Genomic DNA, 144179 nt, shown 5'->3' with positions numbered 1-144179 from the left:
AAATACTGAATGTTTTCACTGTCACTGTTTTCTGTTTGATTTTCAGTAATTGCTAGCTGATCTCGTATGTGAGAAGGATAAGTATATCCTAAACTTTTCTCAAAAATAGTTTTCAATTTGTTCTACGGTAGGTTCCTCTGCTACTTGATCCATGGCTATGGACAAATCTTCCACCAATTTAAGGGACTGCAATGTTTTTCAATGAATGCCGGTTTCCAGTCTCTAGTTTGTGTGTGGCACAACTTACAAAATATAAACTCTCCATTCGAAGAAATAATGTATCTCCTTCGAATTCCTAAACGAAATTCTGTACCTAAAATTTAAGAAATGTATTTTCAAACTTCTATAATATCCATTCGAATAACACGTATTTTCTAATTCCTCAAACAGACGGTTTACCTGTAATTCTCTGAATGTCATTGGCTTCGACATGCCACAGTTTCCTCGTCCATCTTCCTGTCATTCGATGTGACCACTTTCTTAGTACACACGACTATCCCTGACTTGCAGCGTGAGCTTTGTGTACGTTGTACCTGTAACCTTACTCATGCGCACGACACGCAAGTCCCCAAGTTCCGAGCTTTGATGATTACGTCACTCTGTCAAACAATAAAGATACATCATAAAGTCTTTTCCCCGTAAAAAATTTGACTTCAGGAAAGCTTTACGAGTTTGCAGTAACAATTGTAAATATCCTGAATTAGTGCGGTTTTCGAGGTATCACTCTCCTTTCAGAAAACAATAGAATCAACTGGAACATGCTAGAGAAATATGTAATGGACGACTAACGTCTACTTTTAAGAATCCCTTCAAAATGGGAGTGGAGATGATTGCAACTACAGGAGAGATTTAGATGCTGTTGTGGAATGTGGTTGTGAAGATGTTATTTTTGTTTGTGAGGATGTTGAGGTAGAGGAAAATATTATCGGACCATCTGATCTGTGCCCCCGTAAGATATGCGAACTGAACCGTAATTCCTTCTCAGCCTCGGTAATTCATTTCTCTCCCTGCATTCCTATCTCTCTCCCTTTCTCTCTCCCACTACTCACAATTTTTAGCCTTCTTGCGGGACAGTTTATTTGCACTTGCAGTACAGTGTTGTCAACTCAACATGAACACTGTAGCACGGAGTGGCGAAAGAAATATTATTAAGCAAGTACGTAATAGCATCTTGCGATGAAGAGAAACAAACAGGTCAATATCTGTTTCCTATAAATCAGGCAACGTAAAGAGCAGCTGCGATCACAGGTGGGGCTTATTTTATTTCAATTGATTACGTATTAAAATTACTTAGTTAACTAATACTAATAATACAATATTTTTATGTAATTTATAATTAATATAGGCAGGTCAGAGCGCCTAACAAAGAAAATTAGGAGAGAGGGAGGCTGTGCAGGAGATGAAGAGAAGAACAGACCAAGGGAACCTTTAATTCTTGTAGATGATATGAACCGGTGTATTTTAAGAAGAAAGACACAAGAATTTTATACCGTGTAGAATGAAGTTCCGACATTGAAGAAATTACTGAAGGTTGCGAGAGACAATATTTTCTAAGGTTGGAGAGAAACGCTGCGGAAAGTGATTCGAGACATGGGATTTAGGTTTAAAAAATGTAGAAATACAAGATGTATTTTGATTGAAAGAAATGATATTGTTGCATGGAGGACCAGTTATTTATGATACCGTTTCACGGAAGTTTGGCAACATCCCTATTCGGCAAGGTTCGTGGCTTGCTGTTTAACATGGTGGGAGCAAAGCGGGTGGAATGGAGTGAGTACAGGCGTTAACTTTTTCAAGAACGACGACAGCGCTGAAGGGGCACAGATCCGATGGTCCGACAATAATATGATGGCGCTGATATAGGCCTACTACATTGCATGTTATGTTGCCAAGTGTGTAAGTGTAGCAGTAAAGTGTGTTAGATGTAGACATATTTTGTACAGTCATCAGACATTGGAATATTCCAGTTATACGGTAGAATTGAATAATTATATAAGAATAATAGACAGAGAGGACTCTCGTGGCGCATACAATTTGTAATAAATGTGACTGTACTGGCATATAAAGTGTTCCCGTGTTTAATTTCGGACAAATATGAGAGCGACTTCATTAACCCTCTACTGCATGAGTTATTTACTCAAATAACGTCCAGGTGTTTTATTGGCGCCATAGACTCAGAGACACCAACTTCTTAAATTTTCTTCGACTCTGTCTTCGTCAGTGCAACAAATCAAAGGCATCTCTTAGTCCCTATTTACACTTGCTATTTGTCGTTCGACTTACAGCGCGGGCGCATGCGCAGTACGGATTTCCTTCCTTTCCTTTCGACATCTGCTGAGTAGAAGCTGTTTCTATTTCTGTGCTACATTTCCTAGGTGGGCCAGCCGAATTGACGCGACAGGACCCGAACATGGTTCGGAAAAGCAGTAGCAGACAACTTTTAATCAGCTGTTTCTCTCTTTCCGCGCGCTTTGTAGCATCATGTCAGAGTGGAACAAAAAACAAGAAATGAAATTAATCAAGCTTTACGAGAAATTTCCATACTTTTATGACATCAGAAATAAGGACTATCACAATAGGATTTGGAGGGAAAATGCACTGGAGTTTATTTGTAAAAATTTGGAGTCTGTTCGTCCCAATACTATTCCCTCCGACATCAAAACAAAAATAAAGAACATCAGGAGTCAATATGCAAGAAAAAAAAATTAAACTTTCAATTCATTTTAATGTAATAAATATCTATTGGACAATTTTGTTCCAGTTTGAAATCTTTACTGAGAACATGGAATAACCCTTTCTCCTGCCTTCTGGACTTCCATCTCCTTTCCCAGTCTCTCTCTCTCTCTCTCTCTCTCTCTCTCTTTTTGGCTTCTCATTAGTGCAAGCTAACAAAACACTTGAACCTGCAGAAGCTAAAACAGCTACTTCTTGTTGTTAAAATCCATTTTGTTCATTTAAAAGGCTCACCACATCATTCACACGTTGCTCGAGCTCAACTAGCCTCGAGTAGCAGACAAGAGGCCTTCAATCAAGCCCTCTTGGTAGCAGACGAGAAATCCGCCAAGAGTGAACGGTGATACTACATTTAGCCGACAGAAAGCGCAACAACTTGCGTCGACTTGTGGACGAAAAATCTGTCATGTGTAAACGGTGATGCTACATATAGCCGACAGAAAGCGCTTGATGTTGCGCGACAAATAGCAAGTGTAAATAGGGACTTAAAAAACATTAATACGTGAACAATGTGAAAGTGTTAGTATCAGTGGTGACTTTACAGTGTGTGATGCGACCATTCCACAAGTATGCTAGTTTCTAGAGCCACAACTATATTGGATAATATTCTAAAATGAAACAAGATAGTACTGCCGGTGCTTCAGGAACAAAAAGAAAAGTGCAGACTTTCATAAAAAAAACAGGTACCGATAACAGTGTGTATTTAAATGACATCTGATGAATAACTTTACTGATTCTACTTCTTTAGAGAACTGCGCATTCCTGTCGTTTTTCTATACTAACAGTAGTAAGAAACGAACTTTGAATGATTTCCGCCGAATTTGGAATAGACATAGACAGATTTGAACTGCCAACATAGAAAACAAAAAAAAAATCACTACCTGTTCAAGGAGGCCACACTCTATCGCTTTCACCTTCATCTTGACAATAATAAAAGCCTAACCTAACCTAACACTAAAATCCTAAACTAATCTAACCCAACCTAACTTATCACAGATTCGCCTATACAAGGCATAACAAAAGCCTAAAATATCCTAACCTAACCTGTTACAGTGTCGTATATGCAAAGCATAATAAAAGCCTAAACTAACCTAACCTGTCACTAAAATCCTAAACTAACCTAACCTAACTTTTCACAGATTCGCCTATACAAGGCATAACAAAAGCCTAAACTATCCTAAACTAACTTGTCACAGTTTCGTATATGCAAAGCATAATAAAAGCCTAAACTAACCTAACCTAACTTTTCACAAATTCGCCTATACAAAGCATAACAAAAGCCTAAACTATCCTAACCTAACCTGTTACAGTTTCGTATATGCAAAGCATAATAAAAGCCTAAACTAACCTAACCTGTCACTAAAATCCTAAACTAACCTAACCTAACTTTTCACAGATTCGCCTATACAAGGCATAACAAAGCCTAAACTATCCTAACCTAACTTGTCACAGTTTCGTATATGCAAAGCATAATAAAAGCCTAAACTAACCTAACACAGATTTGCCTATACTAGGCATAACAAAACCTAAACTACCGTAACCTATCCTGTCACAGATAAGTACGTAAGACATAATAAAAGTCTAAACTAACCTAGCCTTACATAATAAAAGTCTAAACTAACCTAGCCTGTCATAACACTCCATTCTCTTATCCCTGCACACTTCCCTGAGGTATGAAAATGGCCGAATTTCTATGCCGCTGGAACATTGCAAACTAGCGTGAAACGTTTGTAATGTCTCGTAAGTTATGTTGGTACGACATGTAAGACTCCTGAACATGCATATATCCACAATAGGAAAAGAAGTCAATCAACGCTCGTTTAACAACTGCAGTACATAGCAATACTACTAGTAGTAGTAGTAGTAGTAGTAGTAGTAGTAGTAGTAGTAGTAGTAGTAGTAGTAGATAAAATAATAATTATGCTGATTACTGTCTTGTTAATATAATTTACTATTAACTAGAGTAAATAACGCCAAGCACCACTATTAAATATATCCAAGAGAAATGGCATGCAGAGCATGCCCCGTTTGTATGACGTCATGATTCTGCTATCCAGTCCTGATAAAGAACTTATAGTGAAGGCCCTGGCAGAACCCTATGAATGAATGAATGTACGCCCTCTTGTTCTCTTTTGTATCCACTGTCCACGTAGAAGTCTTTCTCCTCAGCAGGTATCTATGAGTGATAACTCTGGAATTTTTTTTTCTTGTCAGGAGGGAGGGAGGGAACATCCCACGCACTACGACCTGAGGTCTAATGTACACCCCCTATATGGGATGAGTTACATGCCCACCGATCAATCCCCTACGCGCACTGACCTAAGCACTTGACCCCCTTAACAACCGGTCACTACAGCCAACAGAGTCCATGTACCACTCCTGCTCCTGCAACCCCTCCAAGGCTTCCTTAACGGTCCGAGGCAGAAGTCCTCCACAGAGAAGGTTTGCCCCAGGTTCCGTTGCAGAAGCTATCCATCATCAATTGAATACAATCCACAGAGGCCAGTTGAGAGAGCCAGGAGCTTCGGAGGGCCACTGTAGAGCGATCTGAAAACCAGAAGAAGCAACGGGATGATGAATGAAAGGATGATTGGGGAGGAAAGGAAGTGGCGAAGTTGAGTGGGGTTCCAATTGCCTGATAAAGTTACCTGATATTCATCTATAGGAGTGAGGGAAAACCCCGTAAAAACCTTACCCAGGCAACTCGTCCCGACCGGGAATCGAACCCGTGCACGCTGAGTTCGGAGTTAGACTCGCTAACTACTCAGCTACAACAGTGGACTAACTCTGGAATTAACTGTCACTGTCCTCGTGGAGTGGAAGAGAAGGCCTGATGGCCTTAACTTTACCAGAATAAATAAATAAATTAGTATCAATAATAATAATAATTATTATTGTTATTATAAATAACCCACACTTGTTCTCCTTGTCTCCTCAGCAATTAGAATAACAGTTGGAGCAATGGCTAGAGAATTGTATAGACCATTTTTTTTTTTAAATGAGAGATTCTGACCTTAACAAATCAGTACATATGCTCTTTAATAAATTTCCTCTTACGTAATAAAGAAAATTTTCTAACTAATTCAGCCATACATAGCACAAATACCCGCAGAAATAATGATTTTCATACACCATCATCAAATTTATCATGCTATCAAACGGGAGTGCGTTACATGGCAATAAAAATTTTCAATGGTCTTCCTGAAGACATTAAGAATCATTACCAAATCACTGCGTTATTTAAGGTAAAACTAAAAAATTACTTAATATCTCACACATTTTATTCTGTAGATGAATTCTTGACATTTCACAGTACTGAGTAAATATTTTAGTACTATTAAATGGTAAACATATTGCATTGTATAATATATTATTGTTATTAAGGTACCGGTATTAATTCTGTATATATTTTATATTTGCATTTTTATATATTAAACGTAAGAAATGGATATGTTAGGCTATATTCTATGCTATAAAGCAACTGTAAGAATATTATGGAAAAAATTAATCTATCTGCCTGCCTGCCCATCCATCTGTCTTCACCTTGATCGTCTTGTATTTTATTTCTTTATGTATTCTCTATTTTCTCCTTGTATTTTGAGAAAAAAAAGTTACATTTGTTCGTACCAAATTTTCTCTTTAAAGGACAAAACTAAAATTCTTTCAAACATCTATTATCATAATACACTGCTCTCTTAAACTGACTGAGCATATTGGGAATTCAATCAATAGCTTTCCCAAAATAGGCTATGAAAAGTTTCATATAAAACAATGGAAGATGCATTAAATTGTGAATTATTTGAAAGAAACATCATATATTGTGTGACAATGTCATAAACTGTGAAGGAACGAAAGTACTTTCATATCATATGAAATATACACTGTCTACATATTGAAATAATGGTCATTATACATTGGGAGGAAAAAACAAAACAAGAAAAATATATATTTTTGCTGCCAAACACTTCACCATTCTATTTCATCACATTCCTCTTAAGACATTCAACTTCTTATGTAGGGTTCCGAAACAATTAATAAGTATGAAAAATACGTTCGTTTGTATCCTGGCAGTAATATTAATGCAATTTTTAGACACCACAAAATGTTGTAAAATGAGTTTCAATACATATCATTACAGTTTTAAAGAAACTATTGAAGTAATGTCTATAAACTACAAACAAATATTATATGTAGGCTACAGATATACTAGGTTTGAAGATTATGGCTATAGAAACAATTGAGACAAGATTCACACGTACGGAGTGTTGACAAATTTATACGGATGAATCTCTTATATCATATTCAAGAGGTGCAGAAACTGGGATGAATATGGCCTGTCTTTTCATTTTACTATTATGTAGGAGAATATACAATAAATTTTTAAGTTACTGCTATTTACATATTACTTACAAATGGCTTTTAGAGAACCTGGAGGTTCATTGCCACCCTCACATAAGCACGCCATCGATCTCTATCCTGAGCAAGATTAATCCAGTCTCTACCATCATATCCCACTTCCCTCAAATCCATTTTAATATTTTTCCCCTGTTTATGTCTAAGCCTCCAAAAAGGTCTTTTTCCCTTTGGTCTTACAACTAACACTCTACATGGATTTCTGCCTATTTACATATATCTCTTATACAGATTAAATAAATTCTAATTATCAGATTGAAGGGCAGCCATATAGACTATAATCTTGCAACAGACCACAAAAAAGGCTGAAATACAAGATTAAAAAAAAAGGTGCATTATCTAACTAAACTACAGAAAAAAAAATAGTTGATTCCTTCCCATTGTTCCATAAGGAAAATGAAACAGCAGATTTTGGCTAAAAAGGGAATTGAAATTTTACAACCATCCAATAACAGACTTCCATTTTATTCTGTAAAACAACTAATCAGTTCGATCAGTTCTAATCAGTACTTCTAAGTAAATTCAGATCTGCCCAAAACAATAAAATTCGGATGGAGCAAACGATAAAACCTGAAAATTTTGAATGATTAACCCCGAGATAATCCCTCAAGGGCCACATAAATCAGGTTGGTAACAAGTCATGTCATGATTATTTGACAAGCCACCTGTACAGGATAGAAATTTGCCATACATCAGCCCGTGTATTGTGTGATGCAAATGAAGAAATGAACGTGAAACATATCCAGGGATGCAAAGCATTGCTAGAACAAATGATAACATACAAAAATATTGGAGTGCAAGACAACGATTGACTGATTGTCAAGTGCCTAGACCAGGCATGTCAAAACCCTGCACGTTGTGCAGTCGCGCACATTGTGCACTTGTCTCTGTGCGATGTGGAGTTCCTATTCCCCTACCTGGAGGGAGTGAATCGGCTTGGAGGGGAACGCGACAGGGCTGTACATTACCTGCAGTAGCAGAACAGCTTTGGTTTCAGTAACACAGATCAGTACAGGTGTGCTCATTGAGCTGTTATTGTGAATGTGTTATGAAAAATAAAGTGAGGAGTCCACAGATATAACGACGAAGAGAAATCACGAATCATGTATCATAACTGTTATAATGTTTTCCTCAGCCAACAGTAATTATTTTAAAATGAAAGGCTTTCATCACATCATGTGGACCTAATAGTGATGTGAGAATTTAAATCAAATTAGTAAAGTTCTCAAAATATATTAGCCAGCTCTTATTTCTTAATCAGTACTCTCACGGCGAAACAAACATAACAACTATGTTGTTTTGGAGTCTGTACTAACACAGCCATCAATGGTTAGACGACTTACAACTTTTATTTGATAAGCTGATAAGTGATGAGAATATTGAGTGAGAAATACATGTGAGGGTCTTGAGGTTGTAAGGCAAGGAAGAAAGCAACTATTTGTAAGGCGGAAAAATTTTCTCGAAAAATAATACATAATGGCGAATTTTCCATCTCAGGTTACTATATTATCTTAATATACTTACGTTAATAAATCTTTAAACCTGACATAGAGAAGATGTACTCACTTCACAGCTTGTGAAGTACTCTTTTAACTCAATTCAGTAACGCTCCCAAGTTGCTGATACTTGCTCTCAACATTTTCCAAATAAACTATATATAAATTTAAATTAAGCTTAATTTATCCAATTTATTAATAATAATAACGTGAATTTATATTAATATACAGCAAGGAAATGATTCCAGTGTAAAAGCCTCACAATGTCCTATTGCATGTAATTGGGAGTAAAATATTTCTTTAACATTTGTGCACCAATGGTCCCAATAATGCTTGAGGAACAATGAAAGAGTATTACTTTGAAATAATCAGTACCTACTACGTAAAATGAAATACTGTGTTCGTTTTTTGTTGTTTCGAAATTACTGCAACATTTATATTTTCTTAAATACTGTATACAAATCATGTAAATAAATTATTCTTTACAAACGACTGCTTTGTGAATTGTAACTGAGTAAGTCTATTGTTTCTTGTGTTACAATTATTGTCAAATATAGACACTGACAATAATTGTGCTTTTTCCTTCTGGGGTCATTCCACAGTAAGTGGTCCTGTGACTAACACTGTATTTTATTATTGTTTACTCAGTAAATAATGATATTGCATTGAGCTAATATGAAATTAGTAGCAGATTTTGAGCTGGATAAAACTAAAAAAACAGGACATGAATATATTTATTAGTTTTAGATGCATAACATTCTGAATGTCCTGTGACTAACGAAACCTATTGTGGAATGACCCTCTGCTAAGTATGTTTATTATGTCCAAATGTCAATTTAATTGAACACTAGAATTGCAGAACAGATTCTTGTACATCCCTCCCGCTAAAAACTGGTAAGAGCAACATGTGAATGACGCAATCTGTACAGACCGGCGTTCCGCGCACATACACTGCACTTTCAGTGTCTGATTTCTGACATGCCTGGCCTAGATACTGGACCAACAACCATATATTACCTGTACAATATAAGTACAACATTCGTATTTAAAAATATGTAACATTCAGAGAGGTAAATTACACTACAACCAGACTTGCAATCGAAGCTCATGGTGTAAACCCGCTGCATTCCTATGTGGGCTATACTTTATAATTTGGGTGCGAAACTTGAGTTCATAGCTTGAATAAAATCGATTAGGCACGTTACACACCAGGTGATGCAAGAAACATGATGCATGGCACAAGGAGCGTGACACGTAACACCATGTTATTTGATCTAATGAGTCATTCAGTATGGAGTAATTGGATGATGAAGATCTGCTATTGTCAATAATAAGAATGTGAAGATAAAGGCGTAGGTTTTGGATTCATTGGTCCAAAACGTTGAAAATCATGGTACTTGTAGTGTTTTATTGGTAGAGTTAGCACAGCATCCAGACAGATTCACAGAATATTACAGAATGTCCAAAGAATTATTTGAAGATGCGACAAATTGTGAATATTCCTAATAGATGGAAAACATGTATGAGTATTACACAAGCACATGGACTTTTCACTCTGATTTCTGTTGAAGACTTGGGTAGAAATACTGTTAGTGCTAGGGTTGCCAACTATTTTTGAAGAAAATACGGGAGATTAAGTGGTCTAAATATTTGACATAAAAAAATTGAAAAATAATTAAATTCAGTTAGCAGCACTAAAAACAATTTTATTCTACATTTTGGCAGTTAGGCTTAAATTAAAGTATTTTGAGATATTTTACCTAGCGTAAGAGTTTCAAACAAATTGTAAAAATTTCCTACATGAGTAATTTAAGTTGACTGTGATTTGCAGTTCTGATTTGATTAAAGTGTCGCACTCCTTTTTCGAACATCTGAGGATTGCAAGACTTCATATGTGAGTATAGGTATATATCAATGTTAACAAGCTTGTTAAAATTGGCCATAAAGTCATTTAAATATGTGCTCCTGCATATATGACTTACCGGTATATGTCTAAAATGCAGGTAGTAGGTCATTGAGGATATAATGAGGAGAGTTTGGCTGGCACCATGGATCGTGTCCCGGCATAGCTCAGTTGGAAAGAGCACTCAGCACGCAGAGTTGAGAGGCCCTGGGTTCGATTCCCGGTGCTGGAACGAATTTTTCTCAAAATTAATAGGTATCTACATGTTGACTACTAACAAAAAATAGTAGTCTCGATTATTCAATGAGGATGGCGAGACCTCATATATGAATGTATGTATATATATGTTCATTTACTGTTCATAAAAGAAAACACACTTTGTATAAGCTTAGCTGCACATTTCAGTGCAGCTCTGGAACAACAGAATCCATCATATAAACCACCTTCAACCTTATAAAAATTAAATGTTTCAAATAAATGTTTATATTATGCAAAAATAAGGGAGAAAAAGGACCGAAGAGAAGAAAAATACGGAAGTTGGGAGACTGTTAAAAATTGGGGCTAAATACGGGAGAGTTGGCAACACTAGTTGGTGCTGTGCTGCCCATTACGAACACAAGATAAACTAAACTTTCTTTTTATTTCGCTGATGAGACATTTCCCTTGTTGAAGCATATGATGCGGTCATTGCCCAAGATCATATTGACAAAGGAGCGACGAATTGTTCACTATATGCTATCCCGGGCTAGAAAGAATGTAGAATGTGCATTTGGGATGTTATGTTCTAAATTTAAAGTCCTGGACACAGCATTTAACTGTCAATTGGTATCATTATCAAGTGTGCATGTATTCTGTACAACTTTGTGAAAACAAGAGAAAGAAAAATGTGCCAACCTACAGTGGAAAATATTCCAGACTTTGATGCCACAGTAGTTCGAAATGATTTCCACACACCATAGGGTGACCGACTTACAGATGAAAATGTCTATATGAGGGATAGGTCAGTTTCTTATTTTTTTAAGTGTAGCGTAGCTCTTCCTTGACAATTAATTCCCAGTGACTTAATAACACTTGTTATGAAGTGGGATATTTATATTTAAGTGGAGATTTATATTTTAAAACAAATAAATAAATGAATAATACATGTACGAGAACTAAATAGCTACTTTCCCGGACAATCCTATTTCAGTTTATGTTTCATTTCTGCAGCTATCCCCGCCCAAATTTTATCTCTGAGATTCTTCTTTGAATAATCTGCTCCTGTATAGTCGTAAATAACTGGATACCTCTCCATCACATTATTTCTGGTAGTCCATCATGATCAGAAAGTGTACACTGACAATTGAACTCTGGGCTGTAGTGGCCAGGTTGCATGAAGTACGACACAAAGAATCAGCATGTTTTATCTTGGTTATGATGCAAGGCACATGCATTATGTTGCTTATGTCTTGCATTATCTGGCCTGACTAGTAGCACCTAAAGGCGTTCGTTTATTCTCCTTTGATGCATGCTTAATGTTCCATGCATACTGCTTCATGTGTCTGTATCGACTGGTGTGTATCAGTGGCGGCTCCTGCGTATTTCTTAAGAGGAGGAAAAAAGGTAACAGGACGAAATGACACCTTCTTGAATGAAACATGCTACAAATTAGCCAACATGCACACATGTAAGACCAGGTAGGGTTGGGGTTGGCCTTCCCTTCTGTATGGCAATAATCTGTTCTTGTAAACTGAGTTTCCTAAATTTTTCATAAAATATAATGTTTTCACTTCCATTCATTGTTGAATAATTGCACAAATTAACAATTACAAGGAAATTCACCTCGCAGCATTTTTCGAGCACACTACAGCATCACACGTGTTGGAAGAGACTATAGCTACTAACACGTAATCGGAACCGCGGAAATGGGAATGGGAAATAATCTGAGGAAAGCGAGAACACTGCATCCACCCACGTGGTCTGTGTTGCCACATGTACATTTTACAAGTTCAGTATCACATGCTTTTGAAGAATATCAGTTCTTGTAAAGTCATACTACCATTAGTGTTCAAAGTTGCCGGTGGCCAATTTTTTATGTTAAAAATAAAGTAGTTTGGAGTACCTACTTTCAATTTCAAATATATTTGTAAAAAACTGACAACTTGGCTGTTGCCCTGTGTAGTAAACAATGAATAGAAGTGAATTTCAGGGGCCAAAAAGATCTGTGATACCAACGTAGAACTAACTTCCTCTCTGTTTTATATAAACACGACTTTAACTTTCAAATATCCTTGAAAGTTTCAAACCATGAATAGTAGCCTATATAAAGTGCAATGAATAATATTTTTTATTTATAATTTTAGAAGAAAAAGTTTATACGGTGTCTTTCATAGCGTTGCGTTAAAACTATTTTATTGTGCCTCCTCCTAGATGTGTTATAGTCTGGTTGAAGGCAAGATCGTTAGATGGCAGCGATAGTGAGCTTGCTGCACGACCAATCGGTTTCTATTTCCCGCCCATGACTGATTCAGAGGAGGATCTCCTCCCTCTCCGTTCATTTACTCGCTTTAAAACTCTGCTTCTTTCTCTGGCCACTAGTGCGCTGTTGTCTATGTGTGCTTAGAGCTCTATATATATAGAGTACCGCAACTGTCTTCCCTACCGCTTGCCGACAATGCGGTGCTCTGATTGGTTCACGTGACCTCGCGCGCTTCTCTGGACCCAAAGCCCGCTAGTAGTAGCATAAGAAAACCATTGAATTCAGTTAAATACCAATTTTCTTCTAAGTTTAATGGCAGTAAAATGCCACAATGTTGTGCATATGGATGTTACACAAGGCAAGAGAAAGGTGTACATCTTTATCGGATACCTCAAGAGCAGAGAGATAAGGAAAGAAGAAAAATTTGGGTGGCAAGGATAAACCGCGTGTCCATTTAGGAAGTAAATTATCATACTAAGTACGGATTATATAAGGCAAAGGTAGCGCAAAATGGACAAGCTTACCTTGGAGCTCTGTACTGCTGTATACTAATATTTCTATAATTTCAGCAATTGCATGCACAGCTATGAAAATAATACTTTATAATTTCTATCATGGAGGAAGTTGCTGTTACCTCGTGTGACAAATTTCTCTGAAGTTGGGGAAAATTGAACAAAGTTGAATTCTCTGTCTGGTGCAACATCCAGGCGATGACGGTATTCTGATTTTTTTCTTTGTCACCTTTATTGTTTTTATTAGCAGCCGATCCATAGAAATGACACTATACGAAAATTAATAAACTTAATATTTCGTAAGTTTATTATGCTAGAAACTGTAGCCACACGGTCTTTCATACACACGTTACACAGATTTTTAACACAAACACATGGATAAATATTAATAACTAATAATTACATTTTTTGTCATTAAACCCTATGCGCTTTTCCCTACAAAAGGATCCACTTCCACTGTTCGAAAAACGCACTAACTTAACACAAAGTAATGTAGAACAGTCGAGAGTGACTATCAGACTGAAGCGCTCAGACAAAAAAAAAAAAAAAAAAAACTGACGTTTAAAGTCAAAGTAGTACTGGAGAAGAATTTTAGAAAGCTGACGGACAAAAAAAACATTCTTTATTTTGAAAGGAAAATTGACACATGTAAGATTCTTGAAAATAGGCCTAAAACCTTTGTTACACGTGCACTTAGAATTGGGAGAGAAATAAAACCATAAAAACGAGACATGACGGTCTCATAAGTTCAATGAAAAGAAAGAAAAACGGCAGACCTTGCCCTTCAACATTTCTGAAAAGTAGAGACTTTCATTCTATATATAAAAAAGGAGTTACCCATTTTTAAAGTTATTGTTTTCGTAATCCGGTAAGTGGGTTAGATGACACTTTCAATGTTTCGTTTTAGAAATTCGGTGTCCACCGTGGCTGTTTGAGGATCACTAGAAGAAAAAAACATTACTTGAGCTCTAAAAATTTGTTTCCTTTTAACATCTCCCTATAGTTACTGCTTACAGAAGGTCAATATTTTTCTTTCCCTTTTATGACTCTGCCTTTCCGAATACTCTATTCAACAAAACTCTTCCTCATTTACGATCATGTATTCTACGTAGCGAAGAGGAGATTTTCAATGTAAAGTTACAACACATTATTGACCAGTATAACTAAAAACTATCCTCTAAATAAGTCTCCGAACATATTACAGATATTCCTAAATGAAATGAAACAAAATATTATTTTGTTATTAATTAAAAGGGCATGATAAATCGAGGAGTAGTGCAAAGTGTGGTAGTAGAAGTGTTGGAATGAGAGAGACAGTTCGAACTTTGAAATAATTTAGGTCCCATTACAAAGATTACAATGTTAAAATTGACAATATGGATGGAAGAACTCCCTAAGTCAGGTTACGTACTCATTTCAGATAATTACTGCAGAATATGATTCTCTGGTGCCTGTAGAATGTAACAATAGTTCGAACTAAGTCATAAACCTTGATATTACTCTATTTTATTAAAAACAAGCATCTGAAACTGGAATAATGACGTAACTCAAGAAAATGAGAAACCATAGGCCTAATAGTAAAATTAGGTTACTAAACCATCTTTCACTATTGCTACTTCTCGTCACTGAAATTCTCTGCCACCTGAAGCCAAGAGCTGCCGAACTTTATTTTTTTTTTAAATGGAAATTAGAAAAATATCTTATGATGAGTTGCCAGACCTAACGCGTTGCAAATATTTAATGCAATGTATTCCACTGTATTTACTTTTATTTTTTGTATCTTATTTTTATTGTGTAATCGTATAAATCGTGTTTATTTATCACTTAACACCAATATGTATCCCACTGTGTTGTTTTATATTATTTATTATTATTAGTCTATTTTTTGTTGTGAACATTTTATTCAATAGTCGGTTTCTGCTTTAATTATGTGAATCTTACTTAGGCCTACTTGTAATCTGATACTAATATGTATTCCAATGTGTTTATTTTCAATTTTACTGTGTACATTTTTTATTGAATTATCGGCTTCTGTTTTTGTGTGATTATTATTTGATTCTAACAACATTAATATGTATTCCACTATGTTTATTTTTATTTTATGAGTAAATTTTTATGTAACTACCTATTTTGATTTCATTGTGTACCTAAATCGTATCAGTATGTAATTACTTAATTCCGATCCAGTTGTTGTTCAACTATGTAAGGAAGTTTCAATCCTGGTTGAGTGTAAGAGAAGGCCTTGCGGCCTTAACTCTGCCAGGTTAAATAAAGCCATTATTATTATTGTTATTATTATTATTATTATTATTATTATTATTATTATTATTATTATTATTATTATTATTATTATTATTATTATTAAACCGTTAAAAATTGAGTAAAGTGTAATTTCACCTACGAACTATTGTAAAGATTCCTTTATGAAAGTATGAGAATTTTAACTAAATTTTTTATTGGTGCATTTTTTACTAATTTTCTCATAACTGCATTTTTAGCTACGCACTTCTTCCATCAATCTCGACAATAAATGCTAGCCTTACAAACATATTTCAGGCAAAGCATTTTACTGAGAGTGACCGAAAATGGCCATGATTATAATAATTTTATATTCGAGTATTTGCTTCAAATAATTTTATTTCAATGTTCTAATTTATTTATCTATAAGTTTGTGTTTGCTTTAAAAACAAATGTACTAAAATTACTACAATATTGAGCTTTTATTGGAGAATATTGCAAACAAATATGAAAGTGAAGAGTTCCACTGAAACTGAATAGGCCAGTCACCTATTTCATGTATTCTGTTCGATATTGTATGTAAGTAACTGCCATCAAACTACATAATATACTTCTTAAAATTCTACTTGTAAAACAAGAGTGTTATGGTCTGCCAGAGTTTTCTAGTTCAAACATATCATGGAATAATACTTGCAGTACGCCTACATTATATATTTGCTCTCCCTTTTTGCCAGAGCTGATGCACGAATAACATGTATTTGCAACGCTTCTAATTGAGATATTACATTTAAAAGTTCATAGTGTCATGCGTGAGACATTTAGCTACATGTCAGTATATTTACAATTATTATCAGTGCTCTAGAATGGAATTTACAGCATAAAAACTGAGAGAGCGCGTCAATTTCCCTATTCCAGCAATGTTAACAGAGCGAGAGCTTGGGTCCACCGTCGACCTTTGCGGTACTCTGTCTATATAGAGCTCTATGTGTGCTAACTGCAGTAAAGGAGGAATGGCTTGGCTTTCCTCCGCACAAACAATCTCGCACCTTTCTTACAGTTTCTAGCAGCACATGAGCGCGCATCGTTTAAAACTCGATCAACCGAGGTTTTCTTATAGCTGTGAACTTAAAAATTATCGAATCTTCCTTGAATTTCAAGGCACATATTTTATTTGGTATTTACTTTCGAAAGAAGAAAAATGTGAGGAGGACGTTCCTCCCTTCCCTCCCCCGAGGAACCGCCTCTGGTGTGTATCCTGTCTTACTTGAACTGCTGTGTTCCATAGCTTGTCGGTTTTTCGCCGTGACATCAAAAGGGGTTTAGCATGCTCGAACTGCATGAAGTGTGGTTGTGCATATAACATTTATTTCAGTCTTCATCAACAGCGAACATAGAGTGCATTGAACAAAATACAACACACTTTAATGAATAATAAAAGAAATTCTGTAGAATGCAAAATATTTAAGGCATTCCAACAAAACTTTGAGGAATAGTACCACAAGAAAATGACCGTCATTCTTCCATCTCTCTGAGGGGAGAAAGCAAAACTAAAGAAAATCACAGGAATAACGAAAGCAGATATGTATAAATGCAGTGGTGATATTCTAATTTCCTATCATTTTTGGTTCTCTCTCCTAATAACTACAAATTTCAAAATTTTATTATAAAAAATAGTAAATAAGGTAATAATAAGCAGCTATAAATAAAGGAAAATCGCAATGTATCACGCTAGTACCAGTACAGAATATATATGCAGAGTACTTTTTATCATCTACTGTTACATCAAGTTAGTTTAACATTATGGGTGATATTCATAGACATTTCGCAGCATGCACTATGAGCGTACTAAGCTAGCCCCCGGCTATCCACTGGTTACTTGTACAGAATTCAAATCATATCATATCGCTAACACTGATTTATGAATACGAAAAACGATGGAATACGGCCTTAAATATTTAGCACATCACTGCCACTTTCTAGCATGCCATATTGTATTTTTGGTCCAGGGAAAATACACTTCTTTTACAGTAATACTCGTAAAAAATAGGAACGTTTTCGTAAGAAAGTATTAATATTTTCTCTAGACTAGGGTAACCAGACGGGATTTTCCCTTTTTTCAGCTTCTTGTCCCCTGTCCCGAGAAAAGTATGCTCGGTGCGCCAAATGTCTCGTTTTTTTAAATGGCATCGCATTTCCCTAAATTATCATTAAGATATTTATTTTTCTTTTATTTTATTATGAAAGATAAATACATTAACTTAGTTTTACAAATATAATTCAGATTGTAAGTTTTGTGTTAGGAATACCTGGTACCAATGCATCATAAGAAAGAGTGTTTTCATTGTTGAATTCAATTTGGTCTGATGAAAGGAATCAGTTTCCAGTTAAAACCATAATCACAAAATGTAATTTCAAAAATGTGTCTTGCATGGACTTTTATAGTTTCTTGAAGGAAAAGCCAACACTTCTACAGCAAATTCACTCATCAAAGAAATATGATGCAGATTGTACAGTTGATCTTCATGGAGAATGTTAAAATACTTATTATTTCTCTGTAATATTTGCAATTACCATGGACATATACCGTATATGTTTAACATAGGTACACATGAGTGAACTGGTGTTAAATTTCTTGAATATCACCACTGTGAGGCAAAAAATTTTTTCACGAAACAAGTTCAGAATACAGTGACATGAATATAATTGTAAGGTCCAATTAATCTGAAGTATTTTTAAACAGATAAGTTAACCTATTTAATTCAGACTAGCTGCCACATAAAAAATTGTGAACAGTGACTTAAGCCAAGTATCCATACTACTCTATTACATACTCTTCTCACTTTATAGATCTCTTGGGTATGGAACAACAAGTTTTGATGGAGAAATCACTGCAATAAGTGAAAGTCTCAGGAATCTTCTATGCCACATCAATAAATTTAAGAATGCAGTTATTTTGTCAGACTCCAAAACAGCTATTCTATCAATAGTCTCTAAACACACACCTTCATCTCAAACAGCAGAAATAACTAAAATGCTCTCTCAATTAATATCACTCAATAAAAGAACTGTATTCCAATGGATACCATCCCATTGTGGAATCCTGGGAAAAGAGATTGCGGATGCATTAGCAAAGAAGGGCAGCACTGCTACTTACAGACCTGTTACTAACTCTACGTATTACTCTGTGAAAAGATTTATTAAATCTACATACTTAGACTTCAACAAACAAAATTTGATAACGCAATCTCAAGGGAAAAAATGGAACTCTCTGCATCATAATCCACAGTTAATTCCCGATTTACCACGAAACTCGTCTGTGGCTGTATTTAGATTGGCAACAGGCCATGATTGTTTGGCCAAACACCTGGATAGAATTGGAATATATCAGTCCCCTAACTGCCCATTGTGCAACTCAAACCAAGAAATGGATTCGGAACACCTCAAAATCTGTGCTTCAGTGGCTGGCCATGATAATATCTTTGAAAAATATTGGATGCAAGAGGTCAAATGACTTTGTTGTCAAACGTCTGGCCTTAGAAAACAACAATTATTATAGCCTAGTTATTGTAAACAGTGTAGTATTTATTACTTTAAAATAAATAAGACTGGACCTTATTGCTCACTGACAGTATATAAACACAAGTAGGCTAATAATGAATGTTTAGATAAAATGTTGATTCATGTCAACTTTAATAAATGTCTCGTTTTTTTATTTTGTAAATCTGGTCACCCTACTCTAGACCAAAAATACACTATGGCATTCAAAAGAAGTGGCAGTGATGTACTGAAACAACAATATAATAATAATAATACTTTATTGCTATGAGGGCTATTCATAAAATAACTTCCGTTTTCATATAGCGTGCGTAAAAACAGAGACAGTGGCGCCGCTCTTGCGGTGGAGTGTACCTTGAAGCAGTACGCGTCAAGCAGCGGTAGAGTCAAGGTCGTGCCTTTGTTCCTGTCAAAATGTGTGCTGCAATCGTAAGTCCCGCCAGGTGTGAGGTACTTTCTGTAACAAGATTTCTTGTGGCTAAAAACTGTAAAGCCAGTGAAATTCATCGCCGATTTTGTGGACATTATATGCCAGACGTAATGAGTGAAGGTGGTGTAAGACAATGGTGCCGTATGTTCAAAAATAGGCGAACCAATGTCCATGATGAAGAGAGAAGTGGTCGACCGAGTATCGTGAATGCAGATCTGATTCGTTGACGAAAAGGTTAGAGCAAACCGCAGATTTACCATGTCAGAGCTTAGTGAGGATTTTCCACAGATTAGTCGTACTCTTGTGTACAAAGTGATTACCGAAGATTTGGGCTACTGGAAACTTTCTGCCAGATGGATGCCTAAACTCCTGAGGAACAAAAGGCTCAGCAGAAGAGGGCAGCAGATGAGACTTGGGTGCTGTATGTGAATGCAGAAACAAAACTTGAATCAATGCAGTGGGGCCATACTCACTCCCCGATAAAATCCACAAAGTGTCGTCAAACACTTTCCACGAGGGAACTTATGACAACTGTCTTCTGGGACAGAAAAGGAAATTTGCTAGTGGAGTTCTTGGAGAGGAATGCCACTTTTAACGCTGAGCGTTACTGTAATACACTAACAAACTTAAAAAGGGCAATTTAAAACAAACATCGTGGCATGTTGAGCTCTGGGGTGATTTTCCTGCATGACAACGCCCGGCCGCATAGAGCGTGTCGTACTGCGACCAAACTGCAAGAGTACGACTGGGAAGTATTGGATCACCCTCCCTATAGCCCAGATTTGGTGCCTAGCGATTACCATCTCTTCATGCACATGAAAACGTGGCTTGGCTCGAAGCGCTTTGACAATGACGAAGAGTTGAAAACCAGCGTTGTAGGTTGGCCGAATTCTACAATTGCGGAATTTCAAAGCTCGTCAAACGCTACAAGTGTCTCAATGTGACTGGAAACTGTGTGGAAAAATAAATTAGAGTGTATAATTTCAAACGTATTGTAACCCAATTTTGTAATGTCATTCACAGGTTTGTAAGAAATAAACGGCTACTTTATGAATACCCTCGTAGAACAAAGATACATATTGCTTTTTTTATATAAAAACATTCTAACATCCCCAGAAAGAGTAAGTTCCATACTCGTGCTCAGAGGGCATTCCACATAAGATATTTTATTAAATAACAGAGTAAAATGTAAAAAAAGAAAAAGAAAAAAGAAGAAGAAAAAACATATCACAATAATTGAACCTTAAATTTTCTCTCTAAACAGCAATTTTTAATTGATTTTTTGAAATAAGGAGTATTAGTAAATTGTATATTTGAGAATTTAGCTATTAAGTTATCATGTTATAAAGCCTTGAACTGAAGTTGCTACTGTGAATATATGCTACAGCTATGATACATATTTAGGTTCTGTTAAGCATAATATGTGTTTTCTGAGCTTTTGGTTTTATATTTATGTGAATATAAATTAAACATATTTCGGTTTTTATGTACGAAATTCAGTAATACATCTTGTTATAAATATGATGGAAGTCAAATACTTTAAATCTTGAATACAACAGTTCTGAAGGATAATCAAGAGTTTATTAAGGCATAATTTTATTTTCTTTTCTGTAGCAGAGTTAGTGGCATGAGGGAGGTACTATTAGCACTATATTAACTTTCTTAAACATCAACCATAGTACACCAACTATTTACTTTTCTTACACATAATGCTACCACCACCACAAAAAATTTTGATCAACACTTCAACCATTAATGCTTCATTATACTACTCTGATTGCTCTCTGCAATTCTTTTAGTTGGTTATTGAACGACCCTGTATTAACTACTAGGACATTTGGCATCGATTGTATTGGTAATAGCGTGATGATATTTGGCAAGATGAGGCCGAGGGTTCGCCATAGATTACCTGACATTCGCATTCGCCTTATGGTTGGAGAAAGCTTGGAAAAAACTACCAGTAATGAGCACAAGCTGGAATCGAACCCATGCCCGAGTGCAACTTTGGAGCAGCAGGATGCTTGTCTTTGTAAGCGTTTCTTTTGTTATACACATTAATAGGAACATTTTCACAATTCACTTTCTTGCTTTAAAAAGCTAACAATTTGTGTCTACTTACTGATGTCCACGTTTTTCTTCAGTGATATTGTACACCGCAGCATAGAATAATGAATCCACAGAGAACTTGATTTCTTCTTTTCACTTTTCATTGAAAAATATTCCAGCATAAACTTTTCAGAAATATTCTCTACTTTTTTTTTTTACACCACTCTTCAAACTTCTTATATTCCTCTTCATACCTCTGTCGCGATTTTGGTGGAATTAATAAATCAGTACAGCTGTTAATGCAATACCATTGACACTTATATTTATAAATAGTCATGGTGACAATACCGACAATAATAACATTCTTCAAATGTTTCTTGTACATGGCCCTCTATATGAATTGATCACTTACAAAGCAAATGTATATAGCTTCAAATGTTTCTCGTACAGGGCCCTCTATATGAATCGATCACCTACAAAGCAAATGTATATAACTGGCAATAAAAATTTTACATTTAGACAATACAGTATTCAATTTTACATTATTTTTTTTTATCAAAGAGGATAAAACTTTGTACGATACACATGTCGTAACTTCATATTACAATAGTAGACTGGTTATCAAACTCGGCCTGCAGCCTTGTTTGACAAAATCTCGTATTGTAAAATAAAACGTTACGACATTGGTATCTAAATAACTATTACATTATGTTTTGTGTAATATTAAAATGCTTGATAATATCGTATTGTCAGTGTTCTTCCAGCCTGTAAATGCTATTTTTTTTTAATTTAAAACATTTAACAACCAGTTCTACATTGTGGACAAATTAAACAAACAGTGATCTGACTGAATGACACAACATGTGAAAATGTGATAGCTTTCAATTGCATTATATTAATTTCTACTGAATCATTTCATTGCTATATAGCCTACTATATACCAAAAGATGTATATAGGCCTACCAGTATTTAGATATAGTGGTAGTTTCCTAGTACCTGGTACTTGTTACATAGGTCGTGTTTGTGTTTACACAGTGGCTTCTTTCTGGAAAGAATTTTAATAGTTTGTTACTGGATGTGATTCTAGTCAGTTTGTAATATATTTTTGGTCCAGGGCAAATATACATCTTTTATGACTATACAACAATGGCTGACTTAACAGCTTATGCAGCGAGTACCGGGTACTAGGAAATTTCCCATCTTTTTACATATTTTTTATTTCAAAAGTTTCATTTATTGGAACTGATGATATAATATATCAGAATACACGATTAGTATTCAAGACTTTGCTGTTTCTATGGAAGGACAAGCCTCGAGAAGGATTAAACACTGTAAGTTCAATTTTATTTCAATACCAACTTGTATAATGCATGATGCTGTCACATTTTAAACATATTTAGTGTGAGCACAAAATTTCCATTTCCTATGATAAGTTCATATAGATATTCACGCTAAATTATTTTGCTAAGGAATCCATCCTTCATTATGGAAAAAAAAGCTGTGGTAACTCACTTTGAATTGAATACCTACTTAACCTTACAAAAGGGCTAAAGAGCAAAATGAAAAATAAATAAACAAACAAGGAAACAAGTAAATAAAGAAGTACAATTCATATTTATTGTAGAATGAAGTTATTTCATATTCTGCATTTCCCTACAAGAGTGCTAAGTGAAATTCGTAACTTAGTAAGTACTGGTAGTTCCTATGAGCATCAAACGGCTTCAATGACGTCACAACCCAGTTAGCCAAGCCACTTTCCTTACAAAAGTGTCAAGTAGCAATGACTTTCGTGTGCATTTCCCTCCTTCAACATATTGTAACAGCTGGTCTCCTGTATTTGGTGTTATAGCTTAGTGAGTATAATGAGGTAGTTGCGTATAATATATTGTTTCAAATTCCTGAACCAGTCATTAAGAAGGGAAGGTTGAAAGAGTCTGGCAATGAAAGCAAAAAGTTAGAGGCAGCAGGAAATGAATATATGATTCTAAATAACGTTCATTCATCTATCTGCAAAAAAACCTTATTTATTAGAGGTAAATCTATGCTGTGTAAGCTGTATGTGCATGTTAATTTGAAAATGTATATGTTACCGGTACTGTTAAAACCCGAAATCCGTCAAAACCAGTTTCACCTAGTAAAAACTAGCTCAAATGTGTGCGTGTATCTAATGCCTACCCACTTCACTTGCATGATTCGGTTTCCACATATTTCAGGTAGATGGCAGGACTGTGACCCATTTTCAATTTGTACATTGATTTGGTGAGCCACGCTGTACATGATGTGTATCATGTGAAGAGTTATGTCGTGAACTAGGGTGAGCGTGTGTGTAAGTGTAGGCTAGCGTAGTGAATGGTGGGGATGATGAAGATGAGGAAGGAATAAGGGGAAACCCGGTGCTGATACATAGCCTACTCCTGTGGAATAGCACCAAGGGGGCCGACAGGCTTAACATCCCCATCTGACGGACTAATTACTATCAATGGTGACATATGTCTTCTCTTCATATGCACTGTGAAGAGATCTGGGATTTAACCCAGGCATATTGATGCACAATCTAGTGATTAGAAGTTGTGCACTGCCATTTTTCCTAATCCCGAGATAGATATTTTACATGAAAATCTCTGATCCTGCCGGATTGAACCCAGGCCAGCTAATCTAGTCTGAAGGCAGACATGCTGCCACAGAGCAAACTCAGCGGATCCGCTTAAACAAATGTAGGTAGATAAAAAGCGAGTTTTCATAAGGTCTAGAATCAGTGACAGGTTCGGTTTGGTTTGTTTAGGCTAGACCAGGCCTGGGCACTAGTAACTCAATCGAGTCATTGCAGATTTCCCCTTAACTCCCCATTCCACCTTCCCCGGCTGAGACGAGTAGACAGGAAGAAAAGCATTGCTCAGTGACAGATTGTATAAGGCAGGCGTCATAGTTTTTACAAACTTTCAGCTCTCGCTGGTTACCTGCAATCCATCACTGATGCATAGCGCCAACTGTGTGTTTGTTTATAAGGCAGTGTAAGCGAAAAAGACATGGGTGGGGGTTTCAGAGTTCTGTTTCACTTCCCTGTTGTGCCCAGAGCTGGGCTAGACCTTGCAAAAACTCGCTTTACATATATGCTTTTTGTTTATGCCTTTGTTTGCTTAAACTAGTTTTTACTAGACCTATTTGAAACTGGTTTTGATGGATTTCGGGTTTTGAGATAACATAATGTAAATTAAAGTAACATGCGTACATTCACTGGGATAATGACAAAAGTAAGCACATGTACTGTATGCTGGTTGCAAAATTATTCATATGCTAATTTAAAATATAATGTTGTGTTGGAGATGATGTAAAAAAGCTACAAAGTATTTTCCCAATGAGGATGAAATCAAAATATTTTACAGCACCTGAAGAGCTTTAATATATGAATGTTTGTAGCTACAAAAAGTATAGAATTTTGCCTTTCATTTTCGCATTGTAAAGGAAAGTTTAAAATATATAATTCAATTATGGCATATAAATGTAATTTAACAACAATGTATTGTACTTAAAGCAAAAATATACCGATTTTTTTGCTACTAATATTTTATTTGAGAAATCACACATGCACTGGACATTTTGGACCCCATTGCGCCTTCATGTTACAAGGTAAGTTTCTTAAGAATAGTAAAAAATATTGCAAATCATATATAGCTGGCAGTTTTATACACTTTTCTGAAACCTAGCAGAAAGGAACATGTGTAGTTTCTCAAATGACTGATTGAATAATTTTAAAGCACAACAGAAAAAAATAAATCACTAAACTGGAGAATTAGGTACCGCAGCTTTCAACGTGGCATTACAATGATAATCAAGTACACAATGTTGCCAACATTGACGTCATTACCAGGAGAAATTTATTTTTTGCTTGTTCGCTCCCTCATTCTCAACATTACTGAGAGAGAGCTTCACTATTATAGTCCATGGAGTGCAGTTTCACAGAAAGGACTTTGCCGATAGACCTTCTACTGCCCCCTACTAATTGGTTGTCATAAATAAATGTGTTCTTACTGTGACGAAAATCTTGTCTTTGCCTGTTAGTAACCAATCACAACCCTCGTTCAGAAGAATTGACAGGATCCTGTCAAATCCACGTGGAGGCAGAGTTGCCAAAGATTTTCTGAATTCCTAGAATCCCATCAGTTAACATGAAAGTATAATTGAGAGTGTATTCTGTAGTATTCATTGAGCAGTCGGCTCGTGGTATCGTGATATTACGTTGTTTTTTTTTTCAAAACACATGGTGTCCAGATGAGGATGACGGCCACGAATCCTCTCATTTCGAAGGTCGCCAAGATTGTGGCAACTGTGCAATGTTGGGACGATGGACTGGTCAGAGGTGTTTGTGTAGAAAGTCATAAATCTGTAAGTGGGTGTTCAAAGGAGCTACCAAACTGCACTCCATGATATAAAATAGACTTCAGCAACAAGGTTAGATAAGGTTTGATGAGGAGATAAGTACATTAGTGTTAATTACACACTTTGCCAGTGCTAAGGTTGGATGGGGTTTGACGAGGAGATAATGTATTAATGTCAATTACATACACTGTTGATTTCAACGATATTCCCTGGACCACATCATATTTCTCCTTGTCCACACCTGTGGAATAACGGTCAGCACGTCTGGCCGCGAAACCAGGTGGCCCGGGTTCGAATCCCGGTCAGGGCAAGTTATCTGGCTGAGGTTTTTTCCGGGGTTTTCCCTCAACCCAATACGAGCAAATGCTGGGTAACTTTCGGTGTTGGACCCCGGACTCATTTCACCGGCATTATCACCTTCATATCATTCAGACGCTAAATAACGTAGATGTTGATACAGCATCGTAAAATAACCCAATAAAAAAATTAAATTAGAAAATATTTCTCCTTAATTTCGCTGTGGTAAAGTGTTATGATATCTTCGAAAATGTGCATTTTCTTTTAGTGTATTAAAAATCGCCATTATACTCCATAGATCTTACATTTAACAAGTGCAGGCAATTATTCAAAAATATCATCACCAATTTTACTAGCAACATTTCGATTCTCTTTTGTTTCACATGGCTTAGTATGGCCTGGTCACTAATGACACATGCAGCTCATGACAGGAAGAACTTGACTATGAAATTTAGTTACGCATGCGCGGACTTGGTTAATAAAAACCTAAACTAACCAAACCTAACCTTCGTATATGCAAGATGTGTAATACAAAGGTTTCTTCATTTGATTTGGAATGTACACGCGAAAATAAATCCAGATAAGTATCGCGCTAGCACTACAAGAGAAGTCCGCGCATGCGCAGTTTGATCTCACAGCCAAGTTTTTCCTGTCCTGAGCCCCTCCTCTAATGGCGAGCATAGTTGGCACTGCTGTATGGTAGGCATTATCCAGTTGTTCCAAATGAATAAAAGATTTTTTTAAAGTTGACTCTTCAAATGCCACAGATAGAATAATACAGAGTGGACCCCTCAAACTTCCCTGAGTTCCATTGCTGCTAAAAAAGAAACAGAAAGAACAACAATGATAAAGACAATACACCTTCATCTCCACCTTTCATGTCTAAAAAACGAAGACTCGAGGAATAGGGACTGAATATGGCATATTTGAAATTCTGATGGCATCTGCAGCAAGGCAACATGTAGAGGATGAATGCCAGATCTTCGGGAACTTTATAGCTAAAGATGTAGCAATGTTCATCCATAACACAGAGCAAAGTCCAACATGCTATTATAAACGTTTACTTGATGTGGAATTGAAGCAGTGTTTCCAAACATACCATCCAGTTCTTTCTACAGTTTACAGTATATATTTTGTTCTCAACATCATACTGTAATGTTCATCCACCACAATGCCCATTACCATATTAAGAAAATTCCTTCAATTCTCCTGACTTTGTGCAAGCACTGCACTGATTACACTCAGTTCAAACCCAAATTTTTCTAGCATCAAGTACGTCTAATTGCCAAGATGTGGTTATGGATTTTCATGATTTCTACATTTAAAAAATAGTGTTTTATGGTGTTACTTAACCTTTTATGTATTTGTAGAAAATAAGAATACTTACTTGTAGACTTCTAACACATAACCTGTGCATTCAGCCGATGCCAGAGTGGTGTGAAATTGCCTCGCTATAACTCACTACAAAAATATAAGTTCAAGGAGGCCTACTTAGCACAGCGTAATACACAAATACATTATTGCGTTATCCCCACAAATTAAATAAACACAACAGAAGCAGGAAATATACGCTTTTTAGAACATGATAGGCAGATGCATTCTTTACTCAGAGAGAAAAATTAAAGTTTTTTGGAAATGTAGTAGTGCAGGTGGTGTTCTGCGCATGCGCAGAGCCTTTCTCTCTGTCTTTTAACACAATTTACTCCATTAACTAACAGTCAGAAAATGCACAGAAAAAGTGTCCGAATTCTAAATGTAAGATTGAATGTTCTATTAAAATTATTATACTTTTGTATTTTGTTTAAGTCCTTCATTAACCCTCCTGCTACCCAGAAGAGTAATAGAATTACTCCATTGTTGATTTATCAATATTATTTTAATTTTTCTTCATATTTCTTTTTGGAATTCCATGCATTTGTCCATTATATGCTTACTAACAATTTGAATTAAGAATAACATAAATAATTAACCCTTTCATTCACTGCGTCCTCTAAGAGGACAGCAACTTCAATGCCGCTTCATGGACAGCTGTTGACAAGTCCTTTTAGCCACCTTGTCCTCTCAAATGGACAGTTCATATCTGGAAATCTAGGCATGATGCTGTAAAAATGAGACTGTGGGCAATTCACAATAACTTAAAAGGAGTCAAGAACAAAATTAGACTTTTATAAACGAAGATTATAATTCGTGGCTGAAAGGGTTAATCTACTTTAAGATATAATTCACATTATTCATGTGGGGTGATCTTGTTATTCCTCTTCATAGTGTGTGTCATGAGAATTCTTGGATATAAAATTCAATCTATAGCTTAATTCTCTTGATTTCTAAGTTAGTCTGCTTCTAAATTATTTTATTTTGTGTTATTTATACACCAATTTTTATATTGTTATTTATATTATCATGACCTTTTGTTCTCAATTTTTTTTACTTTTTATTTCTGTGTGTTATGGTTTTTCTAAAAGTGATTTTGTTTGAAATAATTATTAGTGGAGCTTTTTTCGAGATGCACACTGTAATATAGGTGGTGTTCGAATATTTGAATTTCAACAAAGAACTGAAATTTGATTTATTAGTTTTATATTTTTATTTATTTATTTTTTTAACTTCAAAACATTTTCTTTTTAGATTTTATTTTATTATAAGCAAATGTTTTTGAGATGCTCATGGTCAGTGTTGTAGTTGGAAACAAATTTTAGAGGGTACTGTTGAAATCTCCTTGGCCAGACTAGATTTTGTACGGACTCGTACTTCACTTCTTTTCCAAGGTTGCTTCTTTGTCATGCGGTCTCCTCTACAGACCTCCTTCCAAATAGCAGCCACAATTGCATATAAGGCAAGGAATTAAATGCTGACACTAGTGGTCCAACACCTTTTAGGAACAAAAACCTAGAAACTCTTTTACAGGAAGAGTATTACTTTTCTTAGTGCAGATATCATTCATTACAGTAATGCTCATTCACATTCTTTAGTTGAAATTGAAATAGAATCTATAATATGTAACTGGAGTCAAGATTCATGAACACACAAAAGTAACAATATTTTCCTCCTCTAGCAAACTGCTTGCATTATGAGCGAGTTTTAAAATTAGTGCATCAGTGCAGCAGAATTATTGAGGCACCACATCATAAGATTAGTGTTATGTGAAGCCATCTACACAAGTTTTGAAATTAGTGTAGCAGATTTCTTGAGGCGCCATGCCGTGAAGTTAGTGTTAATTAGGATATAAATACGATGGTGGTATGCAAACTTGAAATTAACAAATCACAACTACCCCTGAAGTATCAGACCTTGTTTCTCATTAAAACAATGAAGGGACAAGCATTTAAGCAAAGTATATAAGATGCCAGCTGCTACTTTTATGCCAGATATCAAAATGTTTTTCAAATACAGTGGAGTCTGAATTGTAGGCAGTGTTATTTTAGGCAGTTCGATTCTGGGATAGAGCACATCGACTCAGAGTTCAGCCACATCTCCAAGAACAATGTTCACTATTTCAGGTTCTCATTGTATAACTTATCGTAATTTTACCAACAGAGAATCGAGGCAATTTCGTAAATTAGATCGCAATAGTGTAACAAATAGTGTATTTTAAAAGAAATGAATTTATTGCGGTTGAATCTAAACTCTGATAAATAAATGGACGATTATTAAAACAAGGAGAAATTTTAAACTTTTGTGACATCTTTTTCATGAAAGAACTATCCATTCTAGAGAATTAAAAAATACCCATCAATAAAATAAAGTTAATTATTGCTTGTGCCACTGCATAAAATATACTTCCTTTATATATCACAGTACATCTTTTGAGAGAGCAAAAAAAGAGCATAAACTGTCAATTGTTTATAGTTGGTCTCTTTACTGGTTTTTTCTATTTTCAAGAATTGAACTGGAAATGGTATCAAAATTACTATTGCCAGTAATACTCCTCTTCCACTTCGCTAATGTACTCTCTGGTATAGACAGTTCTGCAGCTAAACTTGCCACACTTTTACCTTTCTTTAGTCTCTCTGACATAGCAAACTTAGTTTTCGAGTACGAATTTATTTTTTCTTTTAAACGTGGTTGAGCTCAATACGAAACACCCGACTACTATCAAGAGACATCTTCGTTCACTCACTCCCCCCCCCCCCAACTTACTGCCTTATAAGGAAAGGATAAACAAGACATTTTCCCTGCCTAAAATTGAGGCTTCAGTGCACCTTACATCCTGCATTTAAAAGTCTATTAAAGATTATTTAAACATAATTAATAAATTTTTCGAGTCGATATTTTTTTTTCAGGTATGATAACAGCAAATTTTTATTTTAGACGGTACGGCATACCGGTCCAACTACAGCACTGCTCATGGTTGTGTATATATATATATATATATATATATATATATATATTGTTCTAATGCAGTGAGGTTAGTTGGGGACGCTCGGGTTTTCGTCCAAAGCCAGCCCAGCTATCAATGTGTTGGTTACCACGGAAAACACATGTGCATCTCCGGCACTTTTAGGCTTGCAATCCTACTGTTACAATGCTTAGAAGTTACAATACTTACCAAGCTCACATTCATTGTTCAAAATGTCCTTCATTTACTGTAACATACATTTCACATCTTTTTAAGAAATTTGCAGTCACTCTCGTAAGTTCTTCTGCACTGATAGAATTTACTGCATCTCTTACATTCTGTTTAAGTTCGTTTATGGAGTGTGACTTTCTTGCATTCTGTAGGGCCTTAATTTAAGTAATTTTGTCGCTACACAAGCAGAACTTCTACTTATTTCAGTTTTCTGCACTAAACTCTGAGGGATTTTTGAGATTTGTGTTCCAATCCTTCATCAATCTCGTCTAATTTCTCTTTCGACAGAACAGGACATTCTTTTCGGTTTTTCATCGTTTACCGAACCTGTCCAAATGAATTTCTTATAAAGTCTTCTTATTTTACTGGCAGCTAGAACAAATCTATCTGGAAACTTTTCCCGAAATTTGCATCTTGTTGCTGCACAAGATTTTCGTTTCCATATGCATGTATTGTATAGACTGTAGATAAGTACGTTCACCTAATGAATAAGTCATACAACAGTAGCCTACATGGAGCACTTTAAACATGACTTAAACTTTTAAGATTATAGCTTTCACAGCCAACTTACTTCCCACAACACAACACAACTAAAGCGGAACTGCAGTGTCACTCATTGCTTGCGTGCCGAGAATGTGGATGCACTATTCCCGGTGATCATGCCATCTCTTGGCGGGGAATGGCTCCTGCAAAACCTGAGCATCCCCAATTAACCCCACTGTATTTAAATTTAAAGAATTAACTGAAGTGATTTTCAACTTATATTACAGTACTGTGACTTTCATTGGTTGTAAATGTGTTTTCTACCATGTCAAAACTATATAGCATTGAGCAGTTTGTCTTGAAATGGAAGGGAGGGAAATTTAAATTTACTGTATATGTTGCCTCATAGTGTCACCGGTAACATATCTAAAGTTCATTAATTTTGGTATACTATGCTTTCAACAAAATGGAGCAGAACTTTTGAAACACTCTGTATTTTTAGAAATAGGATGATTATTTCATATTTTTATATTTTTTGTAAGTCAATAATACATCAACTGTATTCCAAATGCTTAACAAAGATCGGTATATGATTTTGATGACGGTAATTTTATCACCCCTCCTTTTTAATAGTAAGTTGTGAAAAATTTTGATAGCGGGAGGGTTAAGAACTTGATATGCTTCAGGAACAGCAACACTTATAAACTGTTAGGAAATTGTGACGAGATATTGCGGATAGTGTATGAATCACCAAATCACCATAAAATGTACCGTCATTGTCAGATTTTCTTGGACATAAATAACTTTTCTATTCTATGTGGTATCCTTTCTTGCTACCTTAGTAGGGTCCACAGAAGTCCCAGTTTAGCCAGGATAAACTCGAATTTCTAATATCTGTACCCCTGTCACAAAAGAGTGTGTCCAGGATGTCAAAGTCCCAGTTTCCTCTAAAGCATAAAATGAGGCTAACTTGATTTTTTATGGTCTAGCAGGGGACATCGACAATTTAAAAAGAAAACACAACCACTTACCTAGTCACTATCCGTTGAAATGTTGCAGAAGATACATGTAACAGTAGATACAATGACAGAATTTTGCACACTAAATTTGTAGAGTATCTTAACTTTTTGAACTAAATGCATAAACACAAGTAACTCCTATAAATAATTATGACCACTAAGAATTCAATTTCACACATTTTACAAGTACTTGTCTGAAGAATGTATTTTTTTAAGGATCTGTTTATTCCCATACAGCTTCACACTAAGTTGTTCACATGAGGAATTAAAGTTTGTTTTCACTTGTAACAAAGATGTTTCAATTTTCTTTCTTGACTTTTTATCAGTCCAGATAGAGTTCAATGTGGAGAAAAGTTTTTCAACTGATGAATTACTGACTGAAAGACACATGATTAAGGACACTATTTTGAGAAGATTTTCAAATGTAATGGATTTTTTTTTTTTTTTTGAAATGTTGAAAAACATCATACCACTTTCACCTGTTGGTTTGTCACAAAACTCCTCATTGTTTTACTTACTTAGAAATGGATGCTGCAGCAGTTCTAACGCTTCCACGCAACGTGAATGAAGGCAAAGATGCTGTTCTTCTCAAAGAGTGCAGACTATCTCATATTGTGCTTGCTGGTTCTTCTGTCTCATACTGAGAACCATTCGGAAATGTGCATGAATCATAGGAGTTTCAACACGATACTTAAATATTCATGTGCAAAATGTTACTGAAACAAAATCAAAACTTCTGGGGACAAAATTAATTTCCAGGGACAAAAACGGGGACATTTACACCCAGGGGACAGCAACGCAAAACTGGGGACTGTCCCCGGAAATCGGGGATGTCTGGTCAGCCTACATAAGATAATATTATTTATGTGATAGGTAAAGTAAAGTAAATATAGGTACCTATTTAAAATTTCCCGATTTCACTAGCAAATATTCAACTGGTAGCAATTCTATTCCTTCTGACACTCAATGAGAATATCTTAGTATGAGCATGACGAGCATGAGTCTACATTCTTACTATTTCTGGTTTTGGTCATTCTGATTGCTTTTCTAACTGGCATTTGCAGTTGCTATTCGGATACAATTTGCACATGGGAGTCTTGCTTTAGTTTTATTGAATCTGAATGTTAATCATTATTGGATGAACATTAAAAGTGTAGACCACGTGTAGGATGTGTAGTCTCTTCTTTCAATATAGTCAGGGGCAGCTTTCGAAGAGGGTCTGCGGAGCTGCAGCACCCCCAGACATTTGTGACTCTTGTCTCGTTTTATGTTGTGAAGTACATTTCTTATACAGTCTCTATTTAGCGGCTCGAATTTTTTAAAATTCCGCTCTCATTGACATGCACGCAATCGTAAGTGAAGTCACTTCCTCCCCTGGTGCTGCCAGAGCGAAGCCAGAGACAAGGACTATGGATGAACCCACTTCTTCCCCTGGAGCTGCCAGTCTCTTCTCGGATGCTTTGCGCGTTAGTTTTACCCCTCCCCCTGCTCTCCCTGGCCATGAATCAAGAGTCACCAGGCGCTGCAAAATTTGCAGCAGCTTGTCAGTAGCGCGCAGTTTTAAATACATTTTCTTTAATGTTGTGAGTATAAGAAGTGTAACAATATTTAATTCTGTACAATATTTACAGTCTATTCAGTTCAGAACCTTAACAGTTCAGGAGAAATGTGAAATTAAGTACCCATCAGTTGAATCTCAAAATGGAAAGAGCCGCTAAACAAAATACAAAGGCTCGCATATTTTTTGCTGATTTATCCAATATCCCTGCCTTCTTCTCTTGATCTCCACTCAGTCTGTATTAGATTAATGTGTTTTAAAGACAATTCCATCAGCTGGGGCAACAAGATGGAGTTTTAAAATAAGAACAGTAAATATTGTTCATGAGAAGAAGGAGCCATTGCTAGAATGTTTTCAAACCATAATGGAATCTGAAACATCTAACAACATCACAATAAATGAGGCAAGCGCCCTGGTGCGTGCTCTTGAAGATCCTGAATTCAATTTCTGGCTCAGTTTTTTTTTTTTTTTTTTCATTTATTGATGTATCATGTAGATATATTATACAACCAACTACAACATCGCCAGTTAGATATTTCTAAGGTCCAAATCTGCATCTATAATAATTAAATTATGGTTTATTTAAAGACACTCACAACTGCAGGGGTTATATCAGCGTTGCCGGTGTCCTGGAATTTTGTCTCGCAGGATTCTTTTAAATGCCAGTAAATCTACTGACATGAGCCTTTCTCATTTAAACACACTTAAATGCCATCGACCTGGGCCGGGATCGAACCCGCAACGACTATGCTACCGAGGCCGACTCTGCATATCAAGCTTTGTTAACGCCATACAGACAATAATATGGAACAGTGCATAGTTGAGCAGCGAGATCTGTGAAAATGAAAAGTCTAAAAAGCGTCGTAAGGTCGAAGGGATTCAGACAAGGGCTGCGGCAGCTAAGGAAGTATGTGACCTCATTATCACACAAGCTAACACCCGATTCCAGTTCATAGATCATCTGATATTATCTTCTCTTCTGTGTCAAGAAATATTTGAATGCTACAAAGCTCATTTCCTGAAAATGACCTAAATGTATGTGTAAAGCTTTTTCTAATGTTCAATAAAGACAAACTAAAAACGGAACTTACTGTGTTGTATCAGAGACAAGAATTCAGAAACATAAGTGACGCAGTCAAGCTCTTGCAGTTTCTTCTATCTGAGAACTTACAGGCCTCATTTTCAGAAGTTGTGAAACTACTACGCATACCTATCACCATACCAATGACTACTTCCGAACCAGAACGTTGCTTTTCGTGTTTGAAAAAAGTGAAATCCTATCTTAGAAATACGATGAGAGAAGAGAGACTGACCACATTAGCTGTGTTTTCCATTGTAAAGACTATGTTAAACAACATATCGGATTTTAATAAGAAGATGATTCAAAAGTTTGCAACCTACAAGACAAGGCACATGGAACTAATCTTTAAATAAGATAAGTTGCATGGTTTATTTTTGTATGCAGCCCCCCTGAATTCAATATCCACGAGCCGCCACTGAATATAGTTATAGGTCATTCGCTGTCTCGTGAAACCTACCTGCACGTAAGGGGAAGAAGAAAGTGAGCTGACAAGGAAAGCTCACTAAATGATAATGGATTTTCACAACGATTTTTCCCCCATATGTTCCACTTGAAATAAGAAATCTCCCTATAAATTTCTACATCCAGAGAAGATCTAGTTTTTAAGATATGATTTTTCAAAATAATCGCCTGACACTCAAATAAGTATATCTCCATTGCCATCGTGAAGAAGAAAAAGTTTAAGGCTCCAAATGTTTATGCACTGCCCTCAAAATCGAGGAAGCTTATGAAAACTCACCTCTTCAAGTTATTTAACTATACTTTCCATCTGTCAGTGATCATAGCATTCTTTTGGTAGATTCGTGGACCAGTTACTGAGGTAGACAGGCTATGGAAAGAATAACTCTAACTCTAGAAGGCAAAATGATGGAAGTGGTAACAATTCCAAAACACACAACTCCGATTGTTCAGCCTCTTGACGTTTATGGTTTTAGATCTTGGAAATCACCATTGAGTTTTCTGAGCGAAATAACAAACCACTTCCTAACAAATACCGATGCTCTTCAAATTAAATTCAATACGTGGAACCAGCATCAACAGAGTTTAAATTTATGATATAAGTTATGTGGTGTTGTGTTCTAATGCCATTTTGTTTCCATTTCCCTCGTGTTTCTTTTTCATATATTTCTGTTTGTTTTCTTTCTTTTACATAGATGGCAGTTCTAGTGGCTTATCATTTTTGCTTTTGATTATATCAGTTGGCACTTCGAAATTTCGAATGAGGGTAGCAATTCGCGGGTGCTCGTGTAAAGGGGTTAAGTATGTACTTAAAGTGGGATAAGTAAAGATTTGAACCCTCCACAATTACTTCTGTTAAATCATGCTTCCATCCATGATGCAGTTACAGTGCTCTGTATTTTGTGACAAAGGGGTTTTGTTCAGTACCAAAGAAGAAAACTTTACATATCTTACAATTTGACTTAATCCCCTTTACACGAGCACCCACGAATTATGCATGTTGATTGGCCATTGTCTTGTTGTGTGATTTTTCTACTATGGGTGCCTTTTCAAATTTGTCAGTTAAAATCCCTACTCCTGTTTTCCGGACATCATCCATTGGAAGTGACTGTCGGGCAGCATTCGACTGGAGTGGTGGTGCATCATGGGAGAGGGATCTGCGATGTGCAGCCAAGCCCACATCGGGATTTGGCGTCTGACAACAGTGGTGGTTGTTTGTCCACCGAGTGAGGGGTCAATTGACGAGATATGTAGCTGTACAATAGCAAGTGATTAGTAACCACACTATGTTTTCGACTGTGTTATGATACATGGGTTTTTGGTCTGCTGGAGCTGACTTGGTGACTCTTCCTTGAACTCGCGGATATTAATTCAGTGGCTGGAGTGATCCACAAGTAATGCTTGACAGTGCAAGTTATATGTATGACTGTGTTTGATTATATGTTAACTTAATTCGTACTAGTTGTCTGAAATTTCTTTACCGCTGTCCAGTGAGTGCACTGTCGTTTGTTGACAACTGTATGTAGGCACTGCAGGGACTATGCAGAGCAAGAGGGAGGGCATGTACATTTCACATTAAAGCATTATTAGCATGACTGTTGTATGAGCACAAATAACCACATGCTATCCTGCACTTGGTACGAATATAATAATACCATAAAATTATTATATTGATACCAGCGCCTGAACTGAAGTGTTACTTACAATATTTCAGTTTATTTCATTTTACAAAATTATATATTCTTACTGTGAAATCATTCATGTAATGTGTTCCAATAGCTAATTGTAATTAGCTCTTATCTATTGTTATATAGTCCTGTGTCATATTATCCTGCATTCAAAGTGAAATAAATCATGTGTTTACAATATTCAAAATGCGTACTGTCGAGTGGTTAACCCATTTATGCCCAAAACATTTTTTTGGTAAAAATTTGACGAAAACCGATTATTTATAAGCTCTTATATCAAAATTAATGCCAAATGCTGTTTTAGACTTTTTCAATGTATTGACATCTAGATACAGGTTGGATCGAAAACGACCCAGTGAGCAAATCAGGTGCAGTAATGCCATATAATACTCAAACTATTTATTTTCTGAATCTCATAGCAGTCATTATAGTTCATGCAATATTTCATATATGTTATGAAAGAAAAAGAGTGTGTAACTTATTTCTTAACCACGTGGAGTTGACAAAAACACTTTCATGTAGGGGTATTTCACATCAAGGGCATGGCTTGGTTGTTTTAATGCGACATCCTGCGCATTGGTGACGAAGTCGCCATACCATTCATATATCCTCTACCATCATCTCTCACAGATGGAGAAAAATGTTATTTCATTTGGTCTGTGTACTGTTGGTACTATTTGAAGGGAATTGTATCATACTTCTGTTGTGGTGCTGGAACATCGCTTCTCCAAAATGTTGGCGTGTTGCCCTGGATTCCAATTCTGAAATTCATTTGAAATGTTGTTGTTCATTATGTCTATTCTCCCAATATTTTGGTTGCAGTTGGAAATAATATTAGGCTGAGGTATTTCTATCCTTTTTTCTCTTTCAAGGAAATATTTGCCTTCCGAACAGATACAACTGCACTTTGATTGGAAAATTTAGAAATCTTCTCACTATTCGTGAGCTGCCACAAGGGACAAAGAGTACTTAACCATATAAATGTTTACAAGTTCAGTGAACCATTAATTTTGAATTAGCTGCAAATATATTTTGTGACTGGTGGAAATATACCTAGTTTTAGAGAGGCAAGTGTTACAAAAAAGTAAAGAATGCTAATGAACTTGGTTTCATTTCGAATATAGGTGATGCTTCAGGAGAGCAATTGATCCTTTCAATGCAGCTAAAATTACAATCGGAATAATAGATTTAGGTATTCCAAGCCTCTTAAACACATCTTTCATGAAGAGAATAGCGGTACCTCTTGCTCCAACCAGAAGTCCGATTACTTCAAGCTCTTCTAGCTGGTACTTTTGGAGGTAATATGGAATGGTAGGATTGTAGATATTCTTGTTTTTCTTATCCACTTCTGCTGGCTGTTCCTCATTCGTTTAGAAACGCACAGTGGGATCAATTATGAATCTAGATCTTGTAGATTCCTTGAAAACTATTATATCTATGCGCCGTGTACTGCCAGTGACGGAGAAACCATGTACTTCTTCAAAGGTGTTGTAATCGGTATCTTTAAGAGCATTGGCTATAATTGATCGTACTTGGTGGTGTCTAGCGTTTCGCAGACCTTCACCGTGTGGACAGGATCCCAGGACATGTGCAAGAGTTTCAACCTCGTTGTGGCAATGCCTACTGTGACCATAGCATTGTCTTTCCATTTGACTGCAGCAATGTTATTCTCTTTGCATACGAGACATTCATAAACTCTGCGAACCATATTCTTCATCTGTTGGATGTCGTCAATGGGAAATTGTTCTTGTTTAGTCAACTGTCTGAAGATAGATCTGAAGCTCACAAGTGATACCAACAAGGCACCACTTATGAGGCAACTAGGCCATAAGACAATGGGTTAGAGTGGCTAGTTCCTTTTCACCTCCATTGCATACATCACCGATTAGAAATTATCAGTCTTATTTTCCATTAAAGTACTGATAGCACTAAAGTTATCATTCCCTAGGGCACAGATGAGTCTTTCAGACGTAAAAAAATTGTCAAAGTACTGGTACAAAGAAAAGAGTTGATTGGGGAATTTCTGTTTGTTGGCTCACTAAGCAATAAATGATAGATTCTCCGAGCTCAAGCTTATTACTGTTAGTATTATCAGCAGGGAAAGGATTTATATGTAAATACATATTTACTTATAAAGCTAATATAATTTATATTTTGCATTATCTTTATGTTTCACAATGTGTAGGGTTGAAAAATCCTACTTTTATTTTCCATATTTTTCCATATTTTAGAGTTTAGTACATATTTTCGTTAATTTCCATATATTTTCCATATTTCATATAAAACAGTCCATATTATATTAGGTTTAACAATAAAACAAAACAAAATTCCATTAACTTTTAAAAATACATTTCAACAATAGAGATTTAAACACATGTTCAGTAATCCCTTTAACATCAGAGTTATTTGAAAATTAGCAGTCCTATCAACAATGGGAAAGTAAGTTACAAAACTGTATTAATTTAATTTAAAATTTTTAACAGACTTCAGTTGTGCAGCTCAACAGTTAAATGCCAGTCAGAGTACACATAGGTTCAGTTTTGTAAATCATACTATAAAGACGGTAAATATGCCAAAAGTACGTCATTCAGTCAATTTAAAATCAAAACTAACAAGTTACATTTCAGAATTTAAAGAAGATGGTTTATCAACTGACAATAAAATATTATTTTGTAATTTGTGTCAGTGTGCAGTATCATCTACACAAAAGTTCCTGGTGCAACAACACATTACAACTAGTAAACATCAGGCCAACAAACAACTAAATTCCAAGCAGAGACAATTGTTTTTAACACAACCAACAACATCGAATGTAAGATCTGAGTTTAACATCGACCTGTGCCGTTCTCTCATCTCTGCTGATATTCCTCTCTACAAACTAAAGAATAAGGTCTTCAGGGAATTCCTTGAAAAATATACTCAACATACAATCCCGGATGAGTCAACACTTAGGAAGACGTATGCTCCATCCATCTACGATGAGACAATACAGAAGATAAGAGATGAAATTAAAGATAGTTCAATTTGGGTTTCCATTGATGAGACTCCCGACAAAGAAGGTAGACTTGTTGGTAATGTAGTTATCGGTTTGTTAAGTGAACAATATTCTGAACGAATTCTTTTACATTGTGATGTTCTAGAAAAGTGCAATAACAAAACTATAGTTAAACTGTTCAACGAAGCTATGGGTATCCTGTGGCCAAAGGGTATTATGTACGATAATGTGTTATTCTTTATTAGCGATGCTGCCCCTTATATGGTCAAAGCTGGACAAGCATTATCTGTTGTATATCCTAAATTGACTCATTTTACTTGTGTGGCGCATGCATTTCATCGTGTGGCAGAAGTGGTCAGAGACAATTTCCCTAAAGTAGATTTGTTGATTTCATCAGTGAAAAAAGTATTTCTCAAAGCTCCCAGTAGAGTTAACGTGTTGAAAGAAATGTACCCTGAAATTCCATTGCCACCAAAGCCAATTTTAACTAGATGGGGTACATGGCTAGAAGCAGTTGAATATTATGCCGAACATATAGACTCTATTAACAATGTTCTCCTTGCATTGGACTCTGAAGATGCAGTCTCAATTGATACTGCGAAAACAGTTACCTGTGACATAAGTGTGAAGAATGACTTAGCTCACATTCAGCATACATTTTCATGCATCATAAAAACGCTCAAAAGTCTCCAAAATAGGCACCTTTCACTATCTGAAAGTTTTGAAATTATAAATAGTACTGTGGAACAACTGAATCGTGGTAGAGGTAAAGTTGCAGATGCAGTAAGAGCTAAGGTGGACACTGTACTTTCAAAAAACCCTGGATATGAAGAACTACAAAAGGTTGTTGCTGTGATGAGTGGTGAATCAACAATGAAGATTAACTTGGACTTATCCCCAGCAGACATTGTGAAATTGAATTATGTACCAGTTACTTCTTGTGACGTCGAACGCTCTTTTAGTCAGTATAAATCTATCCTCAGAGACAATAGAAGAAGATTCACTTTTCAGCACTTGAAAGAAATGTTTGTAACCTATTGTTATGGTAACAGACAATAAAAATTGTGTTTTGTTGAAACTACATTGGAAGATAAGGTACGTCCATTATATTTTTTGTTTAGTTTGATTAAAATGTACCAATATTTAACGTACATAGTCATTTTTTTATAATTTTAAGTCCATATTTAATTCCATATTTTGGTAAAAATCCATATTTAATTCCATATTTTGGTAAAAATAACTACATATATATTTACATATTTCATATATTTTTAGTCCATATAAATCCGTTCCCTGATTATCAGTATGGCCTTGATGAATATCAAAAGATATACAATACCTTACAAATTTTATAGCCAAACCGAATAGGTTTCCCAACTTCATTACCCTGGATGCCAATCTTAGCACTTGTATTTAGTTGGTTAAGGCATAAATGATCAGAGTTGTTATTACCATCTTCAATGAGTCATGGCCAGTATCATCAACATTATCAGGTGGAGAAAGTAGGTATAATGAAAATATTTTCTCAAGTTACTGTAAACCCCTTCTCTTCTAGATTACACAAAATTCTGAACGTGTTTACACTGGCAGGCCAAACAGTAAAGACAATAAATTAGATTTTAGATACATGTGAAGAAAGTGAAACACTGCAATGAATGTGGCCACTGGGTCGAAAACGACCCACTTCTGTTATCAGTCTCCCTGCATTGCAGAATACACCGTGTGATTATTTCTAACCTAGGTACATGACTTAGCTCATAATGTCTGTACTAATTTGAACAAAATGTGTCATGGTTTGTTACCAACTTTGGATTATTTCGGTTCATCTGTAGTGCTAATTGCAACGTGTAATTATGTCAGCCACAACAATGCTCATCTAAGGAAGAAAGAAATGATCCGCACTAGTGTAAATAACAATTTCATCAACAATAAAATAAACAAAGACCTTTAATAATAAAAATGAAACTAACATTTATGGGTGGGTCGAAAATGACTCAGTGGGCATAAATGGCTGATTAAGATGAATGTAAATGAATACTGATAACGAGAAATTGCATCATAGCTTCTGCCTCCATTTATTATTGTTTCAGAGGAGGAATTGATATTTTTGTATGAGTCATGAATTGCAGTGCCGCCAATACAATTCTAGTAAATAGTGTTATCTGTCCATTACTCTCGTCAACTATAATGATCGGTACTGAGAGGGTGCATATTTACTATACTTGAGCAATAGCTGAACTTAATATTGTCACAACGATACATTGCATTGATGTCGTGAAAATTAGACTGCATTGTATCCCTATTCCTGGGATAAGAGATTGTCCCAAGCTTCATTCCGAGCAGTTATCTTCGCTGTCACTCTTGTTCTTTTATTGGTTTTACCTCATCACCCAGGAGGAACTGTTTTATGTTTAGTTTTACTAGTAAGTTATTATTTTCTTGGTTGATGGGGGATGATGTACCTTGCCTAATTGTTAAACAAATTAAGGACTGCTTTCTATATTGTTAAGATTGACTTTTATGTTATTAAAAGTAGCCATTATTAGTACGAGTTTGTTAGTGTTTTATTTTCTATTGTTAAATCCCGAGACAGTTCAGAGTTTACTTATTATGTCATCATGTTCTGTACCCTGTCATATTTTCAGCAGGGAGAAGGACACTATGCCACAGTCACAAAGACATACATGTGCTTTAAAAGCATAAAAAGTCAAGTAATATGTTAAACTCTTCCGTAGTGTTATTTTCACATGGAAGCTAAAATGTATATTCTTCTCTCATATCTTTTACCCTTCTATAAAGAAATTCATGTAAAGTCTGTGATCATGGAGCTGATTGAAAAGTATTTTAAATGCTACCATACCATAAAATATATTTTATAACTATATATTTAATATATTAATAACAGAATCATAGAGGCCTAGGTAAACAATATGTATGTGACATATTCACACATTACTAGAAACTGAAGACTGCATATTTTTGGACGATTAATACTTCCCACTCCGCTCGGCTTGGTTGTAGCAACAAAAGAATTTACCTGCAACCCCCCCTCACTGATGGCAAGAATATCTCAGGTCCCAGCACTAAACTCGTCGGAGGAAGACAGTAGTTTATTGTCTTTAGTACAGAATGGGTATGTGGTTTGCCACTTATACCTAGGATTTGTTTTGCTACCTGGTAGTGGATTGAATTTAGTTGTGCCTCTATTTGGGCCTGAGGCTTTGGTAATATGGGCATGGCGTAGTCTTGTAGTGCTATCAAGAAGTTGTTGTATAGTAGGTGAAGTGCCATGGGGTGATTTCCACAATATCTGCTGGTTATATACTTGAATATTATTGCTCTCCATTTTAATTTCTGGAGGAGGTTTGAGTAATGTGTTTTTCCCGAGAAGTTATTGCTCATATCTACACCCAGGATTTTGATACAGGTTTGGGTATCTAGTCTGTGTTTCTGGATTTCTATTTCATTCCATAAGTAAGGGCGCTTTCGACTTTTATGGAATATGATATGTTTACTTTTCCTAGGATTTATTGTTAGTCCTCGTTGATTAAGGTAAAACTGGATAGTCTCAATGTCTTCTTGAATGTATTGTTTGAGATTTTCTGTAGGTTTGTCTTGGGGGATTTTGGTTGTTATATATATATATATATATATATATATATATATATATATATATGAAGGGTATACGGGAAAAAACGATCAAGGTCCGTCAAAAATCGAAATTGAATTAATAATGCTATCTTATAGTGGAAAAGGAGTACTATCGTGTGGTCTAGCTAGTAATAAGAAATCATCGTTCTTGACATTCCACTACGTCAATTTCTATTAAATACACACATAAGAAAGTATTAAGTGCTTAAACTTTAAAATTCGTTTTTCTCGAAACTTTCTAAAATGGACCTTGATCGTTATTCCCGTGTACCCTTTACATGTCATCAGCGAAAATTAGTACGAGTATGTTGCTTTTTTGTAGTGGGAGCTATGATAGGCCCATGATGTAAATGGTGAAAAGTATTGGACTGAGCAACGAACCCTGTGGTATTCCTAAGTTGGTAATTCTGGTTGTTGTGTTTCCATAGGCTGCCGGGAAGGACACAGTTCTATTGGTCATGAGATTAATGATGACTTAATTCTGTGGCCGGGAGGAAAAAAGTCTTAAGTCAATTTTTTGTGTAAATGATATATTCTGAAAGCGGAAACAATTCTCTACAATCTGGTAAAACAGTTAAAGTCAAATAAGACTCCTGACTGGATTTATAGAGCATTACCAAATGTCCAAAGTATTTTTTGAATCGAACACACACAGAATAAAGGACTTAAGAATATTTAATACTTTATTCCTTACAAACCATCACATGTTTTCTTTCCATGCTTCCCTATTAAGAAGGTCTAAAATGTATTTTAGCCATTTTATCACATACTGATGCCCTTTCCTTTTAAAACTTTAAGCACGAGGGTAAACAGCCCTATAATTGTTTAAGACCCATTTTGCATTCCTAATAATTCACATTTCTCATTTAATGGCTTCATTGCCAAATGCAAGGCACTAGACAACAACATTTCTCATTTATTTTGACATGAAAAAGGTCTTATGTTTATTAGTCCCTTCTACTCAGTTTGGGTTCTAGTCTTAAAAGGGCTTAAGTGCGGCTATTTTTGGAAATAATCAAGAAAATTGTTAATTGAGCAACATTACCTATTTTAGAAGAAATATAAACAAATAATATCCAAGAAAAACCCCTTAATTAAAAAAACTCTATAATTGATACCAATTTCAATCTTTCTACTGCTTTCCTGAAAAGTATAAAATTTCTGCTTAAGACCTTTTTCCTCCCGGCCACAGAAATATATCTGGAGGGAGTAAAATTTTTCCATTTCTTGTTGTAGATTTGAGAGTATCACTGAATCATAGGCCTTTTATATGTTCGTCGCTTCTAGATTGAGTTGTTGCCTTTGGGTCCATGCTGATAAAATATCTAAGACTATATGCAGTAGACAATGTGTTGTATTGTGTCCCTTTCTATATCCATATTGACATTTGGGCCATTGTCCCATTCTTTCCATATAAACAAATAATATTCGTTGTGTTAGAATTTTTTCAAATATTTTCCTTACGGTATTTGTTAGGATTATCGGACGAAAATCTTGCACCTGGAATCCTGTCGTTTCTGGTTTTTGTATGGGTATGAAATAATATCACAGTCTACTATATACAGTCACGAAGCTTGAGTTTTGAGGGTGCTAGAAACAATAGACTGTGACGGTACTATTTTGCATTGCCTGTAATGAGGCGATATTAGCGATCCTAGTGGTGAGCAACTATCTAATATTTGCATATTTACTACGTATTGAGCTTCGTGACTGTATATACTAGACTGTGATAATATTGTCTCCATGCATTAGGGATCGCATTTTGTTTTAGAATATGTGTGTATGCTTTTGCTAATATTGTATAGTATTTGTCAGGCAAATTTTTCACAATTTCATTAGAGATTCCATCAGATCCCGTGACCATTCCTTTCTGCACTGTTTGTAGTGCTATTTTAATTTCTTCAGGCGTGATGTCTGTTGTGAGGTTATCTGCCACCCCGTCATAAATGAAATGTGGCAAGCAGTTTTTATTCTGGACCTCATCTGGTGCGATCATGTTTAGGAAGTCCTCCTGTAACTTAGGGTGTCTTTGTATAATGGAGTTTTGGGGATTTTCTTTTCGTTTTATTTGCTTCCAGACCATTGAAGTGGATGTGTGGCCTGTAATTTGGGAGCAGAAGGTTTTCCAGGCCTTGTGTTTGGCATTGAGAATGAGCCTTCGTATCTTTGCCTTTTGTCATTTGTATGCAATGTAATTGGTTAAATTTTTTGGCGGATGAAAGTTTTTGCCATTTCTTTCCTCTTGTTGATTTCCTCCCTTATCTCCTCACTCCACCATTTGGGTTTGACAGTACTGTGCCAGTTTTTGGTCGATTTGGCTGGTTTGTTGCGATTTTCCTCAAATTGGCTGTAGTCTGTTATGATTTGCACAAGCTGCTCAATATCCACTTCCGTGCCTGCCTGTATGATAACTACTTTTGTGCTCTGTTGGCGAATTGTATGTATGTATGTATGTATTTATTCACACCGCAATGGGTATATACCCAGTGGCAGTGGTAACTAATTACACTCAATAATGACAATAATAAACTTATTAATTAAAAATACAATTAATAATAATACTAATAATTAATACTAACAATAATTTATAATAATAATAATAATAACAATAACAACAGGGAATATCCTAAATTAAATGAAACGATCGCTTAAAATAACATTTGAAATAAATCTAATTTGTATCTTAAACCTAAGATCGAACTAAAATCCACGAGTATGATATGTTCATATCTGCACAAGTACCTTTCAACATTACACTCATTTCGCTGTCAACTCACTCACTGCACTGGAACTATGACACATTTCACTGATTCTATCCTGATTTCACTAACACTTCAAAACCATTTCACTGTTCAAATACTTTGCACTGCCACTATAAACTATAAAGCTTCACTGACAGGAACACGTTTCACTTACACTACACACTTCACTGACACAACACACTTCACTGACACAACATAATTCTTCACTGATACAACACTTCAATAACAACATATCATTTACACCTTTTAAATACTGTGTATAATTACCGTCTATTAGTAAAGGCCTTAAGCCTATTTTTAAATACATTTTTGGTTGTTGGTAAAGCCTTTAGTAAGTCTGCAGGTAAAGCATTCCAGTCCCTGATAGTATGACTGAGAAAAGAAAACTTTCCAGTGTCCGTCCTCTGCCTTCTTTCCCTCAATTTATATGAGTGGTCGTTCCTTGAAGAGTAATTTGGCGGCTGCAACCTATTTTTTATTTCTCTCCAGGCAGGCTCACCTCTGTATGTTTTGAACAATGCGCATAATCGAATTCGCGTTCTCCTGTCCGTGAGTGTGTCCCATTTTAATGGTGAATTTTTCCGACAACACTTGAGAGCCCGTTTTTGAATCTTTTCCAGTGTCTTAATATGTTCTCATCTATAAGGATCCCAACATGCAGCACCATATTCCATTACTGGATGTACTAGTGATTTATATGCAATCTCTTTGGATTTATCAGAACCTTTTCTTAGTACCCTCATCACAAAGTGTAATGCGCTCCATGCTTTTCCCGCTGTGTCTGTAACGTGTTCCCCAAAGGCAAGATCGCTGCTAAATGTTATTCCGAGGTATTTACATTTGTTAACTTCTGGAATGGTTTCACCCCCTAACGTATACGATGCGACTATTTTATTTCTTTTCCTTGTAAAGCTGATGACTTTGTTCTTTAGAGAATTTATTTTCATTTCATTGGCTATTGCCCAGTCATTTATTCTATTGAGGTCATTCTGGAGAAGAGTAGTATCTTCATAACTTTTTATTTCCCTGTATAACATACAATCATCCGCGAATAAGCGAACCCTAGACAAGATATTAACTGGCAGATCATTTACAAAAGCCAAGAATAGAAGAGGCCCCAACACACTCCCCTGCGGGACTCCGAAAGTAATTTCAATTGGGTTTGATAATCCCTCCCCTACCCGTACTCTCTGAGTGCGACAAGTTAAAAATTCCTTGATCCACTGGAGCACTCTGAAGTCAATCCCCGTTGATTGCAGTTTAATCAACAATATATCATGTGGGACTACATCGAATGCGCGTGAAAAGTCAATAATCACTGCATCTACTTGGCTACTGGAATCTATTCCGTCTTCTAAATCCTGACATACAGTTACTAATTGACTCTCACATGAATAGCCCCCCCGAAATCCATGCTGACAGTTATGTACCCAATTTGAGTCATCCCAATGCTGCCTTAGATAAGCTGAAATCAAGTGTTCCATCTGTTTGCAAACCACAGAGGTGAGGCTGACTGGTCTGTAATTTTTTTGTATCTGAGCGAGACCCTGACTTATAAATTGGCACCACTATTGCATCTTTCCAATCTCGCGGGACAATACCATTGTTAATTGATATTTCAATTATATGCAATGTCGTTTGATTACTTGGTTGATTGATATGGATATGGGAAAATGATCACTGCTCATATTATCCATTTTGATTTGCCAGGTCGCAGTTGGAATGAGATTGTTTGAGAGGAAAGTGACGTCTGGTGAGCTATTTTGCTGTCCTAATTATGTCTTTTCTTATCATGAATAAAATTCCTCCACCTTCTCTTTGTAATCAGTCTAAGCGTATGATTGTGAAACCCTGGATAGTAAATTTTGTTGATGAGTGTAACCATGTTTCAGATATGAAAACTATGTCAGGCTCTTCTTGTATAATAAATTGTTGGAATTCTACCTTTTTGTTTTGAATGCTTTGGGCGTTCCATTGGATTAGTTTAAGACCTCGAAGACCTTCTGGCATTTGAGCTGGAGTTTTTTTAGACTTTTTTTTTTTTTTTGACTCTCATTAACATTTGGTAGAATTTGTTGGATCATTTTGTAAATTTCTAGTCTCTCATTTTCCATTTTCTTCGGATTTTCGGGCTTTGTTTCTTCGTAGGGAGGATTTGTTCCCGCGTCCTTTGGGCATTGTGGGGTTGATGCACTACTTTTCTTGTTGGGGAGTAAGTCCTGGGTTATTGTGATTTCTGCTAATTCTGTATATTGGACCTCTTTACCATATAGTTCTTTATACTATTTGCCTGGTGTGGTTCGACACTGGACCTGCTTGTTGTTTTCCTTTTCGTCTACCTTCCTACTCTGGGGAAGCCCCGGTTTTGATGTAGGTGTTTCTGTGGAGTCTCTTTTTTTCCTACTTGTTTCTGGCTGTGTACTGTTTTCTACCTGTGGGCTGTGTATAGTTTGTGTGGTATTTATTTTTGGTAGCTCCGGAAAGTTATCTTTATTTGTATTTGAGTTGTTCTGTATTGCGACTGCTGCGTAGGACTTGTGACCAGTTAGTAGTTGCATGGCATCATTTCGTGACATTCGTGTTTCATTTACTGTCTGCAAAATTTGTGTTTCCAGCTTTTTGTTTGGACAGTTATCATCTACTAGGGTGTGAGGGCCCTGACAGTTGCTACATTTATGCAGGTGCTGCGACATCGTTCCACCGGATGTGTGTCGCCACATTTTCTGCACTTCTGTGTATTTTTACAGATTTTGGCTGGGTGTCCAAATTTGAAGCAGTTTAGGCATTGTAATATGGAAGCTTGAAAATGTTGTATTTCGTATCTGTTGCAATACAGAGTGAGGGCTTTTGGCAGAGACTGTGACCTACATGTTATTGCTACTGTTTGGGTGGGGATATAGTCTACTTGCCCATCCTGGTTGATGCTCCTTTTTTTGAAAAGATGGATATGCGTGATTTTTGCGCCATCTTCCATTTTGGCTGCCTGCAATATTTCCTTATCTTGAATGTTCACTTCCACTAGATGACTTTCGATTTTCAGCAGACGACAGGCTATAGGTGTAGCAGGGATGCCAATATCTGCAAACGAAATTAAACTAATGTGAGGAATGTTACAACAGGTGTGCTAAACGTGAGGAATGTTACAATAGATGTGTAGTATAGTGTTACATTAGATTGCATAACGTGTGTATTGCGTTATGTTAGGTTTGGTTAGGTGTGTAATGTTAGAACAGGTGTGTAGTATTTTCTGACAGATTACAACGTTACATTTTGTACTATTCTCAGATGTTATTTTATGTTAGGTTAGGTTAGGTGAGTACCGTTGCTTACAAGATTACACAAGCTGGCGCATAGCACGATCGAGAGTAGGTCTCTGTGAGTCATGACAATTTCTGCCGCTAGGTTCGCCTCGCTGCCCTAAGAAATGATGAATAGTACCCGTTGCTTACGAGATTATACAAGCTGGCGCATAGAGCTTGAAAAACGAGTCTGAAGTGGTTCCCTCATAATGCCAATTCTGCCGCTCGGAGCGCTATTCTGCCCTATATATTCATAGCAGAACACTTAAATGACATTGACATTTGGGGCATTTAAAGGACTCACCATTGCTTATTAAATGCTTCGTACAATATTTTATGGACAGTAGACGTAATTTGCAAACTTCTACTCCTCAATTATATTACAATAAAAGGCTGTCATTCTTGATATTAAAACATATTACATATAAACTGAGGGACTGTCTGCTCTGTACTTCAGTTCATACACCAAACATTTCCGGAAATAAATTAACTTGACATCTTACATATACGCACTATAGCCTACCCTTTTCACCTAATATTATTAATATTGTTATTAAATAAGATATTGCAACTAATTAAGGTACTGCATTATCTTTAATTTCCTTGAATTCATAATTAAGCATTTGCAAGAAGACGTAACTTTTCCCTGTCTTTTAAAAAAATTACGAACGTCACAATAATTGAGAAGTATAATTATTACGCGATTTTTTCTTGCAGTGGTGAAAACATTTCTATAGGCCTACTGATTAATCTATTGAGCATAGTAACAGTAAACGCTGTAATATTCTTTTCTGAAGCCAAGATTTTCGCAAGAACTGAAGTGCGACACATGTAAAGATGAGGAAATGTCCCTCTTTCTTTTGGGAAAACTTGTGAAGCCACTACTGGACAATATTGCCAAAGATATTTCCAGTAAATACGAAGTGATTAGGAAACTTAATCAGAAGCCCCTAAATAGAAAAGTGCTGAAAGTGCAATAAACTGGGCCATTTCTTAATTACATATAGAAAACTGGAACTGACTATCTACAAGGACCCTCGTGTTATAAATATTATGATTATTTCAGATTGTGATACAGTTATAAGCGTACATTCCTAAAACTTAAAAGTAACAATGAGGATGCCCTATGTTATAGGAAAGTTTTAAATGTATACATTTAACTTTTTTATGAATGATTTCCTGATCAAGATTTTCATTAACTATGTGCCAAACTTTTGAAGTGAAGAGTGCAGTAAGAAACTGTTGGACATCTGATCAGTATTTTAATCATGTGCTGGTTACAGTACATTAGATGTCTTCTTGAATATACCTGATGAGGTATGTATATGAAGTTTGTATCGTCAGTATTCAAGTAGCCTACTTATGTATGTAATTTTTATTATCTGTACAGAAAAAAATTTAGCTTATGTGATAGTATGAAGTAATCTCTCACGAAATAACAAGGAAGAGAAAGGTGCTTAAATTTAAATATTGAAAACAGGATGATAAGAAGAAAATAATTTTTACTTCCTTTCAATTATTAATGAAACCTGGCCACTCACCATTCGCAGTTGATTTCTATGGTTACAGATCTATTCTTCATATTCTGTAGCTTTCAAATAATTTCTAAAATAAATATTACGCCTACTTAGCTCTTGTAAAACGAAATTTTCACTTTCACTTTCAACGGAACACTCACTTATATTCAGTTCTTCTATCTTGCAGTAAATTATCCATTTGTGATCATCTTTCCAATATAACCTCCCATTGAAACGACCATTTAAAATCATGAGCTAGAATTTATTAATTTAAAAACATTTCCACGTACATACTGTTATAATTGTTATGAACCACAATACAAAAGACAACACTGTGAAATTGGATTAATTTACCAAGATCAACATCAATACCGGTAGTATAAAATCACATATAGGCCTAGGCTATATTATTTCATTACTTTATGGTATTAATTAGAAGAATTAATTTTGAAGAATTTACAAATATGCTGAAATAATTTATGACACCTCTTATAGAAATGTAAAAATATGTATGTACATTTTGAAACAATAGGTATAGCACCACTTGAAAATGTTGAGCACTTTAACAGTAACTTGTAAATTGTTCCATCACGTTGTCTATAGTGTTCATTTAATGTAGCACTTTTAGAATGAACGTGGTTCACATACATAAGAAGAAATGACTATGGAATGAGTCGAAGACATACAGTTTTCTTTAATTTTAGCAAATGATGAAGTTGAATATATACTGTTACTTCATATCCTAACATAAGTAGAGTTGCCACCATAGATGTAACACCTCCGTAACACCTGAAATGAATATAAAATAAATTAATGTATTGGTAATGATACAAGAATAAAAAGAAATTAGGCTAGACATAACCTCACAAAATTACAAACACATGCTATAAAAAAAAACTTTACGTATCCGTATATAATAAAACTAGATATTCTAGATATAATTTGATTCACACGATAACCACCCAGCCATTATTAGTTACCAGTTTGAGGTGCATTACCTAATCTCATACTAACCTTGTTAAGTTCTCTAACCTAATTCACTGATAATTACGTAACAATACACAGGTCTAAAATACAGACAAATACACATTAATTACCTAATAAGTACAGCATGAAGGGGAAGATAATTCATTACTTTTGTCGGTATTTTCTAAAAGAGAAAGGGAAAACAGTAACAACATTATCTTCAATGTTTACATCACGTCGTTCACATTTTCATTAGGCCTATATCAGTAATGCTTGGTAAGTGAAACAATGCATGAAATTATTTTACATTTCGGGTCACATCATTCGAGAGTCGGAAAATGCAATTCGCCACTTTTAACATAGCATTGCTTGTTATATGAGAGAACTTTGACATTTACCTTAACCTATAAAGATACGACCTGTTGGTACAGAGTTCTTCACATAGCAAAACACAGACAATTTTCGAATATAACTTAGCTGAACAAACTTCAAATAACACTGTAATATGCTTGGCATATTTGTAATATTCGTACTCAATGAGTAATGCACAATTAATCGAACTATTTTCACGATGCACAATGCTTTGTAATGGTACTATTCATCATTTCATAGGGCAGGGAGGCGAACCTAGCGGCAGAAATTGTCATGACTCACAGAGACCTACTCTCGATCGTGCTATGCGCCAGCTTGTATAATCTCGTAAGCAACGATAGTACCATTACAAAGCATCGTGTATCGTGAAAATAGTTCGATTAATTGTGCATTACTGATTGAGTACGAATATTATAAATATGCCAAGCATATTACAGTGTTATTTGAAGTTTGTTCAGCTAAGTTATATTCGAAAATTGTCTGTGTTTTGCTATGTGAAGAACTCAGTACCAACAGGTAGTATCTTTATAGGTTAAGGTAAATGTCAAAGTTCTCTCATATAACAAGCAATGCTATGTTAAAAGTAGCGAATTGGGTATTCACTTACCAAGCATTACTGATATAGGCCTAATGAAAATGTCAACGACGTGATGTAAACATTGAAGATAATGTTGTTACTGTTTTCCCTTTCTTTTTTAGAAAATACCGACAAAAGGGATAAACTCCAGAACACGGATTGCACCCTTTCCCTCTTACTTCAAAATTCCAACCTTTTGCACACAAAATAAATTATTGGCACTGAAAAGTGAATATAATGATGCGCATTCGACAAACTCAGACAAATCTGCTCTTTTTAGTATTTTAAGACATAATTTGGTAGGTGCAGTCCGTGTTTTAAAATTTTCTCCAAACTGGTAACTAATAATGGCTGCTATGTTTTCACCACTGCAAGAAAAAATCGCGCAATAATTATACTTCTCAGTTATTGTGACCACTGCCATCGTGATCTAGACCAGGCCGTAATGCAGGTTGTGTGACGTCACTCGATGAGTCGGACTTTTCTATTTGAGTATACGGAGCTGAGTGAAATATATTACTTTATAGCGTGTCGGCGCTCAATTTTATTTAGTGTAATGTGTGTATAAGACCCCTTCACACTTCTTATTGCATAATATGTTGCAGAAATAATTACAAAACTGTGTTATTTTAATGTGAACGGAGTTTTACATGGTAACATAACCTGGTTGCATCAACATTTTAAGTTTGGAATGGAAGCTATTTTGAGATTTAATAAAGAAGAATTATTTATATTGTGATTTTAATTTGGCACGTCTACCTTCCTTACTTGTAGGTACAAAATTTACCACAGTCCCTCCTATGAAATTAGTGTATGTACAGTTGTGTGTTAATCTGGTAGGTTAGATAAATACAATTCATTACAACCCAGTAAAGTAGGGAACAAGTAAATAATACAATTAAATTTTTATTCAATGTAATATGTGCATAAGTTCCATTTATGTGTTGCATAATGTGGCAGGAATAATAAATAAAACTATATTATTTTTATGTGAAGAGAATTTACCATGTTAACATAACCTATCTGCGTCAACATTTTAGGCTTAAGTTGAGAACGAAAGTGGTTTTGAGATTTAATAAAGAAGAATATATTTTTAGGATAAACTTCAGAACACGGTTACCGTCCTTACTTATAGGTAGAAAATTCACCACAGTCCCTCATATGAAATGTACATACGTTATATTACTTAGTAGCGCTGAGGTATAGTTCCGGTAATTTCTGAACTGAAAACAGTTGAATTTATTTTTTGTGGAGATGCATTTGATCCTATAAGCAAGGCATATTAAAATCCTGAACGAACCGAACTAATTTGTATATGCAAGATGTATGAATACGAAGGGAACTACCTCAGCGCTAGTTTAGCCCTAGTAACATATTAAACTAATCAGACTTCAGACTGGAGTACCGTCAGAAACGAATAAATACAATTGAAGTGTAGACAAATTGCATTTGTAAGTTATACGTAGCGTTATGCTTAATTATAATGCATAATTGCGAATATGGAAATAAGGAAAGTACTGATAGAATAAACATAACCTATAACTTCAACACATTAAAATATGCGTGCGATGCAACTAAAAATTGTTGAAACGTGCATAAATGAATGTGCAAGAATTTCGTAATGAAGCATGAGTGCTTTATTTCAACTAATTACAATTCTAGATACTGTAACAGTAATGAAAACTATAGGGTATAATTTTTCGTAATATACTATATGTATCTCGTTTTTAGTTCAAATTGTGTATATTATCAAACGTCGTATTATTTACTCGTATAATGTAGGTTATTCACAAATAAAAAGGGCGCAATAATTTAAATTTAATAAGACAAATACGGTAAACTAACAATAATGGATTAGACAAGAGTAACATCGGTAACGCTGCACTTAGGCCTAATCACAACTTACTTTACATGCCAGTCAATGTTTCACTTTCACGTATATATTATTACACATATTTAGCCTACTGTTTATAAGACCAAAATTTCACTTAACCACATAAGGGCGCAATATTTAATCTAAATAAAGGCAGGTATTACACATACGAACTTTGCCTGCAACAACGTAATTTTCACACCAAAAATAATATTATACCTTAAATTGCAAGTAAATTGTGTCTCAAGTGTCTCACAATCACTGTTTAAAATTTTACTGACGCGATTACACTGCATTTCAGAGAAATATATGTTATTCTTCATGCACTGCAACTAATTCATATGGTTGAAAGACCGCCTTTCGCGATCAGCTGTTAAGCGAGTCACGTGGTCTGCCTTACGGCCTGTATTAGATCACGATGGCAGTGTTGTGACGCTCGTAATTTTATTAAAAAGAGAGGGAAAAGTTGGGCCTTCTTGCAAATGCTTAATTATGAATTCAAGGAAATTAAAGATAATGCAGTACCTTAATTAGTTGCAATATCTTATTTAATAACAATATTAATAATAGTAGGTGAAAAAGGTAGGCTATAGTGCGTATGTGTTAGATGTCAAGTTAATTTATTTCCGGAAATGTTTGGTGTATGAACTGAAGTATAGAGCAGACAGTCCCTCAGTTTATATGTAATATGTTTTAATATCAAGAATGACAGCCTTTTATTGTAATATAATTGAGGAGTAGAAGTTTGGAAATTACGTCTATTGTCCATAAAATATTGTACGAAGCATTTAATAAGCAATGGTGAGTCCTTTAAATGTCCCAAATGTCAATGTCATTTAAGTGTTCTGCTATGAATATTTAGGGCAGAACAGCGCTCCGAGCGGCGGAATTGGCATTACGAGGGAACCACTTCAGACTCTTTCTTTCAAGCGCTATGCGCCAGCTTGTATAATCTCGTAAGCAATGGTGAGTACTATTCTCAGACTTTAGGTTAGGTTAGGTGTGTACTATTCTCAGACGTTAGGTTAGATTAGGTTAAGTGTGTATTATTCTCAGACGTTAGGTTAGATTAGGTTAGATTAGATTAGATTAGGTGTATAAGATTACATGAAAGATTACGTTAGGTTAGGTTTATATTGTCGGACCATCGGATCTGTGCCCCTGTGAGATATGCGAACTGAACCCTAATTCCTTCTCAGCCTCGGTAATTCATTTCTCTCCCTGCATTTGTATCTCTCTCCCTTTCTCTCCCCCACTATTCACAATTTTGAGCCTCCTTGCGGGACAGTTTATTTGCATTTGCAGTCAGTGTTGTCAACTCAACATGAATACTGCAGCACGGAGTTACAGTCTTAGGCTGTGACACAGTGGTGAAAAAATTATTATTAAGCAAGTAATAGCATTTTGCGATGAAGAGAAACAAACAGTTCATCTCTTTCCTATAAATAAGGCAACGATAAAAACAGCTGCGATCACTTGTGAGACTTACTTTATTTAATTTGATTATGTATTAAAATTACTGACTTACCTAATACTAATATAATATGTTATGTAATTTATATAGGCAAGTCATAGCGCTTAATAAAGAAAATCAGGAGAGGGAGAGTCTGTGGAGGAGATGAAAAGTTAGAATCACCAGGGAAGAACAGACCTAGAGAACCTTTAATTCTTGTAGATCATATGAACCAATGTATATTTTAAGAAAAAAGATACAAGAATTTAATACCTTGCAGAAATAAATTCCGACATTGAAGAAATTACTGAAATTACTGAAGGTTACGAGAGAAGCAATAATTTTCAAGGTTGGAGAGAAACGCTATGGAAAGTGATTCGAGACATGCAGTTTAGGTTTAAAAAATGTAGAAATACAAGATGTATTTTGATTGAAAGAAATGATATTGTAGCATGGAGGACCAGTTATTTATGACAATGTTTGACGGAAGTTTGGCAACATCCCTATTCGGCAAGGTTCGTGGTCTGCTGTTTGATGTGGTGGGAGGAAAGCGGGTGGATTGGAGTGAGTACAGGCGTTAACTTTTTCAAGAACGATGACAGCGCTGAAGGGGCACAGATCCGATGGTCCGACAATTGACGACACAGCATATCTTGAGGTACTAAGATGCAACTTCAAAATTTTTCCCCCATTACGTGATCACTAGCTGAAATCTAGTGTTTTTGCAGCCCCCAGGTTCACTTCACTACTGGCAACACTTACTTCAACACCCACATGTTCTAGATATCATGATAGTCATTTTGTAGTTCTTATGTTGGTGCACTTGGAATTATTATTCAGGCCTATCTGCTACTCGATTTAAAATTCACTAGATTTATTTTTCAAACGTAATATTGTGCGTGTATTTTATATCGCGATTATAATATATATAATATATTCCGGGAATTGCGAGTTGTACGTGAAGTTACTATTTCCATCACATCACATAATACTACTCTGTGGTGCAGTTATTGTTATTATCAGAACTGCCGGTATTGTATGTTTCTAGGTAAGTAGAAATTTTGGAGCATTACATTGCAATATTACAATAAATTAACATATTAGAATGTTGTGTTGTATTAAGATTTACTGTTATTTAATATGCATCATTAAGATATTATATTATATAGGCATACTTATATTCTACAATAGTGAAATTTATAATTAGGCCTACAGATGATTCTGCTGAGGTAAGAGCATTATTTTAACTTTAAAACACTATTCATATAAAAATAAATTATATCATATAACAATTACATTTTTATCATAATATAAGGTATTCTCCAGAGAAGCTACATCAAAGAAGGCATGTTTCACTGGCTTATGAGAGATGTATATAGTGGTAAACACGTGGTTTATTAGTTTGCTGTAATAAAAACTTCCAACTGTCCATAGGAATATACAGGTATCAAATGACTTTTATGTTGAAAGTATTTATAGCTCCAAACTAAAACCATGTGTTACCAGTATCATCTCACAGAAGTCAACGGAACAAAAGAAAATAGTGTCTCTTATGGTGTAGTTATTTTGGAGAATTACGTAATATAATTTTACATAACCTTACAAATAGTTAGCATAATGAAAGTGAATAAAATCAAGGTTGAAGTTAGGTTAATGTGTAGTTCATATTTTAAAATGCAATAACCATTTTATTTTAAGGTTATAACATGTCCAGAAGGAAAGAGTCTCAAGAACTTATAGGCCTACATCAAGAAAGAAAAGGCTTTGGTTACAGAGCAGCTTACAATAAGCAGTGGTTAATATGTACAGACAATTGAAGGCTGAAGCAGAATAGGAAGATATCTGTCAAACCAAAGCGGTTCTAATGGTAAGAATTGCAAATCTCTTGTAAGTAGGCCTACCTGTTTTTATAGATAATATTTGACAGGATCAGTAGAGATCTTATTCCATAAGGATGCATCCATGATAGTGTGTTAAAAAATATTTACACATAATTTAACATACGAAGACTTTTCTGTAACCTAATCTAATGCAACTTTATTATAAACTAATGCATATGGTTGAGTTTACATGCAACTGAATTTTGAAAAATTTTAAGCTTACTTAGAAATACAAGTCCCAAATAAAGTAAAGAGTCCCATCACTGATAACCTTTCGTATGTACAAAAATATTCTTGTTAGAAATTAAGTAAAAAAAAAAAAAAAACGTATTCATTAACGCAGACGAATATTTTTATTATTGTCCCAAGTACTTCAGTGTATTATCATAATCTTTAAGGCTATAGGAATAATTAAAAAGGAGCATATTATATGTTTACTTGTTCCAGATATTGTTACGCCACAGGCATGTATGTATAAGAAGCATTAAATTGGACTCTCACTTTGAGAGGGGAACAGAGGTTAAGGGTGTTAGAGTGTAAGGGCCCTATTCATAGACATCGCGCTAGCCCATGCTACGAGCGTTCTAAACTAGCCCCGGTTATAGCCAGGTTACTTTTACAGGATTCAGAGACGCCGATTAATCAGTGGCTACATTAGTCGGCGTACTAGCTTTGGAAACTGTTACACGATGCTGAAAATGCTACTGCGCATGTGCAGACTGGCAATTGTCATGCTCAGACGCAAGCGATTCCGAATCGTTTCTGTTTATTTGTGAGGTTATTGGCATTATTAAACTACAATAAACTATTTGTTTTTTCTTCTGTGGTAAAAAAAAAGCAAGAAATATACATGGCAGCGTGCGGGAATTCGACTACACAAGAAGAAATGTCGAAAATGTAAGTAGAAATGTTATAATATTATACGTAATATTTTTAGGTTAGGCCTTGACGTAACTATTATGAAATATTGGACTTCAAAGAGTGAAGTATTCTAATTCAGTATATATTTATTTACTTTTAGTTGAAGAAATAACTAAAAACAACTGATGGAGGATGTCCTGCTCCCGAAATTGATGACGTAGGCCTACTAAACGATATGGAATGTTAACATATGAGGTATGTGTTTTTGGTTCTTAGGACATGTTTTTGTAAGTAAGATAGGCCTATTACTTCATGGTAAATGTTTAATGTGGCTTTGGTATGATTATGTCATCTAAGGCTACTCTGAATAGGTACTTGGTAGCCTAATTAATATAACGTAAATAATATATCTTGTAGGAATATAGCTGATAATGCTAGTAAAATGTAATCGTGAAAATGCAAGCTACGCCTATACTCAACTACCATAAATGCAGTTTGGATAATATGGCTTTGTAAATACCCATAGGGGATTGGGCCACAAACATCTGATGTCAACCCACACAATTATCAATCATACCTTAACGTAGGCCTAATATCTTGTGTACAAGAATTATCAAAACTGAGACCTTATTTTAAAGGGCAGTAGGAACGCCTAGAGATTTCTGAGATATCCTTTTCTCTACTTTGTCAAAAGAAATAGCATTATTTGAGGTTAGAATTACCTACATAAGCATAAGAAATTTGTAGAATCCATATTGATGGTCAGCTATAAAATTTCATTATCTTGTGTGTTTATAGAACGCTAGTAAGTGATTTATAAAATATATATCAAACTCATATTTATTACAGCACTGAAAAGACAAAACCTCATACGCCTATGTAATCTGTAGTTGTGGTGATGTAAACATAGATTACCTCTTATTGTGTTACAATAGAAAGCCCTAAGAATAATGACAGGAGTGCAAGAAATATTTTCCACCTTAGGCTTTCTTTGAGTAGCCTACATGATGTTTCATGTCAGAAATCAAAACATCCATAATATAATATTATGATTTATTAAACACACTGTGTATATAATACAAGACAAATTAGATTTCCATTTAACCTCTATTATTCTCAGCTGTTGTAAAACGTTCACTGTTTATGTATTATCTTAAAGCTTTGATGGGTCAAGAGAAAAAATTTAGAAAAGAATTAACAAAATTGCTTTATATTCATTTTTGCAAAATGATGCATAGTTTAATTATGTTTTAAATACTTACTATGTATTAATGAACATATTTTGGCTATTTGCTTAATTTACTTGTTCCACATCTCATAGCTGTAATGCTGATGTAAGATCTATATAATACAATAAGTATTATGTTTACGTTTTCATTTAATATTAATAACTTACATGCTTATTTCAGGATGTCATTATTGCACCATCATCATCATCAATCCCACGTATGTCTGCAATAAATCCTGTCTCCACAATCCCAGGTGAATGGGCGTTAACAGTCTCTACAGTAATCAACAACAGGTAAGTTTAAGATCTCATTCATACCTAAGAATATTGCTAGGCCTATTTATGATTACAATATTATCAATCAATCAATCTTCTTAATGTATCCAGCAGAGCTGTGTCTTCTGCAACTGGTACTGATGATTTTAATTTACTTTTTTTGTGGTTTATAATAATCATACAGTGTACTGTATATTATTTCAAGGCAGTCCATTGGGTCAGAATGGGACTTTACAACTGTGTACATGATGAAAAATTATGGCTATTTTTCTTTAATGAAGGACAGTTTAGTTAGTATTAAGACATAAATATTAAATGCAACAATAATATTACAATGTATCACTAATATGAAACGGTTAAACAAGGGAACATTAATTTGAATACTAGAAATTGAGTGATACATTGTATGACAGTTATTCCAACCCAACCAACAAATTAATGTATAAGTGCTTCATAACAATTAAAATTTATGATCTGCAATATGAAGTGGGATGCATTTGATCATAGTACATTTTGCAGAAAATTAAATTTTCTTGCATGTTTGGATCAAATGGATAATTTCAAACAATTGATAAATTTTCAAACTTAGACAATTAAAAAAATTCACAGTTTTGATAAGAAGTAGTGTCTTTTGTGTACAGTAGTATGCAAATGATTAACATTTTTTTTGTCTTTCCATAGGACTCTGCTGCAAGATCATCGAGAATGACAGAGTATGAAGAAGTGTTCCTCCTAAGCATGAAGCCCAAAAATTAAACGTGATGAGAAGTTCTATGAATTGCAGAAAACAAAATTGTTATTAGAAATAAAATATTATTAAAGGCAAAGTTAAAAATTATCTGGGACAAATCAAAGAACTAGAGATGTAACTTAGTAGTAGTGGTAGGCCTAATGGTGGTGGTGATGGTAATAGTAGCACTAGTAGTGAAATTTTCTTGAGTTCTTGTCTACTTCATTTCCTTGCGAGCTTCCCAGCAGTTTATAGGAACTTGAAATTCTTCTGTCCCAATCATTTTCTGGAGTTTGGTGTAGAGTAGTAAGTATTCCTTGTTCATTATTATATTTGCGTTGTTGCATGCTACACAGTGTTATGAGTGTAACAAGTTTATTTGATGGAGATATGCTGCTGGACAGTTGTGGCCAGTTTCTAAGCTGAATGGGCAACTGCATCAGATTGAGGACTATTAGTATTACTGTATATTGGGCTCTAGTAGTGTTTTCAACTTTTTATTTTCACATTGTTGTTTAGTGAATTCTATACATATGTATGTGTTCCTTTTTCTTATTTTAATGTCGGTTAAAAGTTTTGCTGATTTATAAGACAGATTACCGGTACTTATTTATTTATTTTTGTTTTTGCTGGATTCATCATTCATCGAACCTGTAGTTCCTGAGTTAGAACATATTCCCTGATGGAGGTTTAAGTACCTACCTAAAGCAATTTAGTTACACTTATGTCTATAACTATGCAATTAAGGTGTTATTAGTAGAGAAATTTAATTCAGAGTCTTTAATTTAGGCTTGGAAGTCTCTAATGAATTGATCCATGAATTGAAAAAAGCAAAATTATTATTAGAAATGGAAATGTTAAGAAAACACAATTAGAAAGAAAAGAATAGGGGGAGGGCCTAATGAAAAGCTGGAAATGTTGTTTTCTAATGCCAGGCATTTGACAATAAAGTCATTTGACCTCTTGCACTCCAATATTTTTCAAAGATATTATCATGGTCAGCTACTGAGGCACAGATTTGAGGTGTTCCGAATCCATTTCTTGGTTTGAGTTGCACAATGGACAAAAACTGGAAATGTAGTACTTTAGTGTAATGTTCTCTCTTTTATTACATTGCTGAAACTCATGTTTACAATATCATGCTCTTTCAACTACATTCCTTAATAAATAATATTTTATTTTGTGTTAGAAAAAAATACTTATATTCACCACTTCTTTAAATGAATTTATTTTTTATCAGACAGTCTATCAAAGGTAGAGATGTGATTTTGCATCATATTGTAGGTATGACATGCATACATACACAACAAATTTCATCACAAAATGTTGGATAGTTTTTTAGTTATGAGAGAAATGCTTCATCACTGCACAGTGAACTGTCAACATTTTGAATTTAGAAAAAAAAAATATATATATACATAAATATTTTTTTCATATAGTAGAAGGACAGTGTTTTACACGTACTAATTTTCATAATTGTACAAGATACAGTAATGGTGGAAAAAATGTTGAATATTTGCAAAATTTTACTGCTGTAAGCTGTACCTAACCCCTTCAGGTAAATTGAATAAATGTAGCCTGTATGTTAGAGTAAATATCTGGTCGCGGGATTCTTTCCAATGCAGGGCTAAATCTGCAATGCTTCACTCATTTCTTGTAATCATTTTACTGGTGACTTGTCTGTATTTTTGCATGAAACTCATTCAGAAGTTACTAATTTGCATCACTTACAACCTGAAATGAATATGGAACTTAGGAATGAGGAGAAAAATTAAGGTCTATATTTATTTTCTTAATACTCTCACTCTATGCTAAGCGATTTTTTTTTTTTTTTGTAATGGCGTTTGCTTATTCTTGTATTATGTTGATATGCTTTGTTTGGCTTTTCTCCCTTTGTCCTTAGAATGTACAATAGTTTGTAACTTAGAAATAAGTGAATATGCAAAATATGAATAAAATTATTGTATGAAGCGAAGTTTAAACCTACATACGAGTTTTAATTTAATTTACAGAACCCCTGAGTTTCCATTATACTACACCTTTCTTTGATATTATAAACTTATTAATTTGTCCTACAGAATAATATCTGTAATAGTGACAATTAATAAGTCTATAATATTCTCATAGCTGCAGTTCATATTTCTGTACAGCTTACTGTGCACTAAACTGCGGATTCCCGGCCAACAAGTCACTCAACTGAGTGCGCTCCTAGTATAATGGCAGTTGACATTGGACATATACGTCAACATATATGCCTAACTTGGAGTCAGGCCACAAAGGGAAACATTGAAGGAGGAGGTTTCCATCTGGTGCTGTGGATTGAATTCAGCGTAGCTCAGTAGTCAGAGCGCTTGGTATGTAGAATCAAGGACCCGGGTTCGATCCCCGGTGTCGGAGCGAATTTTTCTCCTCAAATATTAACCTTTCTTTGATATTTATTTGTGAAAGTTCTCCAAGACTTAAGAATGTGCTATCTATGGTGCCAGTACCTAAAATGAAATATTTTTATATTGAACTTGTTCTACGTCATGGAAAGGTATATTATCATAAAATCCTATTAAAAAATAATCGCATTCTGCCATCTGTTTCAGTGACGTGTGAGCATTAGCACTGGATGCACTATTTATACTTGGAGTAATTTATGTGAGAGTTTTTTTTTTTTATTAGACAGTAACTCTGTAATTAAATCAGTCATTTCTAAAAGGACTTTATCCGATCTTTTTGCTAAAATCAATTTAGAACGCTATCATATTCTCACTTGAATACGCCTTTCTGATAATGGGGATTATTCCATGTATTTTATTCAGATCTATGCAGGCTTCACAATATTCACAGCACTTCTCAGAGGGCCCTAATCCTGCAGTAAGGCGATTTTTATGGAGATGAGATTTTGAAATAAAGCCCTTTCAGAAATTACTGATTCAAATATAAGTTCATTAGCAACATTCCACGTTACACATACTTCAACTTTTTGTTTTACTTCGAATTGACGAAGATGTTAATATATGGACTATAATGATTTTCAGTGACTTCTATAAATAAGGAAGCATAGAAAGTAATTTGTCACACAGTACAGTATGTATATTAACCTTCTGTATACCAACCTCTAAATGTAGGCCTACACCAATCTGGTTACATGTATACTCCAGAATATGCTTGCAAATGAGTACAGGTTTACAAAATGCCCTATGAAAAATTGGTACTATTGCTCTTTTATCGAGGAAACGTTTATATTATAAAGAAATTATCATTAACAGTTCTCTTTTTTCTTTCTAAATAATTTCTTTACAATTTATGCACACCTTTACTGTGTAGTGTCTGAATGGTCATTGCACTCACATGGCATTCTGTACTACACTTCCCATCCCTATTTCTCGGACATATCTTGCATCTCCCAACTTGTGCAGATGGCTAAGGCTGAAGAGAACTATCTTTGTAAATTGTAATTCTCTGGAGTCCATTTTTTTAACATTTCAGAAATGAACTGCACAAACTAAGCCGGGGATACTCGCTCAGTGATACAAACAGGTACCGGACTGCTGCAATAATAATAATAATAATAATAATAATAATAATAATTAGAATATTAAAAATTGAGGTGTATATTGCAGGTATAGCAACCCAAGAAACGAATGTATAAGTGATTCATAAGAAATAAAATTGACATAAAATACAAAGTGCACACCAGTGATTTGTGCAGTCAGTTCACATAATTTAGAGTATCTTATATTTTCTTAGATGTTAGAATGAAATAATTTCCAACAAAATGATAATCTTTCAAACTTAAACAATAAAAAAAAAAAAACATATAATATAAGAAAGTAATAGTGTGATTGGTGTACACAGTTACATTACGTGGTATACAAAAGTTTAACATTCTCCCTTACTTTTCATTTGATTCTGTCCATGATCATTTAGAATAATAACACAGTATTTCATTTTTTTTATTTAATTTATTGTGTTCCATAGAAGCTTTAAGATATGGAACAAGTCAAGAGTTACACAAATTCTTGGCAAGATGAGGTGAGGCCGAGGATTCGCCACATATTACCTAGCATTTGCCTTAATGTTGGGGAAAACCTCTGAAAAATCCATCCAGGTAATCAGTCCAAGCAGGAATCTAATCCAAGCCCGAGAGCAGCTGCAAATAGGTATAAAAACAATTAAAATGGTATAAAAAGATAGCAAGCAGATCAATTAAATTTTCATGCATAGGCAATTGAATTAAGACAATACCTAGCAAGGAGATTAATTCAATTTAAAGGCATAAACAATTAGTTGAACTACACAATAATTTAGGTATATAGCAAGCAGATTAATTCAATTTACAAGTTTAGACATTTTATCAAACAAATATAGAATTCATCAGTTAAGCTTATACAAAAGTACACAATACATTGCAAGTAGAGTAATTCACTTTACAAGCATTAACAAATATTTGTGTACACCATAACCACTATCCCCCAACAAAATGAAGCGTCCAAATTCATTCTGTTCAAATCGCTTCTTAATTCTAATCTCATTGAAAATGCGAGAGTCATGGGCACTTCCTCTTCAACGTGCCACTATATCCAGAATTTGGAAACTTGCATCACTTATAACCTTAAATGAATAAGGTAATATATGTGTTAACTAGCAATTTCATAAAGGACATTTCTATAAAAAATTAAAACTGTTAAAAAAACTGTCATGTGGATACACAAATGAAAGCTACGAATGCGATTTGTCACTCATATAAGTGAAATGTATCCCTTTTTTTGTGCAATTTGGTAAAAAATTTCAAGTTTTTTTTAACTAAGCAACAGTTTTTATTCTTTGAGTTTTTTTCATTCTGATATTTAGAGCTGCTAACAGCTGACCTTCTAGTAATTCTCCAGAAAAGCTACATTGAAGGAGGAACAATAGATATTTGCTTCACTGACTTACGTGACATATATACAGTAGGCCAAATAAACATGTGGTTTAGTCAGCAGCCACAAATACTTTCAACATAAAAATTGTTTAATAGTTACTTGGGTACTGTTACTTACATACTGTAATGCACTGTTGTAGCTCCCACACTCCAATTTATTACCAATATAACACCATTTCTCTAATAATTCTCCCTCGACTTCTCGCATGTTATATTAGTAATTAGTTAGAAGGAGGGGGGGGGGGCAACAACATTGAGGCGATTTTTTATTGTGTCTTCTTCAGTGTAGCTTTTCTGGAGAATTACAAATTACAGATCCTTTTTCTTGTACCATTTAACTGAAATAATGTAATATAATGCATTACTATCTAAAATGTAAATAAAGTTATTAAAAGCTAAACTAGCACTGAGGTGGTTCTCTTCGTACTCTGCTTATACACCTTGCATATACGAATCTGTGATAGATTAGGTTAGATTATTTTTGGCTTTTATAATGGCTTGCATATATGACCAACTGCATCTCTATAAAAAATATCTCACAAATTCAACGATTTTCACTATCGAAATCATCGGAACTACCTCAGCGCTAGTTTCACCAAAATTTCAGCCTAGGTCTACATAACCTCTTACGGGTTGTAATTTCATTTACAGTACGTACCTGAACGTTTAATAGAGAATACCATCCTTTTCGGTTGATATATATTTGTGACAGTTCTCCTCCTACATTTGTTATGGGTATGTGCGTGCCATCTATGGCGCCAATAACCTAAAAATGATGAAATATCACAATAGGCCTACTGTACCAATATGGTACCGGTACAGTACAAATTTCTCTAAGAAAGCATTCACATACAATATTCAAATCATGAAATATAATTACCTGAAGAGAATCTTGCGATGTCGTCAAACTTTCTCGCAGTGTTATTCGTTTTTCTTCCCTAGGAAAACGTACGTAACGAGGCGCAAGTCCAGTGATTGCTACTGACACATTCGTTATTATACATCTTACAGAGGCCTGACTAATGTTGTGTACTTCATATTTTCTAAATATGTCCAATCTCGGTAGGTACGTCTTCCTCCTACATATCACATCACGAATTCGACGTACATAACCCACATTCACTGCATCATAACAGCCATCTTGCTAAGCTAGTCGGCCTCTAAACTACCCTACCGGCGGGGGCTAAAATTTAGCCAGCCAAACCCCTCTTAGTACACGTATTATCGCTAACACTAGTTTATGAATACGAAAAACGTTAGTTCGCTGATCATCCACCGGAAGTAGCTTTTTAACCCGCTCTAAGAATGTCTATGAATAGGGCCCTAAGGTTCTTAGGAAAATATTTGGAACTAAGAGGGATGAAGTTACAGGAAAATGGAGAAAGTTACACAATGCACAACTGCAAGCATTGTCTTCTTCACTTAACATTATTAAATCCAGACGTTTGATGTGGGCAGGGTATGTAGCACGAATGAGTGAGTCCGTAAATGCATATAGAGTTAGTTTGAAGACCTTTGGAGAGGCCGAGACGTAGATGGGAGGATAATATTTTGAGGGAAGTGGAATATGATGTTAGGGACTGGATTAATATTGTTCAGGATAGGGACGAATGGTGGGCTTATGTGCATCAGATAATTTTTCCAATGAAGTCATTGCAAGATTTGTATATGATAGACTGAATCGAGATGAAGAAAATTATGGCAGTAACATTTTTTTTTAAATTTTAATAAGTTAAAAGGCTGTAGACTTTACTCTTATAATTACTTCTTATTTATCACTACCGGTACTATTTTCATTCCTGTTCAGGAAAAATAATAACAGCCATGCTGGTACTGGGCTATGTAACAGGAAACTATGATACATACTTCATTTGAAGGATCACGTTCGTCATTAAGGACAATTTTGAAGGAAATGTGGTTTAAATTGAGAATAAGAGTAAGAGAAAGTAAAAATATTAAGAGAATATGTGAGAAATATGAAAAGTGAGGGTCCAAAGTCTGTTGTTTTTCTGGATGAAACGTGGATTTTTATGAATGGCAGGCTTTATTACAAGATTTTAAGATAGTAAAGGGAATAAATGTTGTAACATTATTAATTCCATGTAGGCTATATTTCATAGACTCTGCAACACATTCATGGAGCAAACCAGTATTGTTGGTGGTAAGGTTCAAGGAGTTATGCGTCAACCTGCTGTGGGAGGAAGACTGGTCATTGTACAAGATGGAACCTGGTAGTGTAACTACAATACTATTAAACTATATATGGTGTAGTAACTTTTATTATATGTTCTATCTAGAATCTAAATATCTTGTATCTTTTATAGATGCAGATTTAACTTTTTGCATCCAATTTGAAGACTGGCTAAGATTACTATGGTGCCATGAATACATTCCAAAAGTGGGTGGAGAGGTAGCTTATTGTTGGGTTGAGAAATTTAGATCCTTCGATTATTATTATTATGGATAATGCTTTCTACCACAATAAAATTGCAGAATAGAAACCCACAACAAAAGGAGACCCTTTATGAAAATGTTGGCAAGTACACAACAAATTTTGATGGTGAAGTTGAAGCCATTTATACACCACTTCAAAATGTATTTGTTTGGCTAAACCAGTGCAAAAGCATAGTCATCCTGTCTGACTCCAAAGCTGCAATCCAGTCTATCAGCTCAACTACATCCCCTAAAATGGAAAAAGTAAAAGAAATTCATTGCATGGTAAAACAAATTCAAATGGAGTATATGAATGTAGATATTAACAATAAAAGATTGTGTGGGGTCAGAAAAGACCCCAGGTAAATGTCGAGAGTTAATTGCCTCTTTGCCTGCCAATTGTGCCTGTTTATTTTTTAATTGTCCTTTATGCCTGCTTACTTTAAGTAACATAAATGCATATACATTCGGGCTCTAGTAATAAGATTTCATCATATGAGATTTTAGGCTTTCGGAGTTCATTCATCCAGTAAATCATACACAATTATATAGGACAAATCAAAACAAATACATAAATAAAAATAATATATAAATATACTAAAAGAAATATAAAAATAGGTACATTAAAACACACACAAATGAACAATATGTGATAAGGTCTTACAAAAAATTTTCTGTCTTTCAATAGAAATAGGCCTATCTATATTGATTTTCGATTTTTCCGACATTTCAGGAATAGGGTCTACCTGTAGGTTTTGTTCGTTGCATATATCACTCAATACATGGAAGAGTTTCCTACCCTGTCATTAGTTCTTGACTATCCCCAACAATTTCATAATACTGTATAGTAACAACATCAAATTGTCACATTCCTCTGTGTAGCTGACAGAAAAACTATTTTTACATTATAGGCTTTAGAGGCTGTAGATAGTGAACTTGCTGGCAATGGTGGCAACATTGGCCCAGTGCACTGGAACCGCAGCAGTGCTATAAACTACCTGGTATCACGTCAGGTTCCTGATGGTTCGTTTGGAGACGTCTTTACAACCACTGAAGTTGTGCTCGGCTTGGGACCACGACGACTCAGCTCTGTTAGAGACCTCAATTGTGGTAGTGGTAATTCTGCAGGAACTTTCACCGCTAGTGGTAAGTGTAACATTTAATAAACAGTCAAGTGTTTACAAGCACAAGAAAATGAAAGGATTCAAGAAATATAGAATCAAATAGATCAACCACAAATGGGTACCGGTATGAATTCAATAAAATTACAGTAAAACCTCGATAAGACGCGTCCGCTTATTACGCTGTCCCGTGTAATACGTTTTTTTGTCCGGTCCCTGCACATTTCATATATAACACCTTTATAAAATACCCCATTTGTTGTGCTCAAGTCCCACATAATACGTTGTTTTTGTGGAATATTTTCGATGTAATTTTCAGCAATGTACTTCAACAGCAATGAAACATCTTGGTCATTGAACTCACTGGTGCCATTAACCTGAAAAGTATTGATATTCGACCCTTTACCTGCGCATTTAAACCTTCATACTTCATACCTCACCCTCTTGTTACGCCCTCTTATTCGACTACTTACCTGCGCGGTTAAAGTTTACATACAATTACAATACCCCACCCTCTTGCTAACCCTCTCTCTCAAACAGCATTCCTCACTCGGCCGTAATAAAATTCTGGAAATTTTTTGTTGGGCAGATTGTTGTCCTTTAGTGTATTGAAGTGTCGGTGAATGTGATTACAATGAGTGTTAATGAAAAGCGCTTTATTTGTCGGAAAAATTGAAAATCTTACGAAAGTACGATGAGAACAGTACTCTTACTCAGAAACAACTCTCTGATTCATTAGGAATCCCATCATCGACATTAAGAATGATAATAAAAAATCGCGACTCAATCACTGCAGCTGCGATGTCAGGAGGATGTAATCGCAGGAAACTGAAGTGTGGTAAACATGAGGACTTGGAGAACATGCACATGACAAACAACTATAAATGACTTTTTTTTTCCGAAAGAATTAAGTACAGTACATATTGTAAATGTCTTTGACATACAGTACAGTAATTACATAATGGAGTAATACTATATTACCTTTCATGACTCATGTTTTTCAGTAAAGAAAAATGCTAATAGATACTGTATATAAGTCAAAATTAGTATACCCGCCTAATACGTGGTCCCGGTTAATACGTGGTCCCTTGAACAGCGTCTTACTGGGGTTTTACTGTATATTCATATAAGATAGGCTAGGCCTAGGTACTAACTTGTGTCTCTAACACTGGTAATGTTATGATAATCAACACAGGTTGATCTTTGATATAACAAACATAAAGTAGCCTACAGCATTGCTAAGTTCATCCTGTGAACAAAAGTAAATAGTTCAGGAATTTCAGTCCCTGTTTTAATGTCTTAATTAATATCATTTTACATCAACCATTAAGCGAGAAGCTCTACATTAGGGTTTCCCTTATATGGGATTTTTTTTTTTTATGTATCAAACGTGTACCCCCTAATTTTGTTTTATTACAGTTCCTCCCATGTAAAATTTTTACTTAATTGCATGGCTTTAACCCATGCCGACTTTGCTTTCAAATTTTAACTTCATTTAAATTTATTGATGATTAATGAGCAAATCAATTTCGCAAGTTTTCTTTATTTTTCTTCTGATAACCATGGTCTTCGTCATGTTTGCATTTATCTTCATCCCATATTGCTCACAGTTGTCATTTAGCTCCAGTAGCATATTCCTTAGTGTTGTCTCCTCTTCTACTAACAACAACATATTATCAGCAAATTTTATGCACTTTATTCTTCTTTCTCCTACTATCACCCCTCCCATGTTCTGAAAACAGTTCTTTACCAAATTCTCCAAGTAGATGTTGAACAGATAGGTGATAAAGGGCATCCTTGTCATACTCCTCTCCCTATTTCACTTTCTTCAGACATTTCTTCTCCTATCCTGACTTTGACTTGTTTCATATAATTATGTTGTTGTTGTTTTGTAATGCCAGGCGTTTGACAATAAAGTCATTTCACCTCTTGCACTCCAATATTTTTCAAAGATATTGTCATGGTCAGCCACTGAAGCACAGATTTTGGGGTGTTCCGAATCCATTTCTTGATTTGAATTGCACAATGGGCAATTAGGGGACAGATATATTCCAATTTTATGCAGGTGTTGGCCAAACAGTCATGGCCTGTTGCCAATCTAAATGCAGCTACAGACCATTTTCGTGGGAAATCGGAAATTAACTGTGGATTAAGATGCAGAGAGTTTCATTTTTTCCCTTGAGATTGTGATATCAAATTTTGTTTTTTGAAGTTTAAGTATGTAGATTTAATAAATCTTTTCACAGAGTAATATGTAGATTTAGTAACAGTACTGCCGTTCTTTGCTAAAGCATCCGCATTCTCGTTTCCCAGGATTCCACAATGGGATGGTATCCATTGGAATACAATTCTTTTACTGAGTGATATTAATTGAGAGAGCATTTTAGTTATTTTTGCTGTTTGAGATGAAGGTGTGTGGCTAGAGACTATTGATAGAATAGCTGCTTTTGAATCTGACAATCTAACAGCATTTTTAAATTTATTGATGTGGCATAGAATATTCCTGAGACTTTCACTTATTGCAATGATTTCTCCATCAAAACTTGTTGTTCCATATCCAAGAGATCTATAAAGTGAGAAGAGACAGCACGTAACACCTGCACCGGCACCTTGTTATTTTTTCTTTTAAATTCGGGATGTTGATTTTCTGTTTTAATTCTTGAACAATGGATATGAAACTTTTTTTGAGTTTTCAATCTACAGAGAGTACTGTATGAATGCCAATTGTTTCCTGGTAATCTGATATGTTTTTCATATTGAATCAGTGCTTTTTCTTCTATTGTCATTTTGATGCTGTTAATGTTAGTGGGGAGTCTCATAGAATCTATTAGAGTTGTTTTGATTTCACCAGTAATGAGCCTGAGAGCTGGTTTTGAACATGTTCTATTTCGTTTATGAAAGGTGAAGTAATTAAAATTTCTCCACAGTAGGTCGGCACTGGCTGTACAAACGTTTTGTATGTAGTGTTCAAAGTATTTCTAGAGCATCCCCATTTCTTTCATGCTAGTCTTTTCTGAAGGGAAAATCTTTTACGAGCTTTTTCAGAAATATATTTAAATGGTTGCTCCATGTTAACTTACTGTCGAAATAAACTGGAACAGTATAAAACAGATTGCAATGAAAAGGAAGGAAAAAAAAAATTGAAATTATTTAAGCAGCAGCAGCAGCCAATAATAATGAATTTGGAGGAGAAATATGTGTAATCATTATATATTACTATAATAATAATCCATGGCACTACAGCCCGTGAAGGACCTAGACCAACCAGCTGGCTGCTGGCCTCACGCCCACATGCCGAAGCACAGGTGGACGATCATCCAACCAGAATGGCGGTATCGTGTGGTTAGCACGATGATCCCCCCCCCCCCCCCAGCCGTTATAGCTGGTATTTGCAACCGCATTTCGCTACCTATCGTATCTCCCCAAGTGCATCACGATGCTATATTTTACTATACTCTGTTGTATAGGTTAGACAGCGGCAATTATCTCTAGAAACATGATTTGTCTTTTGTTCCAAGGACAAAATGAAATGTCAAAAATGACTTTAAAGATCTACATACCATTTTATTCGTTATTTTCACTATAAAATTATAACCTTCATTTGTTCTGAGACATTCCCTAGTACTGTCAGAAAATTTTCATCTAGGAATTAGAGTATTTTTCATATATTAATAGTTCCGCCAACACAAAATTGTGGACAGGTTGAGGTTATCAACCTGGCCATCTTCGGAGTGCTATTTATTTATTATTCTATACTTTATTAATTTCTCTTCCTTTATTAGTCTGCATATTTTATGTTTGTAACTCTTTAGGTTATTATAAGTATTATATGTAATGTAGAAAGAAAACTGTACATATAACCGAAATGTTTAATTCAGGGAAAGTCAAAACAACACTCTTATTTGATAAATCTTTGCTCTTCCAGTAGCTAAACTCCAGCCATCTACAGCAACAACACTTCCTCCTACTGCTGTGGCAAGTGCGGATTCAAATTTGGCAGTGGAAGGCACGACTCCTCGACAAAATCCTAAAGGAGATGACCTTGCAACTGTGACATATACGTTATGGGTTGGAACAAACGTGACAGAGAATTTCACCATCAGTGTGACAGCTGAGAAGAATTCGACTTTTTATCACATAATGCAAATAGCTGCAGAACAAGATTCCCACTATGTGTGAGTATCATTTGTTACCGCTACTGAAACGTAGGTACCCACATTCTGATGCCTCCAAATGTGGTCTGTGATGTAGTCTGTATAGACCCTCCTCAATTTCGATGTTCTCTAACACATTAATTTTGATAAAATAATTCACTTCATTTAAATACCACGTCCGGAAATTGTGGGACAAAGCCAGTGCCAGATAACTGATTTTTCTGGATAATTCGAAAATACTTTTATAGGTTATGTAAAAACGCACTTTACTGCACAAACATTTTTTTTCCATGTTGAAATTGAGTAATTTTCATATAGATAATTAAAAATAGTTTTTTGAAATACATACAATGTTTATTTTTAGTACTGAATAAGGTAATGTACAGTACATTCATCAGTTAATAATTACTGTAATACAGTAATACAAAATAGCGTAAAAGTACTAAAAGTTTTTGTGACCTTATGACAATTTTAAGTGGCTGTCATGTGAGTCATGTGACGTGAAGAGCAGTGTAGCCAACATCGCAGCTATGAAGTAGCACTCGATGATTTGAGCATAAGAATATTTTGCTTGCATTTCCCGGAATCCATTGTGCAGCAGCAGCACTTAGCAGTAATAACCATGACACTATCCATCACTCAAATTAAACTTTTACGCACTGTAGGAACAGAGAATTTCACACTTTCGTACTTAGACTTATTCAACACCCCTTCGAAATGGGCAAGTTCAAGTTTTAAATTGAAAGATATTGTCTTCGTGCATTGTTTGCATGGTCCAAGTGACAGATACCGATGCTACCCTATACTCCAGGGACATAACGGGCTTTTTTGTCTATGTTTTCACACGTGAACAGTGTAAAGAGTAAACACGATATGCAGCATGTGCAATCTATGAGAACCACTCACATCTTCGTCAGACTCTTCTCTTTCACATGAATGACTTTTTCTTTTTGACCTAGCCAAAAGTGCCATTGTTTTGTATTGCCAGTTATTTGGGTGCCGGATAGGAGGGATTTTACTGTACCTAGTTATTAAAACAGTTGTATTCCAAGTAGAATGTTGAGATACAGCACAGTTGCAATTATTCAAGCCAGCCCAATTCTTTCATTCTTTTTTTTTCTTAACTCATTTCCCGAATAAAAAAAAACAGTCACAGAGTGATGTACTAATTAAGTAATGAAAATCAACTCTGAAGATACGTATTAAAATGTTTAATGTTTTCAGTTGAATTTCAGTTTTAATTTACTTTAGTGTTTTCAGACTGTGATTAAGCACACACTAACGTGAATGTTGAAAGAAAATGAAAAAAAGATCGTGGATTTAATAGAAGTTTAAGTTCAGAAATTGTGAGCATTAAATGATGAGATACCTACTAAAGATAAAAATTGACATTGAGCTCGAAATGGAAAGTATCATCATCAGTTCTTACTGTGGATTCGTGGTTGTTGTATCTAAGCCTACATTCTTTCCTTGTCCAGTATTTGTAGTTTATTACTTCGCTTAAGAATGATACTTCTGTCAATTCAGTCTTTCATAATTGAGTATTTTTCTAAATTCAGTTTTCGAAACCATAAAGCTCGAATGACCAATAAGGAAAATATAGACGTTGTGTAGAGGACTGATCAACCCCTCACTTTAACTCTACAGTAATCACTGTAAGTTACTGCCACATAGTATAGTCCGGGTCAGCTTACTTAATACGCTAAGGGTGAAACCTAACCATTTTTCCCCCATTACTACATAAGCTAGTGGATTATGGTGATTTTTTTAGTTTGCAGGTTGAATTTTCTTTTGCCAACTTCATTTCAAAATTCGGTACTGAGAAATACTGCAACTGATAGTGATTTTATAGCTGTTATGTTCGCAGCAGTGACACAAGTTGTCAGTAGTTTAAATTCTGAAAATTCTAATTGTTCTAGATTTCTGAGCCCATTACTAATAATTAATTAATTAATATCAGTATTAATATTAATACATAATAGTTATTGTATGAGTTGCTTTGTGTTGTGGTTACAATTTCAAGATTATAGTCAGCTAGGCTAAGTATAAATAAATATAACATATTTCGTGTGATACATGCCCTTGAGTAATCGATAGAAATATCATTTCACATTTTAATTAATTTCTTTCGTGTTTAGATTTTTATTATATTAATGGAGTAAACATTCTAAAGCATACATTTCAAAGTGGCATTCATTTTCGGAATTCATACTAATCATTTCGCGTAATCAAACAAAATACATTTTTAGGTTAGGTCTCGTGGTTCGTAAACTGTTTAATCAAAGCAATGAATTTGATGTTGTCAGATAAAATATATTTTAATATTACATCATACACTAATCTACTAACTACTAACATAATGTGCGAGAGGTCCAGAAGAAAAATATAGGCCTACTCTTTCACAAATTATTGAACCTGTTAGAAAACACCTCCACAACATAAAGATGAGATGTGGTAGGCTAAATGAGCAAGACATTATTGTTAATACTATATTATTATTATTATTATTATTATTATTATTATTATTATTATTATTATTATTATTATTATTATTATTATAGTACATGGTATTGTGTGATTTTATCCTCTTTTGGTGATATCTAGTATTAGTTGGCAACACTGAAGAGATGGCCAAATTAGTCTTTTAGGATTACTCATACGTGACCCTCACTATAGTCACTGTGGACTGGTACTCCGCAAGCAAATAAAAGGACCGTTTAAATTTATTTACAATCATAAAGAAGTTATGGACAAACATTTTTGTGGAAAATATATACCGTATCTTTAAAAAAATGATGTGCGAAATCATTCAGTCATTAGAGTCTAACTATGTGGACGATAAGAGATGAGACGCTTCGTATGATATTGCACGCATCCATGTAGCCAAAACATTTTTACATACATCTCGAGTTTCGTCTTTGTCTCAGCAACACATAATATAAATATGTATATAATGTATTGTATTGTATTAGATTAGATTAGCCAATAGAGTTATAAGCATACCTACTAACTTATACTCATTAGCTAGGACTAATTGTAACAATAGTAACCGCTGCAGTTTTAACTGACATTACAGATCACTGCGGAATCTTTACTTTATTTAGCTACCTAGTAGGCAAAGTGAGTACAAATTAAAATTATGAAACAAAAATGTTTCTAGCCACTACTGTAAGAGCCAGGCTCGTGTACGGTGTGGTCTTAGCCAATAATAGAACATAAAATTTACAAAGACAATTTACTAAATACAGTAGGCCTAATTAACTTAATTCAAACCGATAAATAACACACAGAAGCAAAAGAAAAAAAAAAAAAGTAGAAGAAAGGAAAAAAGAGAAAAAAAAACACATTTAATATAAATTGACAATCGGACAGAAGCCAGTGATATTCAATAAAAACACGAATATAGTCGACAGAAATAAAAGGTAAAAAAAAAAAAAATACATATATTTGTTAATGTTATATATCATGAATAATTTTATAAATTTCTTTTTTAAAACGTTCAGTTTTAAAATATTTCAAATTTGGAAAATAGTTTGTAATTTTATTATAAAGTCTTGGGCCGAAACTAGCATCATGTTTAAGTGCTGCACTTGTATGACATTTAGGCTCAATTAATGGAAGTAGACTTTTGTCTTCGAGTACAATATTGATGTCGATTAGATTTATGTTTTATTAGATTTCTGTGATAGTAAGTTAGTAAACTATATTTATAAATTTCTTCAGTAGTTCATTGTTCCTGAACTGTTAATAACTGATAAGCAAATGCGAGTTCAGAGCTTAAAATTTGTGTCAATAATGAGAAGTCTTTTATTGAAAGCTTTGAAAATTGGGAAGAAATTGGAATGACAGGTACGCGGGAAAACCATATTAATAGTTCTCAGTGGAGCAACAGTCTGTACGCAAGCACTGGAAGATTAAAAAAAATATATATATATGTGTTGAAGACCTTATATAGAAAGTGAGAAAAGTTGTTGTTATTGTTTTCTAATGCCAGGCGTTTAACAGTAAAGTCATTTGACCTCTTGCACTCCAATATTTTTCAAAGATATCATCATGGCCAGCCACTGAAGCACAGATTTCGAGGTGTTCCGAATCCATTTCTTGGTTTGAGTTGCACAATGGGCAGTTAGGGGACTAATATATTCCAATTCTATGCAGGTGTTTGGCCAAACAAGTAAAGTTAGCAATTTGGAAGCATAATTTCAACTTTGGTCCCTTCAGGTCGCATTGTTGGGGGCCCCACTGTACTTATGAATTGTATTTTATTTTAAGGGTTACAAGATGGATGACACACACAGTTATGTCATTCAGCTGGTTTGCCTGAACCACTTGTTAAATTTGTCGTAGTTCATAGAACCAGTTGTTAATTTTTTGAAGTGAAAATGTAAGCTTCTTTACAGGAAGGAAGAACATTAATTCAACAAGAAATTCCCCAGCTTTTAATATTGCAGTAAACATAATGCAAAAATAAACGAGAATATAGCTCGAAGTGATCATATTATTATATTGTTATTTCTCGCCAAAGTATGCAAACAATCAGAACAGGAATATGGTAATTATGCCTGCAACCTTGAAACCCATCTGCAATTACGTCGACAGTCCTCTACCTCTTCCACTTCAATGCTAATAGTGCATGTAGAACAATGAAATGTAGTGTTCAAAAACATAATTTAACGAAATTCGGAGAAAACAACTTTGCTTATGTATGCAGATGATATGGATCTTGTATCGCCACATAAACAAGATCTTTAAAGAGCCTTGAATGCTTTGACAGAATGGGCAGACAAAAATAATTTATGCATTAATGAAAGAAAGACAGTCCAGATGGTTTTTAGAAAAGGAGGCCGACTTGCAAAAGAGGAATCAATAATGCGCTAGTATCAACCACTTGAGATTGTCAACTCCTTCAAGTACTTAGGGATCACTCTACAGCCAACAACAACGTCATACTGCATTCATATACAGGATAGAACTGCAGTAGCAACAAAAGCTATGTTCGAAATAAAGACCATCACATGCCCTCATTGGACACTGTCACTGTACTTTTCTACTGCAAAATTGTCCCTATACTGATAATCAGTTACAGACTAGAATTAATTGGTATAAACTAAGTCTCAAAGACCTAGTCACTATTGAGGAAGTGAAACCTTGGTTTCTCGAAATGTAGGCTACACTTTCCCGGCTGATTTCCGAACTGGCCAAGGAAACTTTACTGCTTGAAGACCTCAGGATGCGACTCTCACCACCCTCTACCATCCACTCATCAGACCATTTATGTATATAATTTGAATGGAAATTATGGGAAAACGGCTGAACGGATTTTAATAAATGATCCCTCATTTTGAAGTTTGGAATCCAAAGTTTTTCAGAAAAATAGTTGTTTTCAGTGAAATGTCAATTTTCCTACATCATTTTCCTATTTTCCAAAATCCATCTGTCGTCAGTTTTGAGAAATAATGGCTTTTCAGAATAAAACAAAACACAAACACACTACAATAAACAATATCACACGAAGGCTATGACCTGCAGGATTGCTGGAAATATTTAGAGTTCAGATGGCTCAGACTCTCTGACATCATAAATATGTCGACCTTCATTTGTGTAACTTTTTCAGAACGTTTCTGTAATATTGGTTACTGAAAGCTTCAAGACTTGCTAAAAAAGAATTTACAGGTCAGATTCTCTGGTGTGTAATTTACTGAGTACAGCTGTCTGTGTATTGGATATTAAAAGCTACAAAAACTTAACAATGTTTGATGACATTATTACCATTAAAATGAAATAGGAGAATGGAGAAAGTTACACAATGCATAACTACATGCATTGTATTCTTCATCTAACATAATTAGGAACATTAAATCCAGACGTTTGAGATGGCAGCACATGTAGCACGTATGGGTTAATCTAAAAATGGATATAGAGTAGGGTGTATTGAAAAAAAATTTTTTTTTGAAAAATGAAGGTGGCTAGTGCGGAAAAGTTGCGACTTGTGGCAGAAAGACTGCAGGAGAAAGAAAATTAAATTTAATCAATATCTTGTGTCTCCGCATCAATACAATTTATAATGCCTCTTGTAAAAATTATTATAATGACAGTCTGCATACCTATACAGCTACCCCTCGTTAACCAGATCTTTTAAAAGTTAGCAAAGATAGTACAAGAAGAGAAATATCTTGCACCAGTATCTTCTTGTGGAATGAGAGAAGAGAGGGATGCTGGCAGTCAGGGTAGAATCTGCCCAGCAGTCGTATTTCGTAGGCTATGTTGGCCAGGTTTATATTGCTGTTGTTTCTGTGAAATTGTGTATCATATCACAAGGTCCGTGGACGGTCGGTCGCTATCGCTCTCACAGGTCCCTTCATAACAGCGTTTAAAGGGAAAGTCGAGGGGGCTGTAAATCTGTGACGTCACCACGGGAACACTATACTCACTTTTAACCCTCAGCTTACACTTTCTAGCGATAAACAAGTGATTTAAAGACCTATATTTATATATTTGTTTGGGTCACATACACACTGAAGGAGTAAGGGCTTAGATATAGAACTCCCACTTCAATGCCCCATCTTTTTTTTTAATTCAATGATCGTTTACTTTCCAAATTCTTATAGCAATATAAAAACTATTACGAATGCTTCATTGTACCAACTTGCTTTTGTATCTCTAACCTCTGTGGAATATTTCGGTCCAATTTTAAAGAAAGTTATTAACGAATACGCATTGCACAATAGGTATATTTAGTTTATTTTACACATCAATTTCTGTTTCCGAGTCCAAAATATTAATTATATTAAAGTAGTGTTCAATAAATAAAAACTACATTGGCGAATGACAGAATTTAAATTACGCATGCAAAATGTATTAAATTTCCCTTAATAACATTGGACTAGTGTGTGCACTAAAACTAATTAATAATTAATTTTATACAGAATTGTTAAATGAATATTTTGTAAATTAACCTATAGTATTTTAATAAAGTGGTTTCAATAGCAGCGGGGAGTGAAAGTATCCCAATTTTAACATTTAACACTGATTTTACAAATAGAACAATTTATTTAAAGAATGTTTCACAAAATTTAAACTGACTCATCTAGTCTTGTGAAGGACGCGACGAGCAGCTCTGCAACCATTGTTTCTGCTTCATACGGTTTCTTCTTTTGACGTCCTGTTTCCTTCTATTTAGATAACGAATTCTAAAAAATGTCCGTGCTCTACTAAATAACTTCAATAATTCCGGATCTTCATTTGCAAACTTTTTCCTCAAAAATCTAAATAAACGGCCAATTACATTCTTTTTCCTATTGACCGATTTTTTATGAAATTTTCTAAATATAACTTCACACTCTTCAATTGTTGCCATCCACTGACAAGAGGGATAAACCAATCCACCACGTGAAACGACCTCTATCCATCCTGGAGATTGTTGACTGGAATTAGCATTCGAAACAGCACTTTTGTTATTACATTTTCTAGCAATATAACCAGCAACATACCTGAGCGCTTCCATTTCTTCCCTTTTCATCAGCTCTGTTGTGTCAATTCTATCATCAATATCCATTTCCAATGAGTTTAGTTCCTCAGGGATTTCGATCACGCTTTCATGAGAAATGTCTATGAGAACCTGAAAAACTTGCTTTGTTATTATTACTCCACCTGAATCTTCTACTGGAGCACTTGTAGGGTGGGGCAGTCGACATCCTAATATCAGTAGGCGTAAGCGATTTTTTACTTCGATGGGCAGAGGATTATTATAAAACTGTCCCATCCCACGAATTTGGGAAAATAGGTTTTCCAGGGCGTCCTGATTGAGTTTCCTGGTCATTATATAATCAATTCCTTTTTCTTTTAAATGGCTATACAACCCTTTCAAGCTCTTAATAGAGGTAAGGAAGCCATTCTGAAAAGGTAGAAGAATATTTTTGCCTCTGACTCTCAGTTCTTTTATTGTTTCCTCCATTCTATTTAATATATCTACTTGTTCATTGTGGTTAATTCCGAAGGCACATTTCAGTTTATTGTGTGTAGGATCTTTCGGAATTCCTGAGTTCATTACATCTGTGAAGTCATTTATGAGTTGAAAAAATTCATGAACTTCTTCACTTTTGGGTACCAAATATTTGATTAGGGCAGCAGTGTGATGTGAAAAAAGTTCCATGGCTGGTGCAACTCTTTGCCTATCATTCTCTTGCACAGTAATGTGACCCCAATGTAATTTTGGGAATAGTTGCAACTCCGAAGAATCGGATTTAATAATCCGTTCAATTACATTTTTTCAATAATTGTGTCATTCAGTTGAAACCCACTGTCAATAAAATGGTTTCTTAATAACGTAATCAGGTGGGGCAAATCTGCAAAAACCCAAATATTTGCATCCGAAGCAGGATTTGAAAAGCAGGTTTGATTTACATTTATTTGCAACTCATTCCAGAGTCTTCTATTGCCGCCACCCAGATCAGAAACAATTGCAACAACTCTGAAACCTGCCACTTCAATTTCTGTTATAATTTCAAACAGTAGCTCTCTGTTCATTGTTTTGTCGAAATCATAATAGATGGGCTGCTTCCACTCACCTGTCAATCCTCGCATCATTACAATTTGAGCATTTCTGTGAGGGCCCAATACCGAATCATCCTCGTGATCGTAACAAATGACACCATTGACATTCATCTCATCAAATAGTAACACTTATAACTTATCCATTTCGCTCAAAGACATCCCCTGCTCTTTTAAAATTTTCAGTACTGGTGTAAGAATACCAGGAGAAAAGGGCAATTTTTTTGTCCAACGCTGCAGAGTAGCAACGCTTGGTAGAGGAATTCCCACCTGTGATCTCAAATGATTGTACAGTTTATCACTAATTGCTCGCTGAGCTAATGCCGGAATTATGTCTTGTTCTTCCCATATTTGCTTTCTTTTCCCGCTAATAAGCATTTTTATTTGCCCTGTAGTGAACACTTTAGCTAATAAATGTTTTACTTTTCCATTTACTAAGCGATTTAAACCCTTTCTTTGTTGTTGTGAATTTTGGTTGACTCTAAAATGTGCTTGCTTTTTATATTTTATTTGTAATTCTTTTAATTTAGACTCTAACTTCTCAATGTCTAATTTAAGTTTTTCATTTTCTATACGTAGTTTTTCATTTTCTTTTTTGAGATCCAGTCCCTCATTTTCCAATGAGCAGACGAAAGATAACACACCCATGGATCGTCCTGCCACACTGTTGTTCTTGCATCTAATTGTTCACTTACCTCAGACAAAACTTTTTTTCTGCAAGCTCTCTCTTCTACACGTTTACTTCTAGCACTGTTTATCTCACTGTTTTGCACATAGCACACTGGTAAATTCAGCGATGGTTGGGCGTATAATTTCAATTTTTTCTTTGCTGGTATGTTCAAAAGCTGGGCTTTCAAATCACGCTCATAGGAATCAGATGTGAAATGTTCGGAACAAATACGCGCAGTTTCAAGATTAAATTCATCTTTTCGATAACACTTAATCTCCCAAACCTTTCGGAGCTTTGGATCAGAGGGAAACGTATGATAAATAACAATCGAGCCTTTAGTTTTCCTGCTATAATTCTGGCACTCGCTCACTGCACAATTTGGCATTTTGCATGCTATAATAGTAACAATATATGCCTATTATAAATAGCACACTAGCAAGATCTATACAAAATCACAAACACACCCCGCGTTTTCTAAATTCCAGTAACTACTAATAAAGGCAGCGCAAGCCAAGGGGTTGACAGTGGAGTGTGTTCCCGTGGTGACGTCACAGATTTACAGCGCCTTCACTTTCTCTTTAAAGGCTGTTATGAAGGGACCTGTGAGGGCGATAGCGACCGACCGTCCACGGACCTTGATCATATCAGTGGTTTAGTGGTACATGCAATAGTTCTTATGCATCGTGTTGTTATGTGTGGAAAAAATAATTCATTACTGCCGTACGATACCAGGACCGATAAGAGAGTCGCAACTTCCAACCTATAAAGATGTTATAACACATTTTCTTTGGATCAGAGATTTAAAGACAAACGAACTAGGTGGAAAACACAATTCAGTAAAAGACATCGATCATGTTACTGCCGACAGACTTATCGAGGTTTGAAAAACAGCAAGCCTTCTTACCATCAGCAATCGTAGAATAGTGGAAAAGATGAAATAATATCATAGTAAATATCAGAACATTCTCAAATTGCACTAACGAAATGGGCTAACCTCAAGGGCGCATGAATAAGCTTTTATTAATAAAGGTCGAAAATTTTTTGATATATGCACTTGTAAGTGCCCGGACTCAGAAAGTCTCTGTGAATCTGAGTTAAGTAGGAAAGTTCCATTGATAGGAGTATCCGTTCTAATGGATCAGAAAAATTAACGAAATATGATTATTAATAATATCGACACTGTGATGACGAAGACACTATTTAAGAGTGAAGAGAGGAAAGTGAAGAGGCCCATTCACCAACGATCTGAAGAAGTGCGACTTGAATTCAGAGTAAGAGAAAAATAGACATCAGTTACAAGCTCTGAGTCTTGCCTTCGCACCACTCGGAACAGTAGTGAAGGAGTGTGTATTCTGACTTCGAATCGAAGCCTTCTGGTGCTCAGGCTCACTTGCCTCTACCAAAATTATCTTCAGCAGCCTTCAGATAGGCACCTCGAATAGAGATGTGGCCCTAATTGCGACAGCTATACTACAAGCGCGAGAATAATATCTACTAGGAATAAGGGTCACGAGAGAAATGAAGATTGGAGATAAAATTCAGAAAGAAGAAATACCTAATAATAAGTTCATTCCAACAGTATATTTTGATGGTCGTAAGGACAGGGCACTAACACAGGAGAAAAAGGACAACAGATTATATCGCCAAGAAAAAGAAGAGGAGCATAATTATAACTTTATTAGAAGAACCACATTCAAAGTATATTCGACATGTCTCCCCTTTCTCTGGACATGGACATCAGATTTGAAGAGCCGTGCTTCAATCTTTAAAGGCAAGTTAATTAGATGTATTGCCCCTAGCAGCACTTGGTTATGATGGAGCCTTTACAAATACAGGAAGAAAGAACAGATCGATGGTGTGCATCGAAAAGGAAATCGGCAGGCCACTACAACGAATAATTTGTCTTCTCCATGTAAATGAACTTCGACACTGCTATCTTATGAAACATCTTGCTGGTATCACTACAGGTCCAGAAACACGTTCTGGATATATCGGAGAAGAGTTACTCCATTGTGAGACAAATCATAGCAAATTTCAAAGTTATTGAAGTATTCTGGATCCACAAAATTAACGTGGAACGTATCTCCGATCTTAGTAGGCCTACTGACCAGGAGTATCTTCTGGGAATGTACCAAGTCGTTCATTCTGACCATTGTCCGATAAAGCTTGAAGGAAAAAACCAGGGCCATTTGTTCAATCTCGATGAGTTACAACTGCTTACAGGATTCTTCACTTGTATGTGAGCTGTAGTAACCCTTCACATGATTTAGTGTGCTGAGCTGAGAAATGCCATGCTTCGAAACGAAGTCTGAGTATGCAGCGTAAATCAACATTTCACACTGGAGTATACTACTAAAGGTGGGTGGAGGGATGAGGCTGGAAGTGCAACCACCTCCTCGTAGTGAGCCCTGGGTTATTTTTGAGTGTAAATTGAAAAAAATAGGCGAAGAGTTGCACTACGAAACAAAATTTGAAAACAGACATAGAGCATTAAGCTCGCAAAACTGTAGGGCTGATGCAGAGACACAGGATATTGTCGAATTACTATTTTTTTTTTCTACGTTCTTTCTGCCACAAATAGCAACTTTTCCGCACTAGCCACCTTCATTTTTCAAGAAAAGTTTTTTTCCAATACACCCTAATATAGAGTGTTAGTTGGAAGACCTGAAGGGAAAAGACCTTGAGGGAGGCAGGCGTAGATGGAAGGATAATATTAAAATGGATTTGAGAGAGGTGGGATATGATGGTAGAGACTGGATTAATCTTGCTCAGGATAGGGACCGATAGTGGGCTTATGTGAGGGCTGCAATGAACCTGCAGGTTCCTTAAAAGCTATTTGTAAGTAAGTGATATAGATATCTACATGTGTGTGATTCTCTTCAGTATTGTCTGGAGGAAGCACAAAAGTTATAGAGCCCTATTCATAGACATTCTTAGAGCGGGTTAAATAGCTACTTCCGGTGGATGATCAGCGAACTAACGTTTTTCGTATTCATAAACCAATGTTAGCGATAATACGTGTACTAAGAGGGGTTTAGCTGGCTAAATTTTAGCCCCCGCCGGTAGGTAGTTTAGAGGCCGACTAGCTTAGCAAGATGGCTGATTATGATGCAGTGAATGTGGGTTATGTACGTCGAATTCGTGATGTGAGACGTAGGAGGAAGACGTACCTACCGAGATTGGACATATTTAGAAAATATGAAGTACACAACATTAGTCAGGCTTCTGTAAGCCGTATAATAACGAATGTGTCAGTAGCAATCACTGGACTTGCGCCTCGTTACGTACGTTTTCCTAGGGAAGAAAAACGAATAACACTGCGAGAAAGTTTGACGACATCGCAAGATTTCCTCAGGTAATTATATTTCATGATTTGAATATTGTATGTGAATGCTTTCCATAGAGAAATTTGTACTGTACCGGTACCATATTGGTACAGTAGGCCTATTGTGATATTTCATCATTTTTAGGTTATTGGAGCCATAGATGGCACGCACATACCCATAACAAATGTAGGAGGAGAACTGTCACAAATATATATCAACCGAAAGGGATGGTATTCTCTATTAAACGTTCAGGTATGTTCTGTAAATGAAATTACAACCCGTAAGAGGTTATGTAGACCTAGGCTGAAATTTTGGTGAAACTAACGCTGAGGTAGTTCCGATGATTTCGATACTGAAAATCGTTGAATTTGTGAGATATTTTTGTAGCGATGCAGTTGGTCATATATATGCAAGGCATTATAAAAGCCAAAAATAATATAACCTAATCTATCACAGATTCGTATATGCAAGGTGTATAAGCAGAGTACGAAGAGAACCACCTCAGTACTAGTTTAGCTTTTAATAACTTTATTTACATTTTATATAGTAATGCATTATATTACATTATTTCAGTTAAATGGTACAAGAAAAAGATTTGTAATTTGTAATTCTCCAGAAAAGCTACACTGAAGAAGACACAATAAAAAATCGCCTCAATGTTGTTGCCCCCCCCCCTCCTTCTAACTAATTACTAATATAACATGCGAGAAGTCCAGGGAGAATTATTTGAGAAATGGTGTTATACTGGTAAAAAGTGGGAGTGCGGGAGCTACAACAGTGCATTACAGTATATAATAACAGTACCCAAGTAACTATTAAACGATTTTTATGTTGAAAGTATTTGTGGCTGCTGACTAAAACCACATGTTTATTTGGCCTACTATATATGTCACGGAAGTCAGTGAAGCAAAGATCTATTGTTCCTCCTTCAATGTAGCTTTTCTGGAGAATTACGAGAAGGTCAAGCAATACATCAACATAATACATAGATGAGCAAACCTAAGATAAATTTAACTAATATCATCTCTTTGATAAAAAAAAAAAACAGCACCTTTTCTATTTCTTCATATGTTACTGAAGGCCTTACTTATGAAAGGACAAATATTTTGTGAAACCTGATAATTCATTTTATGTTACTGTTCTTATCACAGCTCTTCTTTGTGATGGAGTCAGTGGTTTTTACTTACAGCCTTTCCAAATGACCTATTTCAACTATAACTTTCATTTCTCTAGAGATGGTATGTTTTCATTTCTTTAAGAATTTGTTGTTTCATTTTGTTGTTGTATTTCCTTTTACACTCCATTTTAGACAGTCTCTTCTTTTTTAACACTATATGGTACTGCTTGCATACTTGAATGTAACATTTTTTCTTTGCTTATCACATTCTCTCTTTTAGGTAACATATGCAAGATAAGACTCAGGATCTGCTTTTAATTTCTCTCGAAATTTCCTCACCCTTTCTCGGTTTAGTGATGCTGAAGATGAAACTATGAAAAATATTATGGGATCATAATGAATGGATTCATAGAAATATGTTTCAAGTTTATAGGTTAACTAGCTACATGTTTTAGGTTACGTTTGCAAAGCATAAAGAAAATCCAAAGTATAGGCGTAGAATTTAAATTAATTACTGGAATGTTAATTTTTGCGTTACGGGTGAGACACACATTATATAAAAGTGTTGCAATTTATATTGTGATGTCTTAACTTCAGAGTGGCATGCTTACACAACTGCTGTAGGCTGTTAGCAGCTCTAAATATCAGAATGAAAAAAACTCAAAGAATGAAAACTATTGCTTAGTTAAAAAACTTCAAATTTTTTACCAAATTGCACAAAAAAGGGATACATTTCACTTATATGAGTGACAAATCACATTCGTAACTTTCATTTGTGTACCCACATGACAGTTTTTTTTACCAGTTTTAATTTTTTATGAAATTGCTAGTTAACACATATATTACCTTATTCATTTCATGTTATAAGTGATGCAAGTTTCCAAATTCTGGATATAGTGGCACATTTGAAGAGGAAGTGCCCATGACTCTCGCATTTTCAATGAGATTAGAATTAAGAAGCGATTTGAACAGCATGAAGTTGGACGCTTCATTTTGTTGGGGATAGTGGTTATGGTGTACACAAAATTTGTTAATGCTTGTAAAGTGAATTACTCTACTTGCAATGTATTATGTATTTTTGTATAAGCTTAACTGATGAATTCTATATGCTATAATTCATTAAATTTGTTTGATAAAATGTCTAAACTTTTAAATTGAATTAATCTGCTTGCTATATACCTAAATTATTGTGTAGTTCAACTAATTGTTTATGCCTTTAAATTGAATTAATCTGCTTGCTAGGTATTGTCTTAATTCAATTGCCTATGCATGAAAATTTAATTGATCTGCTTGCTATCTTTTTATACTTTTTTATATCATTTTAATTGTTTTTATACTTGTTTGCAGCTGCTCTCGGGCTTGGGTTAGATTCCTGCTTGGACTGATTACCTGAATGGATTTTTCAGAGGTTTTCCCCAACATTAAGGCAAATGTTACGTAATATGTGGCGAATCCTCGGCCTCACCTCATCTTGCCAAGAATTTGTGTAACTCTTGACTTGTTCCACATCTTAAAGCTTCTATGGAACACAATAAATTAAATTAAAAAAAATGAAATACTGTGTTATTATTCTAAATGATCATGGACAGAATCCAATGAAAAGTAAGGGAGAATGTTAAACTTTTGTATACCACGTAATGTAACTGTGTACAAGTTTGAAAGATTATCATTTTGTTGGAAATTATTTCATTGTAACATCTAAGAAAATATAAGATAATCTAAGTTATATGAACTGACTGCACAAATCACTGGTGTGCACTTACTTTGTATTTCATGTCAATTTTATTTCTTATGAATCACTTATACATTCGTTTCTTGGGTTGCTATACCTGCAATATGCACCTCAATTTTTAATATTCTAATTATTATTATTATTATTATTATTATTATTATTATTATTATTATTATTATTATTATTATTATTATTATTGCAGCAGTCCAGTACCTGTTTGTATCACTGAGCGAGTATCCCCAGCTTAGTTTGTGCAGTTCATTTTTGAAATGTTAAAAAAATGGACTCCACAGAATTATAATTTACAAAGAGAATTCTCTTCAGCCTTAGCCATCTGCACAAGTTGGGAGATGCAAGATATGTCCGAGAAATAGGGATGGGAAGTGTAGTACAGAATGCCATGTGAGTGCAATGACCATTCAGACACTACACAGTAAAGGTGTGCATAAATTTGTAAACAAATTATTTAGAAAGAAAAAAGAGAACTGTTAATGATAATTTCTTTATAATATAAACGTTTCCTCGATAAAAGAGAAATAGTACCAATTTTTCATAGGGCATTTTGTAAACCTGTACTCATTTGCAAGCATATTCTGGGGTATACATGTAACCAGATTGGTGTAGGCCTTCATTTAGAGGTTGGTATACAGAAAGTTAATATACATACTGTACCGTGTGACAAATTACTTTCTATGCTTCCTTATTTATAGAAGTCACTGAAAACCATTATAGTCCATATATTAACATCTTCGTCAATTCGAAGTAAAACAAAAAGTTGAAGTATGTATAACGTGGAATGTTGCTAATAAACTTATATTTGAATCAGTAATTTCTGAAAGGGCTTTATGTCAAAATCTCATCTGCATAAAAATCGCCTTACTACAGGATTAGGGCCCTCTGAGAAGTGCTGTGAATATTGTGAAGCCTGCATGGATCTGAATAAAATACATGGAATAATGCCCATCATCAAAAAGGCGTATTCAAGTGAGAATATGATAACATTCTAAATTGATTTTAGCAAAAAGATTGGATAAAGTCCTTTTAGAAATGACTGATTTAATTATAGAGTTACTGTCCAATAAAAAAAAACTCTCACATAAATTACTCCAAGTATAAATAGTGCATCCAGTGCTAATGCCCACACGTCACTGAAACAGATGGCAGAATGTGATTATTTTTTAATAGGATTTTATGATAATATACCTTTCCATTACGTACAATAAGTTCAATATAAAAATATTTGATTTTAGGTACTGGCACCATAGATAGCACATTCTTATGTCTTGGAGAACTTTCACAAATAAACATCAAAGAAAGATTAATATTTGAGGAGAAAAATTTGCTCCGGCACAAGGAATCGAACCCGGGTCCTTGATTCTACATACCAAGCACTCTGACTACTGAGCTATGCCGAGTTCAATCCACAGCACCAGATGGAACCCTCCTCCTTCAATGTTTCTCTTTTTGGCCTGACTCCATGTTAGGTATATATGTTGACGTATATGTCAAATGTCAACTGTCATTATACTAGGAGCGCACTCAGCTGAGTGACTTGTTTGGCCGGGAATCCGCAGTTAAGTGCACAGTAATCTGTACAGACATATGCACTGCAGCTATGAGAATATTATAGACATATTAATTGTCAATATTACAGATATTATTCTGAAGGACAAATTAATAAGTCTATAATATCAAAGAAAGGGGTAGTATAATGGGAACTCAGGGGTTCTGTAAATTAAATTAAAACTCGTATGTAGGTTTAAACTTCGCTTCATACAATAATTTTATTCATATTTTGCATATTCACTTATTTCTAAGTTACAAACTATTGTACATTCTAAGGACAAAGGGGGAAAAGCCAAACAAAGCATATCAACATAATACAAGAGTAAGCAAACGCCATTACAAAAAAAAAGAAAAACAAAATCGTTTAGCATAGAGTGAGAGTATTAAGAAAATAAATATAGACCTTTATTTTTCTCCTCATTCCTAAGTTCCATATTCATTTCAGGTTGTAAGTGATGCAAATTAGTAACTTCTGAATGAGTTTCATGCAAAAATACAGACGAGTCAGCAGTAAAATGATCACAAGAAATGAGTGAAGCATTGCAGATTTAGCCCTGCATTGGAAAGAATCCTGCGAACAGATATTTACTCTAACATACAAGCTACATATTCAATTTACCTGAAGGGGTTAGGTACAGCTTACAGCAGTACAATTTTGCAAATATTCAACATTTTTTCCACCATTACTGTATCTTGTACAATTATGAAAATTAGTACGTGTAAAACACTGTCCTTCTACTATATGAAAAAAATATTTTTACGATTGGAAAAAATATTTATATATATATTTTTTTTCTAAATTCAAAATGTTGACAGTTCACTGTGCAGTGATGAAGCATTTCCCTCATAACTAAAAAACTATCCAACATTTTGTGATGAAATTTGTTGTGTATGTATGCATGTCATACCTACAATATGATGCAAAATCACATCTCTACCTTTGATAGACTGTCTGATAAAAAATAAATTCATTTAAAGAATTGGTGAAATATAAGTATTTTCTTCTAACACAAAATAAAACAAAATATTATTTATTAAGGAATGTAGTTGAAAGAGCATGATATTGTAAACATGAGTTTCAGCAATGTATAAAAGAGAGAACATTACACTAAAGTACTACATTTCCAGTTTTTGTCCATTGTGCAACTCAAACCAAGACACAGATTCGGAACACCTCAAATCTGTGCCTCAGTGGCTGACCATGACAATATCTTTGAAAAATATTGGAGTGCAAGAGGTCAAATGACTTTATTGTCAAATGCCTGGCATTAGAAAACAACAACATTTCCAGCTTTTCATTAGGCCCTCCCCCTATTCTTTTCTTTCTAATTGTGTTTTCTTAATATTTCCATTTCTAATAATAATTTTGCTTTTTTCAATTCATGGATCAATTCATTAGAGACTTCCAAGCCTAAATTAAAGACTCTGAATTAAATTTCTCTACTAATAATACCTTAATTGCATAGTTATAGACATAAGTGTAACTAAATTGCTTTAGGTAGGTACTTAAACCTCCATCAGGGAATATGTTCCAACTGAGGAACTACAGGTTTGATGAATCCAGCAAAAACAAAAAAAAATAAATAAATAAATAAGTAACCTGTCTTATAAATCAGCAAAACTCTTAACCGACATTAAAATAAGAAAAAGGAACACACACATATGTATAGAATTCACTAAACAACAATGTGAAAATAAAAAGTTGAAAACACTACTAGAGCCCAATATACAGTAATACTAATAGTCCTCAATCTGATGCAGTTGCCCCATTCAGCTTAGAAACTGGCCACAACTGTCCAGCAGCATATCTCCATCAAATAAACTTGTTACACTCATAACACTGTGCAGCATGCAACAACACAAATACAGTACAATAATGAACGAGGAATACTTACTACTCTACACCAAACTCCAGAAAATGATTGGGACAGAAGAATTTCAAGTTCCTATAAACTGCTGGGAAGCTCGCAAGGAAATGAAGTAGACAAGAACTCAAGAAAATTTCACTACTAGTGCTACTATTACCATCACCACCACCATTACCACTACTACTAAGTTACATTTCTAGTTCTTTCATTTGTCCCAGATAATTTTTAACTTTGCCTTTAATAATATTTTATTTCTAATAACAATTCTGTTTTCTGCAATTCATAGAACTTCTCATCACGTTTAATTTTTGGGCTTCATGCTTAGGAGGCACACTTCTTCTTCATACTCTGTCATTCTCGATGATCTTGCAGCAGAGTCCTATGGAAAGACGAAAAAAATGTTAATCATTTGCATACTACTGCACACAAAAGACACTACTTCTTATCAAAACTGTGAATTTTTTTAATTGTCTAAATTTGAAAATTTATGACATTGTTTGAAATTATCCATTTGATCCAAACATGCACGCCTGTCATTATTCTTAGGGCTTTCTATTGTAACACAATAAGAGGTAATCTATGTTTACATCACCATAACTACACAGGGGCGTATTTTGCGGGCTACCGGCGGTAGCCCAAGGAAATTACAAAAGAAAAAGTTTATAATATAACATAATGTAATAATTTTGTATTATTAGTTTTACCATAGTAATTAAAATTAAAGTAATTGTTACATATATTTTGTGTAATAATAGGGTCAGCGGTAGCCCAAACCCTTTAACCAGTATACGCCACTGCAACTACAGATTACATAGGCGTGTGAGGTTTTGTCTTTTCAGTGCTGTAATAAATATGAGTTTGATATTATATTTTATAAATCACTTACTAGCGTTCTACAAACACACAAGATAATGAAATTTTATAGCTGACCATCAATTTGGATTCTACAAATTTATTATGCTTATGTAGGTAATTCTAACCTCAAATAATGCTATTTCTTTTGACGTAGTAGAGAAAAGGATATCTCAGAAATCTCTAGGCGTTCCTACTGCCCTTTAAAATAAGGTCTCAGTTTCGATAATTCTTGTACACAAGATATTAGGCCTACGTTAAGGTATGATTGATAATTGTGTGGGTTGACATCAGATGTTTGTGGCCCAATCCCCTATGGGTATTTACAAAACCATATTATCCAAACTGCATTTATGGTAGTTGAGTATAGGCGTAGCTTGCATTTTCACGATTGTTGTGAATTAGGCCTACATTTTACTAGCATTATCAGCTATATTCCTACAAGATATATTACTTACATTATATTAATTAGGCTACCAAGTACCTATTCAGAGTAGCCTTAGGTGACATAATCATACCAGAGCCACATTAAACATTTACCATGAAGTAATAAGCCTATCTCACTTACAAAAACATGTCCTAAGAACCAAAAACACATACCTCATATGTTAACATTCCATATCGTTTTGTAGGCCTACGTCATCAATTTCGGGAGCAGGGCATTCTCCACCAGTTGTTTTTAGTTATTTCTTCAACTAAAGTAAATAAATATATACTGAATTAGAATAATTCACTCTTTGAAGTCCAATATTTCATAATAGTTACGTCTAGGCCTAACCTAAAAATATTACGTATAATATTATAACATTTCTACTTACATTTTCGACATTTCTTCTTGTATAGTCGAATTCCCGCACGCTGCCATGTGTATTTCTTGCTTTTTTTTTTACCACAGAAGAAAAAACAAATAGTTTATTGTAGTTTAATATCGCCAATAATCTCACAAATAAACATAAACGATCCGGAATCGCTTGCGTCTGAGCATGACAATTGCCAGTCTGCACATGCGCAGTAGCATTTTCAGCATCGTGTAACAGTTTCCAAAGCTAATATGCTGACTAACGTAGCCACTGATTAATCGGCGTCTCTGAATCCTGTAAAAGTAACCTGGCTATAACCGGGGCTAGTTTAGAACGCTCGTAGCATGGGTTAGCGCGATGTCTATGAATAGGGCCCATAATGTCTAAGGAAAGACTAAAAGGTATTACTTACTGATAAAATAAGAGCCTACAAAATGTTGTAGTGTCCCGATCACTTTAGCAAAATCTCTTAGCAAAATAAAATGATTCTACCCTCTACATTTCAGTGTAGTTCACGAAACATGCAGCAACTATACCAAGACGCTATGTCTGTTGTTGGAAAGCATGGTAAACCAGATATTTTCTTAACTCTCACCTACAATTCGCAATGACCTGAAATAGTTACTGCTTCACTCCCACATGAAAAACGAACTGATCGTCCTGACATTGTTACTTGCGTTTTCGCATTGAAACTCAGGAACTGAAGATGTATAGGTTCAATAAAAAGTATTTAGCAAAAAGAAAACCATTCAGAGGGGTATGGAAGCAAATAACTACCAAAATGTCTGGTATTCTTCATTGGAAATAAATTTGAAAAATTTTAATTTGAACTTCTAATGAACTTAGTTTGCAGCATTTGCTGCACAAGCCACTAATCTACTAGAAAGACGCCTGAAAAAAGAAGAGATGTGGTCAAACTTCTACTGCACTGATAATATGATGAATAGTATGGACACAACTAAATTAAGATCTACGACATATGCTTACAAGCTTGGCAGTTCATGGTTACCACCACAAAATATGCAAGACAACCTGCTACCATACACCTGATGATGACTGTGTGTGTTCTTTATGTGAATCACATTGCGACAGATACCACATAACAAAATGCAGAAATTGGTCTGTTTCTATAAAGGAATATAGCAAAGTGTAAACACTCAACAATATATATACATTAGTGCGCTCTTCCTCTCATCAAAAACATAACTTAAATAAATATATAGACTTTCTACAAAATACACTATTAAGTACATAAATAAGGTACTTCATTTTCCTGTTTTTACACTTGTCCTATAATTTTTAATTCCATTTTTATGAAATAAATTCTTTTTTCATCAAGTGTATGGTATTGGCAATACTGAATCTTATGTTTGAATCTCTTTTCTCTTATTTGCAGAGAGCAATCAGTATAATACTGTAGTGCAATGAAACGTCAAAACATTTGATCAATTTTTTTTTCAGTAGTGGCGGTAGCAATAACACTGAAAAAAGTAAAATAGATGATAGAGTGGTTGATGTTTCGGAAAGTGAAAAGTTAGAGGGTGTAAGTGCATTTTCAGATTTTTCAAACAATTTGTCAGTGTGGCCAGATATTCAAAGCTAATTGATATTGCAAATATTCTATATTTCTCTTCTTTCAACATTTGTGAGTTTTTAAATAACTTTACACCAGTGGTGGGCAAAATGAACGCAACCCACAAGACAGGATTTAAATGGCAACTACATGGAGGGGTTGCACTCTACAGAGCAGTGACGGATTTACAGACAGTTGCGCCACTGCACTCCTACCTACCATATGTAATTAGAATAGTCCATTCACGTGATATTTAATTGATCATTTTTCAAAGCAATTGGGATTTATCTGTGCATGCTATTTGCAGTTGTGCAAGGAGATGAGTATCGCTTAAGCGAGATCTGTGGCTGGACTTTATAAATTTCATTTTAGAAAACAGCTGTTTGCACTGGTAGGTTGATGAATACATACCATCATTTCCCATAACTATGGTCCTGGAACACAACTATGGTCCACGATACAACCATTCAAAGATCATTGTAGAAGTAACATAGACCGTTCGTAGATAGCTGCAGTGACTTGAATTCAAACTACAGTACAACAAGAATATAGATAAACGAGGTACTACGTTATGGAGTACAAAATTTGAACAGTTGTATCGTGGACAATAGTTATGTTCCATGACCATATTTATGGGAAATGATGGTACCCATTAGGCCGGGTGCACACAGAATGAGACGCGACGCGGCACAACGCTACGTTTTGCTTTACAACGCCTCGCGACAGCTTAAAACTGTCTGCTCGCGACAACTGATTTGCTGGCTGTGGGATTGGAAAACTGGCCTAGGCTAGAAAATGGCGTCAATAATAGAGGACTGTCTATATGAAAAATTCTATTGTATTTGCTTATTATTTCCTAAGGACGCAAGCTCCTAAAAATATATAGGCAGAGAATTAGGCTTACTACAAATTACACTGGTCAACAGTCATTTTGCACCAGACATAAAAAAAAAACAAATTCTTACTAATTTCGACCTCCTGAATTAAAAAATAATAAGCAAAATGTTCCATCACTTCAGGTTTTCGAGATGCACAATATAATTACTTTTCTATGCATTTTATTTAAAAATCACCGTATTTCGTGTGTAACTATTTTGTTTTACAAATGTGAAGACCCATTATGTGAAAACAAATGTAGTATATGTAGGGCACCATGTTAGAAGCACTTGTAGAAAGGGAAATTATTTTATTGCCCTTCTACGAGTCTATTTCGAAGGAGTGAAACAGGTTCGCGGCATAAATTCACTTGAGTTTACCTGATTTTACTTGAGATGTGCATTTCTTTCACGGTGAGCTTAATTACATTACTGTAGTTTATATTTTGCAATATATCACCATGTCAAGACCACTTCTAGAAACGGAAATTGTTTTATTGGCCTTTTCGGTTCCATTTGGAGGGGAAGAAACAGGTTCGCCGTATGAAAATGCTTCAGTTTACCATGATATTTCTGTGGTGTTAGTATTCTGTGTAGGACATATAGGCTATTTCTTTAAAGTGTGCTTTAATGATAATATTCAAAGTATGAATGGTTTATATGTGCGGATTTGAAGGTTGTAGCATTGCTTTTTGGAATGCAATTAGGCTACACAAAATTTTGCTGCTTTCTGTACGAATTGGACAGTAGCGCTCCAGATATTTTATTTTTATTTTATTTTATTGGGTTATTTTACGACGCTTTTTCACCATCTAGGTTATTTAGCATCTGAATGAAATGAAGGTAATAATGCCGGTGAAATGAGTCCGTGGTCCAGCACCGAAAGTTACCCAGCATTTTCTCATTTTGGGTTGAGGGAAAACCCAGGGAAAAACCTCCACCAGGTAACTTGACCCAACCGGGATTCGAACCCGGGCCACCTGGTTTTGCTGCCAGACGCGCTGACCGTTACTCCACAGGTGTGGACTCGCGCTCGAGATAAGCATTATAAAATAAAACGACAATCACTAGAGCCAAACAAGAAAAATATTATACATCAACCCCTTGTACCTCAAAGCGAAGTAATTTTACCCCTTTTACACAATAAGTTAGGGTTAATGAAGAATTTTGTTAAAGGGATAAATTATAAAACTGAAGCATTTTAAAATATCCAGGAAAATTTCCTGCTATTAATAATCCGTGGCGCTACACCCAGTGAAGAGCCCAGACCGACCAGCCGGCTGCTGGCCTCACGTCCACATGCCAAAACAGAGGTGGACGATCATCCAACTAGAATGGAGGTATGGTGTGGTTATATGATGATCTCCTCAGTCGTTATATCTGGCTTTCACTACCTATCGTAGCTCCCCAAGTGCATCACGATGCTAGGTGGTCACTGGTCCCATACACTGGCCGAAATTTCATGAGAAAATTTCTTCCCCCATGAGGACTTGGACCAGAGCGCATTCCTTAACATTTCCTGCTATTAGTGATTCAAAAATAAAAGAGGGCGTTCTCAGTGGACCACAAATTAGAGAAATAATGGACAATCACTTCGAATCTTTGTTGGAAGGAAAAGAGACAGCCATCTGGATTGCATTCAAGGAGGTTGAATTAATTTTCTGGATAACTGTAGAAATGAGAACTATGCAGAACTAGTGAAAAATTTACCGTTGGCGTATTAAACTAGGGGTTGTAAAATTTCCCTGAAAATTCACTTCCTTCACTCACATCTTGACTTTTTTTTCCCGAGAATTGTGCAATTTCAGTGATGAGCATGATGAGCGCTTCCACCAAGAAATTTCAACTATGGAGAAAAGATACCAAGGACAATGGAGTACCAATATGCTAGCAGACTATTGTTGGACTTTAGCTCATGATGTACCTGATGCCCAGTGTAAAAGAAAATGCAGAAAAAGAAAGTTGTTATCTTCTGAACAGTGAATATTTAGCCTTATTGTCATTATATAAAACAATAGCTATTTTGAATAGATATAAATTCCAAAATTTCTCAAAAACCGTAACCAACAACGGTTTTTATTGTCATATTCGTATTCAGGAGGCTCAAATTATGTAGAAAACATATATGACGTGTCTAGCGCAAAATAAAAATGTTAACATTTGTTACGCAGTGTTATTATTATAAATTATTATTCACCTGGTGCTTTCATCTCATTTGCAATTTTTCACATATTTTCAGAAACTACATTATTCTCGTGATATTGTTTCAAAGATTGTACAGAATGTATCTTTCCTGTACTAAATCAACTAATTTATCCCCATCGAGCTCCATTATGAATAATGTGCCCTACACAACAATAGTATTTTTTGTAGATAATGAAAGCGTGCAATCATAGCCACTACTAACACATGCGCAGTACACTGCAGCTATCAGACAGTCTCCTCGCTACGAACTTCAAGCAGTCATTCGATGTCGTCTCTTCGTGTCTGCTCGCGACTGTCGCGCCGCGTCTGATTCTGTGTGCACCACATCATAAGAAATCAATGGGAGACAAGTACCACGAGACAAAATGTCGTGTCGCGCCGCACCGCTTCTGATTCTGTGTGCACCCGGCCTTATTTTTGAAGCAAACTGTCTAAGCAGTGGATATGTAGTACTGGACATCTTTTAAAAAATTTTAGCCTCCAGTAGACCTTCATATTCTGGTTTCAAGAAGCCATCATTCTGCGTATCCAGTACCTCTAATTGCAATTCTGGGATAACATTTTCAATTTAAATATGAAAAGGAGTGGCAAAAATATTGAAATCTTTCTCCATCCTTTGAAAATTACTGAATCTGTGTTCTTTGAACTCGTATAACAGGTGATCTATTTTAAGAATGTACATATTTAAGTTCGCGCCCTGAATATTTGTAACTGATCCTAAACATGAGAAATGAAAGAACCGCCTTTCTTGTAAATGTGATATCCTCTCTATTCATATGATTCTGTGAAAGACATTGTATCACTAATGAAGCTCCGAAGTACAGCAATCCAGTATAATCCGCCATGTACACGCGCAGTATTTTCATGGAGTGGGGAAGGGGAAGGTAGGGTGTAAGTTTGATGCTTTGCTGATGTCTGACGTCACTGTGGCAATGCCGCAGGAATGCCCACCATTGCTCTACACATACTTCTTCAACAGCATGTTGCTGTGCAGTTTCTCTTTATTTATACCTGCTTATTGTTACCTTACTTAACAATTTCATATTAAAATTATGAAATTTTGGTCATTAGTGAAAGAACTATTTGTTGGAAAATTAGAATTCCACCACTGATTACACATAAAATAGCTTCTTGTACAATTCTTTTTGCAGTTTTGAGGCAACAGAGTGGCCCAATGGACATTATGTACACACCATAGCAGGCTACAAGGAGGAGCCATCTTGTTATCATTATTGGCTGCTGTATCAGGTTCCCACACTGCCTGAACCAGCCAGTCCTCCTGGAAATAATTTTGTCACGCCAGCCGGTAAGTTGAATTACTGTTAAACTGATGCTCAGATATAGCTTGCGGAAGGAACGATTAATGAAAAGCAATGGTGGCATTGCTGTCTGTTTTGACGTGTGTAATTAAGCACGCCAAGGGGGCGAGAGGTGCGAGGTGATGAACAGATGAGGACATCGCTGTGGAAATAAGGAACGTGGCAAGAGAAACATTCAAAGCTAATTAAACATGCAACATATGTTAATAAATGAAATAATAATACCGTGCGATACAAGACACATATTCACATGCAGTGGAACAAACTAAAGTCGTAATGTAACTATCACAACACAAGACTGATTCTATCGATGTCATTTCTCTTTCGACTGTACTCTTGGACATCATTCAAGTTATCTTGTGACCTTTCCTGTCACCTGCTCTTCCTTACCACATTGTTTGATTCGCATTCCTTCCATCGATATTCCCTGCTTCAGAGATCTATAGTAATCGTGCCTCATTTTTTATATTACAGAGAATGGTTTTTGCTTCTACATTGGACTGACACCATACTTCAATCCTTTTGGTATTATATTTGCCTCTTTGTCTCATTATATGGTTCTTTTCAATATTAAATTTGGCTCTGATTGACTGGACGGTATGACTTTTGGTGTTCCAAATAAGTACTTTTGTACGATTCTTGGCATCTCTCAGTGCAGTCCCTACCTGGAGATCCGATTGAGGGACTATTTTACCTCCGGAGAATTTTACACTTAGTGATTCCATGAATCATAAGTAGTGAAAAATATAGTGGGACTGCGTTGGTGTTAATGCAGCTCATGTGGGTACCTCTTTGTTACTTGTTAGCTTAAACAACAAGTTTAAGCCCCCTCACCACGACAAGGTGAGTACCCACGAGAGGGACTGTCTCTTGATGAACAGATGAGGACATCACTGTGGAAATAAGGAACGTGGCAAGAGAAAAATTCGAAGCTAATTAAACGTGCAACATATGTTTACGAATGAAATAATAATACCGTGTGATACAAGACACGTATTCACAAACTAAAGTCGTAATGTAACTATCACAAAGCAAGACTGATTCTATCAATGTCGTTTCTCTTTTGACTGTACTCTAAAATATCATTCAAGCTATCTTGTGACCTTTCCTGTCACCTGCTCATCCTTATCGCATTGATTGATTCGCATTCCTTCAATCGGTATTTCCTGCTTGTGAGATCTATAGTAGATATAACCATCGTGCATGTATTTAGGAATGGTAGCAGGAAGACCATATCGATTTCAATTTTTATGGTTTTTAGGTTATGGTTTTGAACATTTGAGAGAAAACGAACCTATTTCATTCATTATACATGCTCTGAAGCCTGGCATGAATAAACTTTGTTCTTATAACTCCATTCACATCATTTTTGGCATATTCATTCATTCATAGTGTTCTGCCCAAGGGCAGGTCTTTCACTGCAAACCCAGGATTCTCCAATCTTCCTATTTTGTGCTTTCCTCTTTGTCTCCTCATATGATCCATATATCTCAAAGTCGTTTGTCATCTGATATCTTCTACTGCTCTGAACTCCTCCTGTTCACCATTCCTTCCAGTACATCCTTCAGTTTCTTCTCAGCCAATGACCCAGTCAATTTCTTTTCCTCTTTCTGATCAGTTTCAGAATCATTCTTTCTTCATCCATTCTTTCCAACACAGCTCCATTTCTTACTCTGTCAGTCCATTTCACATGCTCCATCCTTCTCCATATCCACATTTCAAATGCTTCTATTCGATTCTCTTCACTTCGTCATAATGTCCAGGTTTCTGCCCCCATACATGTTTCTGCTACACTCCGCACAAAGCACTTCACCTCCAGAAATCCACAGAAGATGCTCCTTTTTCTATTAAAAGCTTCCTTTGCCATTGTTATTCTCCTTTTGACTTTTAGCACATTTTACTTCTAAATATTTCTTTGCAATTAGATCATTACAACAGTTTCTCAACAGCAGTATCTTAAAGACAATATATTTTGTCTATTTTCATTCCATTATGTCCTACAGAATAATATTTTTTGGGGAAATTCAGCTGATATTAAAAATATAGCCTTTTATTACCAAAAAGAGCAATTAGAATAGGTAATAATTGGAACAAAGGCTAGAGAATCATATAGACCATTTTTTTTTTAATTAGAGATTCTGACCTTAACAAATCAGTAAATATACTTTTTAATAAATTTCCTCTTATGTAATAAAGAAAATTTTCAAACTAATCCAGCCATATATAGTATAAATACTCGCAGAAAGAATGATTTTCATATGCCATCATCATAATTATAATGCTATGAAAGGGGAGTACTGGTATGTTACATGGCAGTAAAAATGTTCTATAGTCTTCCTGAAGACATTAAGAATCATAACCAAAACCCTGCATTATTTAAGGTAAAACTAAAAAATTACTTAATATCTCACACTTTCTATTCTGTAGATGAATTCTTGATATTTCACAGTACTGTGTAAATATTTAATATTATTAAATGGTAAACATATTGAATTGTATAATATGTTACTTGTTTATCCTCTTCAAAATGCTCCCCTTCACCAGCTTTCTGACCGGTTTCTCGAAGATGTGGATAAGTTAATTAAAAGTTCGGTGAAGGAAATTTTATGTTTGCCAGGAGGCACACCTGATGCGATGTTGTACACAGAACGTAAATATAAAGGTCTCAGCCTTTTCAAAGCTCAATGGGAAGCATATTTACAGCATCTCAATATTTGCAACACATTATTGAGAACCTCGAATCCTCTTGTCCTTTCTACAAGGAACATCGCAGCAGAAGAGAAAGTCTGTTCAAGGAAGTTAAAAATTCCACCTGAAGATCTGGATATAAGTAACATCAATGTCCATAAACTACGACAAAATCTTAGGAAACAAGAGTAGATAAATGGTGTGCGCTTCCACATAAAGGAAGGGGTGTTATTTTATTTCAGGAATATACTCCCGGAAATAAATAGATTTTTTTCTAAGGAGGGTCTGTCTTCCTCTGAATGGCGAGACGAAATTAAGATGAATGCTAACATAGCACCAGTGAGAAGTCTTCATGGGAGATCCTTGGACGGTTTCTGTTGCAGATACTGGAACGAGATTGAAGCCTTAGCACACGTCCTAGGATCCTGTCAGCATGGAGAACTCCTGAGAAATTCACGCCATCATAATATCCGAAAACTAATAGCACAGGCCCTTAGAAAAAGATCCTTCTAGGTCCATGAAGAGGTGCACTGTGTTGCGTCTGAAGGCAGCGGAGTTAGAAGAGCAGACATCGTGGCTCTAGACAAGACTAATAGTAAAGGCTTTATACTGGACCCAACTGTTAGCTTTGAGATGAGCCAGACCCAACTATCTGGGGTCAACAAAGAGAAACAACAAATTTATGAGCCTGCTATTCCGTATTTTCGTGAAAAATATCATATGGAAGGCACCTGGGAAGTACATGGTTTAATGATCGGAGCGAGGGGCAACATCCCACGATCAACTGTAAACACTATCAAAACATTTGGAATCCATGACATCATTCCAAAAATAAATTTACTTCTAGCATTAAGGGTCTGTGGCAATTCTGAAAAATCATTTATACAGAATATCATAATCGGGGGGGATTATGATATTCTGTATAAATGATTTTACAATATATGTACAAATTTATTAATTCTTAAATTTAAGCTCTAAGTTCACATTTCAGTTTGACTCAGCTATTTACTGTAATCGTTATTATTCTTATATGTGTGTTATTCTGTGTTTTTGGCAACCCAGGATGCCTGGGCAGACTATTTCTTGGAAATAAATTGTATATTATATAGGTTTTAATTTTGTATATATTTCATATTAGCATCCATCCAGAAACCTAGTAACCTTACAGCCACTTCAGATTCAATGTCACTCCTAATGCTGAAACCCATATTTCCATAGAAGTGTGCTACTCATATCAAAATCACCATTACCAACTTTCAAAATGGTCGTCTGCTAAGATAATAATTTTCCCTGGAATGCAGCTGGTAAATCATTGACATCAACAATAAAAAGAAACGGACACAAAATTGAGCCTTGAGCAAGTTCAACATTAAGAGTAGGCCTATACTGGGAAGGTGTTTTCCCCTCAAATTCAACAACTTACTGCCTATTCGTAAGATAACGAACATTCTATTAAGGAAATCTCTTTTCCTTTATACCATAAAATTTAAGTTTCTTCAGCAGTAGGCTATTTATTCATTTATGTAAATGATAACAGCTCCCTGTATTAACAGGCTGCCACAAAGACAGAGCATATTGTGCAAGAGGCAGTTGAAAGTATAAATAACATACATATGTCTAAGGTTAAAGGAGTCTTACAACAATAACAAGAAATGAGTGAATAAATAATTAGGTACTACTTAATTATTTGAAGATCGCTGTTGACCGTAGAGATGGTTTCGGAGTAGAAATATGGATCCTCTCAGAGCTGCAAGAACGATGTCATCAATTGCCTTCCTCTGTAGGCTGAAACGTTGCCAGGTCTGGAAGAAAAAACCGGGAATAGTTCTGCACGCTCCAATCATAAGGCCTATTACTTCAATTTGTTGTAGACCGTATTTGTCCATGAAATATGGAACGGTACGTACATAGATGTCGTTTTTTTTTCCCCTATTTACATTTTCAGGTTGGCTCTTTTGTTTTTGAAATCTAACGGTGGGATCGATGATGTAGCCATTGTTGTTATTTGGCGGGATGGCAATCATGTCTATTCTTCTTGTACTGCCATTGTCTGCCAGTCTGTGAACTTCTTCGAACACTTGAAAATTTATTGATCTAAACTGAGTAGAGACAGTCAAAATTCTTGAATAAAAGAGGCTAAAATTCTTGGTTAAAAAGGAAAAAAATTCTTGAGTGAAAACGAAAATTTCTTAAGTAAATCTGAAATTTTGACTCTGTTTTATTAAATTATTATGTTGCTTAAAATAATTACAATTATATATTCAAAGTTTTACGTTGACAACAATTCTAAGATACTTAACATTATTTAACATTCAAAGTTGTACACAGACAACAGTTCTAAGTTTGTCATTGTAAGATTTCTTCTTCTATTTGTTAGCACACACAAGAACTGTGAAAAAAAAAGTTCACAGTCAACATTAGAAACTAGAACCCATTTAGCTTGGAGTGCTCCGTCCACAAAATCACTCTGATCTTCACATAACGACAGCAAACCTTCTCGCATTGAAAGTCCAGGACTATTTTTAACTATGTGCATTTTTCAAATAGAACTTCTAAAATTTCTAAATTTAGATAATGTATTTATTAATTCATGAAAAATTGCCTCTTTTTGTGAATAACGACAGAAAATATGCTAAATTCGTGATTCATAGGATTTTTACGATTTTTCGCGAGTGTTTCGCGAGTTGAAACATGTAATTATGTGATATTTTTTATGTGAACCATGTTTTAAACTATGTTTATTTGGTTTTTAGGTTTTTCGCGATTTCACAAGTCGCAAATTTTGACTGTCTCTAATCATGAGGCAAACGATCAAATGCCTTACATAACTCACATAAACAAGTCAGCGAATTGTGTTTTAATTCAAGGATACCAGTATTGAAAACCTATAAAATTACCATTAAGGCAATTGATTTGCCATGCCTAAATCTGCCTAAAACCAAAGTATTGCTCATGAAGCAAATTATTTTCTTCAAAATATGTAAAAACTCTCTATTCATGACATCCTCTAATACTTCAGATAATTGTTCAAATTATACTTAAGTAAATAAGGATATTATAATGTATCGGGTACCTGTATACTCAGATACAATAGTAATATGATAAAATTCAGTTCTGTTACAGTAAATGTGCCAGTACAGTAATTAACTGAAGTGTACATATTATTTTAATTGTCTAATAGAGTTTTAATTGAAATTCTAACCAAAATTATTTACAAACAAACTGCTGCAAAATTCTTCATAAATGTTTTCGAAATAACATAAACACAAAGTTTTAATCAGCTAAAAGCTCAATGTTCAATGTAACAAATTGCCTACATTAGATAGAACTGAAGAAACATAAGAACATTCTGATTTCTTCAGAGCTTGTACAAGATTCTGTGAAAAGTGACCGAGTATAGTTTGAAAAGCAATGTGGCTTTAACCCTGCAACAGGCTATTTAGCATCAGTATTACACTGTTGAAACATGCTTACGTATAGTTTATATTGACAAATTAGATTTCATTATTAGAAAACTGACCATATTTGACAGATGAAAAATTGAAATTACTTCAGACTTCGTTAATAATGGTATTGCATCCTCATCACTCAATGTTTTGTTTTGGTAATCCGTTCTTCTTCTTCATCTTCTTCTTCATCTTCTTCTTCTTCTGCCTGACAAGTGTTAGGCCACAAGGCCTGTTACGGTCTCACATAAAATTTTCACGCCATCTCTTAGCAGGACGACCCACAGATCTTTGGCCATGTGGTACATAATCATAAATTGCCTTTGGGGGGTCTACTATTACTCATTCTTTCCAAATGATGTTTCCAATTAGACTGATATTGAACAATGTAATCTAAATCTGGTTGAGTTTTTAGTTCCTTTAAAATTTCACAGTTTCTTTTCAGATCCCACTTAGTATAGCCCGCTGTTCTTCACATGAATCGCATTTCACAAGCTGTTATACTGCTTTTATCTGCTTTCCTCAGTCGTGCCAATGTGTTGTAGAGACGTATGCGGGTGTGTTTCTGAACCAAGGATGGTTTCATCACACTATTTATAATGCCTATAGCTCTTGTGTATTTATTAATTTTCTGTGATATGTCCAATTCTTCAAAAATGGAAAGATTGTAACCTAAATATGGGAAACTATTACATCTTTCTAATGTTTTATTATCGAGACAAATTTTACTTTGTATTGGGTATTTCCCACATAATGCCATAATTTTTGTTTAATCTGTTGAAGTTGCTATATTGTATGTGGCTGCTACTTGCTGCAAATTATATATTGACCTTTGGAGATCGTCTTCTGAAAGTGCTAATAATACCAAATCATCTGCAAAGAGAATTGAATCCAATTTAAGGTGTCTGTTAATTTGTATATATCCAAGGCGAGTTTGCTTCCATTCTTTACTTATTCGGTTCATATAAATAATAAAGAGAATGTGTTCTATCATTGTAAATGTAGAATAATTGAACATAAATACTGAGTGGGGCAGATAAAAGTAGCCCACCTTCCGTTTGAATGAGAATGTGATATTTTGACTGCTTGAAATTCCATTATTGTATTCTATCGTATCATAATGAAATGAGTAAACAGCTACAATAACAGACAATTTTATGCAATAATCGACTATTGGCATTCTTCCTGGCAGTATTTCATCAATAGTTATTAATCGAATTGAGGACCGTTTTTGCAAAACTTACTAACTGCAAAAGTTTCAGAATTGAGATTTTGATGGATTCGTTAACATAAGGCAGGCCTCTACATGATGTTCAAGGTGTCTTAGTAAAATTGGGTTATTTCTTTTCATTGTAGTGTGTCAAAGTGTGATCGTTTTTTCAAAACTTGCTTTCTGCTATAAGTGAGAGATACAGCAAAACTTGCTTACTATAGTGTTTTGTCTCTCCTGTAAAATTTAGTTTTTTCAGTTAGCAAGTTTTGCAAAAATGGTCCTCAATTACACTGTCTGTTCGCATTCTGCAAAATGACTTACTCAGTACAAAAAAGAGTGGAAATTGTGGAAGCATATGTGAGAGCAGGTTCGATTAAGGAAAACCTACGAAATTTTCAGAGACAAGTTTTCTGGATAGAGGACAACCGGCAAAGAGAGCAATAGAGGGTTTGGTAAAAAAAAGTGGCTATAAGATCTGTTCAAAATGTGAAAAAATAAAGTGTTACTTCAGTTCGCACACCAGAAGTTGTTGAGGGCATCCTCCAAAGGATTATTGCATAAAATTGTCCATTGTTGTAGTTGTTTACTCATTTCATTATGATACGATAGAATACGATAATGGAATTTCAAGTAGTCAAAATATCGCATTTACATTCAAATGGGAGACAGGCTACTTTTATCTGTGCCACACTGTACATTTTGCTGTATAATCATCACACTTGAAAATTCGGTTGTGAAATTTTTTTTTTTTTTGGAGTTCACTGTACCCTTCATAACTGTACATTTTTTTTAACTTCACAGTTATCACTTTTCTTTTAAAAGAAGCATATTAATGTAGAGCCTGATTGTAAACTTGCGGCAACTGCGTGAAAGACGAATTGGCAACCACTTACATGGATTCGCCCAAGAGTTTTGTTCGGGGGTGTTTGAACAGTACGCTCTATGAGTAAGCAGTCTCCCACACGAAGAACCATCCACTCTGAAGCCTCAGAAAGAAGTTCGCGCATGTTGGTGCCACGAGATTGCGATAGGGCTCTAGCTAGTTCAAGGTTTCATTTGAACACTTATTTCTCAAAATTATGTATAGAGTCGGGAGTCCGAGGACACCTTTAACTTTGGAGACAGAAGGAAAAATGTAAAATATTTGAGTATCTCATGAAAGACTAGGTGAAGATGCTAACCTTTGCTGGTATTTTTGGATTGTGGCCGCCATATTAGAGCAGGGTCCATATTTTAAATGGGAGAGGGTCATGTGCATATCAAATGAGTACGGCTAGGATTTTAATGACCTATATATCATAAAAAAGTCCTAAAAACAATGCATTTATGACGTAAAAATCTTTCAAAAATGCCCTTAAAAATGCCCTAAAAATTGTTCTTAATAATTGGTTTAGTAGGAAAAGAGATTTTGTACTACTTAATATTTAGACTAGTAATTAAATTAAATTCTACGAGTAGTACCAATATTTAAGTTTATTTAATTTTACATAATTTTTTCTAAGTGGTACACTTCAATTAATTATTTTACCTGATGTAATTTCCATGTAGCTCACCACAAGGCCACTCTTATCCGGAATTAGCAGGTATAGAGGAATCTATATTGAAGGGGTGATTGGAGTGTACTATGTTAAAATGGCAATATTTGTGTAGAAAAACGATTCAAATATTATACAAAATAATGGGTATTAGCCATCGGCGTAGCTTGGTCTGTTAAGGCTCTTGCCTGCTGATCTGGAGTTGCACTCGGTTGCTGGTTTGACTCCCGCTTGGGGTGATTATCTCATTGGGTTTTTTCCGAGGTTTTTCCCAATTGTAAGACAAATGTCAGATAATCTATGGCGAATCCTCGGCAACTATCATATCGCTATCACCAATTCCATCGACGCTAAATAACCTCGTAGTTAATACAGCGTCGTTAAATAACTAATTAAAAAAATAATGACTATTAATGGACAAAATATGTAGACAACTATCAAAGGAAATAAATATTATTTTATATTAATAATGGGGATTTATGGCCAAAATTAAATGAAAATTCCTAAAAATGTCCGAATTAAAAAAAAGATGCTCTTATGAATTGAAACAGTCAAAAAATTTTAAAAAATTCCCTAACAAATATGTCTTAAAACACTCAGTTTGTCACATAGTTTCTGGCTTATTAGTAAAAAGATGCAATTTCATGAAAATCCCAGCCCTACAAATGAGACTAAAATGGAATTCATTGCTGTAATCAGATTTGACATATTAAGTTATGTGCTACGGTTCAAAAGTTATTAATACAGAGACTTGAAATTATTGGTTACAGTATTGACGAAAGAGAAGAAGATAAGGTTGTTTTGGTATCTGGGGAATGCAGATTGGTGGACTTTCTGGATATTGAATTTGCGGCTATGATACCGCAGCTGCTTTCCCCAAACATCAGAATCACCTCAATCCTCTCCTCTTTTGTCAATGTCATCTCCAATTTACTGAAAATACTTACTACTGCTTATGGCTTTTAGAGAATCCAGATGTTCATTGCTGTCCTCACATGCGGTCGGTCCCTATCCTCAGCAAGATAAATCCAGTCCCTACCATCATATTCCACCTCCCTCAAATCTACTTTAATATTACCCTCCCATCTATGTCTCGGCCTCCCCAAAGGTCTTTTCTCCTCCAGTTTCCCAACTAACACTCTATATGCATTTCTGGGTTCGCCCATACATGCTACATGCCCTGCCCATCTCAAACGTCCGGATTTAATGCCCCTAATTATGTCAGGTGAAGAATACAATGCGTGTAGTTGTGCATTGTGTAATTTTCTCCATTCTCCTGTAACTTCATTTCTCTTAGCCCAAATTATTTTCCTAAGCACATTCTCAAACACCCTTATTCACTGCTGCTCTCACAAAGTGAGAGTCCAAGTTTCACAACCATACAGAAGAACTGGTAATATAACTGTTTTATAAATTCTAACTTTCCGCTCTTTTGAGAGCAGACTGGATGACAAGAACTTCTCAACTGAATAATAACAGATATTTCCCATATTTATTCTACGTTTTATTTCTTCCTGAGTGTCATTTATATTTGTTACTGTTGCTCGAAAATATTTGAATTTTTCTACCTCTTCAAAGGATAAATTTCCTATTTTTATATTTCCATTTCGTATTGTGTTCTGAAACATAACCAGTAATTTCAAATTTCTGTGTTAATTACTTTTGAACACATATGTCAAATCTGATTACGGCAATGAATTTCTGAGAAAATTTTGGCCTTATTTGATATGCCACATGACAACCTTCAAATTAAGAAAAAATGTCACATTGATCTAAGATGGTGGCCATGTTCCGGAAATACCCTGCAGAAGTTGGCTCTGTCATCCATCCTTTCGTGAGCTGGCCAGATCTTTAATTTTTCCTTCCATCTTCGAAATAGAATGGTGTCTTGGAACTTTTTACTCACCTGGTATTATCATATAGATGAAATTGTTTTAATCAAGTTATGTAAACTTTGCTTTTGCTTTTCTCTTATAACTCAGAATTGTTTTACTAGTTATAGATAACAAAATAAGCATTTCGAAGTTAGAAAGGCCGTCTCTGCCCATAAGTACTGTACAAGAATAGTGGAGATAAATACCAATATGTAATCACACTTACATGTAATTCTCAGTGATATCACGTCATACAGGACTATATTAGGAGATAGAATCATAGTGGTGATTTGCTGAACACTATGTGAATCATACTGTGAATGAAGTAAAAATGAATGAATGATTACCAGGCGTGAAACTGAGAAAGGAGTTTCCGGTAGCAAGACTGTGCAGGCTGTTGTTTTGTTGCCCGATCACCAGAAGCGCTAAACATTAATTTTCTGATTGGATGCTAACGGGAAGCACCATTGTATACGAAATACGAGGCCTGTCTAAAAAGTATCCGACCTTAAATTTTCCCGCGCAAAGTAGTGATTCTAAGGCGGTGTCACTGTGCACGGTGGAAGGAGGAACCGTAATGCGCATGCTTGAATTTTTTCACCGCATTCGCTTGTGCCAGTCACTGGCTGGTGGTCGCCAAGTAAGGTGCTGTTCTAAGTGTTTGTCGGATTTAGTTTTCTTGCAAGATGACTGAACGAATTGAGCAAAGATACTGCATCAAATTTTGTCAAAAGCTTGGTGATTCTCAAAGTCAAACAATTCGTAAGATTCAGCAGGTGTTTGGGGAAGATGCGATGGGTGTAACACAAATTAAAGAGTGATTCAACTGATTCAAAGATGGCCGCACATCAGCGGAGAGTGAGCAGCGTTGTGGCAGGCCCCAAACTGCTCGGAGTGCAGCTGTTGTTGAGAGGGTGCGAAATTTGGTGATGGCAGATCGTCGTTTGACCGTACAGGAGATTGCCGAAGAGGTTGGAGTGAGTAAAGATTCTGCACATGCAATTTTGCGTGATGATTTGAACATGAACCGAGTGGCTGCGAAATTCGTGCCCAAGTTGTTGTCCCTGGAACAAAAAGACCTCCGTCGTGACGTTGCACAGGACCTTCTGGACACTGCCAACACTGATCCTGGGTTTCTGAACACCGTGATAACTGGAGATGAGTCATGGTTGTACGGGTACGACCCAGAAACAAAAAGACAGTCGTCGCAATGGAAGCATCCCGAGTCTCCAAGGCCGAAGAAAGCGCGGCAGGTGCGAAGAAAAATCAAGGTGATGCTGACTGTTTTCTTTGATGTCCGTGGAATTGTGCATCACGAATACGCACCGGAAGGACAAACGGTGACAAAGGAGTACTATCACGATGTTCTCCGGCGACTCCGTGATGCAGTTCGGCGCAAAAGACCAGACATGTGGACGGCGAACATCTGGCACTTGCATCACGACAACGCCCCCGCACATTCATCCCAATTGATCCACACTTTCTTGGCCAAACATGGAATTACAACCGTTCGCCAACCTCCCTACTCTCCAGACCTGGCTCCTTGCGACTTCTGGTTGTTTCCAAAATTGAAGACACCACTGAAAGGATCCCGTTTTGAGAGTAGAGAAGAGATAATGCGGAATGCGACGACGGAGCTGAACACCATTCCAAAAGAAGACTTCCAGAGGTGTTCCGGCAGTGGAAGGATCGGTGGGCTAAGTGTGTGCAAGCACAAGGGGCCTACTTTGAAGGGGATTAGGGTCCCAACCCCGTCAGGTATTTGAAATATTTTTTCTGGCTAAAGGTCGGATACTTTTTAGACAGGCCTCGTATATCTCGTAGGCAACACAGAACAACAAAATAGCAGCTATATTTATTTTGAAACGAGAGCCTGATGACTGTTTTATAAGTTGTTTGTATGTATATGTTATTTAATTAAAAAAATATGTGAAAATTTCATCAGAACAATTATTTTATTTTATTAAAAAATATGTAAGGAATATTTTATTTATACTTCTTTCTTAAAATTTATAATTATTATCTTAATTAAATAACAAACACACAAAAATAATAACATTCATATTTAACAGTCTTTTTTCTAATAATGGGACATCAGGAACAGGGTATTATATTCCAAAATATCAAGAAAGTTATTTCATACCATGTTCATCCTCCTCCAGTCTTGACACTGAATTGCTAGCTATTGATGCTGCTCTTCAGTGTGTTACTGGAATTTCTGAAAAATCTATTTGCATACTTACCGACTCCAAGGGGGCTATATATAATATAATTAAATATGTATCAGACCTACTATATGCACATAGAATTATTCCAGTTCAGAAACAACTAAGTAAACTAAAAGAACTCCAAAAGGAAATAACATTTCAGTGGATACCCTAGTTATTGGGTATACCTGGAAACAAGAAAGTCGATAATATTCCAAAACAGGCAACATATTTGCAACCAAGATCTCTTGAAGTGATATCTCTATCCACTGCTTTTGCTTCAGTAAAGTCTCATTTTACAAATCTGTGGATCAACAATTGGCTCTCTTCTGACAAAGGAAAAATTTTACAGTCTGTACAAAAGAAACCAAATGACCTGGAAATGTACAAAAACTTGTCCAGACATGTTCAGACATTTTTAACAAGAGCCAGAACAGGTCACATTGTCACTCAGTTGTACCTATACAGATTTCACATTTCTGATAATCCTATTTGTCTGTGATGTAATACTCATGATGAAGATCTGGAACACATTCTTCTATACTGTCCATCCATAAACCACAAAAGAAGTAAATTAAAATCATCAATACCAGTTGCAGAAGTCACAGCCCTGCAGTATATATTGACTACATCCCAATTCTGGCTACTAGCAACAGGCGTCTATAATGAACACTGATCAAAATACTCCTCATTTCTCGTGAAAAACAACAACTGAATAGACTACAGTGGACTTTATGTTGTCAGCAAACAGCTGGATACATTAAGGAGATTGATTTAACAATCTTTATAATTTGATCCAGAAGACAATATCGCGTTCAAGTTTTCAAATGTTAAGCTTCACAGCCAGACCAGACCACCAGGAGCGCACTCTTTGTTCTCTGCTTCCCTGTCGTAACATGTGCCGTGCACTTCTATTATTTTGTTGTTCTGTGGTGATTACTATATACTGCATCATACTTTGTGCCGCAATAGCAATTGAAGGTGAATTAATTTTAGTTTTGCTGTTCTGAACCTCGACATGTATTGTTTTAAAGTTCAGAATCAAATAATGCAAACATGTAGTAATAACCAGACCCCGGAGAAAGTATTGCTTATAGGGAAATGCGCGATGTAGTATAGGTAATGTTTATGAACCAAGGACTCTTGCATGCATCACTGTGCAGGTAGGAGTAGTGCCGGCGTAGCTTAGTACAACGCAGTCAAAAGCAATCGACATGGGTCTTCAGAATGCCGAGACCAAAAGTACGCAAGATAGAAGCACTAAGGGAATATGTTCGTCAATAAAGTGTGTTTTCCATCCATGGTAATGAACTGTTTTGTGAATTGTGTCACGTGAAATTGGCAGCTGACATGGCATGCAACGTTAAGAAGCATATAAATAGCAATAAGCATAAACGCGCATGTAAAAGACAACAGAATTTAAGCAAGGTGCAGCAGGAATCTCCTTCACAACTACTTGAACGAACATTTTACAAAGATATGTGTGACGCATTTATTGCTTCAAATATTCCGTTAAACAAATTAGAAAACGTGAAACTCTGTGGCTTTTCAGAAAAGTACACTGGAAGACAAATTCCTAATGAAGCAACACTGCGGAAGAAGTATGTGCAACATGCATATGAGAAATGTCTGCGTGAAGTGAAGTGTAAATTACAAAATAAGAAGATATTGGTATCTTTCTATAGATGAAAGCATGGACTCCATTGGACGTCATGTTGCAAATGTGGTTGTCGGTGCCCTTAGTGCGGAATGTTGCTGTAGACCCTATCTCTTAATGAGTGAAGTGTTAGAGAGGGTTAATTATTCCACCATATGTGAACTCTTTGATAGTGCTATGGAGTTGCTATGGCCATCATGTGTGCAATTCGAAAATGAAGATTCTGTTAATGTTCATAAAACAGAATTCGAAGATTACAACGAAGGTATTGCAGCCTGAAGGTGACCATTCATTCCAATTTTTCCGGAACAGTCCCAAATTAGACCCTATGTCCAAGATTTTTTTGATAATATGTCGGGACTCATATTTGTCCCGAATTTTGCCAAGATGTCATTATTTATCCCGGTTTAGATTTGTTTTTGAGAGATGTGAACTGTGAAGTTGCCAAACATTCAGTTGCCACTACCAGTATTGGTAGTAGGCCTATATCCATAGAACAACAAAATAATAGAAGTGCACAGCGCATGTTACGACAGGGAAGCAGAGAAATGGGGTGCTCCTGGTGATCTGCTGTGAAAATTTGAATGGGATATTGGTTGTTTTGTTGATCAAATTATAATGATTGTTAAAGATGAATGTTATTATTTTTGTGTGTTTGTTATTTATATAAGATAATAAGTAAAAATTTCAACGGAACAAGTATAAATAAAATATTAGTTGTTCTGATGAAATATTGACATATTTTCTTAATTAAATAACATAAAGATACAAACGACTCGTAAACTAGTCATCAGGCTCTTGTCTCAAAAGAAGTATAGCTACTCTTTTGTTGTTCTGTGTGGCTTTCTGTTGCCTACGAGATATATCTCGTATACAACAGTGTTTCACACTAGCATCAAATCATTGAAAAGTTTAGCGCTTCTGGTGATCAGGCAACAAAACAATGTCCTGCACAGTCTTGCTACCGGAAATTCCCCTCTCAGTTTCATCCCCCTACCTATATCTCATTTGCTTCAAAATTGAATTGAATGTGAGCGGTAGGTAATGAAAGGAGCTGACAGTGCCAGTATTCCAATGCACTGTGATTGGACTGGGAGAGAATAAATAAAAATAAATACTATGGTATAGTAAGCCTATACAGTTGCTAAACACGCACATCAAAAACAAAAGACTTTTAAGTTACTATGATATAGTAAACCTTTACAGTTACTAAAGACGCACATAAAAAAATAAACATATAACAAAGCAATCTACTGCCCATGTCTCACATTCTGAACCGAGAGCTCCCTAGTGCTTATAACCACGCCCCTTAGGTCTACTTGGACCAGCACAGCAGCTGCAGCATGCGACATGGCAGCATATTACATGTTCTGAAAACATTATCCTATGCCAGTGCAGGGGTTTTAACTCTTTATAATACTGGATACTCTAATCGTGGTTACCACTATCGCTATTATTTCTGATGGCGATTTCCTAAAATGTATGTAGACACTTGGCCACTCTTCGTTCACTATGGACAACTGCTGAATTACCATAGGGCAGCGTTTCTCAATGTATGTTCTGAGGTTCCGTGAGCTCTATATGATTTTAAATTTTATTCCATACTTTTTTACTTGGTTATTTAACAACATTGTATCAACTACTACGTTATTTTGCATCGATGGGATTAATGATAGCGAAATGGTATTTGGCAAGATGAGGTCAGGGATTCGCCAAACATTACATGACATTCGCCTTACAGTTGGGGAAAACCTCGGAAGAAATCCAACTAGGTAATTAGCCCAAGCGGGAATCGAACCCGTGTCCGAGCGCAACTCTGGATCAATAGGCAAGCACCTTAGCCAACTGGGCTGCTTAGTTAGTGAGTGATTAGGAATGACGTGATTGCCTTGGACACCTCATATTCGGAAAGAGTTCCAGGATGTTATAACTGGAACTTGAAATATTCAGGTGGCCCAATTTGTTTCTGGGTCTGTACAATAAATGTACAATCCAAAAGAATTCGTGTTAAGAATTTGTAATGCTTTCAAAATTTGAAAATTTTCGGCTCAATTTGAATGTATGAATCTCGAAGTAATTTCAGAGATAATCATTGACAACAAAAGAAATTATTGTGTCTTGTCCATTGCTGTGGAGTAATGGTTAGCCTGCCTGACCATAGTATAGAGAACATACAGTAAAGACACTGAGCCATTTCGTGGGAACAAATTCTGAATGCGCATGTCACGAAACCGGGTGTATTATCTGGAACCTCCACCAGATGAATCTCCATTACGACAGGGCTGGCATAATTTAATATTAACTGAAAACATTCATTACTCATCTTTTAACAATTTTAAAGACATGAGGCAAAGGAATGGCAATATAACCATAATAATAACTACTTCCGTATGCAATCATTATGAAAATATTCACTAATTGACGCTAATGTTCAAGTCACTGTTTGAGGCTTATGTTGGTAAAATTGATCCAAGTACAACATAATACATCATGGCGTCCGTTACGGTGAAGTGCGAACATGAATATCAACAATGGATATAAGTATTTTGACTTCCTAGCGACATAATATTAATGATAGGTAATATACATACAAGATTATTCGTATTACTGACCAATAAAATAAATAAATAAATATTTTACTAATATTTTAATAGTGGTTTGATACTAGCGACATAGTTGGATTCATTGAGAACTAGACCTTACTGAGCTTGAATTTAGTACCAACAACATCAAAGGTGCCAACAATAGTTGTCCCTACTGATTTTTCTTATACTGTGGCCATGTTCAAATCCTGGTTGAGACAAATTACCTGATTAGGGAGTTTTCCGAGGTTTTCCCTCAACTACCTGAAGCAGATTTGCTGGTAACTGTCATTTCACCTCATTAACATCATTTCATGTACCATCTTAATAGTTACAGATCAGCCGGGAGATCGTGACAGACATGGTTCCAGGATTCGCCTACAGGTGTCATCTGTCTGGGGGAACTACACAAATCCCAGGGAGCCATAGGGGCTTCAAGAGAGTGGACTACGACACACCAAAGAGTGTAGTTAATTCAGACAGATGATGCCATGGTGAGTCACAGAATCTACAGTGGCACAGCTTTCTGGGCAAAGGATGCAGCAGAATGCAAGGAAGTGAATTGTAAACAGATGGCATCGATCTGAGGAGATAGCTTATTAACAGAGAGATGAGGGATGTTCCTGTTGACGCAGACTCGTCAGAACTGGATGTCATTGCCGAATTGATAAGAAGGCATCAAGCAGTGAATCACCTGCTTGAAGAGCACTTCAAAATCATGACAAATAAGGAGGTTGCATAATAAGCCTAAGGCTACAGTGCTTGCTTATAGGCCTTCCTCTGAAGAAAGAAAAAGATTATTGTGATCTAAAACTATTTTCAATTATTTAGGCCTACAATAATCTGTGTTGAAATTAAGACAGGAGTAATGTAATGCGTAACATAATATAATGCTAACCACACATACAATAACATAAATACAGACATGGAAATCCTACACATACAACCCAAAAACAAAAATCTCAACACACTAGAACAATGTGAAATATACAGACACACTAAAACACACCCTAATCAAATTCTCAACACACAGATCAATTTCAGAACACACTATTTGACACAACTCTTCATCACACGAACACACCCACACAACAGCAGCGAAGTTGAGATAGCTCCGAGATCTAGTAGGCTCTGAGGATGGTGTCAAGTAGTACCGAAACAGCTGTAAGCCACACATGCTTACATAATTAACACGAGTAAGATCGCCATTTAATCAATTATTTTTATTTTTTACTGTGAACATTTTTAATTGAATTATCGGCTTCTGTTTTTGTGTGATTTGTATTTGATTCTAACAACATTAATATGTATTCCACTATGTTTATTTTTATTTTATGAGGTAAATTTTTATGTAACTACTCCTTTTGAACTCATTATGTACCTAAATCATATTGTAACGTTTTATTACTAACAACAATGTAACTTTATTATCTCAATAATAACTCTTCACTTTCTACACAGTAACACAGTATTCGTTAGTGCACTCCACGGACGACAATGACAATTTACTTGGACTATTACGAACAACAATGAACTGTTAATCTTAACTAATATTTACAAAGCACTATTTACAAATCAGAACTGTCAGTTCTCAGTTCACAGTTTTCTAGCTCAGTCACTCGCGTTCACAGAATCTCGTACCACAGACCTTCAGAGACGATCCGCTGAACTTCGAACTCAGGTCCCTCCAACTGCAGTCCACTGCACCCGAACTCAGGTCCCTCCAACTGCGGTCCACTGCACTCGAACTCAGGCCTTCTAATGCTCACACAGTTGCTGATGCACACTCAAGTCGAACTCTGGTACACAAGACTGGCTGGCTTGCTCTGTTCACTGGCTTACTGACTGAACTAATCATGAATCACACTCCGAGTTCACTCGCGTTTCTTCTTTTATAACCACAGCGACATAGTCTGGAAAGTTCGACGCGTGTCCAGAGATAGCACTCTCGAACAATCCAGATCCCTCTTCATTCCGCACGCACCAGATGCGCGTGCAACCCGCCCAAAACACGGACGACTTAGCCTCTTCTCTCCACCGCGTTGACGTAATACACCCCCTCTGCCCTTCAGCATGCAGATGCTCCCAGTACCAGCGTTTCGTCGGACGCGTGTTCGAACCCCGTTGCAGCTGTCACAATATCAATATGTAATTACCAGAGAGAGTATTTGGTGTACATAAACCGTTGAGTTAACTGCTACACGCACTATATCGTAATGTATTTGGGGAGCAAGGAAGGGAGGGGAGGGAATGTCATCCTGTCGCTACAATAACAACGACTGGAGTACAGTTCCTGCAGCAAATTATTTTTACTATTCAGTAATTTCACTTTATAATATTAAATAACCTATTGTTTATATTTAACATTTAATTACAACATACATAGTTCTGTGTTACATGATATTAATGTAGCTACATAAGAACAATATATTGCATATAAATACAGCGTAGAAAACATAGTATTTTACTCTGCTCTTCTTCATGACTGCATTTGTTACAGTGCACGACAATATACTTCATTAAGCTTTCCTGCTTTCAAGTCGTCAGACCACAATAAGTGCATCGATTTTTCAAACAGAGCTTTTCTGCTTTCATTTCGTCAGACGACAATATTCGCATTGATTTTTCAAACATAGCTGCAATGGTAACATGATTTACTTTCTCTAGCTCTTCAGATGTCAATAGAAACATTTTGCCCACACCTTCAGCTTGAAGTGCCCCAACAATAACATTAGCAACAGATCTGTTTGCAATATCCCACAATTTTTCATCTTTTAAGGTTTCTCTAATGCCATGTAAGACATCTTCATAACGTTTTGCTAAATAACCCATACACAGAGTAGATTGTCGGGATAGTGTTCTACTGTATCTGTATATTTTTGCAAAAATGATTTGACACATGGGTGTTACAGTTTTTTGAATGGAATAGCCTATTTGCCTTAACGAACATGTGGCACAAGTCTTGGTAAAAATCACATTCCATATTTGAACTCGTGGGAATAGCTTCGACTTTCTTCAAATTCAACAACTTAAAACATTCCTTGTGTCTTTTAGAGTTGTAGTGTTTTTGTACATGGTATCTCTTGTTCCCCAGTAGATCGACTTTACATACCATGCATGTAAGTTTTTTACCATCCGTGGAAAAGTGCTGCGATCCGAACTCTTCAACAAATCGCTGCAATTGTACATGCCAAGGCTTCTTTTTTTCTGCATATCATAAACTATGTTGTAATGTAAAGGCAAATAAATGCTTTGCACTTAGGTAAACACAAGTAGAACTAATTAGAAGGACTGTGATAGGAAAAAAGTAAATACAGGAAATAGTGTAGAAGGACCAATAAAGAAGAATATGAAGGAGACAGGAAATTCAAATACACCAGGAAATGCACAGGTATTGAAAACTATCTAAGACAGCACATATAACATCAGAGAGCTCTGTGCGTACAATGACTGTACCTTGTAGGTAAGACCCATTCCCTCACCTCGTGACGTAGTCAAAGCTCTCGGTATAGTCAACTTGTGTACACTGATAACGTACCCCATCTGCTCTCTTTGGTAATTACTAGACATCGGATTTTTAGGCGCCTAAAATAACCTCAAAATTTGTAAAATTAGGCTCTATTTTAATGAAAATAGGCATTTTAGGCACATCAAGGTATCATACTTATTTCTTTCACTGAAACTTTTAGTTATACACTAAAATACGCACAAAAAAGTATGTTTAAACATTAAAAAAGAATACTATATTATATTTATAAACAGAGCTGCACAAATTTAATATATTGAAACTAATGATATGAAATAATGATTATTGATATCAAGATTACAGTTATTGAAATTCAGTTCCATGCTCAGACTTTATTATAATTATCTGCACAGTACACCACCAGAATTTTTTCTAAATTCTCCACAGTTAACCTTTGCCTTTTGTCACTGCGAATCATTTTGAAAGCAGAAAAACTTCTTTCAACCGAAACTGATGTGAGAGGCGCAAATTTTAAATTAGGTACAATAGAAACATCAATACTTACTGGAACATTTACACTTTCCCCCGATATCACTCTTGATACTTTTTCCAACAATGAAAATCCTACATTCTTATTTAATACGTTGTCTCACTTATTTTTAACTTTTTTCCCAGTTTCGCCCAAAGCAGAATGTATGTTCACTTGAGCTTCCTTTACTATTGCTATTTGGCTACAAAGAGATTGTTTTTCACGTTCTAATTGTTCAATGCTTGCAGGTATGAAAGAAAAGTTTGGTGTTATGTAGGCAATATCGTTTTTCACTCGTGAGTCATTCAGACAATCTTTCATTGCTTTCACACATGCTGCACTATCAGTTTCAGGTAATTTATCAGTAACTGTGACCACTTCTTTAAAATACTTAGAATAATACACCACTGACTGAATCCAGGTTCCTCATCGTGTAACAACTGGCTGAGGTGGGAGTGATATATCTGGAAAGTTCTCTCTGAATATTGAAACCCTGGATGGGGCTTTACAAAAACATTTTTTGTGTTAGAAATAAACGAATTGACAAGAGGAAATTCATTCCGGATTGTTTCAGAAACCCTGTGAAGGCCATGTGCTAGACAGGTTACATGCGTGAGGTTAGGATAAAATGTTTTAAGAAGTGGAGCTGCAGCAACCATGTATGAGGCAGCATCAGTACAAAATAACAGAACTTTAGAATCGTCTATATTACCTGAATATAAAGACTGTAGGCCTTTATTTACAAAATAAGCAATGGCTTGGCTATTCACTTTCGAAAGTTCCTTAACACATACGAGGTGTGGAATCGAAGGTCCATCAGGACTAAGTTTTCCTACTACCATATTTGCTATATTCCTATTCATAGGATCTGAGGTTTCATCCACAGAGACCCATATGTAAGAATCACCTATATCCTCCCGAATGGAAGCTAAAGTTTCATTGTATATTCTGTCTAAGTAATTTTTTCTTAGGTTCGACTCAGATGGGATATTTTGTTTGCAGTATTTTTGTAAAAACTGTCTTAAAACCGGATTTTCAATTGCATTCCAGGGAATGTTAGCAACAACAAACGCTCTGGTTAAATCAGCATAGAAATTGCTGCTGAGATTGGATGAAGTAGGCTGTGTTAGTAAAGTTTGTTGCAGTTGATTTTTCTGCTGAGCTTTAGCCTTATGAGCCGCTCCTTGCACATGCTGCTTTAGGTGGCACTTCTTTTCTTGCGAAATCTAAAAATGTAAAGTAAACTGAATTAAAATAAAATCCTAATTGTTGTATTGCCGTATTTCTATCACAAAGTTAGTGGGTTCGAACAATCAAAATTTTAATGACCTGCAAATACTTTAACTATCGGAATTTAAAAGGTTAAAGTGTAGTGGTCTTAAAAAGAATTATACCTCAGGATAGCTCAGTCAATGTATAAATATTATAGGCCTACTCATTAAAATTAATAGAATTTATATATTTCAACTATTGTTACATACCTGTTTGCTACAAATCTTGCAGAATATTATTTTTCCATCATAAGTGAATTCTGAATATTCTGTTAACCATTGCCGGATCAATGTAGATTTTGCACTTATATTTTTCGGCATTATCGCGTTAAACTTCACAGGAAAATGTCCTACCGCTCAAAACTTCTCAACACAAATAAGGTGAGGGAAAGAGCAACTGTTAACGAGCATTCAAATGAACCGTTGTTATTGAGATTCAATTGGACAAAAATACAAAGTTCCACTTATTGTTGCATTTCCTGGTAGTGTTAACACTAGGAGGGCCATTCTTTTAAATATTTTGTAACGGTTTACCCTACTAATTCGCAGTTTTACGACTTTTCATAAATATTTCAAAAACACTCTTTCTCCAAAAATTGTGATTTTATGACACTCTGTAGGGCAGTACAGCTAATCGGTTTCAGACCGAAACAGTCATTTTTATAGTATAGTATATCTCTGAATCGGTAGCAGCACATGTTGTGATTGTTGCCTGCTTCAAAACTAAGGTTGGTTCTTTGTCGGCATTTATGCCTCCAAACATGTTAAATTCGGTGAAATCTATTGCGAGTGTCGTGAGATTCAAAACATTTTGTTTCCTTTATCAATGGTTTCATGGCCGGTGTGAAGCAAACTTTCCACTTTTTAAATGCCTTAAATTTCGCAGTGAATGCATGTATAAATTATAAAAAGTAAGAGTAAAATGCGAAACTTTACAGTGAGTTAGGCATTTTTAGGCGAATATTAACAAATTAGGCTCTAATAACCGTTTTAGGGCATTTTAGGGCACTATAAATCTCTTTGAATACCTTTCAATTTCCATGAAACACAAATATTAATAATTATTTTTACTTTTCTCCTAAAGAAACAAAATAGGCATTTGCCCTAGAATCCGATGTCTGGTAATTACTTAATTCTGATCCATTTGTATGTTCAACTATGTAAGCAAGTTTTAATCCTGATTGAGTGTAAGAGAAGGCCTTATGGCCTTAACACTGCCATGTTAAATGAAGCCATTATTATTATTATTATTATTATTATTATTATTATTATTATTATTATTATTATTATTATTATTATTATTATTATAAATATGTAAATTTGGTCACACTCAATTTGAATACACCAAATATGCTGTGTTTATCTGTATGTCTGCTCTGAACTATGAAAAAAGCGTTCTATCTATTTTGTGCCAGTGTGACATATTTTATTTATTTATTTACTCTGGTGGAATGAAGACCATCAAGCCTTCTCAATGTTGAAGTGTGTTAGGAATAATAACCAACAGAAACTTGTGTCAGAAACTCTTGTGGATAAATTCGTGAAACCTCTACTTAGTAATGTAAGGAAGTTCCACACAGAAAAAGTTTTCCAGTTTTTTTTCTTTCAAGAGCAGAGAATATAATGGATTAACGAAGAGAAAGAAGATATTAAAATTGCGAAACAAAGTAATATTTTAATTAAATACTACAAACATAAAGCCTAGGACCTATATCCACAAGCAATTTCACTAGCTGTTAGGAGCTACCATCTAACGACAATTTTTTTCTGTTCATGTTAACATGTTTGACCATTGAATGAACAGGCAGTGTAAGCAACCAACGGATGTGTTCGAGCAGGCGGTGCTTAAACACGATGAATGAATTATCACTAAAGTAAGTTTGAAGTTCTAGACCAGGTGTAATTTAAAATCCCGCGGCACACTCATATACTCTAAACCATTGGTTCCCATCCAGTGGGGAAATTTGAGAGTTTTAGGAGGAACATATTTACTGAATGGTCTGTGGAGAAACTTCCAGGCTTATACCGCATTGTCTTGGTGCTAGTGGCTGACATTTCGACCGCTGTGTTGTGGCCATCCTCAGAGCAATCAAAACCTCAGCCACTAGGACAAAGACAACGTGGTATAAGCCCGGAAGTTTCTCCACAGACTATGTACACTGGCTGCGGAAGCCTACGCCAATATTTACTGAATGTTAATTTGTGTCACATTCGCTGAAAGTTAATTCTTGTGGACTCACTTTTTTACCCCTCTTTTCACTTTCACTTTTTTTCCTATGGCCACCTTTACTATTTTCGTTTCCTCACGGCACACCAGTTGAAATAAGGCTGTTCTAGACTATGTATCTATCAATTTCTTTTTTTTTTTTTTTTTAGGAGGGGTATGAAGGCTAGCACTGCGGCCTGAGGCTTATTTACCACTCAAAATAGTTGCTTTCCTGTAAATATCGTAATTCAGCTATGTAGTGCCATCTGTCAATCCAGTAATGTAAGCTTAAGTCTGGTGAAGTCCCACTTGAACATTTTTTCACCCCCCCCCCCCATGAATAGTGTATTATGCATTCTCAGATTGATAATATCTGCGCAATACTACATGTAGCTGAAATAATTATGAATATTGAAGAAGGGAGTGACAGCGGAATTATGAAGGGAAATGGGAAAACCTCGAGAAAAACCTTTAGGAACCTTACGACTCCATCATTGCCGCGATTTGAATTCAGGTCTGTAGTCATCGTCTGCCAGTGCTCTGTCAACTGAGTTACCAAGATGATCATTGAATGTTAGGTTACAGCTTGTCCAATGCTACTACAAAAGCAGTAGATGACTTTCCCAAAGCATAAAGAAATTTAGAATAAGTAATAATTGAATAGACGGTCCCTATTTCTTCAAATAAAATAATAATGGAAAAATAGAGACTTAACAGGAAGCACTACTTACAATAACATGCTGAAGAATTTCAATCTCTCCAAACAGAAATTACGAACTGGAAAACAATTTTGATACAAAATTGAGCATCGCTATAAATCTACACCCCTGTATAACAATTAATTAGAAATATTTTGGTGTTCATGTCATCAGGCAGGTACTATCCAACAATCTGGTCTCCACAGTGGCCAGATCCTAACCTGTCCGACTTTTGGTTATGGAGGAATTTTCATAGCATACCCAGCAACACTACAGCATCTGAAGAATACAATTTTGTAAGAAGTTAATAATCCGAGCCATTTCCTGCAAGATATTGTACATGATGCCTCAGAAAACTCTGCATTTTATTTGGTTACTAAGGCCGGTATTACATTATCAAAGTTCTTTGAACAAAGAAATTTGAGAATTTGATACAAGAACTTGGATGAAAACTATCTTGGACCATTCTTTGACGACTTTCTGCATGTCGTTACATTTGATCAAAGTTACCATTGAAACAGCTTGAAAATGGCAGATAAACTTCAGCTGTTATGCGGGTAGGTTGGGAAGTGAAATGACATCTATCAGTATGACCAGCATAATGTGTCTTCTTTCGATACAAAATAAATCTAACTGAAACATGGAAGGCACTAAAACAACAGCTGAAAATAAAGAGTGAAAATGACAGAAAATTGTAATTATAATGTTTTTGTTTTCTAACGCCAGGCATTTGACAATAAAGTCATTTGACCTCTTGCACTCCAGTATTTTTCAAAGATGTTATCATGGTCAGCCACTGAAGCACAGATTTTGAGGTGTTCCAAATCCATTTCTTGGTTTGTGTTGCACAATGGGCAGTTAGAGGGCTGATATATTCCAATTCTATGCAGATGTTTGGCCAAACAATCATGGCCTGTTGCCAGTCTAAATGCAGCTCAGACGATTTTTGTGGTAAATCGGGAATTAACTGGATTATGATGCAGAGAGTTCCATTTTTCCCTTGAGATTGTGTTATCAGATTTTGTTTGTTGAAGTCTAAGTATGTAGATTTAATAAATCTTTTCACAGAGTAATACATAGATTTAGTAACAGGTCTGTAAGTAGCAGTGCTGCCCCTCTTTGCTAAAGCATCCGCATTCTCGTTTCCCAGGATTCCACAATGGGATGGTATCCATTGGAATACAATTCTTTCATTGAGTGATATTAATTGAGACAGCATTTTAGTTATTTCTGCTGTTTGAGATGACTATTGATAGAATAGCTGCTTTGGAGTCTGACAATATAACTGCATTCTTAAATTTATTGATGTGGCATAGAAGATTCCTGAGACTTTCACTTATGGCAACGATTTCTCCATCAAAACTCGTTGTTCCATATCCAAGAGATCCATATCCAAGAGATCTATAAAGTGAGAAGAGACAGCACGTAACACCTGCACCGGCACCTTGTTCTCTGGAGATCAAGGATCCGTCGGTGTATGAATGAAGCCAGTTTTGTGGAGGGTACCTAATATTAATTGGCTCTAAAGACAATTGTTTCATTATTTCAGTATTTACTTCTGATTTCAGTATTTCTTCTGTTAAATTTAGATTATATTCTATATTAATAGAGTTAAAGGGGTTTGGTTTAATTTGTAAGTTTTCTTTTAAATTCGGGATATTGATTTTCTGTTTTAATTCTTGAACCATGGATATGAAAATATTTTGAGTTTTCAATCTACAGAGAAGACTGTATGAATGCCAATTGTTTCCTGGTAATCTGATAAGTTTTTCATATTAAATCAGTACTTTTTCTTCTATTGTCATTTTGAGGCTGTTAGTATTAGTGAGGAATCTCATAGAATCTATTGGACTTAATGTTGAGTCCTAAAAATACTTATAAATTTATATGAGAACGAGTTTCTTTATAACTCGAAATGCCTGAATTATAAAAAGCCGGAACTGTCCATTCACAATTCTATTCCAAAGACCTACGAATGACATCTTTTCAAAAAGCTAACATATTGCCAACCATCCTCATATGAGTTCATCCATATGTCTGGCATCTATAGCAACAAGTATGCTTAGAGTGATTGTAAGGCAAACATACAACATTAACTATTGCTTCACAAACAAATATTACAAATGATTGATAATAATATGGTCATTTTTTATTATGTAAAAGAAGATTTTATGTACAATAAGAAAAGTTCCCTGTATTTAAGAACTGAAATAATAGGCTAAACAGTTAATGTCATTTAGATAATATATTTTTGGAAACAACATACAAAAACATTTAAGTAATTGATTAACTAGCGGACTTACTCGTGTTAATTATGTAAGTCTGTGCGGCTTACAGCTGTTTTGGTGCATCATCACATCATCTTCAGAGCCTACTAGATCTCGGCGTCATCTTGAACTTCTCTGCCTGTTATGTGGGTGCGTTTGATTGTTGAAAGGTGTTGAATAGTTGAGTCAACCCACATAACAGGCAGAGAAGTTCGAGATGACGCCGAGATCTAGTAGGCTCTGAAGATGGTGTGATGATGCACCGAAACAGCTGCAAGCCGCACAGACTTACATAATTAACACGAGTAAGTCCACTAGTTAATCAATTACTTATATTCAAGTGTTAAAAGTAGTGTACGCAAGATTCAAAATGGACAAAAACATTTCTTTGTGGATATTTAAAACTGCCAAAAATTAGACCATCTTAGGCTGCAGGGTGTCATGCAGCACCTATATTACTCATACATAATACAAAACTGAATTAGGCCCGTTACACACTTGAAGAGATCTCACTAGCGAGAAAGAGGCAAAGAGCCCTCCTCCACACACTTGGTGAGTTCTCTCTATGATCATCTATGCACTGGCTTCATGCAGAGAATATTTTTCTGATTGTATAAAAGCACCTGGGGGAAATAGTACAGGTTATGTATATTGTCATACTTTACAAATGATGTACGAACGCCATTATGTTGAATTTGAGTCTTCAGGTGATGGAGATATGAAGCTATTTGAACATATTTTGTTACTTAAAAGAAAATGTAGGCCCAAAATTAAAGTCAGAAAACCACGGATAAGAAATTATATTTATCTCATGAAGATAAAGGCGAGTTTCGGTCACTGATTTCGGTCTTTCGGATTTGAATAATATGACATAACATTGTTTAGGCTTTATTTCAGGTTGAATAGATCTCAGTTTTTTGCAATTCATGATATGGTAGAGGATTCTATGCTATGTTCTGATTAAAATTATGCAAACTGTTAAGACATACAAATACAATTTCAAATGTTATAATTAATACTATTAAAGCTCATCAAAATAAAATATAGCCCTATTTATTTTCAGATAATCTGATATTTGTCTCCAGATTTCTTCTTTAAGTTTAGTGTTTTTATAGTTTTCATCCCATATATCATATAAATAGGCTTATGGGTGACATCACACAAGTTCGATAAGTTTCTGATTGCAATTATCAGCCATCTTTCCTCATTGTCAATAAAAACAATACAATTCATCACCACTTGTGATATTACTTCATCTTTTCCTACATTCAATCGTCATAAAGAGTATAAACACAGTTTAGTATATACAGTCACGAAGCTTGAGTTGTGAGGGTGCTAGGAACAATAGATTGTGCCGGTACTATTTCACATTGTCTGTAATGAGGCGATATTAGCGATCCTAGTGGTTAGCAACTATCTATGGATGCATATTTACTACATATTGAGCTTCGTGACTGTATATACTAGACTGTGGTATAAATGTTACACATCTTTGATAAATGTGTCAAGAAAATTTGCTGAGGTACTGATTTCAGTGGGAAACTCGCTCGAGGTTTTCACCTCGAATGAGAATCACTTCCAGCGTGTGGACGTCCATTTGAATTATTGTTATCAATCTTAGAATTTTCTCGCAACACATTTCTCGCTAGCGAGATCTCTTCAATTGTGCAATGGTCCTTATGGAGCTGGTGAAGATTCAAATTGAAGGGTCTCTAATATGGGTCGTAAAAAGCATAAAAACGAAGAAAAACCCATGCAATATATTGTATAAGCAGAGAATAACACAAAACTATCCTGATGCATTTACCTGAAAACTTAATGTTCATATATCAGATGAACTCGCTTTTTTTTTTTAGCTGTAGCGGATTCTTCAATAACCTTGTTGAATTCAGGAATGTACTTTCTTCTCCAGAGAGAGCACAGGTAAAGCATTCAGTCTTTCATTTCCCATTGAATTTCTTAAAAATGTTTTAACATGATTAGGGTTGAAAAACAACGCTCACTTTCAACTGTTGTCATTGGATGGTAACTATTATTTTCAACATGACACATTCCGAGAAAGTGCGCGACATGTTATTTTTGACAAAGAATTGTAAAAGAGCAGCAGCACTGGCTGCCCTGTGCAAATTTTGACGACTGTATAAAACCTGCAATTCGGTTTTCAGCTTCTCTCCATTTAATGTAGGGTAAGCTTTGGTAGAGTCTTTGGGCTCATTTGCTGGAAATTAATCTCACAGTCCTTGAAATTACTAACTATACACAATTTTGAAGCACTAAGATGGTCCGAAAATTGAAATCTGTCTTTAATATTGTTGACAGTAACATCGCATACTTCAAGAGCATGAACATGATTGTTCCTTGGATTTGTGTATTCACTGTATCTTTGTTTGTTGTTAGGCTCATCAGCTGTCACCTCCTCTGATTCATAAGTTTTTCGAATTTCAGAAATGGCATCACTAAAGTTATCTAAAAATTCTCTAACTTTAAGTGCATCAATATTTTTTTGTTGAATGCAGTCTAAGAAAATAGCTACGTGAAGCATAACTTCGTGGTAAAATTCTAACCAAAAGAGGAACTGGGGATCCTTTAAAGTACGAGAAAATCCCGTTGCCTGCCCACATGTATGTCTATCATTTATTTCTGTCTCGAATATGTTAAAAACATTCTATTAGACTGTCTTTGTTTTCATACACACTATTTACAGTCCTGTGCTGAAAGTGCCATCTCATCGGGGGAACACAAGCGATCCTTTGAACAAACTGAGAAAGATAGTCCATTCTTTTAAGTGATCTTGGAAAAAATGGACCTATTGCCTTGGATATCTTCAAAAAATGTTCTACTTTGAGAGGATGACGATATAGCATTTTGTAAAATCAAGTTGCCTTGATGAGCATGACAATATACAGTAAAACCCCAATAAGACGCTGTTCAAGGGACCGGGTGTAAACCGCATATTAACTGGGACTACGTTTTAGGCGGGTATACTAATTTTGACTTACATACAGTATCTATTAACATTTTTCTTTATTGAAATACATGATTCATGAAAGGTAATACAGTATTACTCCATTATGTAATTACTGTACTGTGCATCAAAGACATTTACAATATGTACTGTACTTGATTCTTTCGAAAAAAAGAAAAAGTCATTTATAGATGTTTGCTGTGTGCGTGTACTCCAAGTCCTCATGTTTACCACACTTCAGTTTCTGCGATTACATCCTCCCGACGTCACAGCTGTAGTGATTGAGTCGCGATTTTTTTATTAATGTTCGTAATGTCGATGATGGGATTCCTAATGAATCAGAGAGTTGTTTCTGATTGAGTACAGTTTTCATCATACTTTCGTAAGATTTCCAATTTTTCGACACAAAGCGCTTTTTGTTTAACACTCATTGTAATCACATTCACAGACACTTCAATACACTCAAGGACAACAAACTGCCCAGCAAAACATTCCAGAATTTTTTTATGGCCGAGTGAGGAATGCTGTTTGAGAGAGGGGGGTTAGCAAGAGGGTGAGGTATTGTAACTGTATGTAGGCTTTAACCACGCAGATAAGGAGTCGAATAAGAGAGCATAACAAGAGGGTGAGGTATACTAAGGTATGAAGTATGAAGGTTTAAATGTGCAGGTAAATGGTCGAATACCAATACTTTTCAGGTTAATGGCACCTGTGAGTTCAATGACCAAGATGTTTCATTGCTGTTACAGTACATTGCTGAAAATTACATCGAAAATATCCCACAAAACAGGGTATTATGCGGGACTTGAACGCAACAAATGGGATGTTTTATAAAGGCGTTATATATGAAATGTGCAGGGACCGGACAAAAAAGGCGTATTACAACGAATAGTGTAATAAGCGGGCACGTCTTATCGAGGTTTTACTGTATGTAGTTTGCATTAGGATATTGTTTCTTGACCAGACATTGCACACCACCCTTTTCCCCTCTCATAACAGAAGCCCCATCATCTCGGGAACCTTGTCCACCCCAATTTCATTTAGCTGCTGCAAAATTATTTCTGTTAAGCCCTGAGCACTCCTATCATATACCTAAAATAAGCCCCAAAATCGCTTTTTTAATTTCACTTCCCAACACATATCTTAAAATGATTGTTAGTTGAGATTTGTGCTAATTATCTGTTGTTTCATCAGCTTGCAACGATATATAATCAACTCTACTGCTTTCAGTTTTTATATGTTGCTGATATACTGACAACATACTAGATAACAAATCATTTTGAATAATTTTTGAGGTGCCTTTGAACATCTTCGCTTTTTCTAAATGATCTCTAGGGCACTATCAATTGTGGCAGTATAATTTATTAACTTTTTGAACACACGTTACTCGAGTCCTCAGTTTCCTCATGACCTCTTAAGGCTAGTTCAAATTCACCACGAAACTTTACTGCATCATAATGCATGACAAAATACATCTGTTCTTGTTCACCTCTTCATTATGCTTCTGAACATCAATTCTATAGCCCTCATCTAGTTGTTCTCTAATATTAATTTGTCCTATCAATGCTAAACTTAATTCATCGTCTAAATGAGATTGTGAGAGGCCATGTTTTTTTTAATTTTGTCAAGCAAATGTTTGAAATCCGTAATACCAGTCCTTGCCCACCATTTATCGTCACCCCCAAACAGTACACACGGAAATAAAAGAATCCATTACTCGTTTCACAGCCACAAATCTATTCACACTTTTCGTACTGTACACCGATTTGTTGAAATATCTGGTGTAAGCCCTATTTCTATCACTATACTCCTGTTTTATATTCAGAACGTGTCTTTTTGATTGTAAATACTTCATCATCATCATCATCATCATCATCATCATCATCATCATCAAGGTTTAGGCCTGATGGCCTGTTCCTTCCTCTTGGATAGTGTCCTCCCATCTATTGCGGGGTCTTCCGACATTCCTCCTTCCTTCCGGTCTGTAGTTCAGTATTTTTTTGGGAATCTGTCTTCATTCATCCTTAAAATATGTTCTTTCCAGTTTTTCTTTTGTCTTGCTAATCTGTCGTTTAAGTTGAAAATTCCCAGTTCCGTCCTTATGTGTGTGCTTCTTTTCTGATCCAATAGAGTGTAACCTGCCACTGATCTCAGAAATCTCATCTCTGCAGCCTCTATCCTTCTTTCTGATCGAGTCAATTCCCAGTTTTCTCTGCCATACATAAGAACAGGGACTGCCATTACTTTATAGAATTTTAGTTGGGTCTCTTTTAGTGTTTTCCGGGATAAAGTTCTTTTTATTGTACCGCACATTCTCTGGAATTTATTTATTTTGTTGTTAACATCGTTATTTTCGCAATAGGATACGTTGCAAACCAAATAATTGAAACTACTCACTTGCTCAATTATTTTATCCTCTACCGGTATTACTATTTTGGTCCTTAGATGCCTAATTCCCAGAAAGCTCATTGCTTTACTTTTTGTTAAAGATGTTTTAAGATTATAATCTTTAATAACTTTCAATAACTTATTTGTTGCTATTTGCAAACCGTCCTCTGAATTACTTAAAATCTCTTGATCATCGGCAGACAGAAGAGTGTCTATGCTCTCTTTGCCGACTATAAAATGTTCTGTTAAAATACTTTGCCATTCTTTAATGGCTGCGTCTATATATACATTAAAAATTGCTGGTGACAATGGGCATCCCTGTTTCACTCCCTGGTTTATTGCCACCCTTTTGTTCGTAATTCCTTGTCCATTTTCTATACTTACATATTTTTTCCTATACAGACTCTGAATCACCTTAAGTATATGTTTTGGGTATCCTTTATTTTCTATTATATTCCATAGTTTATTTCTTATAACACTATCAAATGCCTTTTCTTAATCTATGAATAGAATATATGTTAGCAGGTTGAATTCTCTTCTTTTTTGTATCAGTTGTTGCATTATAAATACGCAGTCGGAACAAGAACGTCCCTTCCTGAATCCGCATTGTTCTTCTTTCAGCAGAGCTTCATTACTTACTTACTTACAAATGGCTTTTAAGGAACCCGAAGGTTCATTGCCGCCCCTACATAAGCCCGCCATCGGTCCCTATCCTGTGCAAGACCAATCCAGTCTCTATCATCATATCCCACCTCCCTCAAATCCATTGTAATATTATCCTCCCATCTAAGTCTCGGCCTCCCTAAAGGTCTTTTTCCCTCCGGTCTCCCAACTAACACTCTATATGCATTCCTGGATTCGCCCATACGTGCTACATGCCCTGCCCATCTCAAACGTCTGGATTTAATGTTCCTAATTATGTCAGGTGAAGAATACAATGCGTGCAGTTCTGCGTTGTGTAACTTTCTCCATACTCCTGTAACTTCATCCCGCTTAGCCCCAAATATTTTCCTAAGCACCTTATTCTCAAACACACTTAACCTATGTTCCTCTCAGAGTGAGAGTCCAAGTTTCACAACCATACAGAAGAACCGGTAATATAACTTGTTTATAAATTCTAACTTTCAGATTTTTTGACAGCAGACTGGATGATAAAAGCTTCTCAACCGAATAATAACAGGCATTTCCCATATTTATTCTGCGTTTAATTTCCTCCCGAGTGTCATTTATATTTGTTACTGTTGCTCCAAGATATTTGAATTTTTCCACCTCTTCGAAGGATAAATCTCCAATTTTTATATTTCTATTTCGTACAATATTCTGGTCACGAGACATAATCATATACTTTGTCTTTTCGGGATTTACTTCCAAACCGATTGGTTTACTTGCTTCAAGTAAAATTTCCGTGTTTTCCCTAATCGTTTGTTTTCATATAAATGGCTCAACAGTTTGTATTTCAATTTCATCCCGATCACAGCAGAGCTTCATTAATTACATTTATTCTTCTTGTCACTATTTTTGCATATATCTTATAAGCTGAATTCAAAAGGTTTATTCCTCTATAATATGTTCATTCATGTCTATTTCCTTTTTTAAAAATTGAAAATATTTTTCCCTCCAGCCATTCTTCAGGTATCCTGTATGTTCTCCAACATATGTTCATAATATCTAGAAGTCTATATTTGAATTCAAACGGTAAATACCTACTTCAGGAGCTACTTTATTCCATTAATTATAAAACACTAAATAATCATACAATATAGACTCGCAAGTTACAGTATACACATGGAACTCATTTAAGAACCAAATAAATTTAAACTATATTTCTTAACTTTACTGACTATCAATTTTCTAACGCAATGTATTTATTTTTATTTTTAATACATACTACAGGGCTGTGTCTTCTGCAACTGGCACTGATGATTTTAATTTACTTCTTTTGTGGTTTATGGATGGACAGTATAGAAGAATGTGTTCCAGATCTTCATCATGATTATTACACCACAGACAAGTAGGATTATCAGAAATGTGAAAACGGTGTAGGTACAATTGAGTGACAATGTGACCTGTTAAAAATGTTTGAACATGTCTGGGCAAGTTTTTGTACGTTTCCAGGTCATTTGGTTTCTTTTGTACAGACTGTGCACCCCATCTCTGGCTACTAGCAACAGGCATCTATAATGAACACCGATCAAAATATCCCTCATTACTCGTGAAAAACAACAACTGAATAGACTACAGTGGACTGTAGTGGACTTTATGTTGTCAGCAAACAGCTGGATACATTAAGAAGGTTGATTGATATTTATTTTTATATTTTAATTAAAGCCGGTACACGCACTGCTGGACAGACCACAAGCACGAACTCAACTAATCCCTTTTTCAGTTACAAACTTTCTCTCAGTTGAAGTGAGATAGTTCCATCACCCTCAGGATCAACAAGGTTGTAAATTTTCACCCTCCAATCAATGTCACCCACCTCGACCATAGCAGGCCAGTGCCCCTGCATCCACTTCAAGGATGAATGTATTTTTCTGACAACATGCCCAACAGTTAACTAACAGGAGAGTATTTCTATTATACTGACAGCGCAGACATTGAGTGCTGTGCTCCTGACCACTGAATCTCTATAAAAGGAAAGCATTTCTGACTACTGAATCTCTACAAAAAGCGTGCTATTAGATTGAAGCAAAGTAGAAAGTAACTTGAAAATAAAATCTTATCGAGTAAGGAAATTCTGATTTATTTCTCCAAACAGCGTCACTCCTCAAACTAAAGGAAAACATCTCAGAGAAGTTCTCAGAAAACAATCATTCCAGTCATGGTGCCAGCTCCCACATAAAGGCAAAGGTGTTTGTACATATGAAGAAAGCCTTAAAGCCAACTCCTGGATCTCCTCTAAAAGTGTCTTTCGTCCTTGGAATACATCAATGCCATCAAGATGTGCAACATAACCGCAGTGAGATCTGTCCCTAGCAGAACCTTCAGTAGTACCCGTTGTCGCCATCCCGGCTGCAGCAAGACTGAAACACTTGGCCACGTACTGGGGTTCTGTAAGAAGGGAGAGCTACTGTGTAACAACAAACACCATCGTGCCTTACAGCAATTGCCAGCCTGCTAAGAAACAGAGGATGGGAAGTACATGAGGAGATTCATTGTGTGTCTGAAGATGATTCTCACAGAAGAGTCGATATAATTGCCATCAATAGAAGAACCCAGAAAGCGATGGTCTTAGAGCCTGCAATTTGCTTTGAACGAGACACGAATCAAGCACTGCAGATAAATGATGACAAGCAAGCTAAATATGTACCTTGTCTTCCATACCTCAGTGAAAAATATGGCATTTCGCTTTACAACTGGGATGTTGCAGGCTTACTATTTGGAGCGAGGGGTTGTTTACCAAAATTTACATGTAATATCCTTAAATCTTTTAAAATTCCCTTTTATGAGGTTCAGAAGATTGTAATGGAAATTCTGAAGGCCTCTCTTCAAATTTTACACTATCATCTATATGTTAACACGTAAATTTTTGTTTTAATTTACAAATCGAATCAGTATTTTGCTCGTTTCATTTCCCTTTATCTTTTATATTTTGTTAATTCCGGATCCCAGTGGTCAACCTCACTTGAGGACGGATGATTTGAAATCTTAGTAGTAGTACAAAATATTTACTTCTAAATTAACAGCAGGGCAAGAAGGGAGAGTGTGTGACCCTGTAGCCTTTCAAAGGAGCCGTGCCTGACTGTATCTATTATGAACGTAAATGACTTTGGTTTTTTAACATAATGAAAACAATTTTAAGATCTTTTGGGATGTTGATAGTAATACGTGAAAATAAGATTTATGAAAATTAGTACTAGTCTAATGCTGAGGATCTTGGATGATTTCCATTCTCCTTCTTGCTTCTCAGTACAATTTTGACGAAGGTTCATGCCGAAAGTTTTCAAGTGCAGAGCATTTGATCACTCTTTGTTTTCTTACGCCTTGATTAAGAAATACCTCTGATTGAGTTCTGGCTGATATGTACATCTAGCCTTATTATTATCAGACGGTATATCTCACTTGACGATATGTATCAAGGAAGAACAATGCATCTTAAGTCTGATTAGCATAGTACCGTATGTAACTAGCCAGTGATGTATGCAATGGAGGTGGAAAGGAACTGGCCACCCTATCCCATTATCTCCTGGCTTAGTTGCCTCATAAGTGATGCCTTATTAGTGTCACCACTTATGAGGTTCAGATCTGTCTTCGGACAGTTGACCAAACAACAACTATTAAGAAAGCCAATATCAGAGCATACAATGCATGTTGGAGTTACTTGGAAAGTGAAAGACTCATCCTAAATACCGCAGTTTCTTTCATAGTGGATTGTAAGCGAACTAGAAAGGGCACCCATTAAAAATGCTCTGATTGGCTGCATAAAGCACATTTTATTACAGCAGGTTCTAACATAAGTCGTAAAAGTAATCTTGCCAATGTATGATGGAGGAAAATGTGCACGAAGTCAAATAACGCTGTTTCAGGTTCAGATAAGTAACTATGGCAGTTTGTGGCGGATGTGATATTATAATAAGAATGTGTAATAGATTAAAGGACGAGAAGTATAAAACAGTGTTGCCAAGCTTAGGGATTTATTCCTAGTTTTATGCAGCCAGGGCCGCCGAGAAGGGGGGGGGGGCAAAAGGGATGAGTGCATATGGGCCTGTGAGCAATAAGGGCCCGTCAGATTAAGTGAGTCTGATTACTTTTTATTACTGGTATCACGAATAATTATTTGTATATACATATGGGTACTATAAAATTTTGTAAGAATATTTGTTACATAAATTTGACATATTAACTCAAAAATAGTAGAATTAATACAAATTACCACTTCATATGTAAATATTTGACTTTTATGTAATAGAAGATCAGTTTCCCGCACTAACGTTCACCAACACGACAATTGAGGGCCCCGGCATTTGCCTGAACTATGTTCCCATCGCTTGTACTGAACACGTTCAATTATTTATTGGCTTGTCCTTTTTAACTGCCAAACCCCCACTGGCCCACCACAATATGCTAGTGGACTCTCTCAAACCGAAGTGACAGGATACGTTTCTCTTTCTGTACATTGTATGTTTCGTGTCGAAACTTTCGTCTTTTCATTGTCGTTTGTCTAGTAAATTCTGTTCATTAGTGTTCCTGATTGTAGTTTAACTGCACAATGGACAAGTACAGACATAAGTCGGGAGCTGAGAAGCACAAGGAGAACAGAAAAAATTGGAAGATATTAATATGGGTGTTAGACTGCGTGAAAAATATTATGAAGATATTAACAAAGAGATCAGTGACGAGCCGAAATATTTAAAATCAATTCATGTCTCTAATTTAGGGCCAACCCCACCGAAACCTATGAATCTCCTAAATAGTCTGAGGGAATTAAAATTAGATACTTTATTTCCAAATATTTGTATAACCGTTAGAATATTCTATACAATTCCTGTGACAGTTGCTGATGCTGAAAGATCCTTCAGCAAAATGAAGGAAATAAAAAATGTATTCAGATAAACGAAGTGTCAAGAACGACTGAGTAACCTTGTTTCCTTAGTCTGGAGCGCGATCTTGTTAGGTCTTTAAATTTTGATTACGTAATTGATGATTTTGCATCAATGAAGTCAAGGAGAGTTGTTTGTTGATGTTGGACTGCAAGTTAGAAATTACAGGTGTTTAGGAATAATGTTTTATGAATATAATATGTTGTGCTAATGTGAAGTTTTGCTAAAACTTTTCAACGTAATAAAAGTGTATACTTTTAAGTTCCTATCTGTGTATGGGGCTACCTTTTATTTATTTTGCAAATAATTATTATGGTTAGAATAACTGGTAACTTGTAATTGTTACTTTTTTCAATGGGGGTCCGAGTACAATATTGCATAGGGGCCCACAAATTCTGTCGGTGGCCCTGTATGCAGTTACTATAGTTCTAGGGAATTTGAGTGCCATTTGGAATAATTATATGGATAATTAATCCTAAATTCATTGTTTCTATGGATTCTTCGATTTTCTCTTTATAACTGAATCTTTCCTTTTATTTCATAATCTTAGTTTTATGTACCTATTTAAAATTTGACTCAAACATTTTCTTTAACCCTCTACTGGTATTGCTTTTTAAAATAATGTGCGTTAACGATATCTATCCATATGGATCTATATTGACCCATAGATACCAGTTGAGGGTTAAATTATATTTCCTAACAAAAATAAAGAAGTCTCTTTCCAATTTTAATTTATTTCTCATTGCTATTAGAAAAGAAAACGTGTCATCACAGATCATATGACGGTCCTTCTCTACATTCTTTACTTGCAACTTTTTCTCGTAGGAAAGTGATTAGGCCTACACTGAATAACAAAAAAAAACATTTTCGGTGGATATCTTGGTATCCAACATGCGTTCTAAGACAACTGAAACATGCTGATTCCAAATATGCAAATCATTTGTCTCTATTACCCACCATTCTTGAGATATACGACATCATTATGTATAACAACTCTCAGACAGGAGTTTCAGTAGAGTATTTATTGCTACATGGAGTACTAATGAACATGGCTTCAGCTAAGAAAATGGTGCAAATGCGCCACGTGGCACATAATTATTACAGCAACATAGTTTAAGGTGTAATACACGTATAAAATACATACATATAGAATATACTTCCTTAATTTAAGGTGTGTTTGGTTTGTATTTCTTAGCTGTAGACTTTCGTTTGCGCTGAGCATATGGCATGTTGCTCTGAAGCATCCAGCAGTAGTCAGCCAACATCGCTGCATTCCATCAACCCCGATAGCGTGATTCCATCACCAAGATGTCCTGATGAAAACATTCACCATGTTCGTCGCTGACTGAACCTAGGTTCTCAGGGAAGAAATGAAGATGTGAGTCGAGGAGATGCATTTTGAGGGACATGTTGCAACCCAGCTGATGCACTTCTGCACAACATTCACATAGCCAGTAGATTTATTATTTCCAAGGAAATTGGCTACGACTGACTTGAATGCCATATGCAGGGTGGACCATTTAAGTTGATACTGTACAGTGTCTCCAAAACTAAGCGTTGTAAAAATAAATGTCTTGAATAAAAGTTGCTTAATATTATGGGGGAAAGTAAATGCCATTTGTCGTGTTTTATTTGGAGGACGTGATGGTTATTTTAGGGTCAATTTAATTTTTTTAAATAGGAATCTACATTTTTTATGTTGTTTTCTCATTCCTCATAAAAAAAACTAAACAACTTTTGTTTGAAGCACTTTGTGATTGTTCTTACACCAATATTTTGTTACTGTAGGTACGTTAATAGAAAACCACAATTTAAGTCACACAGAATTGTGGGCACTCAAAGTTGGGTTTCTGGCATCTTGTCAGCCCATTTGTGTAGTGTGGATATAAAGTGAAGAATTGTGATGGTGTCGTGTGGTTCCTGGGGTAGCTCAGTCGGTAGAGCATTCGTGCGGTAAGCGAAGGGTCCCGGGATTGATACCCGGCTCCGGAATAATTTATGTCTTGAAATTATTAAAGCCTGGTTCACAGGGAGCATCTACGTGAAAGCCAAATTTGCACACTATTAAATAACAATTCTTGTACATACACTTAAATTGAAAATGTTTATTTGAAAATATAAATAAAAGCCGCTCCACTGAGTAAAACACGACTTGAGCTTCAGTGTGCCACTGCACGCATCCCCGCGCTCTCGACCACTTGCTTTCTGCACCCTTGCCCCGAGAGCCAGTCCAGAGCAGCTCCCTTGAACCACGGAGCTACGGTGCGTGACATATATACCGTATATATATATATATATATATATATATATATATAATTTGAATTGGTAATTGAAATTAAGGGAAAACGGCTGAACAGATTTTAATAAATGACCCCTCATTTTGAAGCTTGGAACCCAAAGTTTTTCGGAAACATGGTAGTTTTAAGTGAAATGTCAATTTTCCTACATCATTTTCCTACTTTCCAAAATCCATCTGTCGTCAGCTTTGAGAAATAATGGGTTTTCAGAATAAAACAACACAAACACACTAAAATAAACAATGTCACACGAAGACTAAGACCTGCAGAATTGCTGATATATTTAGAGTTCAGATGACTTAGATTCTCTTACATCATAATCGCAATATGTCGATCTTTTAAATTATGGTTTATTTAACGACGCTCGCAACTGCAGAGGTTATATCAGCGTCGTTGGTGTGCCGGAATTTTGTCCCACAGGAGTTCTTTTACATGCCACTAAATCTAGTGACATGGGGCTGTCGCATTTAAGCACACTTAAATGCCATCGACCTCGGCCGGGATCGAACCCCCAACCTCGGACACACTGGGTGTACAGTTCAAAGTGTGTCATGGCTCGCTATATGCCGTCATGTGGCTAGCCGATGAGCCTAGAGAATTCAATCTTCCTACACTTCCATAGAGGCGCATTATCTATGTGCCAGAGAAGTTGCCTAGCAAGTACGGCGTTCATTCTGAAGAGTACTTACAGATACGTACGGTAACGCCAGTAGTGGCAGGAATGTGAACTGTTTGGAAACACATACTGAGGCGAGTTTTTTTCTTACTATCGGGGTTATGGGGAGAGGGTCAAGACGATTACTTACGTATTTGTTGACATTAACTTCGACGGTTAACATGATCATGGAGCATTTTATTTGTGCCATACGCAAACGATGATAACAAATACCCTGCGTACGACTTGCCCGCGCAAAACACAGTTCGAAAGAGGTTATGGTAGCACACAGACCGTACACACCGCCATCTGTTGCTACGACGTTCAAGTTATATCGTACACGTTCTCAAGTTCAGATTGAACGCCTTGAATAATAGGCAACTTCTCTGACATAAAAGCTGAAACTCGCTTCAAATCGCTGACTCACAACAGTGACTTCATGACACACTTTGAAATGAACACCCAGTAGAAGGCCAGCGCAATACTAACTTTGCCACTCAGGGTGACTGTCGATCTTCATTTGTGTAAATTTTTCAGAACGTTTCTGTAATGTTGATAATGAAAAACTTCAAGACTTACTAAAAAGAATTTACAGGTCAGATTCGCTGGTGTGCAATTTTCTGAGTATACAGCTGTCTGTGTATTTGATATTAAAAACTACATGATGACATTACCATTAAAAATTAAATTTTATTATAGTGAATGCCATGATGTATTTGTCACTAATTATACAGATTAATGCTTTAATGATGATAAGAAAGTGAAATCTTTTGGGTTTATATAAGTAGGCGTACAGAATATTTGAAGTTAGATCTTCATTTCTATGCTATTTACTGAGTGACGGCTAGGCTATATAGTAGTCTATACAAAACTTACGTAATATAACAATATTGTTATTGAAATGAAATATTTATATAGTTATTAATCAAGTGGTATGGGTCTTTTCGATAGTATATTTCATGGTGGTGTGGTGTAGATATTTAAAGATGAAAGAATTTGTAAAACAGTTATGCTACCGGTTGTTCTTTATGGTTGTGACTCACTTAGATAAATTTATTTCTTATTCTGATAAACCTCCCCTTTTATCCGATTTACACACCACTGCGGGTAGTGTTGACACATTCGGACCTTCCTATCACGGTATCGGCATGACGCAGGCCACCGCAGAGATAACACAGAGCAATCACAAGACAAGGATACACCCAATCCTGTGTTAGGAAGCACATGCATACGCTATCCACACAGCTACAATGGGAGACACCTATTGATAATATGCGATAAGAACGGTTTTTATTACTTAAGCATCGATTTGAACGAATAAATAGAATTAAAGTTCATAGTTATAGCCTATTTCTTGTTGAAATGTGAATTATTGGTTTCCTCATTATATACAGTATTTAGAAGCTGCTAACAGGTTAAATGCTACACGCTACTATTGATTCCCCTCTCTCCCTTGCCATGATTTGACGCTCGTCGTAACAATCGTGGTAGCCACAGATGTTCCATTAACTGCTCCCGCAATATATCTACGAAACAATTTTATTTTTAAACTTCTAAATGCAATGAATAAATGTCCAGTAAATACATTTTCATTTAAAAGTTGTGTATTTATAGGGTTAATCTTTTAATGATTTCCTAAAGTTTCACTTAAAATATTGACTGCATTGTGTATGTTTTTACATGTAAGCAAACGGTTTTTTACTTGCAAGAAATAGAACACAGAGTGAGTATGAATGGTTGCTCCTCGTTGGTTAAGGGAATAGAGTACAGAGAGTGGAAAGACGGCCAACTGAATATATTTGAAAACAATTCAGACGCATAGATATTTAATAAGTAAAGGAATAGGAACATACATAAATGGAATTAACT

General features: G+C 35.5%; 1 protein-coding gene and 4 long non-coding RNA genes across 12 annotated transcripts; 3 read left to right on the top strand and 2 right to left on the bottom strand.

The window, feature by feature from the left end:
* Nucleotides 1-49921: 49921 nt before the first annotated feature.
* LOC138710125 (uncharacterized protein CG3556-like) lies at nucleotides 49922-140912 on the top strand. 8 transcript variants are annotated; one of them, XM_069840757.1, is made up of 7 exons: nucleotides 53225-53391; nucleotides 56188-56291; nucleotides 58477-58645; nucleotides 70019-70244; nucleotides 74145-74394; nucleotides 100659-100813; nucleotides 118360-124965. In XM_069840757.1, the coding sequence occupies exons 3-7, from the start codon at nucleotides 58643-58645 to the stop codon at nucleotides 118455-118457; spliced, it is 732 nt and encodes a 243-aa protein (XP_069696858.1). In that variant the 5' UTR covers nucleotides 53225-53391; nucleotides 56188-56291; nucleotides 58477-58642; the 3' UTR covers nucleotides 118458-124965. The 8 variants fall into 8 exon arrangements, with proteins under 8 accessions (XP_069696857.1, XP_069696858.1, XP_069696856.1 ...); XM_069840755.1 differs by having other exon boundaries at nucleotides 53225-53412; XM_069840754.1 differs by lacking the exon at nucleotides 53225-53391 and adding an exon at nucleotides 53407-55907.
* Nucleotides 51779-53040, bottom strand: LOC138710130 (uncharacterized). Its single transcript, XR_011335075.1, has 2 exons — nucleotides 52902-53040; nucleotides 51779-52687 (listed from the first exon to the last, which is right to left on the bottom strand). It is a non-coding gene; the product is annotated as an uncharacterized lncRNA (long non-coding RNA).
* Nucleotides 59257-63739, top strand: LOC138710127 (uncharacterized). The gene is made up of 4 exons (XR_011335072.1): nucleotides 59257-59555; nucleotides 59680-59774; nucleotides 60929-61041; nucleotides 61705-63739. It is a non-coding gene; the product is annotated as an uncharacterized lncRNA (long non-coding RNA).
* Nucleotides 65687-67994, bottom strand: LOC138710128 (uncharacterized). Its single transcript, XR_011335073.1, has 2 exons — nucleotides 67324-67994; nucleotides 65687-65894 (listed from the first exon to the last, which is right to left on the bottom strand). It is a non-coding gene; the product is annotated as an uncharacterized lncRNA (long non-coding RNA).
* Nucleotides 80774-89584, top strand: LOC138710129 (uncharacterized). The gene is made up of 3 exons (XR_011335074.1): nucleotides 80774-86948; nucleotides 87064-87171; nucleotides 89384-89584. It is a non-coding gene; the product is annotated as an uncharacterized lncRNA (long non-coding RNA).
* Nucleotides 140913-144179: the final 3267 nt, after the last annotated feature.

Source organism: Periplaneta americana, chromosome 12 (genome assembly GCF_040183065.1).
Source record: "Periplaneta americana isolate PAMFEO1 chromosome 12, P.americana_PAMFEO1_priV1, whole genome shotgun sequence".
NCBI lineage: Eukaryota > Metazoa > Arthropoda > Insecta > Blattodea > Blattidae > Periplaneta > Periplaneta americana.
The sequence above is the reverse complement of the archived record's forward strand: the minus strand, read 5'-3'. Positions and strand labels throughout refer to the sequence as shown.

Coding starts and splice junctions, on each gene's coding strand:
- LOC138710125 (XM_069840756.1), top strand. Junction 70,245..74,144: donor AGGAACTTTCACCGCTAGTG/GTAAGTGTAACA, acceptor TTGCTCTTCCAG/TAGCTAAACTCCAGCCATCT. Junction 74,395..100,658: donor GAACAAGATTCCCACTATGT/GTGAGTATCATT, acceptor TTCTTTTTGCAG/TTTTGAGGCAACAGAGTGGC.